Source organism: Epinephelus lanceolatus, chromosome 19, assembly GCF_041903045.1.
Source record: "Epinephelus lanceolatus isolate andai-2023 chromosome 19, ASM4190304v1, whole genome shotgun sequence".
Classification (NCBI taxonomy): Eukaryota; Metazoa; Chordata; class Actinopteri; order Perciformes; family Serranidae; genus Epinephelus; species Epinephelus lanceolatus.
In genome coordinates, this window is record NC_135752.1 from 38161831 (window position 1) to 38293251 (window position 131421).

At 41.6% G+C, this 131421-nt stretch overlaps 2 protein-coding genes across 3 annotated transcripts; one reads left to right on the plus strand and one right to left on the minus strand.

Moving 5' to 3' along the window:
• Positions 1-22953: 22953 nt before the first annotated feature.
• Positions 22954-45243, plus strand: LOC117270176 (kinesin-like protein KIF2A). Of its 2 annotated transcripts, XM_033647680.2 has the most exons (21): positions 22954-23172; positions 24052-24146; positions 29023-29142; positions 29649-29703; positions 31339-31458; positions 33018-33118; positions 33746-33841; positions 34829-34883; positions 35025-35187; positions 36995-37085; positions 37160-37223; positions 37314-37405; positions 38124-38266; positions 38372-38576; positions 40454-40564; positions 40643-40710; positions 40841-40930; positions 41230-41374; positions 41457-41558; positions 42627-42762; positions 44471-45243. In XM_033647680.2, exons 1-21 carry the CDS (start codon positions 23112-23114, stop codon positions 44554-44556), a joined length of 2199 nt encoding a protein of 732 aa, XP_033503571.2. In that variant the 5' UTR covers positions 22954-23111; the 3' UTR covers positions 44557-45243. The 2 variants fall into 2 exon arrangements, with proteins under 2 accessions (XP_033503571.2, XP_033503572.2); XM_033647681.2 differs by lacking the exon at positions 40841-40930.
• Positions 45244-59564: 14321 nt separating this feature from the next.
• On the minus strand, positions 59565-121670 carry pitpnm2 (phosphatidylinositol transfer protein, membrane-associated 2). Its single transcript, XM_078162253.1, has 26 exons — positions 121546-121670; positions 110041-110262; positions 95035-95249; positions 93638-93759; positions 93020-93253; positions 86652-86993; positions 85232-85327; positions 83951-84055; positions 82176-82240; positions 78981-79071; positions 78357-78510; positions 78041-78230; positions 77822-77941; positions 77390-77601; positions 73737-73912; positions 70052-70222; positions 69820-69951; positions 67841-68002; positions 66872-67020; positions 66524-66640; positions 65004-65120; positions 64754-64902; positions 64517-64666; positions 61088-61271; positions 60876-61004; positions 59565-60043 (listed from the first exon to the last, which is right to left on the minus strand). The coding sequence occupies exons 2-26, from the start codon at positions 110116-110118 to the stop codon at positions 59675-59677; spliced, it is 4029 nt and encodes a 1342-aa protein (XP_078018379.1). The 5' UTR covers positions 110119-110262; positions 121546-121670; the 3' UTR covers positions 59565-59674.
• Between the last annotated feature and the right edge of the window lie 9751 nt (positions 121671-131421).

A 131421-nucleotide genomic window follows, 5' to 3' on the forward strand; every position in this document is an offset into this window, starting at 1 on the left:
AACACCAGATCCTGCTGCCTTCCCACCTTCTGCCTGAAATATTCATCTGGGAGAGTGCTGTCATGATGAAACACACATTTTAATGCTTACAAGAACACTGCCCCGGGCTCTTTTCACAGCATCAGTCACCTACCATCAAATCAAAGCTGCTTCTGAGGGGTGAATGTACGAACAGGCCCCATATACCACACCGAGGAAGACAAAACAACAGGACTGGAGTGCAGCGAATATTTAGCTGCTCGGCTGTGAGCAAACATGCAGGTATTGGCTCAGTGTGCTGATGATCCAGTTCAGCTCTCTGGTCCTTTGTTTAGTTTGTCGCAGATGTTCCTGCCTCCGTGTGTGTGAGGGAGGGAGGGAGGGAGGTGTGTGTGCGGGATGATTTTCACCGTGGTCTACTGATCTCCTCGCTACATTAGGTCGGGTCATTCCTGTGATTGCTGCCAGAGCTGCCAGTAGACCAAATGAATGTCTCAGGAGGAAGGCTGTGAGCCACCACATGCATATATTTACAGGCCAGAAGCAAAACAACACAAAGCTGGAACCTGCTTCAAAAGCTTTTGCTGCATTTTCCACAATATTTTCAAACCTTTACCGAGTGCTATGAGTACCTAAACATCCCATATAAAGTTGAATAATGCTTTAGTCCCTATGAGCGGATATTGTGCTGCGAGATCAGATATTTTGGCTGAAACAAATTAAATTTGTTGTCAAGGAACATTTTACTGATAAGATCAAAACATGAAGAGGTAGATGACAAAATAAAATGCAAACATACATTATCTTAACCTGAACTAAGACTAAATATTAGGACCATACTCAAATGTGGTGTTCACACCAAACATGATGCCAATTTTCACGTCCTGTTACTCGCGCAAGTTTGAATGCTAGAATGCTAGATTTGTGATTGCCAGTACATCCTTGGCATCATAGGTGCCCAAGGGAACTCAATGCTGATTGGCTATCGCATGAATTAGTCAAAGTTCTTATTTGTCAACTCTCAAGAATAAGCGCATAATGTAAATTTTCACATCCTGTTACTTGTGTGTTTGAACGCTAGTTCTGTGTTCGCCGGTGTGTCCTCAGCATCATGGGTCTCCAAGGGATTTCAATGCTGACTGGCTATCGCACGAATTAGTCAAAGTTTGAATTTGTCAACTCTCGCGAATAAGCGTATAATGTGAACTTTCACGTCCCGTTACTCAGACGAGTTTGAATGCTTAAATATTTTTGTGTTAACTTGCCTCAAATGCACAAATAACTTTCGTCATACATGCGTAAAATCACTGAATTGATGAACAACCTTCCGTCTATACATCCTTGGCATCATACGTCCCCAGAGGATCTGAATGCTGATCGAATATCACGGCACAAGTTCAGCTCTCACAAATAAGTGTAAGATGCAAAATTGCGCTACTCGCTTCATTCACGCTGCAAAATCTGTGTATTTCACGTCATTCACGTAGCATCCATCACGCTGCCTGGTGGGAATCTGTGTTTAATCGCGTCTTTACATTGACTTTAGATGTGATTCACTCACGCCAATTGTTTTATTCGTCCCTGCTGTGAACACAACATAGCTAGCAGAGTACAGACCTTTTCTAACTTTACATGTAATTGAGCCCTTAATAATGTATATGCACAGAGTAACAATAACTGAAAACAACACATATTGTCCTTCAACGCATTTTTCAGGTGAAATTGCAGATTTTCTATAACTAGTGCATTGCCCATTCAAAACGTGCCTGTTCACGTCTATTGTTTTATTCCAACCATAACGAAAGCCTGGACGGCTGCTTTGCCATGAAAAACAGATTCATGCGGGTCCCACTAAATCTGACAGCTACAGTAGCTAGGAAAACAGAGGAAATCAGGCTGTAGCAACTCAAATTCAGCCAGCGCCAGGCTTCTGAATCCAGATCGCTCCGACTCCCCACCGGATCGGTAACATTTCTGTTGCTGCCGTTACACAGGTTAGACCCGGCACTGAGGCTGCACTAGCTATCTAATTCTTGTCTCATTTGTTGTCTGATGAAAAGTAAATTCCTCAAAACGAGTGCTCCTTATCGCAATTTTCCAAACCGTGTGAGTGTGGTTTCCATGGGTACACAGCCATCAAGGCTTTTGTCTTTGGAAGTAGGCGTGGTTTAATCTAAGTGCTTCACTGCCGATAGTGCTGCTTGCATCTTTCCTGAGAACCGCTCATCAACAGCATCACACTCGACACTGCACTTCCTCTGGTCCTCAGTAATACACCCTCTAAGTGTGAAGTAAATTGGCTGGATGGCTGTCAAGAAAATCGATTGGCAGAGACAGACAGACCCTTTTGAAATTCTCTCCTGTTAGCAACACCATATGGATGTTCGGTTGGGTACTGTTTATATTTGAACTGATACTAGTACGGGTTCAGGTACCTGTAATTTTGTACCAGTACCTTTTTTTGATACTGTACTTTCTCAGTAATAACAAGTTTTTAATGAGCTGGACGGGTGACGTAGTTGACTACAAAGCAACTCTGCACCTTCTGTCTCCATCTGTCTGCTTGTGTAACTAGATGTGATCACTAGTGATATGAGACTAAAGTAATATAGACCAGAAGCCGAAACGATTGCATCACATTGGCGCTGTAGCGTGGTTTCAGCTCGCTAGGAAACCAATGGAGCAGCCGCAGAGCTTCACAGCCGGCTTCAGGGCGTTTCTGTCTCCTGTCTAAGTTGAACCCAGCGGTTCTGCAGAACTCTGTTGCCAGCCTAGAAGCTCCAGGCTTCGGACGCTTCACAGCATATCCCCCTCTTCCGTAAACACATCGTTCTGACCCAGCTGTGCTTTGAGGTATCGACATTTGTCACCGATGGATTTACAATGAATCGTTACTCAGTAGTACCTACGTAATTCGGTCGGTATCCTTTCATGTACCCAGTTTGATACTCAACCCTAGTGAACATTAAGACCTTTCAAGCATGAAAAAATAAGGAAATAAATACGTACATACGGAGACAATGGAAGACAATGATTCACATTTATGTGTTAATGATGTAAATAATTAATTTCATCCAATCGTAAACACTACATATTTCTTTTTTCATCCACCTCTTAGGAAGGGCTCTCTTACAAACCACCAAAGTATTCTAAAATATATATTTATCCCCTTTTCTCTGTTTAATTTCCACTGCTTTAATCAGGTACATCAGCTCAAAACTAAAAATCTACAGACCCTTTCTAAGCTGCCATTCTCCTCTATTTTACTCTATATACATTTATGTTATTTTTTATATTTTGAAAGAAGATTATTGTGAGAAAATATAAGGTCACAAGCAATAAATGGCTTTAATTTTAGTAAGAAAATTGTACTGTAAGGCAGTTAAGTAGATGAAGGGAATGAAAAGGATTGTGGGTTGGAGGACAGTGTGTGTGTGTGTGTGTGTGTGTGTGTGTGTGTGTGTGTGTATGGTGGGGAGGGGGCAGTATAAATGAATACACAGAGGGCCTCATTCTGTCTGGTCCATTGTCTTAATTGTCATACTATTCTGTTGTGCAGACACTGTCCTGTGATCATTGAAGGAGAAGCTGTATAAACACACACACACTCACACACTCATGCATGTGCAGTGGCGGGCAGCACCACTCACAGGTTTACAACTGCAAATACATCCACAGAACACCAGCAGGAGCGTGTCTCAGATCTTTACCTGCTTTATCAGATATGTGTGGTCCAAGTTGGACCAAAGTTCTGCACAATAAACAGCCAAAGAAAGAGGGAAAGCATTTATCATTTATCAGGAGTAGCTCAGGGTCTTAAAGGCGTGGTTGTCCATCAGTGTCCAAAAGTCTCCCCAGAAACAAATGTGACTGGCTGCTTAAAATTCCCAGAGGTTTATGGTTATTAATTATAGCAATTCAGGCATCTCTAATCCAGGTGTAGGTGATTAATAGTAGTCTGAGAGGTGGAGGACGAGGCCTTCAGCAGCTCTAACGCTATAAATCTACACTTCAAGGAAAGACGCAGCATTCAGATGCATCTCTGTCTGAAGTTGGATCTATCAATCATGCCATAAAGTATGTGTTTTTACTTTATGAAGCTCTTTTGCAAACTTTTTATCCCTCAGCTATGTGCTGTAATTATTGATTTATTAGTGTATTTTCAGGATCAGTGCTGCAGACTTTTGATTTATCGTTGCTTGTGGCTCAGCTTTGTGTATCCTCGTGCTGAGCTGGAAGATGTGGGATAGGAATCCTCCACTCGATCACTTCATTCAATGTCGGGTACGTTTTTTGGAAACCGAACGCATCTCAATGAAGATGAATTATTCCTCACCGCTTTGATTTCTCCCAAATCGAACTGAAGTTTGGCTGCGCCGAAGTTTCTCAGGCACAACAACACATGCATTTTTCATAAAAGACAGATCATGGAAAGCAGTTCGGAGTAAGATAGTGGTGACATATTTTGTGCTGAATACACCATGCATATTTCATAACGAAAAGTGTTTTCTCCCCACCAGCTTCTGTCGACGTGCGGGCCTGGAAATATGAGACAGTGGAGGTATTCATCTATTGTTAACCATTTGTTTTGTACATAAATCATAAACTTGACTCATAGTCAGCTTAAATCACACCGCCTGAGAGATAATCCCATTATCGCTAATGGTATTTTATTTTTATTATACCCACATTTCCATAAACTGTAATCAGCAGAAAACCACTCTGCCCTACAAAGAAAGAGAGTGTTCCTGCAGAGGCAGTGAACTTGAGAAAAAAGGGTTTCAGTTTTCAACAAACTGCACAACAGATGAAGCGGTTGCTATGCATTGATTTTATGTTGTTTTAGGCCCTGATCACACAGACGGTGTATGGTAGATTGTAAAATGAGGCGCGCAGCACTGCTTTTATCTTATATTGAATGCCACTAGTGAAAAAAAATCTTGCTGCGCCTTTTTATTGTTGCTATCACCTCCTTATTCTGACTTTCCAGGAGCTTCTCCTCCATCATGGACGTTTCCAGGCAGATTTTAGGATGACTCAGGGGCAGTTTGACAACCTGCTGTCTATCGTCAGGCCGTATAGCTCTGGGTATCCAGCAACCGCTACCACCAGTTTCTCCTCCATTGTTTACCGACTTGTAAACTTGTTTTCGTGACGACAGCAGAAGGCCCGCCTCTCAAATCATCTGATTGGACAATGGGGAGAAAGTTGATGAAAAAAAAAAGAGATGACTTGGTGGTGTTATTCCCCTTTGAGTTGAAGTCTTTTTAACTGGAGGAACTCAGAGCGCTACGGCAAAAACGGAAGGTGCTTAGAGTACAGAAACTCGGGGCGTGTCACAATGCAAAAACTGCGAGCAGCTTCATTCTCATTAAAAACAATTACAAAAAGGTGCCTCCAGCTGCTAAAACACTTTCTGTGTGATCAGGGCCTCAGGCTGTTTATTTTACCCCTGGAAAATCACTGCCATAGAACATAATATAGCTAATAATGCAGATACTGCACTTGATATGGCACAACTTGATTAAAACGGCAACTGCTGATGGAACAAAAGACGTCGCATATCTGTTCAGTTTTACCCTCCATGAAGAGGGTGATGAGCGTCTGCCAGGATGGCCTTTGCCCTCCGAGTATCTCTAACCTAGCACACATGACCAAGATCTCTCAAGTCAGGTCTTAACTAAACACAGTCAGTGACTGTGTTCCAGCTTTGCGGGGCAACATAGTCACATACACAAATTTGAATGTGTGTGAAACGTGATGCAGTACTCATATTAATGGTAAATTCCCGTCTGCCAGCGGTGCGGCACAATCGCTCCCCGTCATCTTTCAGCTGTCATCTGCTGCAGTTTGTCACAATCCAGAGCATCCCACTGACTCTGCGGCTGACAGCTCTGAGGCCCCACTGAGGGGAATCAAATGCATTGTGAACTCAGCTACGTGTGCTAACTGAACGACACACACACACACACACACCAGTAGTGAAATATACATTTTCAAATAAAAATTGACAAAGAAATGTAATCTCAATTCAGGGAGCCGCTGAGGCTTTGTCACCGGAGAAAATTAATTGTTACCCGCTCGCCGACGGGCGTGTGACAGTTCTTGAATAGGCTAGATAATGGCTTTATCATCTAGCCATGAAACAGCCATATTGAAATAAGTGACAAGCGGTGCAACAGGAAGGGCACACGAGCTACAGATAACAGACAGACAGAAATCGATGGAATCACGTTTAAAACAGCGCGAACATCATCTGACAAGACATCAATTTTCAGCGTGTTGACAAGTCTCAGAAGTAAAAAAGATTTCAGAGCAGCCTGAGACAAAAGACTCAACTAAATTTAGCCCAGTTTGTGGCCTAGTTGATGGTGGATTGGTGGACGGAGGAAGGCTGGGAGTATTGGATTTCTGTGCCACACAACTCTAATGCATCTCATTACGGAGCCGGTCCAGATAGATTTGGTTTAGAGTGAATATCAGGTCAGAAAGAAATGTATTAGACGGACTCAGCAGCTGACAACGTGTCTGACTTCAGAATAAACCACAAAGCTTCTTACAGCACTTAACTTCAGATCTAAATCCAAATTAAAGCATTATTTTACTCATTCTGAATGGCTTAAAACAAACAGTATAATACATTAACTGACGCGTTGTGATGACTTTGGAAACAAGGAAACACTCTGACCCCATTTTTTGTCTCTTAACTTCCTGTCTCCACCAGAAGTGTGCACAATTAACAGATAAATGAACAGATCATAATATGCTATTTTAATGCTATGTGTGTTTTAAGGGTTTTTTAAGAGGTATATAAAAAAAAAAAAACTTGAAAAACGTCCCTAAAAACATTTAAAGACATAAATTATGGGGTTGTTTTTGTGTTTTTGGTCAATATTAAGGGGTTTCAACCTCTCAAAACCCCCTTAAACATTTACAAAAACAGTATTACATGTACTCCCATTAATTATCCCTTAAGATTCAATTGCGGGGAAAATTTAGGATTTCAATGCAATGCATGATTTAAGGGTTTTTTAAAATGTGTATTAAAAAAAAAATAAAGGAATAAATTATGGGGTTGTTTTCGTGTTTTTGGTCAGTATAAAGGGGTTTCAACCTCTGAAAACCCCCTTAAACTGTGCATATAAAACCTAAACGAATACCTTAATATGTTACAGTCCATTACCTATCACCTTAAATCCAATTTTATAATCATTAACAAAAATGAATGTAATTTTAAAGAAAAAAAAATAGTGTTTACAAAAATATTATGATTTTAGTTTAAATGAGTTTTCAGATGAAACACAATATATTTAAGTATTTTTAATGGATTATATGCACAGTCTAAGGGGTTTGTAAGTGGTACAAAATCTTAAACATTCACAAAAAAGCATTTCATGCATCCCCTTTATTTGTACCTTAATATTCAATGCTATACATAGTTTGAGGGATTTTCAAGAGGTATAAAATAACCCTTTAAAACAGCCAAAAAACACTTAAAGATATATATTATGGAGTGGTTGTGTTTTGGGTCGGTATTAAGGGGTTTCAACCTCCCAAAACCCCCTTAAATTGTGCATACAACCCATAAAGAATAACTTAATATATTACAGCCCATTACCTACCCTTCCCTTAAATCCAATTTTATCATTATTAACAAAAATAAGTGTAATTTTAAAGGGGGAAAAACAGTATTTGGGTATTTATGCCTCAAATTCGGGATCAATTAAAAGATTAATGGGTTGGGATATATTTAAGTATTTCTAATGGACTATATGCACAGTCTGAGGTTTTTTTAAGTGGTACAAAATCTGAATCATCTACAAAACAGCATTTCATGTACCCCCTTAATTTGTACCTTAAGCTTTAATTCAGGGGTTCACAACATATATGGGGATAACTAAGGGATAAATGGACAGATTTTAATTTATTAAGGGATTTTTCAGGATTATAAGTATGATTTTTTTTAAGTGGTAAAAAAAACCCTTAAAACTAACCAAAAACCATCTAAACTATCCCTGATTAGGACCCAAATTAAGACCTTTAAAGGCATAAGGTAAGTGGTGCTTTTCATGGTTTATGGTCAGTTTTTAAGGGGTTTTTATCCACCAAAAAAACTTTAAATCTTGTACTCTAGCATGTAATCCGATAACAATTCTTATCACAGTATATATCCTTTAATTATTCACTTAGTTTCTTTTAAAATACCTTAATTTTAGAATTATTCATAGGATCTTAAAGTAAAAAAAATATGGTTTTGGTTTCACATTGATAGACCCAACGATCCTGTATCTTATGACATTTTTGTGTCTCATTATATGATCCATAATGTTTGATGGATATTAAAGTGAACAAAGACAAGAACTTAAAGACAAAGAAACAAGAAGCATATCCTTAATAGTTTGAGAACACAAACGTCTGCTAAGCATCATTATAAAAGATGATTACACGGATCTTTTTTGTCGTTTGCTTGATATAATCGGAACAAAAGGCACGAAGAAACATCTAATGTGGGCAAATGAGCATGAGGAAATATAACGTGAATGGTTCGAGGTCGTTATCAGACTGAATTGAGATCGCTCCATATAAGCCAACTCACTATGACCTGTCAATTAAACAATCACAATAACACATTCTCAGCATGTCAAGGTATTAACTGGATCCAAAGGTTTTTGATGTCAGCTACATCAATCCACGACCTGAAAACACTTGAGCATCTCTGCCTCGTTGCTATTCCCCTGGAGTTTGCCTCTCCTGGGTCTAAAGATTTGAGAATCAGCCCATGAAAACATAATCAGCAAACATGGCAGTAATAGACGAAGGATTGGGGGGATTTTGTGCAGCACACAGTCCCACCGCACACTTCAAAGTAAAAGCACCCTTTCCCTGGAGAAGTCTCTGCTCCTTAAACACTGCAGCAGCATCCTCCCCCTCCTGCCCTCTGCTTCCTCTCAGTTTCTACCCCTCCAATTAAAGGTCTCTGGCCTGTTTCCTGACAATCACTATAATGCAGTGCAGCTTATTGGTAGCCTAAATAAAGATCTCTTATATGAATTCTAAATGATCTAATTTCACATTCGATTGACCTACGCACTTACTCAAGGGCATTGTTTAGCTGAGGACAACAGCCAAGATTTTTTTGATGCATAAAAGAATAGCGCACTGAGGTTAACGACAAGCATAACTTTTCTTTTTTTTCCCATTAAATGACCTCAAGAGAAAAGAAACGATAGCTCTAACTGCCGATGAAACCCTGGGGGGATGTTGCAGCTCCACTGAACAGGACTAAGGGCCCCATCGTTGCCAGAAACCATTACCCGCTGAAGCCGCTCCACCGCCACGGCCTCCACCATGGAAATGAAATCAGTAAAATGGACGGTAATTTGATTGCCTCCTTTGTCCTCACAGAGCATCGCTTTCAGTTCCTCAGCACAGATCTTCAGATTTGACAGTGATTATTAATTAGCAGCCATTACGGTGCATGCAGAGGATGACATGTGCCTGCACAGGTCATCCTGGAGTCAACAATGCACTGCTGACATGGCACGCATCATACACACAGTCTCACATACAGTCAGTGGTGGAAGAAGTATTCAGATCATTAACCTAAGTTAAATCACTGACACCACACTGTGAAAATACTCCACTACAAGTAAAAATCATACATTCAAAACCTTATTTAAGTTTAAGTATGTATCGCAATGCATCTGCATTGTGATTTAGCAAATCATTGGTGTTTCCAGTGGCGTTTGAGGCACCAAATGTGGGTGTTTTGAAGCGACCCCATGCTGTGTTTCCAGAGGCTGCTCCTGCTGGTTAGTTGCATGAAAAGGCACTTATTTTTACCAAGATGTCGCTGCTATTCCTGCCAAGACAGTAGCAGAAAAAGTGGTTGTTTTTTATGGAGACACCACTGCTTTTCCTGTCAGGACACTGGTACACAAAGTTGTTTTTTATCACAACTGCTGTTGTTCCTGTGGGGATAGTGGCATGAAAAGTGGTCAATTTTTTATTGAGACATCGCTGCTTTTCTTGCTGAAATAGTGGCACCAAAAGCCGTTGTTGTTTCTTGAGACACTGCTGCTTCTCCTGCCAGGATAAGGGCACAAAAAACTGATAATAACTAAGACATCGTTGCTTTTTCTGATATTGGCACTAAAGCGATTGTTTTTTAGTGAGACTGCCGCTTTTCATGCTGGGACAGTGGCACCAAAGTGGTTGTTTTTCATTAAGACATCCTTGCCTTTCCTGCAGGGATATCGGCACACAAAGGGGTTGTTTTTCAAACGAGACATTGCTGCTTCTCCTGCCTGGATAGTGGCACAGAAAGCAGCTGTTTTTAACCAAGACATTGCTTCTCCTGCCAGGATAAGGGCACAAAAAACTGATGATGACCAAGACATCGTTGCTTTTTCTGATATTGGCACAAAAGCAATTGTTTTTTTTTTATTGAGCCATCGCTGTTTTTCCTGCTGGAATAGTGGCACCAAAAGGCGGCTGTTTTTTTACTGAAACATTGCTGCTTTTAAGGCCAGGATAGTCGCACACAAAGTTGGTTTTTTTTACCATGACTGCTGCTTTTCCTGCTGGTATAACGGCACAAAAAGCGGTTGTTTTCAACTGAGACATCGTTGTTTTCCTGCCGGGATAGTGGCACGAAATGTGGTTGTTTTTTTTACCAAGACATTGCTGCTTTTTAGGCCAGGATATTGGCACAGAAAGCAGTTATTTTTAACCAAAATATCAATGGTTTTCTTGCCAGGATAGTGGTACAAAAAGCGGTTATTTTTTACAGAGACATCACTGCTTTTCCTGCCGGTATAAGGGCATGAAAAACTGATGGTTACTTAGACATCGTTGATTTTTCTGCTGTGATTATGGCCCCCAAACAGAGTATTTTAAGTAAAACCCATGATGTTTTACTTACAATAACCAATTGGTTTTTGTGCCTACACCACACCACATGTTAACCACAGCTTCTGCTACACAATAATGTACAGATATAGCACGTAGCTGTGGTTTGCAGAAACGTACAATTGGGTAGGTTTGCAAATCAATAAACATCATCTCTAATTTTTCATCACGTCACTTGACAAAGAGCACCAGACTTTATGATAAAAGTATTGACTTATAAATAAACCAAATTAAAAAAAACATGTTTTTTGGTCCCTACTACAGGTTCTGGAGCTTCATAAGATGCTTTCATCCTCCGACGAATGGTTGGACTTGCTCGTAAATCTACGATCCTTTCGGAGCACCTCTTTGTTGCTGAAACACATAACGACAACCCTCCTGATCATGATACTAGCGAGCATGTAAACGCCGTCACAGACACACCCCTCTGATTGTGTCTGTTAGAGATCTCGTAAAAACGTCAATACTGTTCATGTCGTTACATGCCTGAGTGAAACTATGGCAGGAATGTTTAATACAGGGAGCTGATGTGAGCTATTAAACCACAGGTGAGTCACATCACCTGATTGAAAAGAGCATTATCTCACAGTGTGAATTCACATGCACTGAAACAGAGGCAGCACGGCCTTTACAAAGTGAAGGGAAGTGGAAGAAAGGGAAATTTCCCTCAGCCCCAAACCGCCATCAAAAGGATTTTCATATGCAGTGTCGGTGCACATCATGAATTATCCATGATTGCAAAATAGATCCCTTGCAGTAGCGGCACTACATGGAATATTGGTATGTAAAATAATGCGAATGATTCCCAGAAATATGTATGCATGCATAGTTGGTCTGGATTCAGTCTGTGTTCTCTAGCAGACAAATTAGTTTCCTGTAGCAGCCAAATGTCACGAGCAGCTTAAATAAAAGGAAGCTTTTATAGAAGAATTCACACACAGTGTAAGTCATTGTGTTACATTTAATTGTATGACATCCTTCAGTGTCCCCCTCCTCTGTATACGCCAACACGAGACACAACACCAGCACAATAATCCTCCAGAAACCAAAGCAAACAGAAAAAAAAAGCACTCTCAAGTCAGACGGGGAAGGCTGTGGTTGCTGGGGAAACGCCTACGAGAGACAGTGATGGCCGACACCTCGGGGACCGGATGGACTGATGGGTAAGCGAGGGGATGTGTGAGTGTTTGTGTGTCTGTCCGTCTGCGAGCGTGTGTTGTTAATGAAAGAGTGTGAACAAATTGAGGAGGTCTTAGTGGATGGATGGCTGGTACACAGGGGAAGTGACAGCTACAGCTCAGGGCAGGCGGTCGGAGGGTGGGCGGGTGTCTGACAGATGTTTGTTGTGGGTGCATCTCAATACTCTCAAGTTCCTCCCTCGTGTCACTCTGCTCTCTCTGAATTAAAACACAAACTTGAGAGGTTTATTTTGAGGATTTGTTTTTATCTTGTGCAGTACAGTGAAGATATAATGTTGGGAGTTTAAAGAATAAGTCTGGTGATATTTTGTGTTTTACTTGCTGTCAACAAATCACCTAAAAAAGTCAAAATCCAACAATATATTGATCCCACTAACGAGTGTTGTCTGTGTGCCCGAAGCCTGATATATCTTATTTCTCTTAACAGGGTTCCTACAGTGCAAAGCAAGTTAGATTTAAGACTTCAAGACATATTTTAATGCCACTTGAAATTAAATTTAAAACCAATTTCACAAAACCAAAACTGCAGGAAAAAGGTATCAGGTTTTGTCACCGTGTTAAGACACCACCTCTACTTCCTGTCCCCGAGTGTTGTTAAGAGGTGTGCTACTGGGGAATACCTGGTGTTTGTTTTAGTGTGGTTGGTTTTTCTTGGTGATTTTTTATGGGTCCCCCCTGTGCTGATTCCCATCGTGCAGAGTTTGGAAAAACTTTGTGCATAAAATAAACAGAGACTTGTATGCATTGTCTTGTACCAGTTTTAACCATGCTGCAAAATCTTGGCTAAGAAAGCCAATTTCCTTAAATTTGCACTTCCCTTTGTAATCCAGGTCACAGTGACAGCTAGCTAGCATGTTTTAGCATTTTTAAGACTTGGAAAATATTCATTTAAGACATTTTATTAACAATTAAGGCTTTATTTAAGATTATGTAATTCAATGTCTTTTTAGACATCTGAAGGTTTTCCTATAACCATCATCATCGGCGGACACTCAGGGTCGAGTATGTCTGTCCTCCTTCTTGGTCCTTATGGGTCTTCAAGTGGGCGAAGAGGCCGATCCTGGGCCCGCATATTTTGGGGCAGTGGCGATTGTGGGTTTGGGTGGAACCTTTTTGGTGGAAGCGATCTCCTTTCTGTGTCTGCGCTTGTCTTCTGCAGGACTATGGAGATCGTCATACTGCGCAGCTCCATCTCGGACAAGTTGTCTCCAGGCCGCCCTGTTTCTTGCTGTGGCCTCCCAGGTCTTAAGGCCTATGTGGCACTTCTTGAGGTTTGCTTTGATGTTATCTTTGAACCTTTTCTTTTGGCCTCCTGGGGCACGCTTTCCTTGAACAAGCTGCGAGTAGAGGACTTGTTTGGGGAGGCGAGAGTCGGGCATCCGAATCACGTGGCCAGAGCTGGTGTTGGGCGATGATGACAGTGATGGTGGAGATGCCAGCCTCCTCCAGGACGCTGGTGTTGGTCCGTCAATCCTCCCAGGTTATCCTGAGGATTCTCCGGAGGTACCTCTGATGGAAGGCCTCAAGTGCTCTCAAGTGCCTGGTGTATGTGGTCCAGGCTTTTGACCCATACAGTAGAGTGGGGAACAGTACCGCTTTGTAGACCAGAATTTTGGTCTTTGACTGGAGGTCACGGTTCTCAAAGACCCTTGTTTTCAGTCTTGAGTACGCCCCGCTGGCGGTCCGTCCGCCACTTTGGTCCTGACTAAAATATCTCAACAACTATTAAATGGATTTCCATGAAATATGTTACGTGTATCTATGTCCCCTTAATTGTGAAAAATTTGGTGATCCTTTAAGTTTGTCTCTAGTGCTACCATCAGGTCAAACGTTAAATCCTCTATGGTACCTGCTATGCTATTTGGTAAAGAAAAAAGTCTGTAATGTGTTTTATTTTTTGCTATAAAATAGACTAAGTTACCATAATTTAAAGAAATTTTCAAAAAAAAAAAAAATTAAAAAAAAAAAAATTAGGGCACATTTTTGGGTACGTTACCACAAAGCAACACTGTACCGTAATGGTAAGAAAAACCCTCAGGCAACATTTGCATTTACGCAACTTTTTCAAATAAAGTACATTAAACAATTCAAAATTAAACTTTACTCATCTACTATTGTGAATCCAATTTTTTCAGATTGTAAAATGAAAGAAAAAGATGTTTTCGGACCATTTTTGTGGAGAGAGGTAATGGAGCTAAACCATGTGAGGAAGGACCAAAAAGAGTCTCAACATGGCCACAAGAAAGTCATTTTACAATATAAACAGTGCTACTGGTTTCTGTAAAGCCCTGGCTCTTTTTTCTAGCACTGGAACATAACTGAAGATGTACAGTCTGAGTGTCATGAAGTCTTTTAAACTGTATGCCCTGTTTAGGCAGCCTTGTGTAACATGTTGGCCAAGGGGTTACAGATGAAAAATGGCCTTTTGGCTAATTCTGGCATTTTTATACCATGTTGCACTCTCCCTTCTTAACTAAACTAGACAGCCTAAATAGGTTTGCTTCCCAGAGGCAACACGGTATCATAGAGGGTTAACTTATCCAGTATTTTGGTTTATGACAGAATGAATACCTGCAAAACTAATGACAGTCCCATCAGCCTCAGCTCTACTGTGTGATTAGTGCTAATTAGCAAGTGTTAGCATTGTCACTGCGAGCATGTTAGCCTGCTAGCATTTAGCTCAAAGCACCACTGTGCCAAAGTACAGCCTCACATGGCTACGACAGTGAATGTAGACCACGGATACTCAACTTTCCTTGCTTGGGGGCCACTTTTGCAAAATGACTGTAGGTCAGGGGCCAGGTTCTAGGATTTGAGGACATTCGGGGCTCAGCCTGGACCTCTGTCGGGGTTTCAAGGGGATAATCATCTGGCAACAAGCTCTATATTGATGCTTTTTTGAATGCAATCTAGTGCCTTATTTACATTCAAAGTACATAAAATAAATAAATAAAAAAGCCCCACTGTGAGTCACTGTGTTCAGCAGGATATGTATTTGTTCCTACTTTCCCATTTTGTTTATGTTGTCATATCATTTCCTGTATGTTCTCTACAACATTGTGAAATTTTAAGGTGAAAGCTTCAAACAAGCCCGTTTGGTTTTCTGCCTCTCCCTGCTCTGTGTACTGTTTGTTACAGTTGTCATTTTATTTTAAATTGTGCAAAATAAAAACATACAAACAAGCCGCCGCAACTGCTGCAGACTCTCAGACTTGTGTTCCTTTGTTTAGTTTGAGTAAAGTTCAGAGGCAAAGTTATGCAGCATCTCACAAGAAAAACAAGATTAGAAGAACATCTGAAATAATGGATGTAGTTTGGTTCAAGAGAAACATATTTTTCTGCCTTCGTCTCCCGTTAAAGGTAAAGTTAGGTAAAGGTAAAGGTAAAGTTCCACTGATTGTCACACACCTGAGTGTGTGAAATTTGTTCTCCGCATTTGACCCATCCCCTGAGGGAGCGGTGAGCAGCAGCGGTGCCGCGCTCGGGAATCAAATCATCTCATACCCCTTAAATATGATGTCTTCATTCAAAGATGTGCGAGGCGATACACAACCAGCTAACCCTCTCACAGTATAACTAAGTTTTTGCCCCTAAAGTGTGCGGTGATAAAATGTTTACTCAGTAGTTTGCTTGTTCTTTTTTCCCACTTTTTGTCTTGGGATGATCTAATTTTTCTTCATAACTTAAAACTAAAAAAAGAGGCTGACACAAATGCACCACACAACAGAAACTAAATGGCAATAAATTACAACAATTGAGGAAAATGATACAACAGTACAATGCACTCTGTTACCCATCAGACTGTGTGATTTACTGTCTCTGCTGGTCCTGTAAACAGGCGTCTGCTGCCACCCAGTGTTCAGTCAGAGGAGCTCACATTTCTTTTTTACTCTGTAACAGAACAATAATTCTGCACAAATATAATTATATTTGTTATATAAACATACACATTTTGTTATTAATTAAACTACCAAACAGTCTGTACAAGTACAATTTAAACAATTAGTCTCTTAACTGCTAGTTTAATAGACTTAAAATTAATTGGCAACTACTTTAATAATGAATTTGTCATTTTCCAAGTAAAAACATTTCATGATTGCAGCCTTTAAAAAGTGAAGTTTTGCTGCTTTTCCTTTTAATAATGTTAATAATTGTATTGTGTTAGTAATGATGTTGAGGTGTGGGCAAAACAAACATTGTGAAGGTGTCACTTTGGGCCATTGTGACAATTATCACTCAATATTTTCACTCATTTTTAAACCAAACAGCTAATCAATTAATGGAGAAAATAATCAGCAGATTAATCTCAAAATGAAAATAATTATTAGTTAATAGTTCAAGCTGAGCTCCACTTCAACCAACTACAACAGTAAAACACCGCTTTTTAAATTTAGAAATTCCAGTATGTGGGATTTAGTGGTTACAGAACAGAAACTTCTCTCATGTGCCAAGCACGTAGGAGAACTACAGTGGATGACACGGAAACGTAAAAGGCCCTATCTAAAGCTGGTGTTTTGTTTGTCCGTTCCAGGCTACTGTAGAAACAACATGGTGGACTAAACTAATGAAAACACAGTTATTAATATTAAATATGATTTATGCCAATAGATGGTGCTAAATCCTAAACACTAGGATTACATACATTACTCAGAATGAATAATGAATAACTTGCTGAAACTTTTGTACTTCTATTTGAGTAACAGAGTATTTTCTTAGTATGGTATTAGTCGTTTCATTTATGTAAAGGAGCAGGTGTAATCAGTGGAGTGTAATGAAGTATTTTACTCATATTGGTTCTCGGACAATGCTGCACTACCCTGGGTCACAACAGAACGCGCCACTACATCTCTTTTACCCCTAAACCTATACTTGTATTCTGACACATTGAAAAACTTGTTAAAAAATACCCATAATCCATCTGTCAAGAATACAGTAAGACTCTGGTATAGGGTACAAGCACACCTAAATATTGTGTCAGATTTATCATGTTTTACACGAGTATGGGGAAACTGTGGATTCTCTCCAGGCAGAGCTGATCCTGGCGTTAGGCTGCGGGCAGAGAGAGGGGCTATCAAAGTTATGGATATGTATGATGACAGTGATGTACTCTATAGTTTTAAGGATTTGCAAACAATCTCTAACATTCCTTCAAAATGTTTTTTTTTTTTTTTTTCAGATACCTACAAATAAGGAGTTTAACAGCACTTAGTCCTCTGGTATACCTCCTCTGACTAGCCTTGAAAAAGCTGTATTAGATCATCTTCAAGGCCGTGGCCAGGTTTCCCTTTTGTATAAAATGATTGTAGCTAAATCCAAGGAATCCTCAGATAACAAAAGACTGGCATAGTCTAGTGACCTAGAGGTAGAAATCTCTGAAGATGACTTAAAGAGAGTCTGTCAAGATGCACAGAGCCAGACAATCAATACCAGATTTAAGCGTATACAATTCAAAGGGATTACGTGTACCTACATAACTCCCTCCATGCTACACCGTTTTGATAACAATAATCCTGATGCATGTATTAAATGTGGCCTAGAAGAAGGCAAATCATTCTATAGCCTTTGGAGCTCCCCCAAATTTAAAAAAATCTGGGAAGAGGTCATACAAACTATTTCGGGTATTATCTCTATTATGTTACCTCTCGGCCCTCAGCTATTTATCTTTGAACAACCTCCACAGACATTAACACTGACAGGTGCTGCTCACTTCAGGCTAAACACTGTATTGCAACTGCCTGGAAGAGCACAGAAGCACCTACAGTTGGACACTGGTTTAAAAGTATTCCTAACTGTTTAGCCATGGAAAAACTGACTTCTGCTACCAAGGGGAAAATACAGAGCTTCATCAAAATATGGGGACATTTTATAAAGTGTTGTGAGATGTGGCCGCAAGGCCGCTGGGGCCGTCAGGCTGAAGAAGGAGGCCTACAGGGCATGGTTGGTCTGTGGGTCTGTGGAAGCAGCTGACGGGTACTGGCGGGCCAAGCGGAGTGCAGCAGCGGCAGTCGCAGAGGCAAAAACTCGGGCGTGGGAGGAGTTCGGTGAGGCCATGGAGAAAGACTACTGATCGGCTCCAAAGAGGTTCTGGCAAATCGTCCAGCACCTCAGGGGGGGAAGGTGGCAACTTGCTCACATTGTTTGCAGTGGGGGCGGGGAGCTGCTGACGTCAACTGGGGACATTGTCGGGCAGTGGAAGGAATACTTTGAGGAGCTCCTCAATCCCAACAACACATATTCCAGTGAGGAAACAGAGCCAGGGGTCTCGGGGGCGGGTTGTCCCATTTCTGGGGCAGAAGTCGCTGAGGTAGTGAAGCAACTCCGCGGCGGCGGAGCCCCAGGGGTGGATGAGATTCGCCCTGGATATCTCAAGGCTGTGGATGTTGTAGGGCTGTCCTGGTTGACAAGCCTCCGCAACATTGCGTGGACATCGGGGGCAATGCCTCTGGAGTGGCAGACCGGGGTGGTGGTCCCCATCTTCAAGAAAGGGGATCAGAGGGTGTGTTCCAACTACAGGGGGATCACACTCCTCAGCCTACCCAGTAAGGTCTACTCCAGGGTGCTGGAGAAGAGGGTCCGGGTGGATAGTTGCACCTCAGATTGAGGAGGAGCAATGTGGTTTTCGTCACAGATGTGGAACCATGGACCAGATCTTTACCCTCGCCAGGGTGCTGGAGGGGGCATGTGAGTTCGCCCAACCAGTCCACATGTGTTTTGTGGATTTGGAGAAGGCTTACGACCATGTCCCCAGGGGCATCCTGTGGGGGGTGCTCCGGGAGTATGGGGTTGGTGGCCCCTTGCTAAGGGCCATCCAGTCCCTGTACCGAAGGAGCACGAGTCTGGTTCGCGTGGCCCGTAGTAAGTCGGACCTGTTCCCGGTGAGAGTTGGACTCCGCCAGGGCTGCCCTTTTGTCACCGGTTCTGCTCCTAACTTTCATGGACAGAATTTCTAGGCGCAGCCGAGTGGTGGAGGGTGTCAGGTTCGGTGATAGGAGGATCTCGTCCCTGCTTTTTGCGGATAACGTGGTCCTCCTAGCTCCATCGAACAGTGACCTCCAGCTCTTGCTGGGACAGTTCTCAGCCGAATGTGAAGCAGCTGGGTTGAGAATCAGCACCTTCAAGTCTGAGGCCACGGTCCCCAGCCGGAAAAGGGTGGATTGCCCACTCCAGGTAGGGGGGGAAGTCCTGCCTCAGGTGGAGGAGTTTAAGTATCTCGGGATCTTGTTCACGAGTGAGGGTAGGATCGCGGGAGATTGACAGGCAGATTGGGGTGGCATCAGCAGTGATGCAGGCGCTTAACCGGTCCGTTGTGGTGAAGAGGGAGCTTAGCCAGAAAGCGAAGCTCTCAATTTACCGGTCGATCTACGTTCCAACCCTCACCTATGCTCACGAGCTCTGGGTAGTGACCGAAAGAACGAGATCGCAAGTACAAGCGGCTGAAATGAGTTTCCTTGGCAGGGTGGCTGGGCTCAGCCTTAGGGATAGGGTGAGGAGCTTGGACATCCGGGAGGGACTCGGAGTAGAGCCGCTGCTCCTCCACATCGAGAGGAGCCAGCTGAGGTGGTTCAGGCATCTGGTAAGGATGCCTTCCGGACACCTCCCTTGGGAGGTGTTTCGGGCATGTCCAACCGGGAGGAGACCTCGGGGCCGCCCCAGGACACACTGGAGGGATTACATCGCCTGGCTGGCGTGGGAATGCCTCGGGGTTCCCTCGGAAGAGCTGACAGAAGTGGCTGGGGAGACGACTGTCTGGGCTTCTTTGCTGAGGCTGCTGCCCCCGCGACCCGGACCCGGATAAGCGGAGGACGACGAGTACGAGTATGAGTACGAATACAAGGGGACATTTTATTAAATATCTTTAAAGTCACCAACCAAGAGGTTTGCGGAGCGCCTGAATACAAGGAAACTGTAATGTTTATTGTATGTTCTGATTTGTTGTGTTTGTCTGTTGTAGTGTGTTTATGTAAATCATTACCTATCGTTTTTGTTTTAAATTTGGAAAATTCAATAAATATACACTGAACAAAAATATAAATGCAACACTTTTGTTTTTGCTCCCATTTTTCATGAGCTGAACTCAAAGATCTAAAACATTTTCTATACACACAAAAGATCATTTCCCTCAAATACTGTTCACAAATCTGTCTAAATCTGTGTTAGTGAGCACTTCTCCTTTGCCGAGATAATCCATCCCACCTCACAGGTGTGGCATATCAAGATGCTGATTAGACAGCATGATTATTGCACAGGTGTGCCTTAGGCTGGCCACAATAAAAGGCCACTCTGGTGTGACCATTTGCCTCACGCAGTGCAACACATCTCCTTCGCATAGAGTTGATCAGGTTGTTGATTGTGGCCTGTGGAATGTTGGTCCACTCCTCTTCAATGGCTGTGCGAAGTTGCTGGATATTGGCAGGAACTGGAACACGCTGTCGTATACGCTGATCCAGAGCATCCCAAACATGCTCAATGGGTGACATGTCTGGTGAGTATGCTGGCCATGCAAGAACTGGGATGTTTTCAGCTTCCAGGAATTGTGTACAGATCCTTGCAACATGGGGCCGTGCATTATCATGCTGCAACATGAGGTGATGGTCGTGGATGAATGGCACAACAATGGGCCTCAGGATCTCGTCACGGTATCTCTGTGCATTCAAAATGCCATCAATAAAATGCACCTGTGTTCGTTGTCCATAACATACGCCTGCCATACCATACCATACCATAACCATAACCCCACCGCCACCATGGGCCACTCGATCCACAACGTTGCCATCAGCAAACTGCTCACCCACACGACGCCACACACGCTGTCTGAAGAAGAGAACACCTCTCCAACGTGCCAGACGCCATCGAATGTGAGCATTTGCCCACTCAAGTCGGTTACGACAACGAAATGCAGTCAGGTCGAGACCCCGATGAGGACGACGAGCATGCAGATGAGCTTCCCTGAGATGGTTTCTGACAGTTTGTGCAGAAATTCTTTGGTTATGCAAACCGATTGTTGCAGCAGCTGTCCGGGTGGCTGGTCTCAGACGATCTTGGAGGTGAACATGCTGGATGTGGAGGTCCTGGGCTGGTTTGGTTACACGTGGTCTGCGGTTGTGAGGCCGGTTGGATGTACTGCCAAATTGTCTGAAACGCCTTTGGAGACGGCTTATGGTAGAGAAATGAACATTCAATTCACAGGCAACAGCTCTGGTGGACATTCCTGCAGTCAGCATGCCAATTGCACGCTCCCTCAAAACTTGCGACATCTGTGGCATTGTGCTGTGTGATAAAACTGAACATTTCAGAGTGGCCTTTTATTGTGGCCAGCCTAAGGCACACTTGTGCAATATTCATGCTGTCTAATCAGCATCTTGATATGCCACACCTGTGAGGTGGGATGGATTATCTCGGCAAAGGAGAAGTGCTCACTAACACAGATTTAGACAGATTTGTGAACAATATTTTAGGGAAATGGTCTTTTGTGTGTATAGAAAATGTTTTAGATCTTTGAGTTCAGCTCATGAAAAATGGGAGCAAAAACAAAAGTGTTGGGTTTATATTTTTGTTCAGTGTATATAGTTTAGAGTATTTCCATTTTATTCTACTTCATACTTCTACTCCATTACATCTTTTTAGAGCTTTTTGCACTATATACTGCCCACTTGTGGTGCTCTTATAAGAAGAGCAACATGCGAATACTTATGTGGCCTATAATGAAGGCTTGAGACTATGGAAGCGTATTGCATTCACTTGACAAATAAAAAAAGCAGAGTAATTTTTTTCTGTTTTTCGGAGTAATTTATTTATTTTTCTGTTTTTCTGAGTAATATTTTCTGTTTTTCGTGGTAATTTTTTTCTGTTTTTTTTTTTTTTTTGTGGTAATTTTTTTTTCCTGAACGAGGAGACGAGATACTTCAAAATCTCGTGAGAAGCTCCCACCTGGCACCTGCAAGTGACCCCTGCATCCATGGTGACTCCTGCTCATGGATGTATTTTGCATCTGTGCTCCTGCTCCTAGACAGTTTCAACTACGGGATCAATAAGGGTAAGGCATGTAGTTAGTTACACACAGGGTATGATAATCTAGCTATGTTTTCCACTGCATCCTTCTATAGTTTAGGCCTATCGCTCAATGTAACAGGTTAGGTTAGTAACAGGTTGTAACAACGTTAGCTGACAAACGTGTATGGGCATGATTTCAGTTGTCAGGTAATGTTGTTACCACCTGTTACTAACCTAATCTGTTACATTGAGCGATGGTGCCAGGTGGGAACTTCTTGCGAGATTTTGAAGTATCTCGAAAGAAATTACCACAAAAAAGAAAAAAGATACGCCAGAAAACAGAAAAATAAATAAATTACTCAGAACAACAGGGCCTTTTCTATTTGTCAAGTGATGGTGTGACGCCAGCCAAAAGCTCTCTGTCTCAGAAAATGGTGTCATCCAGGCCTTTATACTGATACTACATTACATCTCAGAGGATTACTGTAATTTTCACTCTACTATATTTATTAAAAAGTTTTAGTTACATTTTCAGGTTGAGGTAATTAATACAAATTGTAAATCAACTGATGCATTATGATGTATTATTAAGACAAAAATACCCAGCAATATAAAAAGTAGTTAAAATTAGCTCCATGTTGCTCCCACGCATTAAAGCATCAGTAATTAATATCCAGTTACATTATATACATTACAGTGAAATGGGACATTCTGGGTGATGAGTACTTTTACTTCTGGTACTTAAAGTATTTTTTTTTTTTTTTACTGAAGGAGGATTGTGAATGCAAGACTTTTACTTGTAACAGAGTATTTTTACATTACGGTATTAGTACTTTTACTTCCTCCACCTCTGTCACTACAGAAGATGCTTCTTACTTCATCATCCGCGCATGCGCAGCAGCTCCCTCTCCTCTCCTCCTGCCTCTCCTATGACTGACCGCTAGTGACCTCAGTTTCTGCAGCAGCACACAACTTGAGACGGCACACACCCGCACACACACACACATACACAAAAAACCCACGCGAGGAGAGATGTCCGGTATATTCGGGAAGATCTTCGTGGGCATTTACGTGGAGATAAAACGGAGCGACGGTACGTAGCTAGCTGCACACGCACACACACACACACACACACACACATATAGACACACACTGACACCGCTCTCCATCTCCATCCGGCGGGTCCGGATGAGAGCAGCTAACGTTACCGCAGCGGTGTTTCTGCTAAGCTAACGAGCTGCTACATCATCGGGGTGTCGTGATAAATACACGGTGGTGTCAGTGCACACACACACACACACACACGTTGGTTAATGTCACGCTGCTGTCGGTGACACACCAGCCGGCCGGCAGCTGAAGGAGCGGGCTGCAGGAGCGGGCGGGTCCGTCCACCTGTGCCTCTGTCCGGCCATGATATAACGACACCTGCCTTAGCTGTGGCTCCTCTGCACCACGGCTGAACCCCTCCAGCCTGCACGATACAACCTCCACTGCATCACCCAGCAGTGGCCTGTGAATCCTGGGCTGATGGAGGGCTGCATGCATGGGGCCTCTCCCCCCCTCTCACTGCCACTCAGATAACCTGCTTTAAAACAGCAACGGGCTCATTTTCACCACATTAACGTGTTCATAAGGCTGCGTAGAGTCCAATTAACAGCCAGGAAATGCAGCTGTTGAAGTTATGAATGACAGGAGCAAAGTCTTATCACCATCCATCATGAGCCACACCCATTAGCATCTCTGTATCCTTATTTTACTGTCTGCAGGAACCCAAAATGTCAGATTTTACATTATTTTATTACACAAAATGACCTGAAAATGATATATTTAGTTAGATATATATCCAGCTCATGGCTCACTGGGTGTGTTAGAGTCTGGATCCTGTGATTTCAAGGCTAAAGCAGCATTCATACAGTCCCATGCAGCAGTGAGCAGGCCCAAGCATCTCTTTACGTCCTCTCTCTCACTGCAGGACGAATACACCAGGCGATGGTCACATCACTGCACGAGGACAATGACAGTGTGACAGTGGAGTGGATCGAGAATGGAGACACCAAAGGGAAAGAGGTGTGTAGCTCTCCTGACACTTAAATTCCTGTATTATATCCTCTGAAAATGCTCTTAGGAAATTCTTTGTTCAGTGTGTCTGGAAAATAATTTGTCTTGCATTTAAACACATTAATACTGTTTTATAAGAAATACAGAACAACTGGGTCCAGTCAGATGTCTGAGAGGATACTCTAGATGTTTTAATGGCCTCTGTATGAAGGGTTAGCTTTGTACATGGAGAACAAAACGCTGTACAATGCTTCAACCAGAGTGACGTCTGAAAGAGACAAAGATCTGTCTGAGCAACAGTTAAGAAAGATTACAGGAAATCAGCAGTGAAACTGGAAGTTCAGCATCAAAATGTGTGCAGAGTTAAACAGGATCCTGTTTCAGTGCCAAGTGCACAATAACGCCTCTGACAACCTAGAATTAAGAGGCAACATGTTGCTTTGGCAAAGCTATTCTTAGGTTAGTCTAGAGTTAGCGCTGCTGGAATCTCAGCTCAACATATTTTGTGCTGACAAATCACAGTTTAAGCCTCTTCAATCTAACCGCTGAGTCGACTGCAGAGGCCCAAAGACAAATGGACCTAATCAATATTTAGAGCGCGGTTGCACTGTTGTCATTCAATAATGGTGTTTTTTGGGACCGGAAATTCGAGTTCATAGTTCAAATAAACACAAGAAGTTTGTGCTCTAGAGAAAGGATCAGCACTCAGTGAATAATCTCCTAAGCCCTATGATAAGCTATTATGGCAAGACTTAACTATACAGACCAGTGAGCAGTGATAACTAGCATGTCTTTGGGGTCATCAGGTGGGAACTTCCTTTCACCAGTGTTTGGTCTAGTTGGTCCCACGACACCTCCAGGAGGCTAGACAGTGATCTCTAGCGTCCCAGAGACACTCCCCTAATGCCAGGTCTCACTGCTCCCCGCACCAACCCAACAACCTCCTTTACCTTACTTACACATGGCTTTCTCAGCCCAAACAGCACTGCCACCTTCAACAGCTCCGTTCATGCGAGCTCCAGGTAGAGACAGTGCTGATACTACTTTCCTAGCACATTCACAATACTCTATCTCACACGCTACATAGCATAACTCCAATATAAGCTAAAGTTAAAGGAGATAGATAAACTCACAGGATCAGCAAACACACTCACCTTGCAGCATGGTCTCAAACAAAAGGGATTCAAATAGGCCACTCCCACACTTAAATAACCTTCGTCTTCCTGGATAAAGTGTTCTCAGTCATGCAACACTGCGGGGACATCGACGAAAGAGAAGTTTGATTAATTTCATTCGTCTTCTTTTGGAGCCAGAACTATTTCAAATGTTAATAATACTGTTTTTATCTTTGTTAAAACAGACCTTACTGAAGGAAAGAGAAATCAATATAACAGGTGATAACTCACTTTTGAACAGCAGTGTATGAGAGACACTCACGAGTAGCAAGGGATGAACTACACACTATCAATTTTGTTTGTAAATGTCTACGAACTATAGTTAATGAGGAGTTAATTAAGACTGCCTTCCACTGCCGTAAAAACACATTAAATCTTGAAATTCAATAACTTAATTTTGAACATATTTAGATGATCTCTGTATCCACCTTCTTCCTGAGGGCACGACTGTAGAAATGATTATGTGCCCAACTTCCTGTGAGATAGAGGAAGTAGCAGTGAGCTAGTTAGTCCCATAGACTGTCTGTGGTTAGTCCCAGTGGCTACTCCTGGTGGCTAACCGCCAATGCTGGTTCTTTTCCAAAGTAATTTGCCTTCAGTTCATCAAATACTGATTTATTTCTTAACAAATATTTAACTAATGTTAACTTAGCATTTTCTAAAATGTCTCTGCGGAGCTCTGGCACCTGTTGCACTGTCTGTGTCTGTAACGACTAACAACCAGTCTGAGCTACATCTTTGTCTTCAGCAACTGTGTGTTGAACATGTGACCAGAACAACAAGGATTGTTCCTGTTGCCATGGTTACCGTTGATATGAGAACATAAAACCACGAGAGTTTAAATCAGAGTTAGCAGAAGAGAATGACACGTAGACTGACAGGTCCGTCACTCAGCGTCAGTACATGATATCTCTGTCTGACTTCAGTCTCAACCTACGTTAGAAAATAAACTGTGAAATATGTATTTAGTCATCAGGGCTGAGAATGTGTCACTGATTTACTGTACTTCCTTTATATCATAAAATAAGTTATTTCTTTTACTCCTACTTTATATTACTATAACTGAAGTCTGCTGCTAAATTCAGCTTCATGTTTCACTTAGAACAGTTTTGAATAAATCAGACGTTAAAGCTGCAGTAGGTAGAAAGCCTGAAAACGGTTGATTTTTGAGTCTCATCTGAGTTAGGTTTCGTTCGTCTCCGCCCTGAGCCCCTCCTACCAGACGAGCAGGCGAGGATTTTATCCTACTTGGTTCTATTTCTCCTTCTCTGGGCGCCTCAGCTCTCCCTCACCGCGCAGCAGCCATCCCCATCCCTCCCTCGTGGCCCCGCACATACTCCCGAGCCTCGGCTATCCCTCTCCGCGGAGAGCCCACGGCTCCGATCCCACGGCTCCGCTCCCACAGCCGACCCTCACGCCCTCCGGCCGGGCCCGGCCCCACCTCACCCTTCCCTTCCCTCCGGGGCTCCGGGGAACCGAGTTCTGTCTTCCTTTTTTTGGGGTGTTTAGCCGTGTAGGCAGTTGTAGCCAATGCTGGAATAGCTATTTTACCTGGTGCACTGTTCGCCATTGCCGCTTGCTCTCCCCTTCTACCGGCGGCACGGGAAGTAGAACAGCCAATAGAAACGCAGTGGTCTGAGCTGACCTTTGATTGGTTGATGCACATCGGCACGATACTGATTCTTTAGAGGCTGAACACAGAGCCATGGTGAGGTGCAGAAACCTATTGTTTGTCTCAGACCACTTGATTTACATTATGCTTAGAGGATATTATAAAATTTTTACTCAATTATACCAAAACAATGATGCCTACTGGAGCTTTAACGCAGACGAGCGGAGGATTAGCTGGGAAACATCACATTCATTCACTTTACACTGAGCTACAGTTAATACTGAATTATGTGTTAGCATCTCTTAATAAGTCATCAGAAATCATAAATCATCTTTAGAAGGAGCAGATGTTACCTTAAGCTGCTCGGGACATGTTAATGTTAATATTTTAACGGAGCAAGGCGAGCTAATTGCTAGCGTGCTCGGTTGCTTTGAGATGGCTGTCAGAGATGGCAGAGGTGTGATCACATGATCCTGTTTGAGCTATAACAGGTGGTGTGTTCCACGTTTTATTTCCCAGTAGCTCTTGGAGAGAAGAATAGAGTTCTGTAAACAAACTGTTGCCATTGGAAATCGCCGCTTTTGGTTCAACAGCGGAAGTTGCGCCCGTAATTCACGCAAGGGATCATGGGGGCTAGGAATAAGGTGGATATGCTTCTCTATTCCGTTTCTACGTCTGTAGAGAGTTGAAGTCATGACATCACTTCCTGTATAGCTTCTGTAGCTCAATGCAATCTCTCATTCATTTCTTTCATTTCCATTTACGAAAAATAAGGCATGTTCATGGAGTTTATTTTCCATATTCTAAGACAAATTAACCCCATTACAGCAGTTTCTCCCAGCTAGCACTGGATGTCAACGTGGCGTCATGAAGACATTGGACTGTTATATTTAAAAGACATTAAATCCTGGTTGGAAAGAAAATCGGTTGACACTATTTTAAATGACTAATGACATTAGAATTTAACGTAAGATAGGATAAGATAAACTTTATGGTACCAGACGGGAAATTTGTTTTGGGCACATAGTGCGACGTAGCTGCATGGCGGATACAACCATCATATACAATCAAGACGCACAGTAGACAACCATGTAGCACAGCAAGACAGATTTGAATAACGTGATTGTACAATCAGGATTACTGCACTTCAAAGTGCAATAAAACTGTAGTGTAGAAAGTGCAAATAAAATACAGCAAGTAGTGCAAATGAAACTGTCCCAAATAAAAACTGACGTGCGAGTTAAAAACATACCAAACTGTGCAACGTTTCTGCAGACGTTGGGTTTTGTTCTTGTCGTTATTCTACATCAAGGTGACGCTGGCATGAGATGTTTGGAAGATGTTACATTTTGGTTACTTAACACAACTCAAAACCAACAAAATCTCAACGTCATTTGTCGTCGGTGTTCTACGACAAATTGTTGTTGGTATTAGACGTTGTCTTGACATTGAATTTCGGCCACAACCTTAGTTCATCTAAATATCAACGTCTAACAACGTTTGAGGTCAGCTGGAAAGAAGTTGAAACCACCATGATCCAAACAAAGTTAAACTTGATGAGCACAGACAAAAAACTACAACTCCCAGGAAAAACTACAGACACAGCAACTCACCAACCCTCTCTCCTAGAGCAATATTTAAACTTTTTGGTTGTAATCTCCGTTCACGTCAGAACTAACCACAGACGCTCGACTCGCTCATCGACTCGCCTCCTCTGTCGAGCCAAGACCTTCAGCCTGTGAATATGTAGGGTTTATGGGAAATGGTGTTCATTTAAAGGTGGCCAGAATACACAAATAATAAATTAACAAAGACATTGGATCTTTTTTAAATAAACTACCATTCTTATCTAAACATATGAAGCAAGCTACAGGACATATGGTGGAGACAGACTGTTCCATGGCTGTGTTTTAAATCATTATTATTTAGTTACAAATGTGAATGAGGTTTTCTTTCTTCAGGGACAGAAGCTGGAAGATCTAGTTTCACTTTGGTTCACTATATTTGGCTCTATCTACAGTAGATCTTGATCTCAGTGAGACTGTCTGATTAAGTAAAGGTTATAATAATAATAATCTCTGTTTTGTGTCTTTCTCAGATCGATCTGGAGAGCGTCTTTGCTCTGAATCCAGATGTTGCTCCTGATGAGGAGATACCACAGAGCCCTGAGGCTCCTCTTCCTCCCTCCAGTGTTGCCAAAACCAGCAAACTCCCCAAGGTCTGCTCCCATCATTATCAATCCCTTTGTTCACATATACTACACCTGATTTAAAGAGAACATAGTTTTAGTGATTAACAGATAATTGGTGTTTCAAACTTGGTGTGACACAACTAGAAATGGAAGTTAATTGCAATTTGTTTTTCATATGAGGCTCCAAACTACCGAGCTCTATACAGATGCGTATCTTCTTGCAGAGTAATAATCATAAGCACCACTATATTAAGGAGGAAACAGGTTTTTCAAATGTCTCACACCTTAGTGTCACAGACGTAGCTTGAGTAAGTCTGGCAGTGTAAATCTAGCTGCTGTCATTAACAGGTGCTTTTTTTTTTTTTTTGTTACATAAAAATTGACTCAGCTAGACTTATCTTGAATTGTGTGTTGAGATCAGCCAATTAGATTTGTGCAAACTGTCCCAAAAATGTGACACATACCCACTGTTGTAGGTCAGTGTCTAGTGCAGTTCTGTTAATGTTTATGGTTGTGTCTTTTTTTATGATCAGACTAAACGGATTACATCAATACCTAAGGCTGAGAATGCTCCACGAGAGAACAGAGGTAGGTTTGATTGAATTAAGAGGTGGAGGCAGTCACTGTGCGGTGCTTTAAAACCCTTAAGTGATGCAATGTGTCAAAAATCACACTCTTTCTCTGAGAGTCTTAGAGTCAGTGTGACTTAAACTTTCAGAGGACATCATAATCTCTGATGTCCAATGCAAATTTATGTTGATAAATCCGCCTAAAGGTCATAGAATAAATACGCTCCTTCTGACTTCAGAACACATCCATGGGCACATTGCAAACAGAAACTGTTAATAGATAAATCAGCATACGAGAGAGTACCAATTTTCAAAAATATCAACAAATGTAAGCTAAAGCTGTAGCCCATAGCAACCTGACTGACTCCACAGCTGTGTCTCGAGGCTTTAAAGGACGCAGCCTTCACGGTCTTTGTCGGCCACGTCCTTTAAAGGCCGCATCAGCCAAACCAAACGTTCTCCGAAATGGGACGGTTTCCTGGTTGCATCACCAGTTGTTCTCGCCCCGACCCGTCAGCGTTCCTGTTACTTAGCAACCAGCTGCGCTTGACGAGAGAAGCTAACTACCAATGTCGGTTAGCATCACTAACATCACATATGTTAGTCTGTTATTTGAACAAAACTTTTACGTTTGAAGGTCTCTTGTGTTTAATCACATTTGAATTGTTGGTTCTTCAAGTGAATTGAAACCCAGTATTTAAAATTAAAATTCAAAAGCGTAATCTGGTGTCACTGCTGCCGCTGGTGTGTCAGACGCCATGATGAAAACAACCCAATTGTCACTAACACGCAATGCATCTTGGGATAGGCTGGGGCACGAAGGATTCATCAGTTGCATCCTCCAAATTCTGGGAGAGATGGCTGCATTTCTCGGCCGCATTTGAAGGAGCCTTCGAAATGGGACGGCCTTGGTCACGCTGATGTGACACATTAGGTCTTCAAACTGAGACACAGCTCATGTTGACATTATACTTCCTGTTTACATCCCTCAGACTATGGTAAATGTTCAGAAAGTTCAGAAAGTAAGAGCATGAATACTCCCTGAACAGAAGTAATACACAATTATTATTTATCTGTTTTCATTTGTACTATCAAGACTTTTTGACATTACTGAGGCTCAGACTGTCTCATCAACACGGTTCTTGTCCCTGAAACAGAGAGTTGAATGAATTTTCATTTTTAATGCTCAAAGCTTTAAAAAACTACAAACACATCCTTCTAGAAACAATGTCTTTGCTTCTGTGGATTATGCACAGATCTCACTGTAAACATCTTTCACAGGGATTGTCTCTTCAGTAAATGTTCATGATCGTTTTTTGATTTAACATTTGGTCATAAAATGTCAAATAGTAATAAAACAAATGTCCATCATGACTTTACAGAGCCCAGGGGGATGCTTAACGTCTTGTTTTGTCTGAGTACAACCCAAATAGCTTCAGTTCACTATCAAAGAGGATTAAAACCAACATAAAATATTCACATTTAAGAAAGTGAAATGAGCAATTTTTCCCCCATTTTGCTTAAAGAATTAAAGAACTGACTGACTGATTGCATGAGTAGATACCAGTAAAGTTGAAAAATAAGTCTGTCTGTTTGTTTAATCATTTTGCACACATGCATGAGTATTATCTTGGACTGTCTGTGTGCTCCTCAGCTGCAGCAGTGGGAACCACCCGGGCTCGTCCCAGCCAGCACAGCCAAGCTGCAGAGCCACCTCCCCCAGCCATTGCTCCCCCGACTGCACTAAACCAGTCGATGCTACAGCAGCAGAACGGTAACACACTGCCTCTCCATCTGGATCAGACATTTTAGAGGTTGTTCAAGTCCACACACCTCAGTTTTATAATCTCTGATGAACTTAAAGGTAGTGTCCAACACCCAGTATGTGTTGTTATTTTCTGGTGCAGGGTAACGTTGCAGAGGCCACAACCAGTGATGTCATGCTCCAACACAGCTGTGAGAGCCTCAAAGGCTCTTTCACAGTCGCTCACTGGCTTGGCTTCTGGACTTGGACTCATACTACAGCACTTGTTTTGGTTTTCAGCTGTGGCTGTTGGAATTACCATAAATTTATAAATGTTCACCACCGTGGAAATAAAATCTTCAGATGTAACACTCAAACTGACGTGACATGTGGAGAGCTGCAGATTTACATCCAGGGATAAGATGAAAATCTTATCCTATCTAAGGGTGCTCTCACACCTAATCTGTTTGGTCAGGTTAAAACTGACTTGGGTCGTCTACACAGTTAGTGTGGTTCTTTTGGGCTGGTGTTAAAGCTGTGAATCGAACCCTGGTGCTGACCCAACAACCGCAAACCAAAACCAAAAAGGTGGGTCTCAGTCTGCTTCAAAACGGACACTGGTGAGGTTCGTTTGTGGTGTGAAAGAAAACGAACTACACACAAGATTTTATGACAGCAGATATATGATATTAGGCTGCTGTCAGCCCTAGAGTCGTCTCCTTTGGTCTGAATCAGGGACTCATGTTGTTCCAAAGTTGTATAATTGCCTAGAGTTGGTTCGTGTTCTCACGGCAGCATTTACAAGAGGACCAGATCAAATGTCTTGTGTGAGAAAGCTGCTCTTGATTGGTCAGAATTTCCATGTGGGAAAAATCCAGGAAGTAAAGCAAACGTTGAAGAAGAGTACACTTGCAAGATAAATGTGACACTTTCTAATGTCACAATGGAGGGACAACTACGCAGGTTGATTTTAGCGCTGCTCATCGTGGACTATATTGCTGTCATTGTTCATTTTAGTCAAACCATACAGTTTGAAAACGAGGCGCGGCTCCAACTAGAAAACAATGTTTTGATGCATTGGATGTGCTGAATGTGCATATTAAGGCAGTACAGGAGGAGGTGCACATTAATAATCCTCCAGGACTGTAACATGCTCATGTTTAACCCAAACAATGTGTCATGTGACTGCAGTTGCTTCACATCCAGGTCGGAACACCTTCTCACCACAAACCAACCGCACCAGAGTTCCTTTGGAACCGGACTGAGACCACCTCTTCAAGGAGGTCTCAGTCCGGTTGTTTTGGTGCACACCTGAGTGTGATTGCTGTGTTCACACCTGCCCAAACGAACCACACTGAGGGGGCAAATGAACTTGAGTTTGATTGAACCAAACCAAAAAGGGCAGCTAAACCATTCGTCAAATCTGTCCGCGATCTAAGAATTGAATTCTTCCTCCATGCCACAGACTATCACTGTTTTCCAAAAACTATTGATAACAGTGATGTAAGAAATGCTCCGATGCTTTAGGAAAATATTTTTGGTTGTTACCTGTAATTATTTAGATTATTATTATTTTCCCTCCTTTGCAGCACGGAGGAAATCCAACTGTGTGAAGGAAGTGGAGAAACTGCAGGAGAAACGTGAGAAGAGGCGACTTCAGCAACAAGAGCTCAGAGAGAAGAGAGCACAAGTGAGGAGCAAACACACACACACACACACACACACATATACTATATACACAAACACACACACTATATACATGTACAGTATACACAGTGTCTGGTTAATAGCTGACTTTGACCACCAAAATCGAATTAGTTCATTGTTTAGTCAACGTGAACGCTTGTGCCAAAGTTGAAGAAGAAGATTTCATTCACAAGAAGGAGACAGATGAGGTCACATAGACTTGACCTTTGACAACCAAAAACTAATCAGTTCATTGCTGAGTCCAAGTGGACGTTTGTGCCAAATCTGAAGAAATTTCCTTCAGGCGTGATATTGTGTTCACTCAGATGGGACAGATGGACGCAAGTACGAACAACCCAAAAATGTAATGTACGTAACGTGATCTTAACTGATTAGAAATGTATGACGTTAAGCAAAAACATAGCATCTGGTCTCAGGCCAGGTTCAGGTCTCTTGAAAAGTTTAAGGCACAATGTAAATATTACAACACAATTTCCAAATAGAGAATGTTTTTTTAAAATCTGCATTAGAATAAATGCATGTATGCTTCTCTGCTGTACCCATATGGATATGTAAAATATACAAAGTTGTTTCATTTGATGTGATACTTTTGTTTTTTGTTCACTTTCAGGAGGTGGATGTGAATTTACCAAACTATGAAATCATGTGTATGATCAGAGACTTCAGAGCCAGTCTGGACTACAGGCCTTTAACCAGTAATGATCTGGTGAGTCTGGTTTAGAGCTGTGTTTCTGTACTTAGGGTAACATACTGAAAATCTTCAAGAAAGGCTCAGTGACACAGTAAACTGTTAAAACAAGTGTCTCTTTAAATTAGAGAAAATCGATTATTGTGTCGACTAAAACCAGACTTTCAAAACACATTAGTCTAACTAAAATCACACTAAATCGGATTTCTCAAAGTTGGACTAACACACCCAGATCATGTGACTCCTGCATGTATACAGTCAATCAGACCCAAACTGGCTGAGCCGCTCTGAGCATGCTCCACAGTTTCCGCCCCGGGCTTTGACCTGGAAGTCCAATAGCATTAAATGTGTAAGAGAAGAAGAAGCCGGTAACAACATGGAGAAATCTACATCCAGAGCCGTGACTTTTTGGACGGACCAAATGTACAGAGCTGTAAAGTTGTCCACCATGGTAGCAGTTAGCAGCTAGCTAACCGTAGCTAACTTGTTTGTCCATTGTTTGGTCTGTGACGTAATAGGTCAACAGGAAAAAGGTCCAATACTAACAAGCTGAAAGGGGGCATATCTCCACCTATCGTAGAAGAGTCGCACATACTTGGCTCAATAAATGGATTTGTTGTTGCCCCCTAAACTCTAATCACTACAATCTTGTGCTGCATAATCAAACATTAAACTTAAGTAATTTTATTTTAAATTATAATTTGAGATCCCAACATTTCCAAATATACCACGTGTCAGGGTGAATCCTGTGAACATACAGAATGATGCACAAGACATCTAGAAGATTTATTAAAACACATCAGGGCTTTAATAGTCAACAACAATACAATATGTAATAAACTTTATATTCCAAATTTAAAGCTACTTGTGGAGAAATCAAAAAGGTTTAAATGTCTTATCAGAGGCTCTTTACAGTGTCTGCAGTGTAATATCTAGTACAATAGAGGCCTGCATGACTGAGAAATGATGCAAACTAAGATTCATCTGTACCTTCTGATGTTTCAGATCGAGGAGCACAGGATATGTGTGTGTGTGCGTGCACGTCCTCTCAATAAAAAAGGTGAGAGTAGCTTTGTACAGGGCTGTGGGTGTCCTCAGACAAGAATGAAACAAAATTCACCTCATGTCTCTGTAACTGCGGTTTTCTCTGCAGTCGTGAACAAACAATAGGAGCTCTAAGTCTCTGTCCATGTCTCTGTAGAGCTGTCGATGAAGGATTTGGATGTGATCACCATTCCCAGTAAGGACGTGGTGATGGTCCACGAGCCCAAGCAGAAGGTGGATCTGACTCGCTACCTGGAGAACCAAACTTTCCGATTCGACTACGCCTTCGATGAGAACTCCACCAATGAAATGGTTTATAGGTAATGGGTTTTTCTGTGGTACAATATGAAAATAAAATCTGACATTATGAATCAATTTAGAATAAAATTTCGTTTTTTAAAAAATAACAATGAAGTCCTATAAAACTCTGCATTACAGCTCCAGTGTTTCCCCTTTATGTAATTAGCAGCTGCTGTGCCGCTGCTAAATGATTAGCGCCGCTGCTTCGGTATTTAAAAATCTCCCCATACACAGTTAATTCATTATCTCTACTTTCCGCAGCCAGAGTCAGAGACGAGCAAGGATCGCAAATTGAACAGCTGCAGATAAGGGTGCTCTGATCGAGCGCTGTTGTCTGATATCCGTTCTAAATAGTCTGAAGGCCGATCAGAAGAGACGATCAGATGACACAGTTTCTCTTGGCACCGCTAAAATAAATTCACTGGTCTCGCAGTCTCGCACAACTGTAGCTTACACTGGTTCACTGCTGACTTGATGTCCATCTCCTTCTGACTGCTCGTAGTGCTTGTGTAAATAAGATATTGCACGTAAATGTTGCTTGTCATTATTGGAAATTACAGTTTTCAATCAGGAGAGAATCCGGCGTAGGTTTTTAGTCCGAAGTTGTTGTTTTTTTTTGCAGATTTACTAACATTTCATGATGAGACCAACTGTCTCTCTCCTCACTCCCCACACACACACCATACTGAAAGCTTCTCTAAAGGCTGCAACGAGCCAAAAAATGTCGTTTGTAGTTTTACCTTTCAACAACTTCATCCTCTACTCGGTTAATCCACAAGCAAACTGCCCAACTCCAGGGCTGCACATCTTCAGCAACACACCGGCTAAATTATGGAGGTAATGGCAGTGCTGCGCTAAGCCTCTCTAAAGTGACAATAATATCGTTTATTGCAATGATTCCTGGACATATTGTCAAACAAAAGTAGCTGTGACAGAACTAGTTTTGATGTTAACAGCCATTTGTTTGTACAAGCAGTGTCAGGGTGCTTTCACACCTGCCTTGTTTGGTTCAGTTCAATCGAACTCAAGTTTGTTTGCCCCCTCAGTGTGGTTCGTTTGGGCAGGTGTGAACACAGCAATCACACTCAGGTGTGAACACACCAAAACAACCAGACTGAGACCTTCTTGAAGAGGTGGTCTCAGTCCGGTTCCAAAGGAACTCTGGTGCGGTAGGTTTGTGGTGAGAAGGTGTTCCGACCTGGATGTGAAGCAACTGCAGTCACATGACACATTGTTTGGGTTAAACATGAGCATGTTACAGTCCTGGAGGATTATTAATGTGCACCTCCTCCTGTACTGCCTTAATATGCACATTCAGCACATCCAATGCATCACAACATTGTTTTCTAGTTGGAGCCGCGCCTCGTTTTCAAACTGTATGCTTTGACTAAAATGAACAATGACAGCAATATAGTCCACGATGAGCAGCGCTAAAATCAACCTGCGTAGTTGTCCCTCCATTGTGACATTAGAAAGTGTCACATTTATCTTGCAAGTGTACTCTTCTTCAACGTTTGCTTTACTTCCTGGATTTTTCCCACATGGAAATTCTGACCAATCAAGAGCAGCTTTCTCACACAAGGCATTTGATCTGGTCCTCTTGTAAATGCTGCCGTGAGAACAGAAACCAACTCTAGGCAATTATACAATTATACAGCTGCACAGAACAAAACTTTTGCAATTCAGCACCGATGGTGGAAAAAAATCCAAAGGGGAAACACTGAACACTGTAAATTATTCCACAAGTTATTCATGTGATTATTTCCAGAATTATTTATTTAAATTTGAACACTTTCTGCTTGCTAGTAATCTCGCCTCTGCTCTCAGGTTCACAGCTCAGCCGCTGGTTGAAACCATTTTTGAGCGTGGGATGGCGACCTGCTTTGCATATGGACAAACTGGAAGTGGAAAAACACATGTGAGTGCTCTGATTTTAAACCAGTTTATGTTTAGGTGCACTTATCCTGTTTTAACTCATGTCTGCTTTTATAGACGATGGGAGGCGACTTTTCAGGAAAGAACCAGGACTGCTCTAAAGGGATCTATGCACTGTCCGGTTAGTTCCTCCCATATAGCACCTCTCTATCTCCACTGCTGGTTACTGCATCTGACTGAACTCAAGACTCTCTTCTTTGTCTTTGTGCAGCCAGAGACGTCTTTCTCATGATAAAGAAGCCAAATTACAAGAAGATGGATCTCCAAATCTTTGCTACGTTCTTTGAGATTTACAGCGGCAAGGTAAGTGTCATTAAACACGAGATTAGTAATGACTTTATTCAAGAAGAGGACTGAGTTTGTGTTGCCTCTTAAACGTTGATGCAAATGTTCATGGTCCCTTGTAACAAGCATCTCAAGGCAGGAAATCAGTCCTGACTGCCCAAAAAAATCTCAGTGATTTGTTGTACTTTATGGTTCAAGAGTGAAAGCATTTTCTTAATTTTCTAAATTACTGGTGGCTCTGCTGATATTTAGGAGCGCTGCAGAGGTCTCCTAAGAGGATGGTGTAGAGGATGGTGTTGAAGCATTCCCAAATCATCTCTCCTCCCACACACAGTCTCTGCCTCAACACCATCCTCTTAGGAGCGCTGCAGAGGTCTCCTAAGAGGATGGTGTTGAGGCAGAGACTGTGTGTGGGAGGAGAGATGATTTGGGAATGCTTCAGCTTACTAAAAGCCTGACTGACCTTGTACAGGATGTAAATTAGACGCATGCTGTCAAGGTCTTTGCAGTGTATGCGCTTTTTGGTCAGAAAATCCAGCTCTGCAACAATGATGATTTGGGTGTGTCACAACCGACAGTGTCAGCAGTAATAAATGAATCTTTGATCAGGCTTACGGCGCAGATTAATTCACTCATCCCCACAACTGTGTGTGACACATTACAGAAGCCTTGATAGTAAAGCTGTAATGACTTCAGATGAAACACTGAACCAGTTTGTGTGTCTGTTTTCATAAAGGTGTTTGACCTGCTAAACCGCAAAGCCAAGTTACGTGTCCTTGAGGATGGGAAGCAGCAGGTGCAGGTGGTGGGGCTGCAGGAGAGGGAGGTGAAGTGCACAGAGGACGTCCTCAAACTCATCGAAGTGGGAAACAGCTGCAGGTGGGAGATGAATGTTTTAAAAGCAGCAAGAGCAGAAGTTTGTTCTGGAAAGTTTATACTGGTCCTGGAGGATAAGCTTAATGTGTCTGTCTCTGTTTCCTTCAGGACTTCTGGTCAGACCTCGGCCAATGCTCACTCTTCTCGGAGCCACGCTGTCTTCCAAATCATTCTCCGTCGGCGGGGAAAGATGCACGGAAAGTTCTCCCTTATTGATCTGGCGGGTAACGAGAGAGGAGCGGACACATCCAGCGCTGACCGTCAGACTCGCCTCGAAGGAGCTGAGATCAACAAGAGCCTGCTGGCACTGAAGGTCTCCTCCATAGTTCTTAAAGATATCCTGTGCATCAGGGGCTTTACTGTAAAGGATGAGTCAGAGGGGATGTTTGGGTTGTGGGGTGTGGCAGTTACTCTGACTCAAAACACCAGTGCGTGGTCAAAACACCACAGTTAAGTCAAGCTACTCGCCGCAGCCATTTAACTGGACTCCTGTCCTTGTCCCAGTACACAAGCATGGGAGGAGAATCCATTTATTGACCGAAGTGTGTCCGACTCCGCTACGATAGGTGGAAATATGCCCCCTTTTAGTTGGACTAACAAAATAAATCAATTTTCTCTAATGTCATGTAAACGCACTGACTGGTTATGACATGTTTAGAATATTGTTAATTTAACGCCTGACCTCCACAGTCTGGATATGAAATCAGATTTATTAAATCACACAACAAAAGTCTAAAATGCTTGAAAAACTATAACTGCAGCCAGGAAATAAATGTTTGCAGTGTGCACTCAAGAAATCGGCAGTACAATGCAGATGGAGTTTGGAGATCTTGAACTGGTCTGTTGTTGGCACACGAGGATTTAACAAAGATGAATTTACTTTTTTCTCATGGGAGCAGAGGCTGGTGGTTTTCATCTTTTTAAAATCTAACCAAGTCCAGTAAAAACATTTAGCCTTCGAGCATCAAGGTATCAGTGACTATGCTAACAACACTCAACAGGATGTATAGGTCCTGTTCCTTAGCAAAAGCAGGTAAAATTCTCTCTTGCATTATAGTGTTACTGTGCAGATTTACAAAGGCCCAGACACACCAAAACAACATCAAGAAGTAGTGATGAAGCAGGTCGACTGTTGTGTCGCCTTGTGTTGCCAGGGTCTCAGCCTTAAGGTTCGACTTGAGCACACCGCAAAGACTACAACCAACAAGCACGTACACTCTACAGGAGACATAACAACTCTGCACACCAGCAGGCAGCTGTACTCTGTAGTCATCATTCATACAGGGATACTGGAAAACTGACTGGACGGATTCAAGATGCTAGTTAGCTCAGTAACAACACAACCCCATACTGAAAGAAAAAATTGCATTTACTGAGCACTTGCAAACAACACAAACACTTCTGAACCTTTTCTGCTAGCTTGGTAGCTAAAAAATAATCCTACCTAATGTAACAAGCTTGTTTTGATCTCACTTCCTCTTGACTTTAGCCGTTTGTTTACTTTCCTCACTTCAGTTCCTCGTTTCTTGCACTGAGCTGAACTGCCAATCAGAATGATTTCTCTCACCAACACAAACAAATTCAACATGCTGAAACAACTACAAAAACAGCCAACTAGTGCCAACGGTGCAGGACAAACCACAAAAACTAAGGCAACAGACGGCCTAGTGTGTCAGGCCCGAACTGAGATGCCACCAAAGTAATAGCAGTCTGTTTGTTTACACGGGGCCAAAAGAATGACTATTATCAATCTATATCACTCACACCTACATGCTGTGTGTTTGAGGGTTTCCCATCAAGTTTCCTTCAGATACTGTGTCTGACTGCAGCAGACAGAATGACGTCTGCAGCCTCTAATGTGCAGTAAGGATGCAACAAATTACTTTATTTCAAATAATACATCAGTTATCTTTAGATTAATTGTTTAATGTATAAAATGTCTAGAAATGGTGCCAAGGAATGGAAACACCAACTCAAATAGCCCAAGGTGACATCATCAAGTTGCAGGTGTTTTCTCCAACCAACAGTCTGACTCCACAACCACAAGATATTTAATTTGATACGATATCAAACAGAGAAAATCTGCAAATCTTCACTTTTGAGAAGCTGGAGTCTGAGAATATTTTAAACGCTCAAAGAAATTGTTCCTCTACACAGTCACTGATGGTGTTCCTCTCTGTGTGTCTGCAGGAGTGTATTCGAGCGCTGGGCAGGAACAAACCTCACACTCCATTTAGAGCCAGCAAGTTAACCCAAGTCCTGAGGGACTCGTTCATCGGAGAGAACTCCAGAACATGCATGGTAAGACAGAAGCAGAGCTGCGTGTTTTAGTGCACCTCCTGTGGACGGATCTAACTCTCTTGATGTTTCCCTGCACAGATTGCAACCATCTCTCCTGGGATGGCGTCATGTGAAAACACCTTGAACACGCTGAGATACGCCAACAGGTACGTCAGACTGTTCTGTGCTGTGATACAAAAATCTGATGTCAATGTGAGAATGGTTACACAACATGACATGAGCCTCTCTCGTCTTCTTCTTGGTTCTGTGTTTCTCTCTCTCCTGCCATGTCTCCAGAGTAAAGGAGTTTGGGATCAGTCCCTCAGATATTCCCTTCTCTCAGAGCGGGGGAGGAGGGAGTCGCTCTGAGCTCTCCCCTACTTATGAGTACGATCGATTTACTTCATCTCTCATCACTTCTCTCCACAGCGCCCACCATACTGGCTTGTGACATCACCCACACTACCCATTAACAACCACTTTTTGTTGCTTCCTGTCCACTCAGAAGTTTCCCACAGTCACTTAGAGCTACAGGATTAATTTCTCCTAAACCTGCATGGAGTCTTTTGTTTCCATGTACTGAGCATTGTCACCAGCAACATATCTGCATGTTGCATGCAACAACCACCTGTCTTGCTCCATCAGACACCCCAGCAGTAGTTACAACAGTCGTATTGTTATTTCAGGGTGAAGGAGCTTACCGTGGACCCTGCAGCAGCGATGGACATCCGTCAGGGAGGACACATCAACCAGCTGGAGGTGCTGGAGGCTCAGTGGGGAGTCGGGAGTTCTCCACAGAGAGACGATCTGAAGCTGCTCTGTGAACAGAACGTAAGACAAACACAGATAATCACTGACTGAGCATGTGTAAGTGTCAGTGATGTGAAAGCAAACATGGCCGTTGTCTCTGCAGGAGGAGGAGGTTTCCCCACAGCTCTTCACTTTCCATGAAGCCGTCTCTCAGCTGGTGGAGATGGAGGAGCAGGTTCTGGAGGACCACAGGGCCGTTTTCCAGGTACAGTAGAGCCTTCAGTGTGCAAATACATTTATCAAAATGTGTAAGAATCCTGACAGATGCTGAACGAACCAAGAACTCATAGATCAGTGCAGACTGTTCTCCCAGTGATCCTGCTTTAACCACATCAAATTTTTACTTCTCATTTCGGGGGCCTTCACATCAGGGACCCAGGCCCAGATCTGAGTACACCTGACGCCAAAGTCCACTTTATTTGATTAGTGTGAACAGTGTGAACCATACTGGGGCATGGCACGCTGATCCATGTCCGAGTCCACTTGAAAAGATAATCTCAAATATGGTTGATGTGCACTCCGGTACGGTTTGCATCAGGCGTGAACACAAGTGGATGCTATTTAACATGACAACAAGGAGTTTTTAAACGGTTATGAAACAGTCTGATGCCTCTATGTCAGATGGCAGCACAGCCTGTAGCATGACTTAAATGTCACGTAGATGATGACGCCATTGTACCCAGATACAGAACAACATTACTAATGAGCTGAGTGGCAGAGGAGTGGAGAGGGGGTGCAATCGGGCATGGTACGAATCAAACATACCTAATATTAAATTGCCACTGAATGCATCTACAGAGTGCAGATTATTTCATTAAAATTCTTAATTTACATATTTAAGCATTATTTCATAACTGCTGCTAATTTAAGTATTTAGTTTTACCTTGACTGCACCACAAACAGACTTGGTATGCAGACATCTACAGACCTGGTCTCCAACAAAATAACACCAATCTGCATTTTTTAATTTCAATACAATTTAACACCAAAATGCCACACACACAAAAAGACAAATTGAATTTCAAGCTTGGGAGAACACCAGACTGTCTGGTCACAGCCACAAAAAATGAACCCAAATAATTATTACTGAAAAACAGCCCTTCAAAATGAGATGCACGCAGCCTGTTTCCCTCAAGTGGACCAATTCTAATGTCCATTTTAGTTTAAATCTTAAGGCTGATGTTAGTTTCCATTTTCTTTATGAGTCTCCAGTCTTACATTATAAAGTTGGAACAACACAGGAGGTGTTTAAACTGCAGTGTTGTCTTTACAGGAGTCGATCCGCTGGCTGGAAGATGAGAAGGTGCTTTTGGAAATGACGGAGGAGGTGGACTATGATGTCGAGTCTTTCGCAACTCAACTAGAACAAATCCTGGATCAGAAGATCGACATCCTCACTGAGCTGAGAGGTGAAAAATCATTTGAGCTACACCTTTACTTCACTTTGTCCGACCATCAGTCTTACTAATACATAACAATTATTGACATTATTAAGAGGAAAAGCAGCAGATCTTCACATCTGTGAAGCTGGAACCATGAAATATTTGGGATTTCTGTTTGAAGGTCAAGTGTGTAGAATTTAGGGGGATATATATATTATATATATTACTATATATATAAAATATAATAAGTTTTCTTTAGTGTGTTATCACCTGAAAATCAGTCACCGTAGTTAGCAGCCCCTACACAAAGACTACGGATGGGTACCACAAACTGGTATTAAACAGTCCCTGGGGCCGATTATTAAAGACAGTAGTAGGCCCGTTTCCACTGAAGAAGTTCCTGGTACTATCTGGGGGGCAGGAACTTTACAGGAACGTCCTCTCGCTCGGACCTCTCGACCGCTGTGTCTCCACTGAGAGGGTGGAGTAGGAGGAAGGTTCCTGTAAAGTTACCGGGCTCTGGATGTGACGTAATCGTTACGCGACCATTTTGACCGGGGCGACGCGGCAAAGAAACAAACGAAGAACAACAACAACAAAGAAGAAGAAGCAGAATCTTACGACTCCTTTTAAAAATGCGACTCCTCGTCTGCTGAGTTTTAAAAATGCCGGCTATTTTGCCGCTTTCTGTTGACGTCACATCCCGCCTTGAGTATATCCAATCAGCACCAAGTAAACCTCAAGCCCCACCCAGGAGTTTTACGGGGCCGTTCTGAGTACCTACTCCGAGGCAGGGACTTGTTTAGCCCCTGTAAAAGTTCTCTGAACTCTGTCCTTCGGGGGTGGTTCCTGCGGTGGAGACCCCATCAGCGTCAGGTGTGTTATAGTTTATAATAGTAATTCATTCAGGTTGCTGAGGTTTCTAGCATTTTTTCCTCGTTAAAGGGTTTTTTGAGGGAGAGGAGTTTTTCCTTCTCTGTTGTGAGGGTCCAAAGGATGTTGTATGCTGTAAATACTGCTCCAACATACACAGAAAATGAAGCAATTTTATTTCTTTTCGTATTTTGTTTCATTTGTTTCTCTTAAAAAAACCCAAAAGAACTGATAAGAATACCATTAAAGTACTGGAAGCGGGGAGAGTAGTGGTATTATTAAAATCTTAAAGATACCCATCCTTAGCAACAACCCAAACAGCATCAGAAAACCTACTATGACCACAATAACTATCATTTTTTTCACGTGAAACTGCTTTATTTAGTGTTGTTACTGATTTAAATCACCCGGCCCATTTGTTTTGTAGAGTAATAAACCTATGCAGATAATGCAGCTCCCGTTAAAAACCTCCTGAACGATGAACACTGAAGGAATCTTAACCAGGAGTTCACACTTAGCATACAAGAGAAGTTTCAGCTGGTTGCAATCTGCAGTCCTCGCCTCTATATGCTACTAAATCCTACACACTGCTCTTTTAAAAATGACTAAACAACTAAAAGATCGTCAGAAATATTACTTGTAATTTTCTTATGTTTCTTAATTTGTAAAGTAACTAGGAGCTAATTAACTGCAGTGGAGTAAGAAGTACAATATTTCCCTCAGAGATGTTCAGTAGATGTAGGAGTTGGCATGAGACGAAAATAGTAAAGTACCTAAAATGTTCTGTGTAAGTGCAGTACTTGGGTACTTGTTATCATTCCACCTCTAGTAACCTGTGCTGTGACATTCTCTCTTCTTTCAGATAAAGTCAAGTCTTTCCGTTCTGCGCTGCAGGAAGAGGAGCAGGCTAGCCAACAGATAACCCCGAAGAGGCCTCGTGCACTATAGACACACATAAGATGTTTCACTGTAATATTGACTTGAGAAAGGTGAAGGCCTGCCGCTGAGGAGGTCCAGAGCTGATTTGGCTCAGCTTTGATTTTACAACTTACTGTCTTCTGTGCGTTTGGTCTCTCCTCAACCCCTTTGCTGTACAGGCTGCCGTCGCTTCCCATCATGCATCCGTCCATCTGTCAAACCAAAGAGCAGGCCGTCGTTGCTCTTCCATCCTCCTGTGAAGTGTATTTACAAGGTTTTGTATGTGTGATAAGTCACAAGTGCTTCATTTTAAAAACAAAAAAAAAAAAAAAAGGTGGATATTTGTTTTAAATACATTTTTATAGAGTGGAATCATAGCTTCTCCTCACTTTGGCCAGTTTTATAAACAACTTTTGCCATTTTGTGCAATATTTGGGAGGATTTTCTTCCTGTTTGTCCCTTTGTTTCAGCTCAGAGGTGAACAGGGCATGTGCAGTTTGTGTGTAAAATGAGCCACTGCGTGTTTGTGTTGATACTGTATGTAATATATGTCTGACTGAGAGGAAGCTTCGAACACAGAACTAACCTTGCATTACATTTATTGACCTAATGGGGGCACTATAATCAAAGACAAAGCAGTTGATTTCAGAGTGTGCCGCACAACCATTACTGAAACAGTAATTTTTCATTTGCCAAAATAAAGAAACTCTACTTCTTGTTGCTGTACTCGTTTTTATTTATTCTGTGGAAACTTAATTTAAACATGTTTAGACTGTAGAAATGTAAGCTCCCTTAGTTTGAGTGTGTGTAGCGAAGTTTACATCAGAGTTTGGAGGTGGGCAGATATGTATAAGTATTTTGTAATTTTTTATTTCTACATAGATATTTTTTCTTGAATAAAAATAACGAGAAGGAGGAAGAGAGACTGCAAGTAGGATGAATAAAGAAATATAGCTATTTCTGCATTACATAGGCACATATTAAGTACTGTAAGTATTTTTGCAGTATTTTCTTCTTTTCTCTCTTTTTCATGTTCATGATAAAGTCTTGAGCTGTGTGCAATATTTATGGCTGCAGACAAATTTTATTTACTCATGACTTTTTACAAATTTCACATTGAGAGTTCATAAATTCAGATTTTGGAATAAATAATATAATATTTCTCTAATTATTTGTGCAACTTCATTGAGTGCTCCCTGAAAGAATTTGCTTATTCTAGTTTTTATAACTGTGGAGTCACCGAGGTTTTTCCATCTGTGGCATCTACTTTGATAGATAAACTTAAAACTTAAAATGTTTTTACCCACATAATGAGGAAAAATATCAATTAAGTCACAATCAAAGCTATTTTAAAGGTAAGAATTGAACTCTGGGAATTGTTTAAGTCATTTTTTAGCAGAAATGCCAGAATTTCCTGATTCCAGCTTTTAAAATATAAGGATGTGCTGCTTTTACTTTTAATTATTTCATTTAATTAAATAACTTTAAGGTTGGGACAAAACAAGTATTGGGTAAGTGAAATGGCATTTCTCACTATTTTCATCTTTTTTCCCCATTCTATTATAAGTTTTACAGGTTAATCCATAATGAAAATAATCATTAGTTGCAGTCCTTCCTAAACCAATAATAAAAACAGTAAAATCCTGCTTTTATATATTAATGCATGTAATTACATAACAGTCAAAGGGGATTTTATACATCCAGGACTTTTACTTTTTATAATGCAAGTACATATTTGTGATTATACTTAGATACTATTGCTTGAGTAACATGTTTAATGCAAGACTATTAGCTGCATGCTAGGGGAACATTTTTACTTCCTTCACTGTACGTGTCATGACTTGAATGCTGCAATACAAAATCCAAAAAGAAATGTTAGGTAATCTTACTTAGGAATATCCAAGATGTATTAGGGGTCAGGCGTCACTCTTGTTTTTCTCAGTATTTAAAATGTTTTTTCTTGTTCACTCATTTTTTTATACTAGTTTGATATCTGGCCTACATGCACGCCTTTTGATTGTCAAAATCACAGAAGCCAATCTATATTTTCTGCAATGACAGGTAGCTAAACAAGATCAACAAGACAGCACCTGGTAGGTAAGGTTTTTGGTTCGAGCCCCGGGTGATGCAGATTAATTAAACATGCTAATGTCTACTCAGGTGTAGGCCTTTCTCACAGCAGACATTTTGACTTGTCATAGCAGGAAAAGCACAAGTGTTACTACTCCAGTGACAGTGACAGTGAGCATTAATGCAGGATACAAAGATCTTGAAATCAAAACAGCGGTCTTTAATTTCCTTATTTACACCTGTGTGGTTACTACTGCAACATGTCGAAATGTCTTCTGTGAAAATGCTGATTGTGGGGTATGGATTAGAGACATGTGAACTCTAAGGTATTTTAATTTTATAGGTTTACAATACACTGCTCAAAAATAGCCCTGGTTTTGTATTTCTGTCATTTTGTATGTGGTTTACTTTTTTTGATTCAGCCTAAGGCTGAAGATACTTGGGGTACAGGACTTTAAAATGTCCCTGATTTGTTTGTATCTATTAAGTTCAATAAAGATTTTTGGGGAAAAAACATGCCCAGCCCGACTTGAAACAGCTTTTAAATTATATTATATAATATTATGTTTTATTATGTTATATTATAATATTATATTTACCTTGGTAGTTTTTTACAGTTTCTCTGGAGAAATGTTTACACAGCTCTTCCAGTTTATTTCCTGCTAGTTGAATAATGGATCTCAAAATCTTCACTTTAATGTTAACTTTCAGCAGGGTTAAAAAAAAAAACAAACAAACAAGTTAGACAACAGTCCTCTACTGGGGGTTACCTGGATGACGTATTTTATATTTACATTTACAGGTACGGGTCAACAGGAAGGTCAACAGAGAGACTCTAGTAACAGCGCCCTCTAACGGTCACAGGATATAGTGCGAATAAAACACCTGTTACCTGGATAAAAACAAAATTAACAACCTCGGAAACATCTTGAAAATACTTTCAGAACAGTTATAAGTAGTTTAAATCGACTTTGTGGTAGTTTAAAAAAATATATCTTTTACAGAAAATAACGGTTTCTCTACTTAGCTAAAACAGCTAAAACAAAATGGCGCCCGATCACTCACCGGCTGACGAGGTTCAGTTGGTGACAGGTGACAGCCGGTTAGTTTGACCCGGTAACAAGTCAAAAACAACCGTCGCTCGTTAGTTTACAGATTAAAGCCAGTTTACTAATCTTCCACTCCATAAATCCACCATTAAACAACCCGGTTCAAAGCAGCAGCACTGCCGACGAACTAACAGGTGTGTCAGGAGACTCAAAGATGGTTAATGAGCCGCAAGAGGGGTCACTCGGTTTGGATTTCATTGGCCTTTTTTTTTATGTAATCTAATTTTATTTTTAATTTTATTTTATTTTATTTATTGATTTTAGCATTTCCTTGTTTGTTTGTTATTTTGCTGAGATGTACTGACTCTTGCTCAAATTTATTTTGAATTCACTTATGTGCACAACAGTTACAATGAAGTAATACAATTCTTGCTTCTTGGGCTCTTTCCAGCAGTGCTCATATACATCTCTGTAAAAGAAAAAAATGAAAAATGAAATATCATGTAAGTCAAAAAGACTAGGTGATATGGATAAATATCACCTAGTGCCAATATTCTTGATTAAATACCTCAATATCGATATTGTGATGATATTGTGGGGTTGAAAATATTTATTCAATGGGGTTATTTCTTTCTGCAAGATTTGTTTTTATGAACAGATGCTCAAATTACAGTGCAGGAGCAGTTCCAAAAATGTGTCAGGTTTCCATTTGTGCATTTAAAAAATCATTTTAAAGTAAATACGACAAAGATACTTATCCAAAAACATAAGAAAAGAGGCAAAGAACAAAAACCAAAACAAAACCAATGAACAAAAAAAAGAAAAGAAAAATTAAATGAAATATATACAGAGAGGATGTACTAAAACTAAACCTAAGGGACATTTTGACAAAACTTACGACAAACCAGTTTTTTTAGATATATTTATAGGCTACTAAACCAAAGTTGAAAACCAACAATATCATGACCAATAAAATCACACACACACACACACACACTGAGTTACCGTCCAATTGTATTTATTCCACAGAACAGACAATGGTAGAGAAAGCCGGGCAGAGGGCAGAGGTTGGCCCGATCTGTCCGAACACATATGAACAATATGAGACATAAGTACCTACTGTATCCTCTGTCTGAAAACAACAAACCGCTGTTGGTAATCAAATACACACAGTGCTTTTATCAGTGGGTGTCAATGGAAGGATCACACTGTCCATCAGTGTAAGAAGAGTTTATGGCCGTTTGTATACAGGTGCTGACAGAAAACAGAAATAATACTTTGATTTAAAGCCCCTGTTTAGCATTTAGAAGGAGAATATTAACACTTAATTAATGGTTTATAACACTGTAATGTTTTGTAGGTGTAATTACTGTTTATTTATGTATTTGTCAACAGTTATGACCCATCCTGTGACGATATAATGCTTATAAATACTTTAAAATAATAAGGCGTATCATAAAATGAACTGTTTATGTAAATGTACACATCATCTGCAGGCAGGTTTAACACTGTTTATAAATCTATTTCAAACCCATTAAGACATATTTAGTTGTTATGTTCTGCTATCAAGTATTAATTAACATTTTATTATGATTTAATTATGGATGCTTTGTACTGTAGGAAGAGTTCAAGTTATAAATAAATAGTGTCCTTATAATTGTTTAAAACTACATTATAGTGTGTTATAAAGTGTTACAAACAGTTTATTAAGTGTTTATGTGCTGCTTATAAATGTTAAATTACAGGGTCCAAATTAAGGGTTTGAAATTTGTTCTGTATAATTAAAATATATATGAATTATTGCCACCTTATTTTTTTTTATGTCACGGACCTACAGTTGTGTAGTATTTGGGATGTTATGTCAGCTGGGTTTTAGAGATATGAACCCCAGGGTTGTTTTATAAACTTATCATATAAAATGTTGATACAACGTATGATAAATAAGGCACCCTTTATACACGATTTATAAGTTGTGATTAATGGTAATATTAATGGTTTATAAATCATTTATTAGCCATTAGTAAAAACACATTTTCAGTTTGCAGATTGTGGAAAATCCCTTTCAATAGTGTTTCATCTTTTTAATCACTAATATTGGTGTTTAAAATGTTTGTCATCTATTCATATATACCCACAGGTTTCTCACTTGTCTTTTTTTCTTTAATAAATAATCCATTAAGTCTCCAGTTTTAAATGTTAATAAGTGATGAATAAAGGTTGTTAATACGTTGATAAATGGATTTAACTCAAGGGATTTTCCACAGCCTGACAACCCTTTATTCTTAGTTTTAACTGAGCTATGAATCACTACTAAATAATATATTTAAAAGTAAAAGTTCAAAAGTTTGCTTGGCTCAGCATAGAGACTGGAAACATTGGGAAACAGCTATGCTTTGAGTTTGAACGATGCTACACTTTAGCCAATCACAATGGAGGGGGTGTGGCCAAGACATGCAGGTGTCCCCAGGAAATGTGTACCTACAGAAACAGCAGGCTCCGCGTCCATAACGACCGCTCCACCCAAAACGCCATCTCGTCAACGCGAAAAAAATTATTTTTTCCAGCGGATGTTTGAGTTACAACATGATAAAGCTAACTGGAGTAGTTTCATGTCGTATCCGACAACGGGAGGCTTTTAACAGATGACGTCCTGATGTTAGCTTTGCTAACTGTCCCTGTCAGCTGCAGCCACTGATGCTTTCTAGACATTGTGATTTCCCATAACTGAATAAATACCACACATAGCAACACAAAACTGCTTTGCTAGCTCAATCATGTTGTAACTAAGATATCCACTGGAAAAAATATTTTATTCACAGACCGTTTATTGAGTTATTACCTTATTTTTATACAGTCTATGGTTATTACAGACACCGCTAACAGCTAACGTTAACAGCTAACAGTTACCCCAGCTAATCTATGATAACCATGTTATTAATTACAAATCGTGCACACAGAAATAGTAACGTTTGTTCAATCACTGTGTTTATAGACTTAACAAACATCAGATTAGTCTACACGGTGATATAGTGACGTGAAAAATGTGCTAAACTCTGCTGGTTTTCTACCCGAAGTATTTGTAAAGAACATGGCGATTCCCTGGGGGCACCGCCGGAAGTGAAGGGCGTGAGCGATCGCCGAGGCCCCTGCACTTCCGTTAGTCGAAAAACTCTGGGCTGTGCCTCCAGAGGTAAAGGAAGAAAAAAAAAGTGTTGGTTTTTTTTTTTTTTTCTCCCCTTACCGATGGATTTCCAGATTGGGGTAAAGGTAATTCTAAGGCCTATCTTATTACTCATGCTAATGCTAACTTTAGCTAATGTTAGCTATGAAGTATTACGGTAAAAGAGAGGAGGTTCTGCCATAAAAAAGCAGTAACAGACGTATGATGATGTGTTATTGAACATGACTGCTCTTTTTACCATCTTTTATTCAAAAAACCTGTCAAATCAATCTAGCTATATGAAGTATAATGTCAATAGAGAGGTGGTTCATGTTTGAGTATGAGTAACGGGAAGGCTACATCTTGTTACTCATGCTAATGCTAACTTAGCGATTAGCTAATGTTAGCTATGAAGTATCACATTAAAAGAGAGGTGGTTATGGTTAGGGTAAAGGCAATGAGAAAGCTACATCTTGTTACTTATGCTAACATTAGCTAATCACTTTAAACCATTCAAAAGCTTTAGAGTAAAAGCCATTTTGTCACTGGGACCTTGGTAGTCACCCAGTCCAGCTGTTTCCCCATGCTTCAGGTCTCTGTGCTAAGCTAAGCTAAGCTAAGCCAACAGGCTGTAGGCTCCAGCTTTATACTGAACAGACAGATAATGAGAGTGATATTGATCTTGTCATCTAACTCTCTGCCAGACAGACAATTAGAGTGTTTCTCAGATAAAGTAATTATTTAACCACTGATAAAGCGATTTGTTACAACATAAAACCTCTTTATAAAGGGTGTTTTTTTAAGATAATGGTAAAACTAATACTGGACTGTGTGTTTTAAAACTGAGCTGAGGATAAACGTCTGTAGATCTCTAAGTGGTCTGATCCAAATGTGGCAGTAATTGTCATAATCCCAAATACAGTCAGCATCTGTTTTTTTTATATATATATATTTCATTAAACAGTGAGGACATAGTGGACAACATAACTGGTTTATTCTTGTTAAGCATGAAGGTTAAGTAGATCCAATCTGACTGGACGACATGCAAACAGCTTGCTAAATAAAGCTGCTTTCACTTTCTGTCATGCACCCACTGCTGACTGAAAAACCAGCCTCCAGTTATATTTCAAAGGTTTTGTAAAATACTCCAGTTTGAAAAATAGGTACGGTAAGTCCTATAAAATGCTCAGGAGTTGACTGTTGTAAAGAGACACAGCAGAGGTCAACAGTAGGCGAGATACAAATAGTTTTCACGAGGTGTGAAACACGACAGCAGGTGGTGTGTGTATGATTTCAGCCTGTGGATTGCCTGTAGCTTGTGTTGTGGTAGATTGTGCCCCTGCTGTGATAGTGGTTTTGCCTGGCTGTGATTGGAACAATGATATTGCACTGGTAAAATCAAAAAACCCTCCTGTGTTGGTCCGTAGCTTCAATGACCACCAAAGTGACAAACAAAATGCTACATATTTTCAAATATATTTCACCTGAAATTTCCAGAGTAACATTATGATCTTTAGGTAAATAAATAACTCTCAACCATATAAGTCCTACATATACATCTTTACAGTATGTACACTGACACATCCATGGCTCCAAATGGGCAGACATTCAACTCAGCAGCCAAACGGCTAAAGGGGAACAATGTGTTTGTAGCCAAAAACCTGCCACCCACAGAAAGTCAATCTAAAAGTCTGTGACTTCTTGAGAAACAGCTTATTGTCCACAATTACAGCAACACGCTCGACCTCTGCTCTCAAAGCTAAAAAGACATTTTTAGTTTTCTGTTGAAGCCACTTTTTCTTTCTCAGACATGAACGTTAGATTAAAAAGGTGCAGTCACCAAAATTCAAAGCAGTAAGTAATGCTCTCAGTACACTTCTCCCCTTCTTCTGTAATGAAAGGTTGGATACAGTGTAAATCAGGGGTTTTCAAACTGTGAGGCCCCTCCCCCAGGGGAACAATAAAGGCTGAGGTGAAGGAGACAGGTGCATGAAGGTGTTTTAGTTATTGTGGTTTGGTCTGCTGATTTGGCTGCACACCAACACGGTCAGCAGTTGCAGCAGTGATTGTGACAAACAGCTCATGGAGACTAAAGTTATTTTAAAACTGTCCAATTGCTGAGAGTTGCGCCATACAAGGTTCCCACGATCATGAAATTCCTATAAAGGTTATGACTTTAGAAGAAACTGTTTTCTAAGCCTGGAAATGGTTGGAATTAATCAAATGTTTTGGAAATGTTTTGAGTATACATTGTTTTGGCTACCGTTTAAAACAGTGGTTCCCAACTGGTGGGTCACAATCCAAAAGTAGGTTGAGGGTCCTTTCAGAATGGACTGCAAGTGACTCGTAAACGTGTCAAGTTTTTATAAAAACAAGCTTAATTTTTAAGTACAGTGAATTTCCAGCACAAAGCTTTTACTCTGAAGTGCCATTTCCTCCTGTACAGTGAGTGACAAATGGACAGCAACTTGACAGATACGGCAAACTAGCTCAACGACATGGCCAAACACGAGTATGACGCTGAATGTATTAAACTGTGAGGACCGTGAACTAATGACTGAGGAGAAATATGGACCCTGTGGCTGGACCAGTTGGGAACCACTGGTTTAAAATATGTTCATATAAATCCTGAAACATATCTAATGTAACATTAAATCCATTCCTTGTATGACTAATTTTAAAATCTAGTGCTGCACTGCATGACAATTGAAATGTCTCTGGTATCACATGATTAGTGTATGCAGCTAGTTGGCGGAAAGAAAGTCCAACAGGCAAGTAAAATTTGAAAATTCATTGGTAAAAAATGTGGGAACCTTGACCATGACTCATACTCGGAGTCATAGCTCATGACTCATAACATGATACACATCTATTGCACGTCTGTCCATCCTGGAAGAGGGATCCCTCCTCATTTGCTCTTCCTGAGGTTTCTACCGTTTTTTTTCCCCGTTAAAGGTTTTTTTTGGGGGGAGTTTTTCCTTATCCGCTGTGAGGGTCATAAGGACAGAGGGATGTTGTATGCTGTAAAGCCCTGTGAGGCAAATTGTGATTTGTGATATTGGGCTTTATAAATAAAATTGATTGATTGATAATTATGGATTCAGTGTGCTTACATGTCCCCCTAATATCCCTATCATATTATCCCTGCAAATAAACATCCTAAAATTTGCTTATAAATCATACAAAAAACACGTGTCTTGCAATTGCCTGAGAATGGTTTCAAGGGGGAAGTACAGGCTAGCTGCATGATAAGGGATGTTGAATTTTCAAAACACAAAGCCCAGTGGAAGCATATATCATAAAACATAATAGGGCCCAGGATGGAGCCTTGGGGTACACCACAGGAGACAACAGCAGAACAGGATGGAAAATTATCAACTGTAACTGACACTACTACGTTGTAGATACAGTTTAAATTTACTCTTAATTCTTACTACATGTCTGAGATGCTCCACTGGTATCACAAATTAAAATGGCAGGATTTCTGGAGCCTAAACATTGCAAGAAGTATTTTATCATCTGTGAATGATCACAATTTCACAAGACATTTGCCAACCAAACAGCTAACTTCTAATTTAGCCATATGCTAACTTGAATGGTGATAAAATTATTTAACTGTGCGGCTCGACTAGACTTTCCAGTCATTATTAGACCAAATCCCGATAGTCAAACGCATCATTTCACTGGGGTTTTGACATTAAGAAATTTTTATTCACTGATTTAGAGACCCAGCGCTGTTCCAGGGGGCTTGCATAACTCACTGAATCCATACTTCCTTGTTTACATCTCTCACAGCATTATGGGAACTGTAGCTCCAAAACAAGATAAAAATAGAATTAAGACAAAGAATAATAATAGAATAGGAGGGCGGGAGGTGTTGGGGACCCACAAAGACTTTGAAAACCCCTGGTTTAAATACATCTCCTCAAGAACTGTCTACTGTTTGGCACATTTACTTCCATTATCTTCACATCCTGGCAAAATGTACAGACGAATCTATGTGCGTATCGGCACATACAGTATACCCTGAAATGAACAAAAAGTGTCATGCACTACAGAGGTGTCCAAATGTAGTGACATGAGATGGTAACTAGAGTCTAATTCCACCGTAAACTAGTGCAAAAAAACAACAATGAGGTCACACAGTTGATTAACTACAGTATTTAGAGAATGATTTTGGCTTCTTGTGTTGGGTTGAAGACATTGCTGATAACACAGAGAGTGGAAACAGACACTCTTGTGTTGAGTGGAAGCTGGGCGTAAAACAACAGCATAGATAAAATGAACTGAACACGAGGTACAACCCCTCCACACATCCAAAAGCTTTCATGGGTTTAAAGGAGAGGTTCACAATTTTTCAAATCTGCCTTAAAACAACAGTCAGGTGCCCATATGAACATTGAAACAGGTTTTGATTGCTGCAATGATCCCTCCTTTCATACTAATCATTAAAATATCCTTTCTTAATGTGCTTTCACTTTAAATGATGGGGAATAAAATCCACATTCCTCATTCTCTGCAAAAATAAAGCTTATCTGAAGCAAATCTAAGGCTGTGACAGAAATAAAAACTAAGTGACTATTCTCCAGAGTTTGTCATTATAGCAGCTGACAACAACAGGTATGTTTGCCTTTGTATCATTCTCTCTCCTCTTTAAATTTGGAGGTTTATGCATGTATGTGAATAGCTCAGACAGAACACTTCGGGTTTGTGGAGCTTGAGTCATGGGTAGGATAACTGATCAGTCATTCCGATCAGAGCTGATCAGATCAGATTGATGAATGGAGCAGCTGCTGCAGAGGTGAGTGAAGGCAAACTTTTAGACCCAGCGCAATTTACGGTTAAGTTTGACTTTCACTGCACCTGCCATTCTGTTGCTCACTCTGAGCCCATAGTACAATCTGCACTGCAAGAGTGTGGTGCAATGAATGAACAATATAGATTCCAGTGGCACTCCCAGTGAACAGTCCAGCTCAAAAAATACAAAATCAATACATGGCAGGAGATGTGCTTATCGTGGTGGGCTACCACAAATAAATTAGTGAGTGGGAAGTCCTGATACTGACAGAACTTTATTGTTTGTCAGATTCTGACACTGTGTCAAAAATTGCATCCAGATTTCAGACATATGTACCAAAAGACAGAAGACAGAGGCCCAAGAGAAACTCGTTTTGAGTCTACACCCTTCTAATTTACTTTAAAAAATGTAGCTTATAAAGGGCCTTTAGGTTATGTTTTTTTGCTTGCTTTCAAAGGGGAAGTAAAGTTGCATGTCATCGTCATAGCCCATTAGACGCATATGTGATTAAATAAAACAGGACCTAGGATGGAGCCTTGGGGTACACCACAGGGGTCAGCAACAGAAAAATATGAAAATTAGCAATCATAACTGATGCTGATTTATATTGTCGATGCAATTTAAACCATTTAAGGTGTTCCCCTGACTGCTTACTACATCATTCATTCATTTTTATTTTAGAGTCTGGCCAATCCCCCTATGGGATTATACTTAACAACCATCTTCCAGTGTTATATTCGCAGAACAAAAGCATGTGGAAGAGGAAAAGTAAAAAAGAGAATGAACAGGACAAAACAAACACAAAAGTAAACAACAGTAAAAATCTAAACAAAAAGACAAAGAAACAACATTACACATTTGAGGACCCCAGGAAGAGAAGTTGCTATCTTGGTAGTGAATAATGGGGATCCAAATAAATGAATAAATGAACTACCACCCACACGAGGAACCACCACACATTTACAAACTATCTTATTTGAGTCTGAGAGTATCAAAACAATAAATTGGCATGGTTTCTAGAGTGTAAAGACAGCAGCACATCTTCCGTTAGGAGAGCAGACTCAGTACAAAACATTATTTTCATCTAATTTCATACTAAATATCTTTAACTCTGGAATAAATCCACTTGATTTGACTAACTCTGACTGCTGACATCGTCAGCTAAAGATTTGATACATTTTTGCACAGAACAAGGTGGATTTTGTTCTTCATCACTTACAGTGGAAGCACATTAGAAATCTTTTGATCTCCAGTATGAACAGTTGGATGATTACAGCATGCAAATAATGCTCCACTGTTAATACGGGCACCTGTCTGTTGTTTTAAGACCTGTGAACCTGTCCTGATGAGCGCGGGTGGCATCAGCATTGGAAACTATTTTGTGCACATCACTTGTGTTTTTGGACTGGAGATGTGAGGCGGCTCCTTCCTCTTCTACTACGTCCCCTTTGTATGAAAATATACAGTTCAACAGACAGAAGCGATGACATGATGTTTGCTCTCATGATTTTTTTTCCACATTCACCACCAAAAGGATCGATCCAGTCTGTTCAACATTCACGCTGAATCACTTCCAGCCCACTCTTCAGTCCAATTAGTAAAAATACTGAAAGATTAACAGGTCTCTGTGAGTGAAAGCTATGTTGAAATACTGCCTCCGTCCCTCCCAGAGTTCAGCTCCTCTGCAGGTCCTTCATGTTCGGCGTCCTACGCGCGAAAAGAGCAAGAAGCCGGGGAACAGCTCACAAGTGTCTCCCAGCAGCAGCAGCAGCAGCACGTGGGGAACAGAACACCACCAGCAGGTGAATCAGAGGTATTGCAAGCAGATGAATATATAAAGGGATTGTTGCTGTGGACTGTACAGAGTTTCAGTTGTTGCTTTAATTCTGCATGCCCTGTTTGTCTGCTTTCTGTTCCATCTGTGGAGAAAGTGTGTTGTTGAATATTAAGGCCTTGGATGGCCCAGAGGCCACACTGAAAGGGATAATAATACTACAGAGTCTCACACACACCGACCGCAGGATGAAAACTAGCCATTATGCTTTTAAACACATGGTGAGGAACATGAGAAGTGATGATTTTAAAACCAGCTCTGAGATGTTTAAAGGATCAGTTCACCCAAATTACAAAAAAGTACATATTTCTGACTTTCCTCTGGTGGTATCTGCAGATAGCTTTGCCCAGTTTTTTAAGATTTCTGTCTCCACCTCAATGCAGCTGTGGTATAAATAAGACTGTCCGTGATTCTGTGGCCATACTAGCTGCTCTGTGAAGCTCTACTTGAGCCAGCTTAAGATAGCACACTAGAAAAACTGCATGAGTATTTTTTACACTCATGGTTTCTGTCTTTGTCGAAAAAGATTTGATGTGCTAAATGGGACCTGGAAAGGCCTATGCTAAATAAGTTGTGATGTAGCAAACATCTGATTAGAATTAGCTGTTTCCACTGTTGTTGTTTCCTGGATATTTCACAAACGACATAATTTGTCTTTATTTCTGGACAGCATGAAAAATGGCTAATATTAGCTAATATGACAGATCAATTAAACTTGCCCAAGTGAAACATATTCCCTAAGACCTGTCGCCATTTTTCTTTCGTACATGGTTTAGATCGCAGAGGCGACTTGTTTTGACTTCGATTGTTTTTTCTTTCTTTTTGTGTCACCAAGTTGATTCGCTCCAAATGAAACATGCATAATTCATATTTCTTTTTGGCGACAATTCAAAAGTTTGCATAAAAATTTGCTTTACAGTTGAATGGAAACCTGACTAGTGACAATGCAAACACGCTGATGTTTAGTAGGTGTAATGTTTACCATGTCCAACATCTTAGATTAGCGTATTAGCATGCAGTATTTATCGCCTTAACAAAATCGATGACAAAAAATGTTTGTCAGCAGCCTCTTTCCACAACAAAGACAAGAAATAGAACTTTGATAATAAATAAATAAACGTGTGAAATGCTGCTTTCATGAATTTCAACACTTGATATGACCTGTCAACTTGATTCAAATTTCTGATACCTGTATTTGCCTTGGTGAATTAGTTCAATGTATTGACTTTTTATCAACTAAAACTAGACTTAAAAGCCCTTCTGTCTAAAGACTAAGACTAAATCTAAAATAACTGCCAAAATTAACACTAAGTATGCTAACACTACTGAAGACACAATGTTGAGTTGAGGATAATGGGAATGTCTTTACTTTTGCTATTTGGTCATAAAAGTATTGAACAAATTTAAATTTAAAAATCATCATCAAGTTTAAAAGATATTTCAGTGCGGACTGACCAAACAGACCAGATTTTGTCGTCAGTAGTGGCTGAAAATTCAACACAATGTCCTTCCAAACCGAGTGTCATCATTACTTGTATTAAGGTGGATGCTGTAATCTGTGACAAATCAAATCCTGCACACATAAACCCAAAACTATGAGCATGATTAGACACCACAGGAGGAAGGTGAGTAAATATGTCTGATGTGTAAATTGGATGAAGTGACTGTGTATTCTGCACTCTGTTCTTATTGCCAGTCACTTCTGGGCAGAGTGTTTGAACATGTTGTAGCTCAGCTGACAGTGGGACAGAAACAGAAGTGAAAGTTATGGGCTCCTTGCCATGGCTCAGACCCGTGTTTGAAGATGAATCTGGCTCTGCAGTTTGTCCTGAGCTCATGAGAGTGTGAATGCTTGGACAGTCTTTACGAGTGTGTGTGCGGTAAAAGGGGAGGAGGGGTCCCGTTATACGAGATTAGTTTAAGGCTTACAATATTTCATTTAATCCTTTCTTGTCTTTTTTTTTTTTGAATAGTAAGTGATGTATCCTATAAAAGTATTACTGTAAAAGAGTCATGCTACAGAATTGTCTTTTGTTCGCTGGATCCCACTGGGCCTGATTAGTCCACTCCTCCCGGACAGATCCTTCTCTATCTCTATAAAGCTGTTACCCTCACTTATCTCTTTAATTTCTAAAATACAAACCCTCCATCCGCTCCATCTTCTTCTCTCTGTGTCTGCTCCAGAGATCATGGTGGCTCAGGCCGGGTCCTTTCACACCACAGCTCCTCACTGAACCTTATTTAGGGCCCAGTAACCCACTGCTGCCCTCCTTGGTGCTGCCGGTGCGACCCCAGCACCCTGCAGCTATACTCATGCTCCTCTGGGTGGCCGGCACGACCCCTCGATCCCGCTCCACCTCGCACTGGCTCAGGGTTCGCTCGGTCCGCCCCGGCTGGTTGGGAGAGGCCGACCCCGCCCCGCCGGGCTGCTTGGAGGAAATGGTGCGAAAGATGTGATTGCGCTTGCGAAGGAAGTCTCCGCCGGCTGCACCCAGCCCGAAGCTGCCCTTGCGGAGGACCATGCGGGTGCTGGCGGACTTGGCGGGACGAGACCTCTGGTTGTACTCCAGCTGGGAGAGGTGGGAAGCGTAGCCGTCTGGAATGAACTGGAAGAGACAGACAGGCAAATTTCTACCACATGCCACTGCACCAAAATCTGCTCTACAATGTCACGCTATAAAGTTTCTTTGAATATTTAGCAGTTACTTTTCAAAATAAAAGGAAACTATGGCAATTTAAAAGCTGGTTACTCCGGTTATTTCCTCCAAAAACAGCGATGAAGAACACCAGGAGCAAATGCCAGGAGTTGAGTTTTCATTAAAGCAAAATTATGACCAGTGTTTTAACCGCATGCCAAATTAATCGCAGCACACAAGGCCAAACTGCCTCCTAAATTACCATGTGAGCGGCTGCAGACGAGCACTGTAGCATTTAAAAAGCCATTTTTGAACAGTGTTTGCTGCACATAAACACACCAGGACCGCATAACGTCACTTCCAGCAAAGCTCTGGTCTACCTCAGCTTAACACACAAGAACACAGACTCCTTCAGCACATTGTTCACTACTGAGCCTGCTCAGCTCTGTGCGTGTGTGTGTGTGTGTATGTGTGTTGATGAAACAGAAAAGCAGAGGATATTAATCATCGTGGGAAACTTTTAGCTGCTCCTTGAAAGTCGGAGATTGGAATCATGAGTTGGAGACCCCTCAGTCGACTGAGATCGCTAGTCACTGTGCTGTGCAGTACACTTCTGGGTATGTTTTGGTCCCCACAATTTGCTGCCAAGTGAGAAACTTGCACCTTGAGGCTCCAAGATAACATTATCTTCTCCCCTCTGCTCAGAGGAGGTGAATTTACAGCTCACAGATACTTAACACAACACAGTCTCTGGGTGTAATTCAGTAGATTAATGCCTTTGCTCTCAGGATTTATTCCGTACCTGACACTGGTTCTGCATCTTCTTCGTGGGTCTTCCCACTATGTAGATATGTGACGGAGGCAGGCCGATCGACGTGTACACAGAGATGTCCTTGGTGGAGCCGTAGGCTGCAAAGATCCTCATGTGGGCCTGATCAGAGACAGAAGACGGCTGTTAGAGACTTCAAGGATTTTATGATAACGCTGCCTCAAACTCACAGCGGCCTTCCTCACCTCGTTGATGAGGCATTTGAGGAAGTTGGCCTTGTGCCGGAGCGGGTCGTGAACCAGCCCGTCACAGAACGAGACGACGCCGTGGGGGAAGTTATGCTGAGAGAGCCAGGCCACCACACGCTGCTTCTGCATGTCAGGGCGACCCGTTACGTATACTATCAGGTAGCCCAGGTCCTGCCAGTATCTGCAAAAAAACAATACAACAGAGCACAGCGTTAATTCAGGCAGATGAAGCCTGATATTCACTCTCATTAGCTGTTTTAGTCTTAACTTTGTGTGTGTGTGTGTGTGTGTGTGTGTCTGTATTTAGACACGACTAACAAATGTGAAGAAATTTTGTTGTGTTACAGCCTTTGGCCTCAGTCAGTAAAGGAAATGGATGATAGTTATGGTCAAGGTAACAGTCAGGTCAGCAGGAGGCCTAAAAGAGGCCTTGAGGTCAGCCTACTTGACCTCAGTTATGACCGCAGTCTATCTTTGGTCTCCTAGTTGTGGCAGACGGAGTACAGCTGCCCAGATAAGGGTGCCTAGCCGGCTCCGTTGCCATAGCTCCCAAGGTCAAGGGGAAGGGAGACTGTCCTGTGCCCCAGGCTACAGACGAGAGTCTCTTTTTAGACATGTGCATTTTGTAACAAACAGTCGAGGTGATTTAGTGCGAGCCAGGTGAGCGTGCTTGTTGTTTAAAGGTAGTAAGCAATAGAAACTTCACACAGCCATAGATCAGGACAGAATAACCTTATTTGGGAACATGAAGTGACTCGCAAGGGAGTACTGTTTGGGTTAAATGCAAGAACTGGGCGAGGACACCCTCAGAATCTGTGTTACACTCTGTATGTTGAGCTGTGATTCTCCTCCATCGAGTCTTCATTAAATATTGTGTGTGACCCATCAAAGTCTTCTTCAGCACCTAAATCATCAGCTTGTAAATTTCTTGAACAACATGTGGAAGCACTGGATGCATATTTATGATTTATCACAATCAGATCATTTATATTCTGTCTAATATAGCCTTGCAATTGCTCAAAATAGATTCTCAGTGTGCCAGATTTGCTCGCGGAAAAAGGCAAGACACTGAAACTGTCGCTGCAGATTGCGAGCTGGCTGTAAAACGTGAGGCCGCAGCATGTCCTGTGTGACCAGACCAGCTGACTCACAGGGGGCAGAAAGGCAGCGGGCAGTGCTCCACCGAAAATTGCCGTGCTTCATGGTGCTTCTGTGTCCAAAGTGAACCCAGCGTAACTGTGTCTATCTGGTGTTTGGTGATGAGCACATAGTGTACACGCTGCACACAGGAAGAAATACAAAGGAACAGATACACAGTCATGCATATATGTATATGACGCTCTGCAAGCTGAGTCTACAGATGGAGAAAGTCTCGTACCGGTGCCTAAAACAGGGTGTCTGGTAGAGATGAATGACTACAAGCCGGTGGCTCTGATGTCACACATTATGAAAACCCTAGAGCGACTGCTTCTCCATCACATAAGACCACAGGTGGCACAGGAACAAGAACCTCTTCAGTTTGCCTACCTAGATGTGCCTGATTCCTATGTGAGGGTTATGTTTTTCGATTTTTCAAGTGCATTTAACACCATTCAGCCCCCCATACTGAGAGGCAAGCTCAGAGGGATGGGGGTGGCGCCCTCCTTGACTTCCTGGATCATGGACTACTTAATAGCAACGACGCACTTTGTCAGGTTTTGGCTCCGTTCCTGTTCAGGCTGTACACATGTGACTTTAAATACTCTGAGTCCGGCCACATTCAGAAGTATTCAGATGATACACCTGTTGTGGACAGGAGGGGGAGTACAGGGACCTGGCGGAGGCCTTCAGTGACTGGAGAAATACGAACTGCCTCCTCCTGAGCATCACCAAGACTAAGGAGATGGTGGTAGACTTCCCTGCCAGGTAGTCTCGCCACCAGACAATCAGAGATCTCCGCCTTCTGATAGTCTGGGGACACTCCTTTCTAAAGTGTGTTTAACACACCGGCGAAAACGGCCGGCAACAAAGCAACGCCTCTTGCATTTTTGAAAAGGACACGCCTTCTCGGAAATGTGCGCTCCCCCTTTTTTCGTCCGCAAGGAAACAAACACACAGAGCTTGAAAATGGATGCCGAGAGATTTAACTCTGTTTTATCAAACGTGTGCTCATCCGTGAAGAAAATATTTTTTCCAGTGGATGTCTGAGTTACAACATGATTGAGCTAACTGGAGTAGTTTCATGTCGTATCTGACAACAGGAGGCTTTTAACAGATGACGTCCTGATGTTAGCTTTGCTGCTGCTGTTAGCTGTCCCTGTCAGCTGCAGCCACTGATGCTTTCTAGACATTGTGATTTCCCAAAACTGAATAAATACCACACATAGCAACACAAAACTGCTTTGCTAGCTCAATCATGTTGTAACTAAGATATCCGCTGGAAAAGATATTTTTTTCACGGACCGTATAATGAGTTATTACCTATTACAGACACCGCTAACGGCTAACAGGGCTAACAGCTAACGGTTAGCCCAGCTAAACGTGCACACAGAAATAGTAATGTTTGTTCAATCATTGTGTTTATAGACTTTACAAACATCGGATTAGTCTAAACGGTGATACAGTGATGTGAAAAATGTGATATATAGGCTATATATATAGCTAAAAGCTCTGCTGGTTTTCTACCCGGACTATAGAGGGAATCGCCTTGTTGTTTACAAGGTGATTCCCTCTATAGTCCGGACGGACGGATGAGTCATGGCCTTGTAAAAGATTATGTTTGTTTCTTTTAGTTGGTGAGAATGTGTCGCCGCAAACGCGACAAACATCCACTAACTTTGACGGCGTTTTCTGCGAGCACGGCTGAGCCATTTTGTACCGCTACACGTGTTTCTAGTGGGACTATGTTTACGAGCACAAGAGTTCAGCGAGCCACCGAAGGACCGCCCTGCGGATTTACTATTGGTTCTGCAACGTAGGGAGTTTTTTAAAACTCTGAAATTGTATCCGCCCATCTAAACACAAAATCAGGGAGAAAGACATCAGTCTTTAGTTAAGCAAAGCGTCTAAAGACTGACTTGTGAGTCTACTGCCAGGCAACTGAGGTTGTGCATTCCTATAAATGCTAGTCCTGGACAGCAAACTGGACTGGTGTGTGAATACGGATGCTCTGTACAAGAAGGGACAGAGCCGCCTATTCTTCCTCAGGAGGCTCAGACCTTTTGGTGTCGACAAGGATTTGCTGGTATATTGCCTCTCTTATTTATGCATGTTTGTTTATTGCCTGAAATCGTTGTGTTAGATCTATACTATATGTATACAGACACACAAAAATATGTACAATATGGGTGTAATATGCAGGTATTAAATGCTTCAGTGTACATAATACTTGTACCAAGATAACTTGTGTGTTTCTATATATATTACTGCAGAACAAATAGTCCTTACCTCACCACGTCCACAGCTCCAGCTCGAACCTTTGGATCGCTGCCCATTATAGACACACTGGCAGCAAACGACCCGTCAATACTGAACACAACAAACTCTGTTCCTCGTGGTACAATAGACAGATAGCTGTCTGCAACTGTGTGGTCACCCCTGTGAGAGAAGAAACACGGAGGTTACTGTGCAAAGAGGAGATTTACAGGTACGTTTTAAAAGTGAAATAACAATGACTCAACACACCTGACCACCATCTTGACAGGATACACCCCGATGCCCAGCCTTCTGCTCTCTGGGATTACATAAGAGACGCGTCCGCTGCTGTTGGTGAGCTCTGTGTTAAAGTACACCCACTCTCCAGAGGGAGGCTGGGTCATGATGTGGATGTCGATCTGCAGGAAGCGACACAGAGATCTTTTCAATATGTGCGACCTCAATGACACAGACGGTGACACCGTTACATAACGCCACAGCTGAATGGTCGTCGTTATACCTTCTCTCCAGTGAGGGTGACCATGTCCAGAGGGCCGTACATGAAACGTCCCATCACCATCTGAACTCCGTCCTCTGTGAACACGGCATCGTTCACTCGGTGGTTTGCTGTCACGTTCTGACACACAGAGGAGGACGAAAATAAGAAAACAGTCCTCTTCTTTTCAGTTGTTGTCATGTAACATTTGCTGTGATGAGTTAACAGGTGTCATTTTCAATCACTTTTACAGTTTCATTCTCTAAAATCTCTCTAAGCAGAATCTTCTCACTGTGCAGCTGCCAAAATCCATCTGAGAGAAGCTCTCAATCGATCCAAATGTTAATTAATCTCAGTGATTAAGAAGCTAGTGATTTTTCTGCCCTACCCCCGTCTGTAATGGCATAGAAAGTACTGAGATCCTTTACTTAAACATTCATTTATTTATGGCGTGCCGCCACATTACCAGCATTTGCAGCCACATTTAGATTTGTTTTTTTGGAGCTGGATTTCTTTCTCTTCCTTTCATGCAGCAGAGTGCCACATGTGGTGAAAGAGAAATTTAACCATTAATTAACTCATATGGTTTTAGGGTGCTTTCACACCTGCCCTGATTGGTTCAGTTCAATCAAACTCAAGTTCGTTTGCCCCCTCAGTGTGGTTCATTTGGGCAGGTGTGAACACAGCAATCACACTCAGGTGTGAACACACCAAAACAACCAGACTGAGACCTTCTTGAAGAGGTGGTCTCAGTCCGGTTCCAAAGGAACTCTGGTGCGGTTGGTTTGTGGTGAGAAGGTGTTCCGACCTGGATGTGAAGCAACTGCAGTCACATGACACATTGTTTGGGTTAAACATGAGCATGTTACAGTCCTGGAGGATTATTAATGTGCACCTCCTCCTGTACTGCCTTAATATGCACATTCAGCACATCCAATGCATCAAAACATTGTTTTCTAGTTGGAGCCGCGCCTCGTTTTCAAACTGTATGCTTTGACTAAAATGAACAATGACAGCAATATAGTCCACGATGAGCAGCGCTAAAATCAACCTGCGTAGTTGTCCCTCCATTGTGACATTAGAAAGTGTCACATTTATCTTGCAAGTGTACTCTTCTTCAACGTTTGCTTTACTTCCTGGATTTTTCCCACATGGAAATTCTGACCAATCAAGAGCAGCTTTCTCACACAAGGCATTTGATCTGGTCCTCTTGTAAATGCTGCCGTGAGAACACCAACCAACTCTAGGCAATTATACAACTTTGGAACAACATGAGTCCTTGAAACCACTGTGGTCCATCGTGGTCGAACCAGGTGCTTCTGCAGAAGCTGCTCCTCTGAGCAATCAAGTGTTCTGACCCAGATTGATCACAAAGCAACAACAATGTAGAGACTCGTACAGAAGTAATCCCAAAGAAAGTATTGTGGATGCTGACTAAACCACAATGAGTAAACCGGTGTTTCAAAATTAAAAGGTTCTGCATTTCCTTTCGGTCCAAAACACGTTCTGTAGTGAATGCAGTAAAAAACAAAGAGAGCTCTTACCCTGATTTTAACATGAGTCCTCTTGCGGAGCCACTTCTCTCGAGGTTTGGATGGAGTGAATTCAGACACTTCTTTACCATCTAGCTCCAAAATACTGGAGTTCTCGTGTCTCATCACCTGGGGAGGATAATTCATTTTAACCCCCTAAAAACTTTTTTTAAATTTCCAGGGTGGAGGCACTTCAGCCAAAACTGTACACAGCCCAGAAACTTTTTAGTCTCTCCCTGTTTGACACCAAACCAAGGTGGTCTCTGACCAAAGTGGAGGATCCTCATCATAAACACACACTTTCAATTTAAAGATACAATGAAATAAAATCATTAATATTAATAGAAAGACTGTACGAACCTGTCTGAGTAAGAAGGACACGACGTCTGTGGACTCCCAGTAGGAGGCGTGGAAGAGATGAGGCAAAGCGACTGTGGGAAACGCTGTCAGGGCATCGGGGCAGTACAGGGCGAAGTCCATCCTCTTACTGCCCCACCACCGAGAAGCAACTACAGCCGGGATGGAACAAAGAGAGACAGAGTGAGGTCAGGTATCAGTGCATTTGCTATCTTTATTCCTTGTCTTTGTTTGTGGTGTGTGTGTGTGTGTGTGTGTGTCTACATCCTGCTCATGTAGAGATGTAAAGTTTAGGTTTATCGGAAACTGGAGGAAGTTAAAGATAGTTTCAAGGGTTGCACTAGGAGGCACTAGACTCCAAACTACGGATAAAACGGACAGTGAGGAGTTGTAAAAAGGTTTTAAAAAGCACACAGCCGAGGAAACAACAGCTCAGACTCTGTAAGAACCTCGTCACAGTTTTTTTCTTGTGGTCTTGACAAAAAAAAACAACACAGAAGTGGTTCTCATGAAACTGAGCTGAAGAGTGTTTTTGGAAACAGGACTACTGAGGAGGAGGAAGGAAAGAGCACAGGCAATGAGGATGGATCCTAGCATCCTTCCCTCAGGTTACCCAGGGTACCTTGCTCTATGTTCTTCAGCACCCGCGGTGACGGGGGGACTGAGCTGATGTCTGAGATGTCAGACGTGACATCAGTGAGGTCAGAGCTAATGTCCGAGCTCTGCTCAGAATCCATGCCGTTGGGTTTCGGGAAAACCCGACGGATTGTCTTTCCCGAGCGCAGTGACGGGCTCCGAGAGGCCAACTTATTGTAGGGCAGAGCCAGCTGGGACAGCAGGCGGGACCTTTTACTGTGGCTGACTCCACGTTTGTGTGCTGAGTGGACGTTTGGAGGGAGGAGATGAGAATGTCAACATGTACACTGTCACCCAAACTTGGTGTCACACACTCGAGATCAGAGGTCAACTCACTGGTGGCGATGTTGGAGGCGGTGTAGGAGTCAGCTAAGCCTGACACCTGGCTGGCTATGCTGACCTCGCTGGCCCGGCGGGTGCAGCGGAGGTGAGGGACCCCTGGAGACGTGGACGATGGGTGCGGGCTGTCCACAAAAATATGTGAGTGAGAAGATTCCGCTGCAGAGAAAGACGAGAAGAGTTAAAGTCTTCACTGCAGAGATAAACAAGAAATATTCCAGTTAAAAAAATATGATTTGGGATTTATTTCCAGAGCTCTTTCATGGCCAGGTGCTGAACACAAAGCCTGTAACTGTGATTTCTGCCTGTGAATCACTACCTTGATCATAAAGACACACCTGAGTCGCTATGATTCCTTTGAAGCTGACGAGCAGCCAATGTCTTGATGTAATAAAGTAAAACTTTTAATGAGAGCTGCTAACAGAGCTGAGCATCAGCAGAATAATTGCTGAGATCTGCAAACATGACAGATGCTACAACACAGTCTGACACTTGCAGTCAGCGAGGTTGTAAACAAGAGTTTATTTGGAGGTAAAACTGAAAGTACGTGTACCTGGACTGTCCACAATAATCCCTAACTGGGCAGGAAAAATTATGTTTGCACAGAAGTATGTTAAACTGGAAGTTTGGGTAATAATTTTAATATCTGAGTAGCTCACCTGGTAGAGCAGGCTCCCCATGTGCAAAGGATACGTCCTTGCAGGTTTGATTCCAACCTGCAGCCCTTTCTGAATGTCATCCCCTCTCTTTCCCCCTTCCAACTGTTACTGTCCTCTCAAATAAAGGCCAAAAAGCCAAAAAAATAATTTTACTATTTGCCTTGATGTCGCAACATTTGATTGATATATTTGTTTAACATCTGATCGTCTCACTGTTTGAGTTTTGCCTTTGTCAAACAAGTTTGACATTATTTTAATACACTTACTAGTGGGGTTTTTTTTGCCAAGAGCTACGTGAGAAGATTGATACTAGTGGACTGCATTGGGATTATCCCTTTGGAACGAACACAAATCTTGTGGGAACAGGCAGTTTTATTTTTACTGCGGGCGGGAGCAGGTGATCAAAAAAATGTGTGGGACCCAGAGATTAATTAACATGAACGATGGAGACGTCAACAAGTGAAATGGAGAATAAGATAAAGGACATTAAGTACAGTAAGTCGGACATTTGGAGGAATTTCTCAGGAATATTACAGATAATAATGATAACACTGAATCCCACAGAGACACTAGAATAAGTGTAATTATAAATGTTATGCAGTAGAAGGTAATTTTGCTATTTATAACCAACAAGTATGCTTATATATTTAATTCCACAGTAATATATTGTGTTCTCCCTGAGGGACGAAGACTCAGTCTATTCATAATTAATTGTGCAGGCATGTATGGTCAGAATATTAGTGGGTGCAGGCAGGTGCTGACACACACCCTGTGGGAATATATAACACACTCTGAGGGAGCAGGAGGTTAGAAATCCAGCGCGGGTGAGCAGGAACAGGATTAAGAAAACAGTCCTGTGTAGGGCTCTAATTGATACCACACTCACATCTGTGCGATAAACATGAAGCTACAGCCAGCAGCTGGTTAGCTTAGCTTAGCATAAGACTGGACACAGGGGGGAACTGCTAACCTTTTCCCCAAAGCTAACAAAGTAAATGTTACTGTTGTTTTTTTAATCGAAATGAAAGTAGAAACACCACATCGTGGTTTGACTGGTTATAGACGGGACTATTTTTGACTGTGTGCAGCGACCTCCTGGAGTCTTGCCACTAATTATCAAGCCTTACAGGTGTCATAGTACATAGGTGAGGGTATTTCTTTTACTTGGTAAGTGCAATCATATCATAACCGATATAAATGATGGCCAGAAACAATAGACTTTCCCTTTAAAACTAAGGCACCATCAGAAAAACAAACACAAGAGAAAAGAGAAGGAGAGAGCAGCAGGATCGACAGACAAAGCTAACTGATGCTCACTCTCTGTGTGGAGCTGCCAGTTGAGGACAGGTACAGGGATGGAGGTCTCGTTGACGGTGCTGTCCGGACAGCGGTGGGAAGCTGCACCAGCTGACTCCATCAGAAGCTGAGGGTTACTCTGCACTGTGTCAACTAGAGAAGAAGAAGAAGAAAGAGATACAACAAAGAGTCATCTACATGTAGGACAGCAGTGCAGTGAAATGATTCATGATACACTGTATGTTTGACCGACCCAGGAGAGCAGAGTGTCCGTCACCCAGAGGAAAGCGCTGGTAACGGGGGACGCTAAAGGGAGGCAGCAGGTAGAACCGTTTGTCCAGGAGGGGCTCGAGGCGGGAGGCCGAGGGGTCGGCTGGATGGAACAGGTTGTAAACCTGCTGACAGGCCGGACGCAGAGCTGACACTGGAGAGGGGGAAGACACACAAGGAGAGTTAGACCCCGAGCAGACAGAGCAATTTTTCTCGTCTTTTTTTTTTGTTAGTCAAGTACCAAATCACCTTAAAGTATCAGTGTGTAAGATTTAGGAGACTTTAGTGGTGTTTATTGGTGAGGACTGCAGATTGCAACCAGTTGAAACTTCTCCTGGTTAGAATTCCTTCAGTGTTTATTGTTCAGGAGGTTTTTAACCGTGAGCTGAATTATCCACTGAGGTCTCTTCCTCTCCAAAACAAACACACCAGGTGATTAAAACTGATAGAGACACTGAATAAAGCAGTTTCACATTACAAATCAGTGTATATTTGACGCTGTTGGGCAGAAGGGCAGCTCGCCCACCGCAAGCTATTGTGTGCTAACCTTTTTTCTGATCCAGATGTTCAGGAGGTTTTTACCAGAAAACAAATTATCCACAGAGGTCTCTTCCTCTTAAAAACAAATAGGCGCAGAAATTTAAAACGATAAAAACACTAAATAAAACAGTTCCACATTCCAAATCCGTTTTTTCCCGATGCTGCTTGTTGGAGATGAGCTACTAACTACAGCGGCCTGAGCGAAATGGCAAATGTCCCTCTCTAGAGCCAGTGTTTGGTTTGTCCGGTCAGGGCTACTGTAGAAACATGGCGGTGCAACATAGTTATCTCTGTAGACGAGGACATGCTCCCTATGTAGATATAAACAACTCACTCTAAGGTAACGAAAATACAACGATTCTTGGTGATTACACACTAAAGAAAACAGACTTATTATATTCCATTTCTGCTAATATATCCCCTAATCCTACACACTGGACCTTTAACTGTGATGTCATTGTGAAGTAAACCCAGCTCTACCTTGAAATCTGCATTTAAAGAATGAACCAGCAAAGGGCACTTGTTCTGGCTCTGACTGAGGGTAAGAGGCTGTTCCCATACAGCACATTGGTCACAGAAAAACAGAGAGATGTGTGGGCACATGAGACCCTCAGAAAGAGGAGGAATCATGGAGAGTACCACAAGCTGTTCCAGGGGTTTCACCTAGATGATGGTTGGTTCAGTGCTTATTTTAGGATGAACTGGGGACAGTTCGACAGTTTGGTGTGAGTCATCTGGCCTAATTACAGCTGGTAAAATGTTAGAAAGTAGTTGAGGCTGCAGTTTGTTCAGAAATGTCTTGCAGTGTGCCATGGGCGATGCTAAAGAGAGCTAGCTTATCATAAATCATGTAGGCTAACACTTGTCACTGCCTCTTAATTCATCTGTCAATAAAAAAAATCTGCTCTAAGTTAATGTTTTTTCAACTCGAGGCGTTCAGGCCACTCCTGCAAAAACACAAGGTGCATGACGAGAAAAAACGTGAAGCACTCAGCAACGCGAAGGCAGCAGGCAAAATGCTTCAATCTCATTGAAAACAATTACAAAAAGCTACTTAAAGGTGCTGATTGGGCGTTAAAGAGAGATTTAAAGAAAGAGAAAACTGTGAGATGAGACATGAAACTACACTGAACAAAAATATAAACCCAACACTTTTGTTTTTGCTCCCATTTTTCATGAGCTGAACTCAAAGATCTAAAACATTTTCTATACACACAAAAGACCATTTCCTCACAAATAGTGTTCACAAATCTGTCTAAATCTGTGTTAGTGAGCACTTCTCCTTTGCTGAGATAATCCATCCCACCTCACAGGTGTGGCGTATCAAGATGCTGATTAGACAGCATGATTATTGCACAGGTGTGCCTTAGGCTGGCCACAATGAAAGGCCACTCTGAAATGTTCAGTTTTATCACACAGCACAATGCCACAGATGTCGCAAGTTTTGAGGGAGCGTGCAATTGGCATGCTGACTGCAGGAATGTCCACCAGAGCTGTTGCCTGTGAATTGAATGTTCATCATCAAGATTGTCTGAGACCAGCCACCCGGACAGCTGCTGCAACAATCGGTTTGCATAACCAAAGAATTTCTGCACAAACTGTCAGAAACCGTCTCAGGGAAGCTCATCTGCATGCTCGTCGTCCGATCTTGGAGGTGAACATGCTGGATGTGGAGGTCCTGGGCTGGTTTGGTTACACGTGGTCTGCGGTTGTGAGGCCGGTTGGATGTACTGCCAAATTGTCTGAAACGCCTTTGGAGAAGGCTTATGGTAGAGAAATGAACATTCAATTCACAGGCAACAGCTCTGGTGGACATTCCTGCAGTCAGCATGCCAATTGCACGCTCCCTCAAAACTTGCGACATCTGTGGCATTGTGCTGTGTGATAAAACTGAACATTTCAGAGTGGCCTTTTATTGTGGCTAGCCTAAGGCACACCTGTGCAATATTCATGCTGTCTAATCAGCATCTTGATATGCCACACCTGTGAGGTGGGATGGATTATCTCGGCAAAGGAGAAGTGCTCACTAACACAGATTTAGACAGATTTGTGAACAATATTTGTGAGGAAATGGTCTTTTGTGTGTATAGAAAATGTTTTAGATCTTTGAGTTCAACTCATGAAAAATGGGAGCAAAAACGTAAAAGAACAAAAAAGTGTTGCGTTTATATTTTTGTTCAGTATACTTATGAAGAGCCAACCAAGCCAATTTTAGTTATCTGTCACACCTGTAACCACGCCCAGCGGTGATGTCACGACGCACTGAGGCATCCTGGAGTACATGTCTACATCACTGAACTGGTGCGTACGTAAAAACAAGTTCTAGGCTGCTGCTGAGTTGATGTTTTAAGGAATTATTTATGCCACTCTCCTATTTGTGCAGTACATATAAATTCATAGCCAGACGACTAGCTTAGCTTAGCATAAAGACTGGGAACAGGTGGAAACAGCTAGCATGGCTCCAAAGGTTTAAAACAAATCTGGCGACCAGCACCCATAAAGCTGACTAAGAAATAATAAGGTCCAGCTATAAACATCGTGAATAACTTATCAAGAAGCTGCTCCACCTACACCTTATCAGTCTCAAAGCTTTTTGTTGTTCTGTTTCCATCAGCATTGTTTTGTTTTGTTGGGTGTAATTGCCTCTCTATGGTTTGGCAAAACATCAGTTATCTATATACCAAAATAAACCTAAATGGATCCAAACAGGCTGAAGGAAAAATGGCTGAGAAAACTCGGAAATGAAAAGAGAAACATGACTTTAATCATATTACATGTTACGATGCCAGATGTTAACCCACCAGCTGCAGGTCAGTAAGCTCTCTCTTTCAAACCCCACAGGACACACAACACAGTCAGATACGCAGCCAAGACTTTTTCAGCCTCTGAGATCAGAAACATGACCTCCGACCCCTGACACCTGCTTTCCAGCTGCTGGACACAACTATCTCACACAGGAAAAAACATCAGAGGCTACAAATAACCACTTCCTGCTTTCATCTGGCGTCACATTATCAGGAGAGACCTTTTTGTTTTTAAATGTGCACCTTAACAGATGCACGAGGAACGTCTTAATGAACGACACTAAAACAAAAGGTGCACAAAAAAAAGGAGAAAACCTTCCTCACCATCCAACGAGGGCACCACAGTCTTCCTCAGAGCGAGCACCAGCCCCAGAGGAGAGCCGAACATGAAGAAGTCCGTCACCTCGAAGTCAAATTTTCCCAAAGAGCCTCCTTCAAGCATCGTGCTGCTGCTGGAGCGCCGCGATCCGGGCTCCCCGTGGAGCACGCTGGAGTGAAGACTGGAAACATTCATAGAGTGTGAATGAAACTACAACAAATATTCACTGACGACCAGTTTTCAGGAGTAAAACAAGAAAACTAAATAAAGAGTAACCTTGAAAGCGAAGGAACAAAGATGTGTACATTTTTCATCTCCAAATAAAAACTTAATAATGATGTGAAGCAGACGAATGAACTCATGACTGATTTAAGTTTTATTCAACCAGCTGCATGCATCTGCAGAACCTCACACACACTGTAGCTCCTGGTCATTAAGACAGTCCACCAAAATATCCCTCACTCAGAAGTTTATTTGAGGTCATCCCTCTGTTCTCCAGCTCAATATTCCTTTAACATAACACATAAGACACACTTTATAGAGCGTCTGCTGTGCAACAGGAGGCCCACTTTATATTATTCATCCGGCTTCTCTTACTGTATGATGATGAAAACTCTGTCTGTGTGTGTGTGTGTGTGTGTGTGTGTGTGTTTTTCTCCTCACTGACTTGGTCAATCCATGTGAAATTTGGCACAGTGGTAGAGGGTCATGGGAGGATGCCAATGAAGCAATATTACATCAATTGGCCAAAGGGGGGCGCTATAGCATCTGATTGAAATTGCAAACTTTGAATGGGCATATCTCATGCCCCGTATGTGGTAGAGACATGAAACTTTGCACAGAGATGCCTCTCCTCATGAGGAACACATTTGCCCCTCAAGAACCCATAACTTCCGCTTATATAGATTTTCCACCATTTTGAATTTTTTGAAAAACACTTCAAATGGATCTCTTCCTAGGAAGTTTGAGCGATCTGCATGAAACTGGGTGAACATAATCTAGGGACCAATATCTAAAGTTCCCTCTTGGCAAAAGTTGGAAAACTTACTAAAACTGAGCTTCTATAAGGCAATGAATATTGCGGAGGGCGTGGCTCATCACATAAAGGTGTATAACATCTCAAGGGTTTCACCCATCACCACGCAACTTTGTAGGCATATGACCACACATAATCTGAGGGGACCCCTCCATTATTGACCCCATCAAACAAAATGGGGGCGCTAGAGAGCTCATTTCTTATCTAGGCCTAACCGCCATATGGATTTTTACTAAACTTGGTAGATATGTAGAACAGGACGCCTCAAGGTGACTGGAGAAATTTAACTCTAATTGGCAACTGGGTGGCGCTATAACAACAGAAAAATGCTTCAAAATGGCTAAAATGCGACCGATCGCTGTGGCTCCCCCTGTGGACCAGTGTTGGGTGGCAATTTTTTCCTGTATTTGACAGGACAGTGAAGCATGACAGAAAGGATGGGAGAGAGAGAGAGCAAAGAACGAAGGCGATTTCAAGCCCCACTGCTGCAACAAGGGCTAGCCGCACCTTTCCCATGTGAACTACCCGTGCGCCCCACTTTTAAGTCAATACAACATATAAACACTTTAACTATCTGCCTTTCAACGTGCTACCTCAACTACTAATGTACAGTTTTAGCCCACTAACTATCCCACTATTGGCAATGGTACTACTGTACTTTCAATAAAGCAATCGTACTATCACATTCACAAACACTCTGTCTGAATACATTGCTCTTCTTAATGGGTTCAGTTGACTATTTAATCTGCAATTTCCTATGACCTGTATCCCAAACACACACCATGTGAAACTGTACATGGGTAACTGTGCACTCAATGGGTATGGACTAGTGAATTATAATTCTTAATCTTTCACTGCATTGTTTTGCCTGCTACTCATCCCGCAGCATTGCCAACACATTTGTAGAAATACATCAATATGTGCGGACTGACTGACCTTTGTTATGCTGCACCGGTAACAATAAATCACATGTTCGCCTCATCAGTGATGGATGAGGCTTCTGATATCTGGTCAAAAGGTGGAATAGGTGCGCTACCTGATCTCTACAGTGGAAACAGGATTGCCTCCTTTGTACACCTATTAAAGATATTTCTACAGGTATTTACAAATTAGAGGTTTCATGGCGTCTAACTCTGCCTGCCTGCAATTTAAGAAACAGCTTGGCAAAAAAATTATAGAGAGAATTTACTCCTCTTCAATATGCCTTAGGCACACTGTTGTTCAGTTTGAGATGGTGCATCGTCTTCATTGGACCAAAGACAGATTATCTAAGATTAAGACAGATGTCGACCCTACGTGTGATCGATCGAAGCTCCTGCCACATTGATACACATGTGTTGGTCATGTCCTAAGCTGTACAACTCTTGGCTAATCTATCTTTGAGACAGTCTCTAGAATTTGTGGGAAAAAAACAGACCCATTGATCACATTATTTGATGTGGTTCCAGTGGATGCCACACTCCCTGGGTGCTGTATAAATATGATGGCCTTTTGCTCTCTGTTGGCCAGGAGGCTCATTTTGTTCAATGGAAGGATGCTCTCTGCAGGAGTCAGGTTAATTTCCAGGGCTGGTACCTGCGGTTATTCCACAGGCTAGTTAATAACATGTCAGGCAGGAAATCCAAAGTGTGGGATCATTTTGAGAAGGTGAAGGACGAACCCAAGGTGATATGTAAACTCATCTTCATTGGTCGACTACAAACATGACGTATCATGTGAAACATGGAAGTAGCTACATGCCCATTAGCCCACAGCGTCATTAACAGGCGGCTCGCTCAGTGTGTGACGTGCACTTGGAGATAAAATATAGGCCTATATTAATGAAGGTTCATTAGTACGGTTTGTATTTCTCTGTAATGTAGCACAGTGTTAACAATGTTACTGATACTATTCTTTCTCACACCTTCAACTCAAACCACCAAAATATATCATTTAATCATTACATTCATATCAGAAACATGCAGGAGACTAGTCCACTGATGGACCCTGATGAGGACTGTTGGTCCACTAGGAAAATTCTGAGTTGGGGGGCAGCCCAACTTGATATAAACTAACATTGTTAGAGACTAGTAAAAGCCAGCTCTGCAGTTCAAACTTCAAAAGCACGAAGGGAGACGAATGTTTCAAATGCAGTTTGAATGGTAAAAATCCGTTGAGCCTCTGTGGAGATATCAACGTCTAAAGTCAAGAAAAATGTCTTGTCCATAAATCAGAGAGCATAGGAGGAACACATCATGATTTAACATCAGTGGGCTGTAGGTTGGTGATTGTCTATGATTTAAACATGCTGACCCAGGGATACACACACAGAACATTTGACCTGGGGAAAACACAATTGCTGAGAACATAAAACCCTCTGAAATGTGTCCTTAATGTGTCATGTTAAGAGATTATTGAGCTGAGGAACATTGGAGCCTGAGAACATAGATACGCTGCTACCGATTTAATGATTTAACGGTTCAGCGGGTGGTGTGGTCTTCGTTAGTAAACTACAAATGGACCCCAAGTGGAAACAAGAACACTTTTGATACCAAGGTCTTGTCTGCGTACACATGCAGAATCTGTTCATAGAGGTTAGGTAACAGGTTGACTGTGACGTTTGTGTCAGTTTCCGTGTCTCACCTGGAGAGGAAGGCCTGGTGATGTTTGATGGTGTCCAGCTCATACGTGGAGGAGTCGCTGCGCTTGCGTGGAAGTTGTTTCTTGGGGTCATCTGGCCCTGAGCAGCGAGGGATGTCGATATTGCTGCGGCTGAGATGGCGGCTTCCTTCAAGGGACGGCGAGGACGGAGAGACGCTGTTGATGACGATACCTGGAGAGAGAAGGTCTGTGTCCTGATGGATGGAGAGAACAGAAAGAGAAACAGGTGGTGAAAAGTTTTTAAATTTTTTTATAGTATTACGTTTTAAGACACACTCGCAGCTGTGGGAGTGGAACTGCTGGTCAGTCCTCTACTTTGGCCCAAACTGAAATATTTCTGTGCTGCCTCGCGGAGCTGCTAGCGTGACTGTAGCCTCTCAGTGCTGTTTAAGGTCAGAGAGTTGAGACTGTTACCTGTACACTGATGGCGCTGCCCCGTCTGCTGCTGTTCTGGCTTTCTGACACCGTCACCGAGCTGCTGCACAGAGCATCAAACCCCAATATACCTCCAACACAGTCTCCGATAACACACACCTGCATTAAAGCACAAGAACACGATTACACATGAATCATCTGTTCATGAGTCATCAAACCACCAAAGGGAAGATACGGACCTCCAGGTTACACACTGACCTGCCCACTAAATGACGCTCCCTCTAGAGACTTGATGAAGTCGCTGTACACCTGATTGGCTCGTAAGATGACGGTTGCCACGGCGTCTTGGTACTGCGGTGCAGAGGTAGCCAAAAGAGGCAGAGCAGCCAGCGGGATGTGGTCCTGGCTGCTGGACAGGCAGCTCTCGTCATAGCTGTAGGGGCTGAGACTGCAGAGCAGAGAGGGCGTGCTGTTATCTGTCTGTGAATGTGTTTAACATTTACACAGCCGGCTGTGCGTGTATTACAGCAGGTTATTTAAACACTGGGTTGAATACTAAAGAGTAACTGCTCACTTGGAGACTAGTGAGAATGCGTCGACACACACAGCAGGACAGGGGACCATCCGGATGGCAATGCGGCCCAGCGCTGCGGGGTAATGGACCCTCATCACCGTCTCAAAAGCTCCGCTAAGCGTGTTTACATCTCCCTGCTTGTTGTTCTGCTCACCTGCAAACAAACAAAATATTTTATCGCAGTACTCTCGAGTCAAACCTTCTGTGAGCCTTAAATATAATTTGCATTTGTCAACAAGCTGCAGGTGCATTTTCTTTGTCATTCTTAATCTTAAGAGGCCTGATGGGTTAAAGGAATATAAGACTTAATCAATGCTAGGAAAAACTAGAATTGCCGCCCGCAGTTTTATGGCTCCGCCCACCTGTCCAGTTTCTCCTACAGTCTCCATCCATGTCAGTGAAAACACGGATGCTTCACACACAGAAGATCTATACAATCAGCACAGTGTCAAGATTAGAGTCACCAATTCAGTATCTGACCAAATGTCTCCCCTTCTGTTCCTGAGATATGACAGTCAAAGTGGACGTTTGTGTCAAAAAAATTCCCTCAAGGTGTTCTGGAGAATGGGATGGATGGATGGACATATACAGTAATAATGTTAGTGGATTTGGATGTAGCTGTACCAGAGCCGGTGTCCAGAATGTTCCCTCCATGCAGGACCAGAACGAGGACGTGAGTTTTGGACGGCTGGAGACACTGCTGAGTCGAACAGTCCTGCAGGAAAGACGACAGAAGACGGACAGGATGGAAACAGGAAACAAGGTTAACAGGGATGAAGGAGCGAGCAGGTAACAGGAGAAAAAACAGTTGTAGAGAGTTGTAGAATTATAGAGGAGTTATAGAATTGTCACTATATAACAGTGTAGAAATCACAGTCACAATTTGAGTGGGGCAAGTACTTGCACAGGTTACCGTATGAAGGATTCATAATAGCAAAAAATCAAGGAAGAAGGATTCGCACAGGTTATTGTATTAAGGATTCATACAGGTTGGAAGGATTCATACAGGTTGGAGGGATTCGTACAGCTTACTGTACAAAGGATTCAGACAGGTTACTGTAAGAACGATTGTTACAGGTTGCTGTATGAAAGATTTGTACAGATTGCTGCGTGAAGGATTCGTACAGGTTACTGTATGAAGGATTCGTTCAGGTTGCTGTATGAAGGATTCGTTCAGGTTGCTGTATGAAGGATTCGTTCAGGTTGGAAGGATTCGTACAGGTTGCTGTATGAAGGATTCATACAGGTTGGAAGGATTCGTACAGGTTACTGTATGAAGGATTCGTACAGGTTGGAAGGATCCGTACGGGTTACTATATGAAGGATTCGTTCAGGTTGCTGTATGAAGGATTCGTACAGGTTGGAAGGATCCGTACGGGTTACTATATGAAGGATTCGTTCAGGTTACTGTATGAAGGATTCGTACAGGTTGGAAGGATCCGTACGGGTTACTATATGAAGGATTCGTTCAGGTTGCTGTATGAAGGATTCGTACAGGTTGGAAGGATTCGTACAGGTTGCTGTATGAAGGATTCGTTCAGGTTGGAAGGATTCGTTCAGGTTGCTGTATGAAGGATTCATACAGGTTGGAAGGATTCGTACAGGTTACTGTATGAAGGATTCGTACAGGTTGGAAGGATCCGTACGGGTTACTATATGAAGGATTCGTTCAGGTTACTGTATGAAGGATTCGTACAGGTTGGAAGGATCCGTACGGGTTACTATATGAAGGATTCGTTCAGGTTGCTGTATGAAGGATTCGTACAGGTTGGAAGGATTCGTACAGGTTGCTGTATGAAGGATTCGTACGGGTTGGAAGGATTCATACAGGTTACTGTATGAAGGATTCGTACAGGTTGCTGTATGAAAGATTCATACAGGTTGCTATATGAAAGATTCGTACAGGTTGCTGTATGAAGGATTCGTACAGTTTGGAAGGATTTGTGCAGGTTACTGTATGAAGGATTCGTACGGGTTGGAAGGATTCATACAGGTTGCTGTATGAAGGATTCGTACAGATTGGAAGGATTCATACAGGTTGCTGTATGAAGGATTCGTACAGGTTGGAAGGATTCATACAGGTTGCTGTATGAAGGATTCGTACAGTTTGGAAGGATTTGTGCAGGTTACTGTATGAAGGATTCGTACAGTTTGGAAGGATTCATACAGGTTGCTGTATGAAGGATTCGTACAGGTTGGAAGGATTCATACAGGTTGCTGTATGAAGGATTCGTACAGGTTGGAAGGATTCATACAGGTTGCTGTATGAAAGATTCGTACAGGTTGCTGTATGAAAGATTCGTACAGGTTGCTATATGAAAGATTCGTACAGGTTGCTGTATGAAGGATTCGTACAGTTTGGAAGGATTTGTGCAGGTTACTGTATGAAGGATTCGTACAGGTTGGAAGGATTCGTACAGGTTGCTATATGAAGGATTCGTACGGGTTGGAAGGATTCGTACAGGTTGGAAGGATTCGTACAGGTTGGAAGGATTTGTGCAGGTTACTGTATGAAGGATTCGTACAGGTTGGAAGGATTCGTACAGGTTGCTATATGAAGGATTCATACAGGTTGGAGGGATTTGTGCAGGTTGCTGTATGAAGGATTCGTACAGGTTGGAAGGATTCGTACAGGTTGGAAGGATTTGTGCAGGTTACTGTATCAAGGATTTGTGCAGGTTGGAAGGATTTGTGCAGGTTACTGTATGAAGGATTCATACAGGTTGGAAGGATTTGTGCAGGTTGCTGTATGAAGGATTCGTACAGGTTGGAAGGATTCGTACAGGTTGGAAGGATTTGTGCAGGTTACTGTATGAAGGATTCATACAGGTTGGAGGGATTTGTGCAGGTTGCTGTATGAAGGATTCGTACAGGTTGGAAGGATTCGTACAGGTTGGAAGGATTTGTGCAGGTTACTGTATGAAGGATTCATACAGGTTGGAAGGATTTGTGCAGGTTACTGTATGAAGGATTCATACAGGTTGGAAGGATTTGTGCAGGTTACTGTATGAAGGATTCATACAGGTTGGAAGGATTTGTGCAGGTTGCTGTATGAAGGATTCATACAGGTTGGAAGGATTTGTGCAGGTTGCTGTATGAAGGATTCGTACAGGTTGGAAGGATTCGTACAGGTTGGAAGGATTCGTACAGGTTGGAAGGATTTGTGCAGGTTACTGTATCAAGGATTTGTGCAGGTTGGAAGGATTCGTACAGGTTGGAAGGATTTGTGCAGGTTACTGTATCAAGGATTCGTCCAGGTTAGTGGCAGCTACTTGGAGCCAAGAAATAGTGAGTTCAAGATGTAATCTATACTGATGTTCTTTTATCTATGATGTGTCTATACTCTGTTTCTAAAGTGTCTAAAGTCTACTTCTACTCTGTTCTACTGGAAGAACTCTGCTCTACAACCATGCCATTCACGCTCTACTGGCTGCAGGACTCAGACTTACATTCAGTTTTCTGATGGATTGATGTCTCTGCCTTTTTGAGACACGGCACTGAACACAAGAGCAAGAACAAACAGCATTTATACAAACTCACCCGGTGTAACCTGTAGAATCGTTAGAGCCCTGCTTTAATGGTGTCAGTGCAGCGGCAGGTGTAAAGTGGTCCGTGTGGGTCCTTAATCTTTTACCTCTGGTGAAATTAAACTCATCTAATGGGTGCAGCAGAGAGTGGATCCTAATTTCACTACACTGTCAGGGTGACTGAAAGCTAATTTAGGAGGCGGAGTGTTATCTATAAGCTATTTAATTAAGAGTGTTAGTAAAAGAGAGAGGGAGACATGAATGAAATGAGAGAAATGGGAAGAAACTGTACCTCCATCTGCCTCTCCTCATTACTCATCGATGTGTACTCGCCGCCCGACTCCTGGTATAAAGTTTCTGTGGAAACATGAATTCAGTCACTGAAATTTTAATTAAATAAAAGATGACATAAATGTAAGACCTGTGGTCCTGTTTCTCAGTACTGGATCTGATGCGACCATATGGGAGCCATATTCTATCTAAAGGAAAAAGATATGAGTATAAGCTTCGTTCATATTACAAGCAAATGTCGCCCAGATCTGATCCCAGATTTTTCTAATCAGATCTGGGCCACTTCCATATGTCATCTTAATCCGATACATATCCGATCACTGACCATGTGGCGGCTATATGGACGGTTTTATCAGAATTCCTGTGTGTTTTACCCATACAGCCATGGCTTTTCCACGTCATACTTAAATGCCCAGATACTTTACAGTGTCGGAGTCTACCATTGAAACACAGTGAAACACAGAAGGCTGCTGTGACTGTCCTACTGCTGCATGAAGGCCCTAACACACCGAGCTGACAGTCGGCTGTCAGTCAATGTTGGGCTGTCGGTGAGCATTCATGGCCCCTGTCACTGCTGTGTGTCCCGCTCTCTTGGCCCTTGTTGGCGCTAGTCAGTGCTAGTCAGATTGTTTTTCACTGATTCAGCATGTTGAATTAGCTTCTGAGCCTCTCAGAGCCCATCAGTGATTGAAATCAGTCTACTTGGCAGTTCAGCTCAGCACACAAAAAGAAAAACCGAAGTGAGGAAAGTAAACAAACGGCTAAAGTCGAGAGGGAGTGAGACCAAAACAAGCTTGTTACATAAGTAAAGATTATTTCTCTTTAGCCATTGAGCTCTTTAGTAGAAATGTTTCTTGATGGTTTGTGCTGTTGTTCACTGGTGCACCATAAATTATAATTTGTTCTTTCAACATTAGATTGTGTTGTTGATGTGCTAACTGGCTAACTAGTGTCAAGACGGTCTTCCAGTTTCCCTTTTTGAATGATGATTACAGACTACCGCCATCTGTTGGTGTGAAACGTTATCTCCTCTCATGCAGGTGCAGAATGTAAATATTTTGTTGGCCATCAGCTGAAGTCTTTGTAGTGTGATCATGTGAATCTTTTTGGCTGAGACACAGGGGACGTCAGGGGACGTCAGGGGACGCAGCTCAGGGCTTCCGTCACCGCTAGTTCTCTGAAATCTGTTTAGGGCCTTTGAGCCTCCCCACTCACCAGCCAATAGATTTCACATGCCAGATGCTTTCTGACAGGGACAACTTGCCTACATGTTATGCCAGCATTGTCATGAGGTGCTGACAGAGATATCTGAATGCAGCCTGGGACATTCTAAGGTTTAGAGGAACTATTCCTCCACCAAACCCTCAATATCACTGCTCGAACATTCCTGACTCCTCTCCCGGCCACACCCACACCTCTGCTAATAGAGCAAGTGGACAGAAAGCCCATTTGTACAACAGCCTGTTATCCCGAAAACGGTGATTGCTCCAAAACGAAGTTCTCCAAAAATACCCTACACATTCTCCCAAACAGAAGCACATAGCTAATCATTATGCAGAATGACTCATCGGCCCTTCCATCTATGGTGATCATTTGGGAGATGGAGCCTGCTCCACATTGTCAGTAATTCTTTTCTCCAAATGCACACACTGATGTCAGATATGGGTCACGTCAAACATGACTGTGAGCAGTCTAGGCAGAAAGATCAGATATGGTGAAAATGGGCAATGAGTCCTTTAAAGTGAACGTTAGCTATGTTTGAATGAGTCAACCTACCTTGTGCTTCATCCACCTCATTTGTTTCTATCTTGTCCATCAGATCGTTGGAGCTCCACTTGGTGATCTCCTTTGCAAACATATCCTCGTTGTCAGAAAAGTCCTCTGTAAGACACACAGAAGATGTCAAACATAAATAACCTGTGACGCCTAAATCAGGTCAAATCAATCTGACCAGAATCAATTTAAACCCAACAATTTAAACTGCCTCACAGGACTGTTTATCCCCTGGCATACGTTGTTTTTAAATGTGCTTAATTTTAAAATGAATTGACTGTTTCTAGCAGCTATTTTGAAAGGCAAACCACTTATTGTTCATTTGGTGTATCTAAAATAACTACATACAATTTATTCTCTATAAATTTGCAGGTCTGATACATTTACTATTAAATGTTTCTCAGCATTAATTTAACAGAAATGCACTTGAGTTAAGAGGCTAAATGAAAACATAAAGCAAACACAACAGGACCAAGGATGAAACTAATATTCATCAGCCCAAAGACACGGAGCCACGCTGAGGAAATGATACGAGTGAATTACTCAATCAAGATCATGTTTGTGTGCTGTGAAGCCAGAACGTAGCAGGAGGCACCACTGAGATATCATTTATGGCTCTGGAACACAAGCTGTTTATAATTTAGTGTAAGGAGGGTTGTAACCTCCCAGAATATTCAAGGTGGAAAGTTTTCAGGGGAATTAGAGGGAATAAAATGGGAATATTGGGGTTATTTCCTCAGACTGTGTTTACAGTGTCATTCTGTGTGCAGGTAGCGACAAACCTTAACCATCATAAGCAGACATAATTGTAAACCCTTCCACCAGAGATAAGAAAAAATCTGCAGTGTAGTTGAGTTGAACTTTAATTAACTTTTAACATTTTATTGAACTTTCATTGAGCAATGATAACTAAAAATCCTGATGACCTTGCTCCAAAATAACAGATTTCTCTTGAAATAAAAACTTCAGGCCTCCACATCCTCTCCATGTCAGATTTTACGTTGTTTTCCAAAATTTCTGAGTGTAATTTCCATTGGCAAATTTCTGAAAACCAACAGACTCTTGCAACCTTAGGTATACTTTGAACATAAAAATGTAGCGAGACGAAGTATTGCTTTTTTATGTACATGTTTTCCCCTCAAATAATAATGTATAATTTCGTTTTTATATTGAAAGTGTGAAAAAATCCTGAGCTTAACTTCCCTTGTGAAATCTGGAAATTTAAACCCTTTATAACCTTAGTTCTAACAATGTAATGTATCGTGCAGAAAGTGATGATTTTACCATGTGCATCAAAGAACTCGTCGTCTGTACTGTCCTCTGAGTCTCGGGCGATGCTCTGCATCCTCCACTCTGAAATGCTCTGGTGAGACGGACTTCCTGTAAACATAAACAACACAACAGGAGGTTGTGATGTTAAAGGGATCGTTTAAGTTTTTTGAAGCAGGGTTGTAAGAGGTACTTATCCATAGTCAGTGTATTACCTACAGAAGATGGCAGTCAGCATGTCCCAGTTTGGAGAAGCAGACAGGAGTACTGCCACAAAGGCTAAACAATGTACTGCTGTGGACGGGGGCAACAGTAAAACTAATTATAGCTGACTTAAAAATATCAGTATCAGTTTAAAGGAGCAGTGTGTAGAATTTAGTGGCATCTAGTGATGAGGATTGCAGATTGCGACCAACTGAAACTTATCCCATGTGCCAAGCTTGAACTCCCCACCAGAATTTCAGTTTTCTATGTTCAGTGTTTTTACTGGGAGCCGAATTATCTGCAGACGTCTCTTCTTCTCCAAAACAAACCAACAAAGTGATTTAAAACAGTAAAAACACTAAAAAAAGCAGTTCCAAGTTAAAAATCAGTGTTTTTCCAACACTGTTTGGCTGATTGTAGAGGGGCTGCTATGGTGGCAGAAAAGCAAATGGTCCTATCTAGAGCCAGTGTTTGGTTTGTCCGTTCTGGGCTACTGTAGAAACATGGCGGTGCAACATGGTGGACTTTGTGGACAAGAACCTGCTCCCTATGTAGATATACAGTTAATTCTAGGGTGATTAAACACTAAAAAAACATACTTATTTAAGTCTAGTCTACTTCTGCCGATGCATTGCCCTAAATCCTACACACTGGGCCTTTAAGTGTACGCTGTATTTAGGATATTTTAACTGCTTTACGTTGCCATCAGACTGTGATTTCTGGCAGGGAACTGAAGCAGTTATATCACTCTCTCTTCAAAGCCAGACTCCATTGACAAAAACAGTAATTTTACCTCACTGAGCACAGGAGCTGTTGGTCTACCACCTCTTGAACTGGTTAGTTTGTGTGTGTTATTGTGCAACTTTGGTGTTTTAAAGGGTTAGTTTGGATTCACCAAAGTCACACAATAACACACACAACCAACCAACTGAAGAGTAGCTCTTGGGCTGTCTGACAGCAAGGTAAAGTGGTGAAAACACTGATATTGATTTGTTTAGGGGCCTAAAACACGTGCAGTACATTGCTTTGCTTCAGTGATGGTACTCCTGCCTCCTGCCAAACTGGGGGTTTGCTGAACACCAACTGCTGGAGGCAATACATTGACTGTGGATAAGTACCTCTTACAACGCCACTTTAAAACATCTGAATTGTCCCTTTAATCTTATAGAAATTACCCTGTATTTATACTTAATATATAAATGAATGATGAAAAGCTGAGGCTCGTCCTCACCGCCTCTCTTTGACGACCTGTTGGAGGATCTCGAGGATGTCGACCACTGCTTAGTGAGCTCCCCTCGTGTCTCCAGTGAATCTCCCAGCTTCCCTCCTCCTCCTCCTTCGGCCTCTGCAGCCGATCCCACAGCCTCAGCTTCCTGCTCCTGGTCCTGGCTGACGGAGGAGCCATTGGTCTCTGTTCCCCCCTCTTCATTCAGGCTGTACTGGGCCATCTTCTTAGCTAAAGCCAGCTGGGTCTCCAGCTCCAGCTGCCTGATGTCCTCGATGGTCAGGCCGTACCACTCGTCCTGCCAGCACCACGCCTGCCGGTGGGCTCGAACCATCACTTTGCGCAGACCTGGAGGGACAGCAACAAGGATTTATGGGTGTTTAAGAGAAGAACAAATCATATTTCTGTGACATCAAACAACTAAAGTGGATTATTATGGTTGACAAATACATAATTTTTGTCAGAGATTCACAGTTAAGACCATCAGTTTAAGGTCCTGAGCAAAGGTGTAGATTTGATTTCAGACATGAGCAGGGAAGTCTGCTGTTCCTCAACCGGACCAAAAGAAAGGGAAATCTGTTTAAAGCAAATTACACATTATAATGATGAATAATTCATTAGAAATGTGACCTAAATGTCTGTTTTTATTGCGCTAACACTGAATTCATTGGTAGAAAATTGAGAGATAATTCTGCAGTAGAATTATATAAAATAAAAATAGAAATATATAAAAACTAACAGACTGAAATGTTTATTTTATTGTTAAAATTAAAATTAAATTAGGTTTCTTTCTTGTTTCTTCTTTGTTAAGTGTCAATAAAATATGTAAGAATATTCCAACCTGATTTTTTGACTTGTTTCAAATATTTTCTAAAATCAAATTAAATTTTTTATAATTTTAGTGCAGCCACCTGCTTCATCTTTTATTTCAAGCCACAAAGACTTATGAATAGGTAATCTTAACCACTTCAATTTTTAACATTTTCTACCACCAAGAAGCACTTTTCTTTTTCTTTTATTTATTGATTTTATTTATATATTTTATAATTATTTAATTTATTTCTTATTTTTTTATAATTCATTCTCTTACTCATTATTTATTACACATTGCACTTTAATTGGTACTTGTTGCACTGACACTTTAACACTGCTGCTCTTAACTTCTCAGGGATGTCTTGTATTGTTTTCAATGTGTGCCTTTTCTTAAATGTTTTTATTTATTTATTTATTTATTTATATAGACAGAAGCCAACACAATTTCATTGTACATGTTTTGTATAATGACAAAGTTTCATTCATTCATTCACTTTATTATTGGTTAGGAGAAGAACATATACCCTATTAATTTCACACGGGAAATAAATTATTCGTAATATGTTATATTTGTCATTATCACTATTGTTTAAATCAGAGTATTATTATCATGTTTGTTTATTCATAATTTACCTTTTTTCTGCAAGTAAATTTGCATTTTTCTGTTTCTTTTTTTTTAAATGTATTTTTCATGTCCCAAATTTTTGATCCACATATGGTGATAAAAACTGTGATCATTATAAGCCATTTCCTCTGTTGTGCTATTTTTAATTTAAATACTCCTGAGTATAATTTTAAAGCAGTGGTTCCCAACTGGTGGGTCGCGGCCCAAAAGTGGGTCATGGGTCCATTCTGAATGGACCACAAGTGACTTGGGAACGTATCAACTTTGTAAAAAACACACTTTATTTTGAAGTACAGTGAATTTCCAGCACAGAGTTTTTATTTTGAAGTGCCATTTCCTGCTGTAGAGTGAGTGACTATCAGACAGCTACTTGACAGAGACAGCAAACTAGCTCGATTGACGTGGCCAAACACAAGTATGATGCTGAATATATTAAATCTTAAATCTAAATCACTCATTTAGACAAAAGTAGATTGGAAAATAGGGCCCAGGTTGAAAAAAAAAGTTAGTTCCCCTTTAAACTAATGACTAAGGAGAAATCTGGACCAGTTGGGAGTCAATGCTTTAGAGGGGAAATGTGATAATCATTCGCTCTGACAAACAGATTTGACAAATATATTTGGTATCATCCTGACACATAATTCTTCTGCTGCACTCAGGTCTCCCGTGCAAAACAAATCTTGATCTTAATGACATCAAACAAGCCTTATTTATATCTGAAAATACATCCCAGATACAAACAACAGACTGTAGAAACCCCTGGATCCTCTAAACGAGACTGAACGGTGATCCATCAGAGGAGATTTAATTTTTATCGGTCTTTCTCTTGATGAACTAAACAAGCAGCAGCTGGTTATAAACGCTGAACCCTCTGAGCAGATCATGATTAAAACATCCAGCCTGGTAATAAACGCCAAAATTAGCAAACAGAGAAGCTATTAAATTAATATCCAGTGGAAATAACCACAGACGCATTAATAAAGCTTGAGAGGTTCTGTGTTATACGACCCAGAGACCCTCCCAGCACCATTTATAATAAAGACACTATGTTAGAACTGGTTTAATCAGGTTTAATGTTGATGATGAGATGTGGTGAATATGTTAGAGTAGACTCCCAGTAAACAGCTGCACGTGATATGAGATAAAAACAAAGGAAAACTTCTATAAAGCATGTGTTTTGAAGAAGCAGTGGATGCAACAGGGACCAAAAGAAAATACATTCATGGCTGCAGATCTGTTGATTAGAGCGGAGTGAGAATGCCATGAAGATAGAGCAGCTGCTGCTTCATTAGCCTGGAAGTAAATGCTGCGAGGGAGCGAGCTGAGAGACTCTGTGTATAAACAGTCTTAAATCACAGCAGAGGAACAGAAACACCGGCAGGAAATTAATCCAGTCTGTTCTGTTATCTCAGGGAGCCAGACTTCTTCTCTGCGCCTCTCCAACACGCTCTTTAAGGTATCTTTAGTATTTTATTTATTTGTTTTACCTGTCTTCTCACTATTCCTCACACTCACCTTCTTCTTTTCTTCTTCCGTATCTACCCCTCGTCTCTCGCTCCGCTCTTTATCATACAGTTTTCATTAATCAGTGGTTTATCATTAAAGAGATCAGGAACTTCTTCACTTCCAGATCCTATCTGAACTGTTTGGTAATTAGGGTTAGGACCTATTTAGGAAAAAAGTCATTACAGATGAACAGGTCCTTCGTCAATGCTCCTACCCTAACTTAAGATAGAAAAAGTGTATCACACAAGCACCCTAACTTCCCAAAATCTTAAAGAAGCTTTATGTAAAATCCAGAGTGTGTAAGTTGCACATGGGTCTCAACAGGGAGGTGGCAGAACAGAAGCTGAAAAATAATATGGGTCATTTTTGGAAGCACAGAGGCTAACATCTATTGGTATATCTGACACTCCCCTGGACTGGTTCAAATCATATCTCTCTGGCTGCACTCAGTTCATTCAGTTAAAAACCTTCACATCCCAACCACCTCCCCTCTCCTCAGGTGTTCCCCAAGGCTCTGTCCTCGGTCCCATCCTGTTTATCATCTATCTCCTCCCTCTTGGTCATATATTCCGTAAATACAATATCCATTTCCACTGTTACGCAGACGACACTCAGCTCTACCTTTCCACCAAACCCACCTCCACCTTCCCGCCCTCCTCCCTCTGTGACTGTTTACAGGAAATCAAATCCTGTTTTTTTCAAATCTCCTTAAACTCGACAGTGACAAAACCGAGGTTCTCCTCGTTGGCTCTAAATCCACCCTCACTAATACTCCCAGTTTCTCCATCACCATTGACAACTCCTCTGTATCCCCCTCCACTCAGGTTAAGAGTCTGGGTGTCGTCCTTGACAGCACTCTGTCATTCCAAACCCACATCAATAACATTACCTGGTCAGCCTATTTCCATCTACGTAATATTAACTGTCTCCGTCCGTCCCTCACCCTCAACAGCGCTGACATCCTGGTCCACACTCTGGTTACATCTAGGGATGGGAATCGAGAACCGGTTCCTGTCAAGAACCAGTTCCAACTGCTTCAATTCCTCGACATCATTAGCCATTATGCTTATCGATTCCCTTATCGATTTTTTTCATTACGCCAAATCTTTACGTCAATGACGCACATCACACTCGTCAGTCAGCAGTACGTTCAACAACAAAGAAGACGTAATGGTGGAGAGACAGAAGCGGTTGAAAGCTTGGCTTCACTTCACCAAAAAAGACCCATGAAATTCACTCATCACAACAGCATGACGTGCAATTTATGCAGCACCGTAATTACATGCAAGGGCGGAAACACCACCAATGCTACAGTGATTTGTTTTCCACTACAGGGCTCTACTGTGCGAGCATTTTAACGTTACTCGCATTTGCGACTAAATATAGTTTTGTGCGGGCAAAAGAAATCATTCAGCATGCTGTGCAAGTACAGATTTCAACCAGCAACAGAAACGAAAGGCGAAACCTGCCGGTTGTGGGTTGAACGGGGGTCACAGACAGGAATATGTATTCCTGTCAAATATGGCGGCCATAGTGCTCCGCAGCGCAAGATAAAGGCTTACCGGCGACCGAGAAGCCCGGCTCCAGGTGAATAAGTTGGTGTCATGACTGCCCAAAAGTACCTGAACAGCCGAGCCATGGCGGCACACAGGTATATGACGTGTCAGAGGAGAAACAAGCCGTTCACGGCCCACAAACCTCACCGCACTTTAGGGACTGTTCTTTACTTATGAAGGGACTGTTCTTAACTTGTCAGGGGAGGAGGGTGGCTGGTTGATTTTTATTTTATTTATTTATTTTATTTTGATCCCCCCTATGTTAATCACTTATTGATGCTGTTTTTGAAGTATGAATAAGTCAATAAGTAATTTATTCCATTGAAATATCATTGATGTATTATAGAAAAGTGATTTATCTTTTTATAAATGACAAAAGGCACATCTGCCTCATTTTCGCTGTGGTGTCGTGATACTACTCAGAACCGTGATACTTTCACTGGTATCGTACCGTGGGTCCCAATTTTGGTACCGTGACAACACTAACAGATTCTGTAACGTTATCTGACGTAGATGAAAACAAATGCTGTGCAAATATTCTTTCATTTGTTCCATTTTAGATGATAGCAGTGGACCAATTTCATATTTTGTTTACTTACTTACTTAGCACTTATCTCTTGTTTAGAATAGAAACTCAATAAAATTCATGTTGTTGACACCAAAAACCTGTAAGGTCTACTTTTTCTACACTGAAAATTCACAGGAGGAATCGATAAGGGAATCGATGAAGAATCGGATCGATAAGCAGAATCGATAATGGCATTGATATCAATAAAATCCTATTAATTCCCATCCCTAGTCACATCCCACCTGGATTACTGCAACTCCCTTCTCTTTGGCCTCCCCCACAAAGCCATCCATAAGCTCCAATTGGTCCAGAACCCGGCCGCCCGTATCATCACCAGAACTCCATCCATCAATCATATCACACCCATCCTAGAACAACTTCACTGGCTTCCAGTCAAATACCACATGGACTTTAAAATTCTGCTCCACACTTTCTAGGCCATCCAGAACCTCGCTCCCGCATACCTCTCTGACCTCCTCCACATCAGCACTCCCTCCCGGTCACTCAGGTCGGCCTCTTGCATCAGCCTCATTGTGCCCTCTGCCCGTCCGTCCACCATGAGGTCCAGAGGCTTCAGCCGCTCTACCCCCGCCTCTGGAACTCCCTCCCTCCCTCCCGACATCAAGAACATTGACTCACTATCCACTTTAAAATCCCCCCTGAAAACCCACCTTTTTAAACAGGCCTATTCCACTTAATTGCCATTGCTCTGCTGCAGATTTCACATTTTTACTGTTGATGTTGGTGTGTCCTTTACCCCTTTTAAATTTAACTGTCTGTCACTTTCTGTAAGGTGACCCTGAGTGCCTTGAAAGGCGCCTTTAAATAAAATGTACTATTATTATTATTATTATTACTATTACTATTATTAGAGTCAATCCATGCTGCACTAATTTGCATTTCCTTATCAGTTTAGACATGCCATACCATGCCGAGCTTCCCTCAGTGAGAATGGACTTTAAGAGTCGCATGGCAGACCTTGACGATGACAATACACTCCTTAGTGGATACAGGCTGCCCCAGGCCTTGATTCTGCTGTTAGCCAAGCAACCGCAACCAGCTTTAGAGTGGCCAACCGGCAACATAGGGAGTTTTCAGGTTGTGGTGCAACCGACAAATGTGCTTGGTTTTATTCTGCAAGAGGAGATTTTCGAAGTGTCTGACTTAGTAAAAATACCTCAGCTCGATGTCGATTCACAGATAAAAAGAAAGAGAAAAGGGAAGAAACTGCCTGAAAGGTGACTTGTAAAGACTGCACATACTCTCAAGGACACACACACACACACACACCATCTGCCATACCTACCCACGTCGTGTATGAAGCGCTCGATCTTGGACTGCATGCCCCAGTATCTGAACTCCACTTTGCAGAGCTTGTAGGCACACATGACAGGGCTTTCACCGGGATTCTGGTTGATCTCCTCGATCCAGTCGTCGGACAGCGGACCCCGTTTGGTTTTGACTGACTGGTAAAGTTTGGGGTCTTCTTCCACCAGGTACTCGTGAGGAGGGATGTAGTCCTTTACGATGTCTATGGGGTCTGAAGGGGAGAAAAGTCATTATGAATCATATAAATCAAAGCAAAACTGAAGCAGATGTGAGCAGCAGGTGTGAGCAGGACAGATGTCACCACGTACTGACTGAACACCTGTCTCTAAAGGTGTGTGTGTGTGTGTGTGTGTGTGTGTGTGTGTGTGTGTGTGTGCGTGAGAGAGTTTTATGTAACAGCTCCCTGCAGGGAATGTGTCTGCACATTTTTCTCTGCACCCCGGTGAATTTTAATATTCAGAGGCTCAACATGAGCTCTTACACTCCCTCAGTCTGTATCCTGAGTCCTGATCCTGCTCACCATTAAACAGGAGTCCACTCTGGGTGGCAGAGAGTGTGTGTGTGTGTGTTTTTGTGTGCACGATGAAGGACTTACCTACAGTCCTCTGTCTCTTCTCAGCAGAGGACATATTGAAGACATCCACTTGATTTCCAGTATCTGGTTTATAATACGTTTCGATGTCTATAGAGAACTTCTCTACGAAGGGACAGGTGTACCTGACGAACAGGACAAAGAGTTATTCACGTGTTTTCCAAACACAAGTGTTTCTATTATTTCTATTTTATTTATTCATTTTTTGTTATCATCATTTCTAATTTATTTGATTTCATTTATTGATTTATTTTATATTACTCTTTCTATATTATTTGATTTATTTTTTATTGTTATTTTATTTTATTTAAAATTAGTCTATATAATTTATTACATTATTTATCTTATTGGAATTTCGATTTCATTTTTAGCATTTTTTTATTTACTATTATTATCATTATTTCTTTTTCATTTATCATTATTATTATTATTATTATTATTGATATTGTATTTAATTTATTTTTTATAATTTTCTTTTTATTATTTTATCTTATTTAATTATTTCTGTTTTTCAATTTGTTTATGATTATTATTATCATTATTGTTTTATCATTTATTTGTTATTATTTCATTTATTTATGTATCTACTTATTGACTATTATTGTCACTTCTATTTATTTTTTTACATTATTATAATCATTATAATTTCCATTTTATTTTGGCCATTCAATTATTATTTTTTTCTTTTTTATTTCATTTAATTTTTTATTATTATTGTTATTTATTTTATCATTATTATTTGTCTTATTCAATTTTGTTTCTGTATATTTTTATTTCCTAATTCATTTACTTTTGATCATCATTATTATGATGTGGGTAGGTGGAGGTTGATGGGTGGAGGAAGGGAGGAAAAGGAAGATGTGGATTCGACTGTTAATGCAATTCTGTAAAAAATTCAATAAAATCGTACTGGATGAAAAAAGAGAAGTCTGGATTTATGAGCCCAAAGCACCTTCCTCCATCACTTTGGCAGTTCCTGGTAACAAAAGTGAAATCCTTGAAGGAATCCACCCAGCTGTGACAATCTGCTCTATTAATCCACAAATTAAGTTGTGCAGAGGAAATAAAAAAAAGTTGATTATTCAGCTGAAATTGTTCCAAATAAAAAAACACGGCTCCATCAGCAAAATCGGCTGAGTGTTATTTCATCAATTTATATTCTTATGAATCTAGAAGCCATAAAATAAAAACCATTAAAATTGTTTTATCACTGAGAGTTCGGGCTTTGGACTTTAAATAATTCCACCCGCCTAAAATCACTTTGTGTGATATAGGTTTAACAAATGTTTCAGCACAGGGATGATAAGCACTGTTTTAATATCTTCATGTCCAAACGACCATCCATCATTTTTACTACACGTGTGATGAGTCATTTCCCTCGCTCAGTGTGGAGGTCTCACCGGGTGCGTGTGTAGGGGTAGGCGTTCCAGGACTCCTCCTCCACGCGCAGGGCAGCTTGAGGCAGGATGGCACAGAACCAGGACGGGATGTGTTTGCCGATGTGGTAGACTTTGTGCGTGTACTGACCCGAGCCGCCGGGGCCGTCCTCGTAAGGCTTGTTCTCCAGGATCTCCACGCCACTGCCCTCGCCACAGCTCTCTTCTCTGCTCTTTTTCTGCAGGGCGGCAGAGAGACGACAGGACAGAGTGAGGAGGGGAGACATAGCTGAAATTCATCAAACATTTAAAAAATCATTTTGTTGTTTTGCATTTTGTTACCTTATTTCACAGGTGGAGGTTTAGTTAGGATGAGTAAACCTCCATCATATACATCTAAATAATTATTGTGTTTTCCAAGAGAAATAAAGTAATACAAATGCTCTCTACTGTAATTTGATTTCCTCGACAGAGACATGAACTTTATGATAACTAATGATGTAAACAATAATGAACTCCAAACACTGAGGTGACATTTACAAAACATTTTTACTTTTTATTCATCAAGCAAAGACAAGTTTTCTTCCTTTCCGTTTAAATAATGTTCTACTTCTATCCTTTCTACAAGGAGCACTCAGCTGTTCTGCCCTATCTTTGATTTATGGTTAATTCTATTCTATTTTTAGGAAAATATGAACTGTTAACAAAAACAATCATTGCTTAGGGACAGCAGCTCAGCTCAGCAGAGGCCTCTTCCAGTTCAACTCGCCCAGGATATCTTTTTGTTATCTGGCTTGACAAACCCTAACATTGCCTGGATAACCAGACTAGTTCAGCCAGCTCATGTGAAAAAGGGCGGGGCGTTTATTATGAGTGACATCATCAGAACCATGAATGAAATCAGCTGATTCATATGATATGAAATGATAGGGTACTGAAAGTGTCTGCGACTGCTAGACAGTAAATTGTCAGCGGCGTGGGATGTAAACGATAAATGTGGAAACATTCAAAATACTATCCAAAAATTCACCGTCAGCAGAGAGTTAAGTCACACGCAGGTAACACTGGGCTATTTATTACATAAGTATAGAAGTCCTTGTGTTTGTGGTTATTTGCGCTTGTTTAAAAAAAAACCTGTTTTACTGACTGACTGTTTTATACCGTCATCGACTGCCAACGCGTCACTCTTCTTAACTGGTTGGTACAGGGTGCAAACAGCAAGCCTTACCATCCGTTGCATTCCACATTTTGGCCTTTTCTTTGGCTAAAAAACATCCACAGAAAAGTTTGGTCTCATTTTGAACAGGAGCATCTGCAGATGAGTTCCATACTTGGTATGTTACGATCCACTAAAAATCAGGCACAATGCGAGATGAATAAATCACCACAGTATTGAAGATTTTGTTGATTTGATCCTTTTTTTTAACTTAATATTTGTGTTTCTATCCAAAATAAGTAAGTAGGCTGCTTTTTAATGATTATAACAGTGAATTGTGCAAATTAGCAGGAAAGCCCAATCAGTCTTTTTTCAGCATTGGCAGTATAAAAACAAAATCGGGGAGTGCAGCAAAATGCCGCCTACCTACTTTTGTTTATACAGAATGTGCCTTTTTCGGGGCAATGGGGGGCGTGAGCAAGTAACAAAACGTGTAGCTCAGCGTGTGACGTAAACAGTGACGTGGGAGGGAAGCCGCGGCTGGTCAGTCCTTCGGTGATTCTCTCGTAAGTCGGCCCGTTCTTCACCGTCCCCGTCATCTGACGGTTAATGGCCTCTTCGTTTGCGAGGACAAGGAGGGCGCGCAATTCCTTGTCTCCCCAGTTGCTCATCTTTACAGTGTCTGTCAGGTTTGTGTTTCCCTCTTGCTACTAGCTGCTTGCTAATTCCTGCTATCAGCTGTTTCCTGTTTATCCACCGCCAGTGGCTCGCACGTGCAGCGTCATCAACAGCTCCTCCCACAAGTCATCAACAGCTCCTCCCGTTGTGGAGGGCCGCCTCGGTCTGTTTAAACTAAAAGGGTTCCACCAATATGTCTACCCTACGAGGAGGAAAATTGGGCACCTCGGATCAAATCGCCAGTCCGGCTCTGTGTGTCTAAACGCTCGCAGCTTGCCGGCAAAACGGCCCAACATTCGCAGAAAATCTGGCAGTGTAAAAGGGGCTAAAGACCGACCCTGCTGTACAGGAACCAGTGAAGGGAAGCAGGGAAACTTTGCTGATATTCAACCAGCTGTGTGTCATCGCAGTGTGTGCAGATGAACGTTGTTTGACGTCCCAAACCAAGCCAAACACTGTTCATCTGCACACACTGTGATGCCACACAGCTGGTTCAATATCAGCAAAGTTTCCCTTTATATTCATTGTCTTGTGTGGCGATCAGCAGTGATGTTGTGGTTCACTTTTACACTGTGATCTGTAGCCTGTAGTTCGGCTTTAGCTTCAAACTATCTTTGTCTTTTTAACCTGTTGTTGCTGCTGAGTCAGTTTGACATCCTGGATATATCCTTCAAACACAGACTGTAGACCCCTCTGTCTGCTGCTCTCTGACATCACTCTTTCACTTCTCCAAAAATATGATCATATTTATTCAGGGAGTGCAGTTAGTTACAGTGTGGGCTCCATGCTTACTCTGACAGCTTGTTGGACCATCACAAAGGAGCGGGGCTTGGTAAAAGATCAGTTGACAGCTAGGGTGAGGCAGAAAAACTACAGCCTTAGCATGAAAAGTATTGTCTTCCTGACGGAACTTTCGCTGGAGCTTCATTTGTCATCTGTCTCCAATAGAGGCCCCCTCATTTGAAAAATTACAAAGAATTTTAATGCTAAGTTGGCCGCTATAAACTGCATATATAAAATCTTGACACTGACAGGTGTATCAGGCGGTCTACTGTAGATAAACGTAGCAACATTTTAGTAAGTAACTCAAACTGAACCCCTCTGGCCCTGCTCTCTTGTTAAACGTGGGGTTGGACGATGATTCAGCAGCAAGTCCAACCTCCTCCTGCCCTGCTGGCCTGACACATATCCTCCCTCCTTTCCTTTAACTTCAAATTAAACCCCTGAGACCCTTACACAGCGCTCCTGTCTCTGATTCGGGGTGTTGTCCGACCTCACAGCGCTGGATGGATGATGCAGCGGAGGCAAAGTGATGAGCTGGAGAGAAAAAAGCTGCCATATGGAGAAATAAAGAAGAATCTGCTTTTCTTTAAATCCTTAAATAAATTATTTGAGTCACATCTTCCAGCTCACTTTGCCTCTTCTTCTTCTTCTCTCCTCTCCTTCTGTGCTAAATAATCCAAACTCTATTAAGTGTTTAATTTTTACTGAGGAGTTCAGACTCACTGCATAGAGGAGGTGAAATCAGAGGTTTCTTTCGCCACATCAGCCGATGGTTCAACCCCACAGATCCCGTAAGACTGGGCTGTGCATTAAGAGGAAGTCGTGGATTACAGTTTAAAAACATCTTCTTAAGAGGCTCGCCATTTACCCCGTCAGGGTTGTCCAGTGCTTATATGGCTGGTAAAATATGTTAAACTCCTCCAGGATACAGGAGCCAAATCATCTACCTTTAAGTTTCAGGAGAGCCGATTAAACAGTGATGAAACAAGTTATTCATTTTTTTGAGGAAAATGTCAAATGCACTCTGTGTCTGTCTTATAAAGGTGCAAAATGTGCTGCTTTTCTTAGGTTTTATATCACTGTGGATTCAACATTGATAATACTGTTGTTTGGACAAAACTATTTGAGGACATCACCTTCGGCTCCAGGAAATTTTGATGGCTATTTTTACCAATTTCCTTGACGTATTACAGCCATTTTATGGTCAATTTATTAATAAATAAAAAATAAAAACACCTCAGCAGCCATATTTTTCAGTCATCCATCTTATTCATGTGTAAAACAACACCTACACTTCAACTATAATCAATGGATTTGATCAGTGTTTGTTCAAATACGTTCTCTTGGCTCTTAACTCTTAGCGAGACCCCAGTTCCTCCAATGCAGAGGACATTCGAAAAACTACTTTCCAAAGCTGACTGATAGCAGCAGGGCAGTTACTTTGCATATGTGGACAGATAACTTATGCAAAATTGGCTATCTTCGTGCATTACATCATTACTTAATGGGAAGTGGTGGCACAGGAGGCAGAGCAGATCGTCTAATCAGAAGGTTGGCGGTTCAGTCACCACTGAACCCAAAACGGTAGCCTCGGAAAGATTTGAAAGGCGCTATATAAAAGCAAGTTCAAGTCCACTACATCAACAATAAGTGGAAGGTGACTGAGCGAGTGCTTTGCACGTGAGAATGGGACGGTATATTACACAAAACAGGGTGTTTAATCACGGGTCAGGTCATGGGACTTATATTAACTTGACCTGGAGGTAATTACGGGTAACAGGTTGGTTCTGGTACTGAGCTTTGTGAGTGCAGGGTTTGCAAAACTTAGACTCCAGATCTGTGTATCCCTATCTATTACAACAGAGTGAACCTGGGGCTCTTTGAGGCCTCTTAGGGTCTAAGGTAGGGTTGGGTCGGTTCTCGGTAATACCAATTCGGTTCAGTACTCCGAAGAGAGAGAGGGGGTGGGGTGGGGCAGGGACTGAGCTAGGGGGTGTAATGCACATGCGTCGAGGCCTCTACTGTAGCCTGCAGTTTGTTTAACAGTGACGAGGAGGCGATAATGGCGGACAATTTAGTCTCGAAGAAATCAAAGAATGCGCCAATATGGCAACACTTTGGCTTTGAGCCAGACGAAGGAGGCAACCCTTGTTTGCACTGACTGAGTAAGCTGCAAAATTTATTTGTGGAATAAAAGAAACAACGTGTTAGTTAGACTAAAACCAAACTTTTAAAACACATGTAAACATGTTAGTCTGACTGAAATCAAATTTCTCAAAGTTGGACTAACACACCCAGATCATGTGACTCCTGCATGTATACAGTCAATCAGACCCAAACTGGCTGAGGCGCTCTGAGCATGCTCCACAGGCTTTGACCCGGAAGTCCAATAGCATTAAATGTGTAAGAGAAGAAGAAGCCGGTAACAACATGGAGAAATCTACATCCAGAGCCGTGACTTTTTGGACGGACCAAATGTACAGAGCTGTAAAGTTGTCCACCATGGTAGCAGTTAGCAGCTAGCTAACCGTAGCTAACTTGTTTGTCCATTGTTTGGTCTGTGGCGTAATAGGTCAACAGGAAAAAGGTCCAATACTAACAAGCTGAAAGGGGGCATATCTCCACCTATCGTAGAGGAGTCGCACATACTTGGCTCAATAAATGGATTCCCCTCCCGTGCTTGTATACTGGGACAAGGACAGTAGGCCAGTTAAATGTCCTCATCCAGCTGGAGCTGTAGGAGCAGGTGCTTTCAGGTACAAATAATCAGTCAAAATGTGCGTCTACTGTTTGTTTCAGCCAAACATCAAAACTATGATTAACACTTCAGTTGCAAACTGTTGCTCAAAATATAAAGTACAGAATGCACTGTAGTTTCAATCAGTTAAATTAAATCTTAAATCTTTGTTTGCAGAGTTTACTCAGCTTTAATCTCACTGCTGAGTCAGTCGGATGGCCGTACAGTAGAAACTGTATCCTGGCGTCAAGCTGATGATTGAAAAGCTTTTTTATTCTCTCCATTGTAATGTGCTGCGGGTCGAGGAACAGCGCTACGTGAATACAAATCATCGCAATCATTATTAACAGCAGGAGTGGGGTGCTCGGGGTCAACAGTGAGAGCTCAGATTGAACACGCAGCTCTCTCTCCTCGAGACTTTAGGGAGGTGATATCAGTAATGAAGGTCAGAGGAGGCGAACAGCTGGAAAATTGCTGTAATCTAGCAGGTAATGTAATTTAGGTGAGGAGCTGAGGGCCTTAAATTACCCTCCTCGTGTCTGCTGCAGCTCAGGAGAGAGGATCTGTATTAATGACGCGTCTTAGAGCTACAGAGTCGACTGTGCGGCGTCTCTCCAGTGATTCTAAGGTTTATGAAGCTTTATGAATACAACAGATCCTATAACTGTGTAGGAAGTTGAAGACATTCTTCTGCACAGTAGACCAACAACAGTCAGAGACAACCAAAGCTAAAAATGCAGTCAGCAGTTTTAAAACATCCTCCTCATGGTAATATGACCTTCTATTCCCTCTCTGCTGCTTTACTGGAAAACAACTGTCATGTGCAAACACAGTGGGAGCTTTACTAAACCGAGGGCTGCTGCGTCTGCTGCTGAGGTGTGTGTTTTCTGGTGTTTGGCTGTCATCAAAATCACACACACACCAACATACGATTGTTGAGGCATGAACGACGCCGACAAGACTAAGAGTCTACAGCGGACTTAGACAAAGCTGTGAAAAAAAGCCAACATCAGCGTGCAAACACAGTCACAATGACGAATGAATCAAAGGACCAAAGGACACAGATGTCTGCATGAAATTTCACGGCAATCCATCTGATAGCTGTTGATGCATTTCACTCAGAAACATAAATGTCAGCCTTGTTGTGGAGCTACAGAAGAAGTCAGTCCATCCAGCAGATGCAGAGATGCTTCAATAGATGAGCGTAAACTTTGACCTGCTGGTTGTTATCTTGTATTGATGCTCCTCTATCTGTCTGTTGTGATTTGACAGATCTCCTCCTCCCCTCAGAGCGTGTGCATAACCCCTTTTCAGCAGTCATGGCTTGGTGTGGTTTGGTTTGGACCGTCAGCTCTGGCAGCAGGGATTTGCATTTCCATCCCAACATGGCTACCTTCTTGAAGGCGTGTCTTTAACTGATGATGGTTTGTCTTGAGTGATGACATGTAAAAGCAGCAGGCTTAAGTCTCCTGTTATTTTTGCTGCATGTGTTTTTCCACAGCAGGGCAGGTAAAAGAAGTTCACCTGTTGGAGGTGAGCTGTTTGCAGAGGTGCAGTAAGAGCCTGTCATCAACATCTCACTGTGGCTGTTTCTGCTTTTACTCTTCCTCCCTGCTGTATTATTACACTTGTCTTAATTGAAGAAAATCCGCTAATAAAGCTCAGCTAATTCAGTGATAAACACATTTCATTTCCTGTAGATTCTTAAAAATAAAAGTCCCCCGTTATTCTGTTATGTAGAAACTTTTATTGTGAAGCAGCAAAATAAGGAAATGTGGCGTTTTTGAGCAGCAACTTCACACAACTTCTAATACAGCTGATAGCGAACATGAAACACTAAAATAAAGCTGATATCTAAAGTAAAAACAGGATGCAGGAGAGAAACTTTCTCTTTCTCTCGGAGCATTGTTCCAGTGCACTCATCAACACAACACCAATGTTTCTGAGGTACTGTAAGCAAGCTGGAGGAGATGGGCCTCCAGTGTACATTCATGCAGTGCTGAGAGAAGTACAAGTGTGGGCCGGGTCGCGGGGGCAGCAGGCCAAGCAAAGCACCCCAGACATCCCTCTCCTCAGTAACACTTTCCAGCTCCTCCTGTGGGACCCCGAGGTGTTCCCAGGCCAGATGAGATATATAATCCCTCCAGTGTGTTCTGGGTCTGCCCCGGGGCCTCCTACCAGTGGGACGTGCTCAGAACACCTCTAACAGGAGGCGCCCAGGAGGATCCTGATCAGATGCTGAACCACCTCAACTGACCCCTTTGGACATGAAGGAGCAGCGGCTCTACTCCGAGCTCCCTCCAGATGTCTGACTCCCCGCGATCTCATTCTTGCAGTCACTACCCAGAGCTCGTGGCTCATGGATGTGACAAGTTACAATAAAATTCTACAGCAGTGACACTCAACTCAATCTGGCCCGCAATCCGGTGCCAGGTGGCCCTGCAACCCTTTTCTAATTCACAATGACAATAAATTAATTCATATTGGGAATTTTTTTGTTACATTTAGTGTAAGTAAAGTCCCGGTGTGCAGAAAGAGCATCAAAATAGAGCTTCTTTATAAAAAATAAAGAGCCCCCAACCGAGGTCTGGGCTCAGCCCCAAATGTCCTTAAATCTTAGAAACACACACCTGACCTGTGCGTGGCTGCTGCGACTGGCCCCTGGCCTTGTGTTATTTTGCACAAGTGGCCCCCGGGGCAAAGCAAGTTGAGTTGTCTACCGTCTTACCAAACTTTTCTGACCTTAATAAAATTAAACAGTTTTTGTATCACAACAGTAAAAGCATGTTTGTGTTTTCTCCTCTTCCAGCTTCATGGAAAACGTGCAGCTGAGGAAAGAGTGAATATAAAGTTACACTTTACTTCACAGGCCTGTTTTCCAAATAATTTCCCTCCAACATCTCCTGAGAAGTTTCCTAGAAAAGACAGTTTAATTTGGTATTAATTATCGGGAAAAAAGAAAGTGTTTAATGAGAATTGATGAATTCTAATTGATAGCGTACCTGAGAAAATCTTTAAGTCGGTGCACAGCAGGTCAGCTGAGCATGCAGCCTGCATTAATTCAACATACACAAAGAATGAAGTTATCAATAAGAAATCAATAATGATTCATTATTTATTGGAGTTTAATGTGTTAATTAGTACCATACAACATTAGTTCCTTTCAGGAATCTTACGAGGGAATCAGTGGGAATTTTTTAGGAAAATGAGTCCTTGAATTTACTAAAGAGCAGCGATGTGACCAGCGATCTGAACTACAGGAGGAAAGATGAGTCAGAAAAGCACGGAGAGGCACTTCTCCAGTTTGAAACACAAACACAAGCTGTTAAAAGAAAGAAACCCAAATAAAGTGCAGAGAAAAAGAGCTTCAGCCAATTTGCAGAAAGAGAAAAGACGGTTTGAATAGCTGACAGGAAAAGAAAGATTGAGGAGAAAAAGGAGAAGTGAGAGAAAACAGAGCCCATGTTCACTGTGAGCGGACCGACTCGCTCTGTGCAGACACTCTGTGGAATTATAATGGGTCTGACTCTGCTGAGGGTCTCACTTCTGCCGGGCTGAGCTGTCCCTTAATAATTTATGTGACACAGCAAGGTTAGCATAAACCAGGGGTACACAGCTGCCCTCCTCCAGCGTACGTACGGCCCTAATGGAGCAACAGTAGAACCTCATGCATCAAACGTTATCACTGGCTGCTCAGATGCTTCATACGCCCCCCTACACTGGTCGTGCTGCCATTTTTCAAACTCTGTGCCTGCTTTCATTTTGGAACCAGCGACAGACAAGAGTCGTGCATCAAACTGTCAGTTCAGTGGTTATATAGAAGAAAAATGCAACGCGAGCTCACACACTGTGACAACAAGTGGACAAATTATAAAAAAGCTATAAGTGCAAGAAAATAAGATTAAGAGAAAATATTTCACTTAACGGCAAACATCAGATTCCATCGAAAAACCGAGCAATCATTTGTTTTTTTAAGCGCTCTGACACACCAAGCTGAACACTGGTCATTGGTTAATGTCATCGTACAGAGGTTTAAGCTGCCGTAACATCTATCCAGGTTTAAGACGAGTAGACAGAGAAGAAAAAAGAGAAAAGCAAGAGAAGAGAAAAAAAAAGTTACAAAAAATTAGAGTTAATTTGTTGTCCAGATGTTGTATAAACTGTTTTGAGTGCATGCTGTTTCCAAAAATTTAAAGCTGAGTGAGCAAACTGGGGTTTACAGTGTAGGTGAGCGTCTATTGCCTGAGTTGTGGCAGTGTGGCAGTGCATGGAAAGCCATAAGGCGGAGAGAGCGCGCTCTTTCCGCCTTATGGCTTTCCCCGTAGGTGTGTGAGAGAGGCTTTCTGCGTAGGCGTAGGAAAAGCAGAGAGGCCCCAGAACAGAGCCATGCCGCCAAATATAATACTGCAAATGGAAATTTTTGAAAGTTTTCTTCCACTAAAGTCTTCCTGACTGAAGTGATTTCAGAAGTCATCGAAGTATTCGTTTCAGCCCTACATGCAAACTCCGATTAATGTGCCCTAACATGTTGCTTATTACATCACAATTTGGAAAAGTCAGACAGCTGCTGCTTGTGTCATGTTGCGTCTTTACAACAAATAGGATTTTTTCAGAGTTTTCCAACAGTGACTGACTTGTCTGACCGAGTTAACACAACTCAACCACCTTCTTGAAAAGGTCAGCGCTACGATATTTGGCCATGTAAATGTTAATATCCAAGTCTTTCATAAAGTTTTGAGGTAAGTTTCTCTTTCTGACCACAAATGCTTTTCTTTTGGACGTGCATCTCTAAGCCAGAGCTCTGCAAATTGTTGGCTTGTTGGTTTATGTACAACACACCCATGACAACACACAGAGCTGACCGTAAACAGACAGGAAGACGTGTGTCGCAAACTGCGGTATAAACCCCAACTGAGTCACATACTCTGAACGTGCTGTACACGTCCAAAGAACGTTCCCAAAACCAGAATAATATCAGCACATCCCACGTGTCTTAATCAGAAAATGCTTCATTCAGAGAAAGGCCAAATTTGGAATATCCAAACAGGATATGGTGTAACATGACTCATCATATTCAGAATATCAGAGTTCATGTGCACGTAGTCAGCGTGTCTCACTGATGAGTCCGTGTCAGTGTTTCCAAACTTGGTATTCATCAGAGCTAAAAGTCAAACACAACGTAAGGACGTCCATGTTATTGTGTCCACCGCCCCCATAATATGAGCGATGCATGTAACTTCCAGTAATTTAGAGCTGGACACAATGTTGTCATGGTAACGCCCGCTGCACCATCACATCTGTCCGCCCTCCACCGTCTCTCCCTCTCTCTGTCCGTCTCCCTCTCCTTCTTTCCGCCCATATCACAAACAAATGATGGCAGCGGCTGCCATGCTGCAGCTGATGTCACCAGTTACCATGGCAACCGGCACTCAGCTGTGACGCTGAGCGGGAGGAGGAGGGGTCCAGCAGTGTGTGTGTATGTATGTGTGTGTATGTGTGTGTGTGTGTACATGTAAAGCTGATATTCAGGAGGTTTGCTGAAGATTTTTTTTTTTTTATTCTTCCTTTGTCCACGTCTGCGTATTTTTGGTCACAGGCGTAGATTTGGTTTCATACATTCTTCATGTGTGTTTACAATCTATTTATAGTGTTGTTATCCTGATAGTCTAAACTATGACTTTACTTTATTGGTTTATTTTATACAAATGACATCGACTGCACGTCTGTCTGTTCTGGGAAAGGGGTGAGGTCCTTGACATTTCTTTTTAGCCTTTAAGGGGTTATTATGGGAGTTTTTCTAGGGATAGATGGTGTCATATGTTGTGCAGATTATGAAGCCTTGGAGGCAAATATGTGATTTCTAATATACAAAGAAATGTGTTATAATTTGATTAAAAAAAATGTTTCAAACAACATGAAAAACGTCTGCACACTGTAGCTCCCTTAAGCACAATTTATTGGCACAGCTACAAGTCTGAAGACAAGCATCTAGCCTGAAACGTCACTTGTGGATGTGCCAGTAAATTGCACCTAAGGGAGCTAAAGTGTGCGGATGTTTTCATGTTGCTCATGGCTTTTCTTTTTTTTTCTTTTTTTAAATGGTTTTTGGTTATGTGCATCTGCTATGTCTTTTATATCACTGTCAAAGAATCAAACTATTGTTTCCAAAGCCATCAAACATCCCGACAGTTTGAGTGGAGAGAGATTTTAACGTCTTTACGTCCACTCAACTTACAGCTTGGCAAGTAATTGAACATTAATCGAAACCGACATTCAGAACCTCGATTCGACATAATCTTGCCCATGTCGGTAATTATGTGTCTTCCTGTTCTGTCCCCTTAAAAATGTACCACTGCGTGTGTAGTCACGTGACTCCACCCCGACACATTCTGGCTTTTGTGAAGATGACACCTAACATGACAAAATCAAATGTAAACACTGCGGAAAAACTGTTTCAGCGACCAAAGGTAACACCACCAATCTGTTTCAGCACTCAGAGCACAATCACGTCACTGAATATGAACAGCGCACGGCTCAAAAAACAGAAAGAGACTGACAAGTGCTCAACAACAAGTGCCTCCAGAAAGCTCTCGATGACACAAGGATTTACAAAGGCTACACAATATGAAAAAGATTCAAGAAATGAGTTCATCAAAGATAAGATATGCACTCTTTCATTAAAATATTTCATATTTACACTACAAACCTACAGTACAAAAAACAAAATAATCATTCATTAATTGTAATCAAGGTAAAATGTTGAATTAATCGTGATCATCAATTTCCATCCACGAGGTAAATCCCACTTCAGTCAATCCAGCACTGAGAGCTTCTCTCTCAATAAAAGGGGAATATTTGGAAATATTTGGTGGCCCCTTGCTAAGGGCCATCCAGTCCCTGTACCGAAGAAGCGTGAGTCTGGTTCACGTGGCCGGCAGTAAGTCGGACTTGTTCGCGGTGAGGGTTGGACTCCACCAGGGCTGCCCTTTTTCTGTTCCTAACTTTCACGGACAGAATTTCTAGGCGCAGCCAAGTGGTGGAGGGTGTCAGGTTTGGTGACGGGAGGATCCCGTCCCTGCTTTTTGCGGATGACATGGTCCTCCTAGCTCCATCGAACAGTGACCTCCAGCTCTTGCTGGGACAGTTCTCAGCCGAATGTGAAGCAGCTGGGTTGAGAATCAGCACCTTCAAGTCTGAGGCCATGGTCCCCAGCTGGAAAAGGGTGGATTGCCCACTCCAGGTCGGGGGGGGGGAGGTCCTGCCTCAGGTGGAGGAGTTTAAGTATCTCGGGATCTTGTTCACAAGTGAGGGAAGGATTGCGGGAGATTGACAGGCAGATTGGGGCGGCGTCAGCAGTGATGCAGGTGCTTAACCGGTCCGTTGTGGTGAAAAGGGAGCTTAGCCAGAAAGCAAAGCTCTCGATTTGCTGGTCGATCTACGTTCCAACCCTCACCTATGGTCACGAGCTCTGAGTAGTGACCAAAAGAACAAGATCGCGAGTACAAGCGGCTGAAATGAGTTTCCTCCGCAGGGTGGCTGGGCTCAGCCTTAGAGATAGGGTGAGGAGCTCGGACATCCGGGAGGGACTCGGAGTAGAGCCGCTGCTCCTCCACATCAAGAGGAGCCAGCTGAGGTGGTTCAGGCATCTGGTAAGGATGCCTTCCGGACGCCTCCCTTGGGAGGTGTTTCGGGCATGTCCAACCGGGAGGAGACCTCGGGGCCGCCCCAGGACACGCTGGAGGGACTACATCGCCTGGCTGGCCTGGGAACACCTCGGGGTTCCCTCAGAAGAGCTGACGGAAGTGGCTGGGGAGACGACTGTCTGGGCTTCTCTGCTTAGGCTGCTGGCCCCGCGACCCGGACCCGGATAAGCGGAGGAAGACGAGTACAAGTACAAGTATTTGGAAATATTCAACCTGTCCTTTCTTGTTCTTTGATATTTTAATGTGTCACAAATTGTATGTTGTACATTTTTAATGTACTGTCTTCTTCGCTACTGAAGCTGCATTCACATGGATTCAGGGAGATGGTAGATGGCAAACTGGATATCATTTTAGTGGACGAGAGCAAGACAGTGAAATTAGGTGAAGCCGCCAAAGAATGGTAACAGAAGATTGCAATGCTGTTTAGAGTGAAAATATTTTAACCTATTTGCTGTCCTCCATGACAGAATTTACAACTGGTTATTACGTAGCTCCCTAACCAGGGCGTAAAATTAACTTTTTACCTCATCTGCCATTGGCTAGTGACCTCCAAAACTTTACCAGCCAAACATATTTTTCACCAGCCACTGGCGCTTGGCGGGTGTTAATTTTACACCCTGTCCCTAACACAAGCAGAAAACACTAATCTGGACGACTACCGGGGAGGGTAGCGACGAATTACAAGTGACACACAAGTAAAAATGCCCTTTTCATGTTCCCTTTTTTAAAAAACTGTACTGCTACTCTTCACTCAAGTATATTTTTCAGGCTGAAATCTACTTTTTGCGTCCATAAATTTGCCTTTTTTGGGGGTTGGGAGGGTTTGCCTTAATTGGACCCACTAACCCACCAGGTGCCCCCTACATTTGCCATTTACACCTTTGTTACATCTAGTCTGCTCTAAATGGAGGGATTGAGTGTAGGAGAGGGCGCATGTGAAGAGCAGCTCTAATGTAGATGCAAAGTTGCACCTGAAAACTCCTCTTCTAAGCTCCATAAGCACATTCATTTTTTAATTCATTTTATTTAACCAGGTCAGTCCCACTGAGATCAATAATCTCTATTACAAGGGAGACCTGGCTGAGACAGCAGCACACAGAAAACTTACAACCAAACAACAACACAATAAAAAAACGTATTTTGATTTGATTAATAACTTTTCAACACTTCCTTCCTTGTTGTCTGTATTTCTGGAGTGCCTTCTGTGTCTCATACTGTCGTGCCTGTTTTGTTTTGCTGTCCTGCCCGTCTGTCAGACTGTTTGTTTGTTTGTTTTCCCCGTGTCGTCCAGACGGTGTTGTCCGTCTGCCTGACTACAAGTGAACGCAGCCTAAGTCATGTCTTTTGTTCTAACAGCACTGAGTTATCTTACTATCTGCACATGCTCAGTAATGACGTCTCTGACAAAAACATGACGGCAAACATCAAAATAAATAATTTCCACTGACAACAAACAGAATTATCGTAATGACTCGACCCTCAGTCTCATGTAATATAATATGCACATCATAACAAAGCTATCTCGATTATTAATGTGCTCTTTCAATAACACACACACACTAAACTCTAATGCTTTCTTTTATTTATGGCTGATAAGTGACTTTGACTAAAACCTTATTTGCACTTCTTCCTCATGTGATTTCCAGTGGAATTTTTGAATGTGCATATTTGCACAAAAACTAATAAATGAAACACAATCCACGGGCATATGGAGCACCATCTGGTCTGCAGAGCAACACTGCCCCTGTGACCCTTTGACCATGTTATCCACTGCTCTTGTTCTGGTACAGTACGACACGATGACACTTTAAACTCCTGACCTCCACCTCCACCTCTACAGGCTTCAGACACAAACCTTAACGCCAGAGGAAAGACTCCAGATTTACAGCTTCCTTCGTTAACGAACCAGACTGCCCTTAGCAAATCATTTAAGATTAAACAGGTACAGATGTCTGAGGAGAGAAACCACTCACCTGGATCATGTAGAGCTGAGCGATGCGGTACTCCTCCACGCTCATCGGCATGGGGATGCGATACTCCTTGATCAGCATGGTTGTGCTTGAGTTGAGCCGCGCGTGTGTGTGTTTATGTCCAGAGGGGAAGGAGTGTGAAGAAGGTAGATGCTCCTCTCGGTCGGCTCCGCTACCCGAGCAGCATGTTCAAACGGCGAGGATGGGAGTCATTGTTATTCACGCCTAAGAGAGGAGACAAGAAAACAGACTCTCAGTGGGATAAGAAAGGGTTTAAGAATATGTAGATTTTTAGCTTCCAGCGTTACTTACAAACCAGAGGAGGAGTTAGCATGTTTGTCTCAAGGATTAAACCCCCCGTACACAAGCCAACACTTGTGTGTGTGTGTGTGTGTGTGTGTGTGTGTCCTGCTGCCCTCCTACAGATCTATTACAAGGTAATCCACTGACCTAGCAACATCCCTGAAATCCCCCAGCAACCTAAATCCTGACTCAGGCTACACACTGAAGATTCAGCCTTGGTGTGGTTAATGTTGCCTTTAAATCCAGGCACTTCATAGTACTTAATATTCCTGTTAATTCATACTTCTACTCCACTACATTTATTATCGGCTAACGTTAAAGACATTTTAAAGATTAAGACTTTACATACAAAACATGGGATCAGTTTATAAAACATGATGCATTGCTCACTGAGTGCACTAAATCCTTTTATCAAATCATTTCAGTCCATATTGATATTTGCACAGACACAGGACAGTAAAAGAAGAAAGGTAATAGTTGTTTATTTATTTATTTATTTATTTATTTAACAGAGACAGTGCACAGCATCTTAGCTGCACCAGAGTTAGCTATAAGCTCATTTCCATCTGTAGACACTGGGCAGGAAACAGAGAATAATTTCTCAGCTAAAAGACATGATCCCGTTTAAAATAAAAAATCGATCTTAAATAAAAATGATAGCAGCTAGGGCGTGTTTTTTTGCAACAGAAAGCCAGGACCTTGGTCTTTTGCACCATCATGTTGTTTGCTCGCGATGACGTCATTACGTTACGTTAAAAGACGTCCACATAATGCTGAAAACATGCGTCAATAGGAACGTCTTATGACACAATCTCAATACTTTTATGAATTATAACAGTTGATTGACTCACATAACCTTTAAGCTTTTAGGCTGTACACATTTTAGGGACATGAAATACCAAAAAATACCAGTGTAGGCAATGGGGGAATATTTCTACTGCACATGTTCTGCTCACAAAAATGAGCAGATCTCAAAAACTAAAATATGTACATAGTTTAAATAACTAATGAAGTGTCAAGTAATATTTTGATCACGTTTCTACATTTAGAAATCTTTTGGATAAGTAGGTTTTGTGTGTTTATTTTTTCAAATTTCACAAAAAAACATGTCTAATTTTTGTATTTTCAAAATTTATGACGTGATTTCAATGCTTTATTAATGATTAACATTTATTGACTTACATAGCCTTTTAGTTCAGGTTGTACAGATTTTAGGAATATGAAGCATTTGAAAATACTCAAGGAAATGACATCACAATAAGCAAAAATACCAACATATGCACTGGCTGACTATCTACTGGAGAGTTCTAAGAATTAATACTGTTTATCAGTAAAATACAAACATCAGTCACTTCAGATACTATTTTCTTTTCAAAAAGGAAAAATATAAATCTGCTGGTGCTGTGAAAAATATTCCAAACTCTTTTAAAAATGCAAGTAGCTCAGTCCATATAGTCTCGCCACCAGACAATCAGAGATCTCCGCCTTCTGATAGTCTGGGGACACTCCTTTCTAAAGTGTGTTTAACACACCGGAGAAAACGGCCGGCAACAAAGCAACGCCTCTTGCATTTTTGAAATGGACACGCCTTCTCGGAAATGTGCGCTCCCCCTTTTCTCGTCCGCAAGGAAACAAACACACAGAGAGCTTGAAAATGGATGCCGAGAGATTAAACTCTGTTTTATCAAACGTGTGCTCATCCGTGAAGAAAATATTTTTTCCAGTGGATGTCTGAGTTACAACATGATTGAGCTAACTGGAGTAGTTTCATGTCGTATCCGACAACGGGAGGCTTTTAACAGATGACGTCCTGATGTTAGCTTTGCTGCTGCTGTTAGCTGTCCCTGTCAGCTGCAGCCACTGATGCTTTCTAGACATCGTGATTTCCCAAAACTGAATAAATACCACACATAGCAACACAAAACTGCTGTGCTAGCTCAATCATGTTGTAACTAAGATATCCGCTGGAAAAGATATTTTTTTCACAGACCGTTTAATGAGTTATTACCTATTACAGACACCGCTAACGGCTAACAGCTAACAGCTAATGGTTAGCCCAGCTAAACGTGCACACAGAAATAGTAATGTTTGTTCAATCATTGTGTTTATAGACTTTACAAACATCGGATTAGTCCAAACGGTGATACAGTGATGTGAAAAATGTGATATATACATATATATAGCTAAAAGCTCTGCTGGTTTTCTACCCGGACGTATTTGTAAACAACAAGGCGATTCCCTCTATAGTCCGGCCGGACGGATGAGTCATGGCCTTGTAAAAGATTATGTTTGTTTCTTTTAGTTGGCGAGAATGTGTCGCCGCAAACGCGACAAACATCCACTAACTTTGACGGCGTTTTCTGCGAGCACGGCTGAGCCATTTTGTACCTCTACACGTGTTTCTAGTGGGACTATGTTTACAAGCACAAGAGTTCAGCGAGCCACCGAAGGACCGCCCTGCGGATTTACTATTGGTTCTGCAATGCAGGGAGTTTTTTTAAACTCTGAAATTGTATCCGCCCATCTAAACAAAATCAGGGAGAAAGTCATCAGTCTTTAGTTAAGCAAAGCGTCTAAAGACTGACTTGTGAGTCTACAGTCCACAGGGACTTGGGTTGGGAACCGGAGGGTCGCCGGTTCGAATCCCCGTCCAGCCAAATATGCAGCGTGTACTGGTGGCTGGAGAGGTGCCAGTTCACCTCCTGGGCACTGCTGAGGTGCCCTTGAGCAAGGCACCGAACCCCCCAACTGCTCGGAGCGCCTGTTGTGCATGTGTGTGTCTTTTCGGTGTGTAATTGACAGCAAGAGTGAAAAAATTTAATTTCCCCTCAGGGGGATTAATAAAGTATATAAAATTAAATTAAAAATTAAAAATTAAAACTGACTAGTTTCAAGTGTTTCTGAAAATAATTCTGGTGTTGTAATCTTCTTTATTCCTCTTGTTTCCAGATACAGACACTTATTTATATATTTAATTAATCAAGAGTTGATGTAAATTAACAATAACATAAAATATCTTTACTGCAGCGACAGATTTGTTCATGTTCTTTATATTAATAACATTCTTTATATAAATAACTTTGCTATTTTCCTTATTATGAGTAGTTTTAGTTTTGCTACTTAAAGCACTTTGCTGATAATATTTGTGTACTTTTAAGTCAGATTTTGAATGCATGACTACCAGAGTGTTTTTACAGTTAAGTTTTATTTTTACTTCAGTAAAGGATCTGAATATTTCTTCCATCATTGATCCTGTGATCTGTACGTCCATTAAGACAACAGCATTAAAAGGGAATTGCTCATCCACTCCCTAAAAGATCAATACTGCCATTCCCTCCTCTGACATCAACACCCATCTCTCCAAACAGTCGTGATGGTGTGTGATCAGTCACATACTAACGAGCAGACAGGTATGACTTCAGGTGAGTCACATGACACAGGCTACTTAATCTCAGATGGATTAGACGGACTGCAAATGTGACGCTGCTAACATGCTAACATGAGAGAGAGAGGAGGAGCTGAAATGTCAAATGTAAAGCGTGTGTGTGTGTGTGTGTGTTGTGTGTGTGTGTGTGTGTGTTGTGTGTCCCGTAGTCTGTCCATCTGTGCATGATTAGGTTATGCATGTTTGGTCAAGCTGCTGCAGCAGATGAACCGTAGAGGTCAGGAAGTACAGTATGACAGTGAAAGTAGCCTGGAGGCTCCTCAGGCCAACAACACAGCGCTTCATTAACTTATATATAACTTATAGTTAACTGCTGAAAAACTAAACTAAAGCAAAGAGAGAGTTTGACAATCCTCCTCATACCGAAATATAAATTCAGTCACATTTTATACAACAGCTGTTTTTCTGGGAATGATTTGTAGCTGCTCTCCGCTGTCCAGGGGGATGAAATGTAGAGTTTCCATGTGTAAAATCTCTCAGTAGTATCATTTAAAGTTGATTCAGCCCTGTGTTCAAACCACAATCCAACATCAAGAATCAACAAGTTTAGGCTCCAAATCACAGAGAGGCTCTTTAATTCCCTCGATGCACATAATAAACAGCAGCTACAGGTATTAAAACTGCAGCGCTCCGTCTCAACCACGACTGAAGATTCAAATCTGAGCTGCTCTCCAGAGGCTGTAACGTACGACCTTATTTACTGTGCCGAGGCAGTTTGTGCTCTGATACAATTACAGCGAGGAAATGGAGTGGTTTTTCTCACTGAATCCTGTGAGGAATAAGTCCTTGACCGAAGAACTGCTATATATAGAGACGCAGAAATCCCCATAAAGCAAAATGTGAGACAGAGACAGATGAAATCTGACACATCGACAGACAGACAGATTGACACATGCATGGAGGCCGAGCCTTTTGTCTTTTATTTGCCTCCATCAGCTCAGTGAGCTGTGAGTCAACACATCAAATACAGCAGACGGTATTCACTAAAAAGATCAGCATAAACTGAGAATAAACCAAAGAGGACGGCTGCTTTACTGCAAGGGTGTTATGATGTTGTGTTATGAGGATGTTGAGATCATTACTAGAAGAATGTGAATAGAAAATACTATCTGTTTTATATCCTGAATATCTTTTGATTATGGGCTGTTAGTTGGACAAAAGAAGACATCTGAAAACGTCACCTTGGACAAGTTGCACCTATTGCAATGTGCCAGTCAATCAATCATTTATTTGTCACATGCAATTATACAAGGTACAACTCCAGCTCCTTTAACTTGTTCACTGTAATCTAGTCCTTCTTTACGTCTTCTAACATCGTTGGCTGCTGCTTTATAATTGTCCATGTTTCCAGATGGTTCTGGTAATCAATGGTCCATGGAAGCAGCAGGCCAGGCAAAGCACCCCAGACGCCCGTCTCCTCAGTGACACTTTCCAGCTCCTCCTGGAGGACCCCAAGGTGTCGAGATATGTAATCCCTCCAGCAAGTTCTGGGTCTGCCCTGGGGCTTCTAACAACTCTAACTGGAGGCACCCAGGAGGATCCTGATCAGATGTCCGAACCACCTCAACAGACCCCTTTTGATGCAAAGGAGCAGCCGAGCTCCCTCCAGATGTCAGATCTCCTCCCCTATCTCTAAGACTGAGCCCAGACACCCCACGGAGGAAACTTATCTCGGCCACTTGTATCCGCGATCTCATTCTTTCGGTCACTTCCCAGAGCTCATGACCATAGGTAAGGGTTGGGATGTAGATGGACCAGTAAATCGAAAGCTTCGCCCTTCAGCTCAGCTCCCTCTTCACCACGAACGTCCGGCGCAGCGCCTGCATCACTGCAGATGCCATACCAAACCGCTGCAACTTTTTCCTGCAACGTTCTGCAACAGTTCACCACGAATCTTTGTTCTGAACTGGGCTTGAAACAACATTAACAGGCAACCAGAGACAGACACATAAGGAAAATTGATTTTAGTACAGTAGTTAGTAAACTTACTGAGCATGTTGATAATATCTCCACTTGGTATCGAGCTTCAAAACAAGTTTTTAATGTCATCCAGTGCGTCTGTAAGATACCTGTGTGTGTGTGTGTGTGTGTGTGTGTGTGTGTGTGTATGTCAGTGGATATTATATCGGATGCCCAGTAGCAGCATAAGCCACATAAGCTTCACTTCAGTCCTTTACTATAATAAACTGAGCACTTAACCCTGAAAGCAGAACATTAAAATACTGGGCTCTGACTTGGCAGACGACCACATACTTCAATTACGTTTTGCAGAATAACAGGAAGTACTTTATCAACATGAGATGTAATGCTTCTCATCTCTTTTAACATCTCTTTCTGAATATGGCTCCATTCCCTCAAATTACTTTGGGAATGACCACCGCTGAGTTCAAACCCAAACAAAGTTCCCTTGGGCTTACGGCCAATTTCCCACCAAGCGACCGAACCACAGCACATAGGAAATTAGCTTTCTGCCGTCCCTGTGTACCTCCATCTATCCACTCTGATCCATTTAACTAATGAAGTTTGCACCTCGTGTTACAGCATAAGGAATAAAACATGGAGCCAATCATACAGGAAGATTGGCCTCTACAAAAAACTGTGGGCACTGCTGGGTGGCTCAAATTGCCACGATGGTGTCAAAACATTTTCAACAAAATCCAACAGAGATTGGTCTCTGTGCAGCCGCTGGGAAATTTCAAACAATCCTGTAGTCTCCCTGTTAAATTCGAAAGCCTCCTAATTGAGCTCACAGTTGAAAATCACAGTCAGTGTCGCCTCCGCAGAGAAAGTAAATGTCTCATCTGCACCACTAAGAGGGCGACTGGCTGCCAGCTGCCCTCGATCATAGTCCTGTGTGATGGCAGACTGAGAAAGCCTACAGCTAAATTGCACCAAATCTGCCACCGAGGCAACCGGCTCAGAGGAAAATAGCTCTGGTCCATTAAACACAGCACCACCTGCCAGCAGCTTTTTCCCCGAGGCCGACTTTCTGAAAAATGCACCCCAGCCTACAGTCCACCCATCCACATTAAACTCAAACCCTGTATCTGGCTGTAGAGACAGACTGTGGATCTGTCAGACTCAATGTCCACAGCTCAGACCGCTCGTCTCTGGAGCTGAGTATTTACACACCTCTCTGCCCTTTGTGGCCTTTTCTGAAGCTGCGACTGCTCTAAAAAGATCTTTATTCTGCAGAGATGCAAAACTTATTACTTATTCTGTTAAAACCACATTGGTGGTGCACAGAAATACTTACACTATTTGAGGAGGCAGGTCACACCCTGTCTTAAACCTGCCAGGACTGAATTTTTGGCCACTCGGGGGCAGCAGAAACAAGCTGTAAACAAAACACTGACTTAATCTCACCTTTCAAGTTGATACGGTGACCTTGTTAGCGAACAGTTGCTTTCTTACAGAACACATACAAACAACATTATCACTCATTTGGTGTTTGTGTCCACCTGATGAATGTACACACACACTTACACTCCCACTTTATTATTATATTTACTGTATGTTTTTGCTTGATTTACGTTGCTCTTTTTATGTTTGCTTGTTGACCCTTTGCTTTATGACACTGCTTTATTATTCTTTTAGGTGGTGAGTCTTTAGAGGTGAGTTTCCTTAGAAGATCGCCAGGGTTTTTAATCTCACCTACATAACTTGTTCTTCTTTTGTTGGTGTACTGTTTGTTGTTGTTGTTTTGTAACAGAAGTCCACTATTCACTCTCTTTTAGCTCTGTTTTTGGTCTCCACCAACTCCTAAAGGAAAAAATCTGTCTCTTTAGCTGCTAAATGCTCCACTATGTTCACCAGCTGATATCTAACTCTGTCTGACTACTTTTTGCTGCTGTGCAAGTAGTAAATTTATTAGAAAATTAGAAAATTATTTATTAGAGAATTAGAAAATAATTAAAGTTAGCGCAAAAAAGGAACATTAGCTTAAAAAAGTAATGTTAGCATGCAGAAAAGTAATGCTGCTATGATAATAATAATTGAAGTTGGCATGAAAAAAAAATCATCATTAGCATGTACAAATGTTAGCAGGCAAAAATGTAATGCTATTATGAAAATAATTTATGCTGGCATGAAAAAAGTATCGTTAGCATAAAGAAAAGTAATGCTAATACAAAAATAATTAAAGTTTGCATGAAAAAAGTAACTCTACCATAAAAAGTCATGTTAGCATGCAGAAAAGTAATGCGACCATGAAAATGATTAAAGTTAGCATGAAAAAAGTAACATTAGCATAAAATGTACTGTTAGCATTCAGAAAAGTAAAGCTGCTATGATAATAGTTTAAGTTGGCATGAAAAAAGTAACGTTAGCATGAAAAAGGTCATGTTAGCATGCAGAAAAGTAATGCTACTATGAAAAGAATTAAAGCTAGCATGAAAAAAATAACATTAGCATAAAAAAGTAATGTTAGCATGCAGAAAAGTAATGCAACCATGAAAATTATTAAAGTTAGCATGAAAAAAGTAACATTAGCATAATAAGTTATGTTAGTATTCAGAAAAGCAAAGCTGATATGATAATAGTTTAAGTTGGCATGAAAAACGTAACGTTAGCATGAAATAAGTCATGTTAGCATGCAGAAAAGTAATGCTACTATGAAAAGGATTAAAGCTAGCAAGAAAAAAATAACAATAGCATAAAAAAGTCATGTTAGCATGCAGAAAAGTAATGTGACCGTGAAAATTATTAAAGTTAGCCTGAAAAAAGTAACATTATGTTAGTATTCAGAAAAGTAAAGCTACTATGATAATAGTTTAAGTTGGCAGGAAAAAAAACGTAACGTTAGCATGAAATAAGTCATGTTAGCATACAGAAAAGTAATGCTACTATGAAAACAATTAAAGCTAGCATGAACAAAATAACATTAGCCTTTAAGTCATGTTAGCATAAACAAAAAAATCACATTAGCACGAAAAAAGTAACGTTGGCCTGAAAAAAGTAACTACCATAAAAAGTCATGTTAGCATGCAGAAAAGTAATGCGACCATGAAAATGATTAAAGTTAGCATGAAAAAAGTAACATTAGCATAAAATGTACTGTTAGCATTCAGAAAAGTAAAGCTGCTATGATAATAGTTTAAGTTGGCATGAAAAAAGTAACATTAGCATGAAAAAGGTCATGTTAGCATGCAGAAAAGTAATGCTACTATGAAAAGAATTAAAGCTAGCATGAAAAAAATAACATTAGCATAAAAAAGTAATGTTAGCATGCAGAAAAGTAATGCAACCATGAAAATTATTAAAGTTAGCATGAAAAAAGTAACATTAGCATAATAAGTTATGTTAGTATTCAGAAAAGCAAAGCTGATATGATAATAGTTTAAGTTGGCATGAAAAACGTAACGTTAGCATGAAATAAGTCATGTTAGCATGCAGAAAAGTAATGCTACTATGAAAAGGATTAAAGCTAGCAAGAAAAAAATAACAATAGCATAAAAAAGTCATGTTAGCATGCAGAAAAGTAATGTGACCGTGAAAATTATTAAAGTTAGCCTGAAAAAAGTAACATTATGTTAGTATTCAGAAAAGTAAAGCTACTATGATAATAGTTTAAGTTGGCAGGAAAAAAAACGTAACGTTAGCATGAAATAAGTCATGTTAGCATACAGAAAAGTAATGCTACTATGAAAACAATTAAAGCTAGCATGAACAAAATAACATTAGCCTTTAAGTCATGTTAGCATAAACAAAAAAATCACATTAGCACGAAAAAAGTAACGTTGGCCTGAAAAAAGTAACTACCATAAAAAGTCATGTTAGCATGCAGAAAAGTAATGCGACCATGAAAATGATTAAAGTTAGCATGAAAAAAGTAACATTAGCATAAAATGTACTGTTAGCATTCAGAAAAGTAAAGCTGCTATGATAATAGTTTAAGTTGGCATGAAAAAAGTAACGTTAGCATGAAAAAGGTCATGTTAGCATGCAGAAAAGTAATGCTACTATGAAAAGGATTAAAGCTAGCATGAAAAAAATAACAATAGCATAAAAAAGTCATGTTAGCATGCAGAAAAGTAATGCGACCGTGAAAATTATTAAAGTTAGCGTGAAAAAAGTAACATTAGCATAAAAGTCATGTTGGCATAAACAAAAAAATCACATTAGCATAAAAAAAGTAACGTTAGTATGAAAAAAGTGACATTAGCATAAAAAGTAATGTTAGCATGCAGAAAAGTAATGTTACTATGAAAATAATTAAAGCTAGCATGTAAAGGGAAATGTTAGCATTTTAAAAAGTCATGTTAGCATGCAGAAAAGTAATGATACCATGCAAATTAAGGTAAGCGTGAAAATGTAACGTTAAAGTAATGTGAAAAATGTTTAAAAAGTCATGTTAATATGAACAAAAAGTAACCTTAGCATGAAAAAGCTAATGTTAGTTGTGTTTAATTAATGTTAATGTTGAGCGCACAGAGGCCCTCATATTCTGGAAATTAGTTTTGTTAGCATGTATCAACACCCTGCTGTTTACCATAGCAGACACGCGATGTCCTATGTTGGTGCACAAACTAAATATATCAAGCACAAATCATGCTAATGGATAATTCTGCTCTCTGAACTGTACAGGATTTTTCCACATATTGTTTTGGCGACTCTCCTTGTTAGATGTTATACTGGTTTGTTTTCTGCCCTGGTGTGTATGAGTATCTTACGATGACGTCACATGGAAACCCATCTATGTATACGAGGTTTTGTAAGTCCTTGTTGAGTGTCTGTCTGTGAAGTTTAATTTATGAAAATCAAAGCTACTTTAAATTCCTATTAACATGCACATCCAATGAATTATCATGATCACTAAGACACACATGAAAAACTACATATAATGGTAGGATATGGGAACAATGTGTATCTGCCACACTGGAAGGTGACAAACACAATTAAATCTAAGAGCAAGAATCCGATGCATCATGTCTTCGTTACACATCACAGTGTCGTGCTGCGCTAACAAGATCCCCCGACGAGATTCATCTCTGCTTTTGATAATAACATAAGATAACACACACACACACACACACACACACACACACACACACATACACAGGGAGCACCAAAGCATTTTTCACATTTGAAGAAACACGCCGGCTTGTCGAATGAATTAGATGACGTCTGCCACGCACACAGGCAAGCCGAGAATTACAAACACACTGAGTATAATTCCTCCAGGTTTCATGAAATCCCAAGAGTCAACTACTGTACCGTGCGCTCTTGTTGCGTACTTCAAATCTCATTCAAATTACCTGGCTAACATGCTACAATAATCATCAGCAGCTGTGGCCAAGCTGCACTTAACAGCTACAAAATATTTACAGTAAAAATCTGCAAAACATGATCTTCACATCTTCTTAGTGCCTCCTGCACTGATTGATCTGCACAGCATACACTACCCAGAGATGAGGAACTCAGTGAACGTGCAGCACATAACAACCACCCAACATGACCATTTAACGTGCTGCACACAGGACATGAAGCTTCGCTGCAGCAACATGTTTCCTCACTCTGATCCCACACAACAAACATGAATCCATCGCTTGTCTCATTCATATTTTTCCTTGCAGCCGCCTATAGTCCCCACCTCAAACTGCAGCCACCTGCAGATCTTCAACCTACTCTTGTTTCCCATCTAGTCTGGACCAGTGTGAGCCACGGTCCAACAGGAAGGCATCCATGTTGCCATCATCATTCACCTGCAGATGCAACTGAAGGCAATGTATTAAACGTACAGGTGAAAGAAAGCTCTTTACCTCGCAGAAGGAAACACCTAAGCACAGCTACCCATCTGATCCAGGTTTCAGGGGCCATTGCAGATCCTGATCCCACAGAGACCAGCAGCCCAGGAATCCCTCCACCCCATCCCTGTACTCCGCTCCTTCCTCTGCCGTCTGCTGTCAGCCAATCCTCCGCCACCTCGCCCCCCGATTGTGAAGGAGCTTCGCTTTTTAAATCCTCACTGTGAAATAAGAGAAGGTATCGATTCTCTTATTTCACCCTCCTCCTCTTCTTCTTCTTCTTCTTCTTCCCCCATCCACCTCAGCTCTGTTTTCCCTTTGCCACCCCCCTCCCCACCCTCTACCATCACTGTCTCCACCTCCTCGGGACTGAGGAAGCTCTGTTACCATGGAGACGCATGAGGCTGGAGCTCGATTGGTGGGGTTTGTTGTGATGCAGCAAGTCGGTGGTGCAGCCCACCAGATTGATTGCCTTTTCAGTGTACATCAGTCTGAAGCCAGAATCTGTCCTCCGCTCGCTTAATGATTCGGCCTCATTAATTAAGTCTGGACAGATCTGTTTCAGTAAGAGAGAAGAGAATAACAGCAACATTAAGTCTTTGTGTTTTATTGTAAATCTAATTCTCTAATGGGTAAATTCAATATACACACACAGGAAAATTCTCCATTAATCTCCCACTAATATAAACTACAATTTTAGAGTTCATAATCTCCTACTGTTAAAGCTTGACTGGGTCCAGAGAACCACTCTCTATGTTTGAAAGGTCTTTGATTGCTTTAAGGTTTTATAAAGTCCTCCTTACAAATAAATATATTTTGTGTAAAAGGTTTAATTTGTCAGGATGTTCTTATGTCTGTTAGTACGTTTTCCTTTGAAAAGTAATGCACAAAAATTCATATATATCCCATGAACTGATGACCAAGTAATTTGTCCAAAAACCCACATAACCTCCCCAGCCAAGATACACCTGTTCAACGAAAGTAGCTAATCAGCCAATCATGTGGCAGCAGCTCAATGCATTTAGTCACGTAGACATGGTGAAGACGAGCTGCTGAAGTTCAAACGGAGCATCAGAATGATGAAGAAAGGTGATTGAAGTGACTTTGAACGTGGCATGGTTGTTGGTGCCAGACGGGCTGGTCTGAGTATTTACTGGGATTTTCAGCACAACCATCTCTAGGGTTTACAGAGGATGGTCCCAAAAAGAGCAAATATCCAGTGAGCCAAAATGCCTTGTTGATGCCAGAGGTCAGAGGAGAATGGCCAGACTGGTTCAAGATGATAGAAAGGCAACAGGAAGTCAAATAAGCACTGGTTCCAACCAAGGTGTGCAGAAGAGCATCTCTGAAGCAACAACACCTTGTCCAACCTTGAAGCAGATGGGCTACAGCAGCAGAAGACCACACCAGGTGCCACTCCTGTCAGCTAACAACAGGAAACTGAGGCTACAATTCACCAAAACTGGACAATAGAAGATTGGAAAAACGTTGCCTGGTCTGATGAGTCTGGATTTCTGCTGCCACATTCAGATGGTAGGGTCAGAATTTGGCAAAAAATAAGGGACAAACTGCGTCTTATATTGACTCAGTTCAGTAAGAGATAGTGTATTTTATCTTTTTTTATAGGATGATCCTGTATTATGTCCGATCAAAAGTGTTTTCAGTTAGTTTCGATACTCTACCTCCATCCAGACAGAGTCCCAAACAATTTCTGTGTCTGTTAGATGGTCTGAAGAGGAAACTACCATATCAGCAGAGCAATAATGTCATGCACAGCAAATTATAGAGATTTAGATTTTTTTTCTTGAAATTATTTGACTTTCTTCTCATTAAATTACAATGTTTTTTCCAAGTATTACAACTTATTTCCCGACTTCTTTGTTTTGCTTCTGCAGAAAGTTTTGAACATGAACAGAAACATGAGCTATTAAAAGTCCAGGGGTTTGGGATTAATTGAAATTAAGTAATTTATAATTGCCATGAATAGATGTCACATGCACATTTAAAGAAGACACAAAGAAGGCCTGAAGAGTAAATCATACTCACATGTATGTGTTGACTCAGCAGGGTTACAATTAAATAAGAAAAGTTGATCTACAGTAGAATAAATATTTGAAAGCAATACAGAATGCCAGAGAGCCTCACTGCATTTGTTCTATTATTGACTGTTTTTATATTCTGAATCGTCATCTATCGCCTCAATTTTGTGTTTGTCTTTACATAACTAAATCTCCACCAAAAATTGTTGCATAAAATTTCACCAGCATGCAGGAAATGAAATGTTTGAAGCTCAAAATTTCCTGGGGGAGGACCCAGGACCAACCTGACCAGTGTTGGATAAAACCTACACCCTTGCCAAAGCGGTCCAGTTAGGAGGCAGGATAAGGAGGTAGCTGGGTCACAAACCCAGGACTCTCCCCACGAGACCAGTGTTCAGAACCGTGTGAACTTTGGGTCATTTTAACGTGCATCCGAACCATGTTTCTTTTCTTTAACCTGACCACAGAAACTTTACTTGCCTAACCCTAACCTCTGTAACTTTACGTAACTACATTAAGCAAGAAACGTCATTCATGCAGCACTAATTTGTAGGATATCACATGAACTGTTAGTTTTGTACATGGAGAACAAAACGCTGTACAACGGTTCAAGCGGACTGACAACTGAAAGAGGCAAAGAAGATCTTTGTGATCAACAGCTGCATAAGAACAGGAGATTCACGTTATTGATAAAAACAAAAACGCTGGGAGCTTAGCATCAAAATGGGTGCAGATATAAAGAGGACCAGGTTCCTGTTTTACTGTCAAGTGCACAATAGTGTCTATAAAAAGCTGGAATTAACAGGCAACATGTTGCTTTAACGAAAATATTCTTTATACTTCACGATAGAAGCAGAAGGTCAGTGGAGAGTCAACACTGTCAGCTGGACACACTATGGCCTGATAAACCAGTTCAAACCTCTTTAATCTACAAACTGAGCAGACTGAGGGCCAAAAGAAAAATGCACTAACTCTATATTTAGAGTTTCTCTGTTGTGGTTTAATAATGATCGAGGGTCACTGACACTTTCTGAAATGGAAAACAAATTCAGAATCAAAGTTCACATAGTTTTGTCTCCTCTCATGCAGCAATGTGGAGACGTCGACTAAATAAAGTTTGAATCGTTTCATTCCTCTTCTTTTGGGGCCAAAACTATTTAAAATAAAATGTCTGAATTGTGCAGTTTTTAAATGTTAAAATAGACTTTATTAAAGGAAATTAGAGAAACATCAGTGTGACAGCTGATTCCAAACTTTTGAACCACAGTGTAAATCTCTCTTTGATCAAATATAACTAACATATAGACTCTTCACGACTACAAACCAAAGTGTCTATACATTACTGTATTATGAAGGATTGTTTGTTGAGTTTCTATTTCTTTCTATTCATACATGTCCCATCTTTTTACCAAACATCGAGAGAAATTAATCAAAAATTAATTTAGGTCTGCAACAAATAAGCATACAGCTCTATAAAATGCCAGATAAACAAGTTGAAGTCCATTTTGTCTGACAGTCTAAAACACAAAGATAATAATTCTACAATGATGTTAATGAGAAACAACAAAGAAAAACAGAAAGTAGAGAGAAAATTTGGCATTTTTTTGCATTAAATGACTTTGATTATTGTCGGTATCAAAAAATCAGCCCTTTATTTTCTCTATTGATTGATTCATCTACAAAAGGCCACAAAAATGTCTTAAGTGCTGGTCTCAAATGTCTTAAAACCCAAAAATATCAATTTAAAAATGATATAAAACTGAGAAAAGTGGAAAAGCCTTGTATTTGTGAAGTTGGAGCCTGAGAAATTTGGGCATGTTTTTGCAGTCTCATTTTTCTAGAAGAAGCATTGATTAAGAAACGTATAAATACTTAATTAATCTCAGTGAAAAAACACAAACCATAAAGCACCAGGCTCTGCTGACACATCCACACAGCTCCTTAACTCAGACGTGATTATAATTTTTAAATGTGATACTAGAGACGTTTGAAGTGCGGTGTAGTAAAGAACATGTGCATGAATCACTCCTCTCTGTGCTCCCAGCAGCGGATCACCTGCTCTGATGATTATGCATCTATTTGCAGGGTGTCGTGACCATTCCGCCTCTCCTGCTGTGTATTTTTCTCACCTGCACCGCCTGCAGAATGTGAATGAGCCAGCTGAGTGGTGCAAACACAGGTCTTTTCTTTTGACTAACAAATCAGTGAATGAGCAAACCTGTGTGCTTTTATTCCAGACTGTAGCTGTGACGCCACTCGAGGACCTCAGAGGCTACGATCTACATTTACATGTGGACACTGCAGCAAATTTTCTACACCTGCATGACTTAAACTACATGTGTAACATCTCGATCGTGATATCTGGTCAGATTAACATAGAACCTAGATGGATTTTACTTTGTGTATTAGCATAACTTTTGCATTCAAGCTTTCAGTTTTAAGGTACAGTTCAACATATTTGGAAATATGCTTATTTAATGTTCTTGTTGAGAGTCAGATGAGGAGATTGATACCACTCTAATGCCTGTACACTGAATATTAAGCTACAGCCAGCACAAGGCTAACTTAGTGTAGCTTAGCATACAGACTAAGGTGGGAGGAACAGCAAGCCTGGCTCTGTCCAAAGATAACAAAATCTTTGTACCAGCACAATTAAAGCTCATTAACCTTTTATAGTCATATAGCTCTGGGTATCCAGCAACCACTACCACCAGTTTCTCCTCCAGCCTTTACCAACTGTAAAACTTGTTTTTTCTTCTTCTCTTTCTATATAATGAGGAAAACACTGTGTGTGTGTTCCATGTTTTTCTCCTCACTGACTTGGTCAATCCATGTGAAATTTGGCACAGTGGTAGAGGGTCATGGGAGGATGCCAATGAAGCAATATTACATCAATTGGCCAAAGGGGGGCGCTATAGCAACCCACTGAAATGTCAAACTTTGAATGGGCATATCTCATGCCCCGTATGTGGTAGAGACATGAAACTTTGCACAGAGATGCCTCTCCTCATGAGGAACACATTTGCCTCAAGAACCCATAACTTCCGCTTATATAGATTTTCCACCATTTTGAATGTTTTGAAAAACACTTCAAATGGATCTCTTCCTAGGAAGTTTGAGCGATCTGCATGAAACTGGGTGAACATAATCTAGGGACCAATATCTAAAGTTCCCTCTTGGCAAAAGTTGGAAAACTTACTAAAACTGAGCTTCTATAAGGCAATGAATATTGCGGAGGGCGTGGCTCATCACATAAAGGTGTATAACATCTCAAGGGTTTCAGCCATCACCACGCAACTTTGTAGGCATATGACCACACATAATCTGAGGGGACCCCTCCATTATTGACCCCATCAAACAAAATGGGGGCGCTAGAGAGCTCATTTCTTATCTAGGCCTAACCGCCATATGGATTTTTACTAAACTTGGTAGATATGTAGAACAGGACGCCTCAAGGTGACTGGAGAAATTTAACTCTAATTGGCAACTGGGTGGCGCTATAACAACAGAAAAATGCTTCAAAATGGCTAAAATGCGACCGATCGCTGTGGCTCCCCCTGTGGACCAATGTTGGTGTTGTTTTCTAATGTTTGGTATGACTAAGTCATGGTATGGTATGCTGTACATAATCACGGAAACTGTCAGTGTGTCATTCTGTCAGTCAGTCATTCTGTCTGTCCCACGTTTCACTGACATGGTCAATCTATGTGAAACTGCACATAGGCATTGAGGACTGGCATAGGTAGAAGGTGACAAAGCTACCAATGGGTATGGACTAGTTTAAGGTTATTTTTTGGGGCTTTTTCATCATTAATGACAGGACAGTTTGAAGCGTGACAAGGGAGAGGGCGGAGGGACATGCAGCAAAGAGTGACAGGCCAGAATCGAGGCGATGTCTGCTACAGCAAGGACGCTGCCTTTGTGCATGGGGTGCATGATCTTCCCACTGAGCCACTGGGTGCCTCACCAACTGTAAACTTGTTGTCGTGACCACCACAGAAGGCCCCGCCTCTCAAATCATCCGATTGGACAATGGGATGACGGTTGGTGTTTTCCGCTCTGAGTGTTGTCAACCTCGAGGAGTTGAGAGCACTGTGGCAAAAACGGCAGGTGCCTAGAGCACATACACATGAGGTGCATAGCAAACACAGCGAGCAAAAAGCTTCACTCTCATTAAAAACAATTATAAAAATTTGCCTCTAGCTGCTAAAACACTTCCTGTGTGATCTGGGCCTAAAGAAGGTTAAAGGCTAAAACTTTTTCAAATGCACAAGGCCGAAAGTCGTGGACCACTGCGTCACAGCTGGTGTGATAGCATCACAATTTGGTCTGTAGTTCATATTTTGTTTTATTCCCACTCTCTATATTTGTACTATTTTCAAATTTGTGCTGCAACTGCTGCAAAACAATTTCCCTTGAGACAGAAAAAGGTTTATCTTATCTTCTGATAAACTGAGCTGGCTGAAGCTTCACGTTTAACAGACAGATATGAGAGTGGTATCAATCTTCTCATCTAACTCTTGTCAACACAGTCAATAAATGTATTTCCCAAAACATCAAACTATTCCTTTAAGGATTCTGCAAAAACCTCCAGAACAGTGATAAGTGAAAAATCAGATGCTTGGCTCTGTAACTGTGAGCGTTAATGTTAAAGCTCAAACTGGAGCTATTTCTTCGAGTGAGACCTGACGTGCACTGAGTGAGCGCTGCGAGCGTAGGATAAACTGTGACTCACATGTCTACACTGTATAAATGTCTCTTTAATTACATCCAGCCGACGCGTCTCGGTGGGTTTGAGGTTAAAAATATCCCACCTGCAGCCAGACTCGTTCTATGGGGGCTGTGTCGCTGCTGCCTCATCTTTAAGGACATTTCAGGCACAATATCCAGCACAAGAATGGAGAGTTTGTGAGGCCCTTTCAGCTCTGAGGATGAACCTGATGACATCCGCTACAACGGATCACAAAAGGCGAACTTAAACCGAGATTAAATTTACTGTCATACACAACGAACGGGGAGCGAGGCTGAGAATGAGAATGAGGTTTGTGATTTGTGCAGCAGCTCCTTCGCTCTCAGCCTCTGGTTTTATCTGCGAGCTGCAGGGATGTACATCCTCAGAATAAAATGACTTGTTGATGGGTACTCCGCCCAACACACAGACACACACACACACACACACACACACACACACATGTTATCTGAGCATCAGCAGAACACTCGCTAACAGAATCAACCTATGAACACCACAGTCCCGCTCCACAACGCGAGCATCTGCTACTATTAACGGCTGTTAATTTGTGATCTTGTCAAACGCATCTTTCCTCACCAGACGCTGCTGCTGTTACTCATCCTGCACGTATCAAACGGAGGCCTGGGCTGCAGGTTACTCTGCGTCGGCTCCTGTGATGCTACTGACGGTATTTTGTCAGGACTTCAAGCTGCCTGCTGCAGCATGTGTTTGCTTATTTCCCAGTGGATTTCTATGTTTGTTTTTCACTACAGATGAGTTTTAATTTCATTATCACACCAGGTGGTGAGGTTACAGAGTTCAGAAATGATTTCAGCTCCAGTGGTGGTACATTTAAAAGCGTGCATATAAAAGCAACATATCTTCTGTTGTGTTTTTATTTGTATTGTTTTATCTTATGTTATTGTTGGGTACTTTATTTTAGTATTATTTCAACTGTCTGATTTTATTTGCCTCATTACTTTGCCTCATTATTACATTATTCTAAAAATATTTTAACCCTGTGGTGAATGAAGCACTTTCTAACTTTATTTTATTATTATATACTCAAGTACAATACTTGTACTAAAATATAGTGTATATGCAGTAGCAGAAGAAGTAAAGAGTCATGGATGAGTGCATTTACATGAACATGAAAAATCCCTTTATGATGTTTTTTTGGACTACCACGTTCATGTGTTTGATCATGTAAACATGTAATCCGCTTTTTCAGAAACAAAGATAAGACTTCATGACAAACCGTTTATGACAAACCCAAATATGCTACCTGGAGCACCTTGAAAGAAACCAGGATCCTGTTGCATGTATACACCTCATCCCTGTTACTGACTACCTGCGCAGGTGCAGCTTCAGCCAAGTGACGTAGCAGAAATACAAACAATGGCAGCAGCGACAAGGCAGGGTTTTCCACACATTCATTTATTTGTGCCACGATTTAAGCATCTGCCGCCAGAAATAGATTGTCTAATTTTGGAGCTAGACCGTCCATTAGGAGTGCATTTAGAATAAACATATGTGTTTGGTTATTTATGGCAATATACTGTCAGGGCGTAGAGTGACCTCAAGGCAGAGACAGCAGCACCTGCAGCAGCTGCTCCTCTCTGTTCTGACCAGCTCTGAATGGCTCGACAAATCAATTATCCACCCTGTGAGTCACAAACTGCAGTTGAGGAGAAAAAGACCTAATGGAGAGCGCCACCTGTGCTGTGTTCCCGGACCTCCAACACCTCTGAATTTCGAGAGGGGTCACAGAATGATACAAAGGGACACCTAAAGTTTGCTGTTGACCCCACCCATCATCAGCTATCGCCACATACACTCTCATTCTGTTGGAAACACTGCAGCGTTTCACTTCTGAGACGATGAGGAAACAAGAGTTGTCACTATATTAAATCTCTAAATATTGCATATAGCTCTTTTAACAAAAAAAATTACAAATATTAGAGAAAAATACAAATAACGAACACAATTTTTTAGAGTAGAATGAATTTTCTTCTTTCCAACATCATTAAATCTTTTAAAATTTAAAACACCATCTGAGTGGACCAATTTGTCTAACTTGTGACCCTTTGGAGGGGCTTAACCCCTGGGTTGGGAACCACTGGACCATACTAGCTAACTGTACATAAAATAGTTCAAACTAGCTCGACCTGGAGCAGCTTCAACAGTAACATGCTGCTCTAACATTAGCCCCTTCACACTGCCTCTTCAAGGCGGGATGTCATGTATGTATGCTGCCTCGTTGCTCTGTATAAGTGGTACAATCCTAGAATGGGGGGACAAAGTTGTCTCGCTTTAAAGGCGGCATCGGAGGTAGAAACAATGTCTGTATAAATGAGACAGCCGGCAGGATGGGACCATGGGTGGCACCAGTGTGACATTTTGACAATGTGTTATGTGTGTGACCCACTGCGGGAGATTTAAAACCAGCTGTTAGCAGTTAGCAGCTAACTACAAGACGAAAAAACAGCAGCTGAAAATGACTGCAAATTAGGAAAACAATGAGGTCCAGGAGCTCCTTACCCTCCGAGCAGAGGATGAGATCAGCTGCCATATAGTCTGAGTGGGCGGAAGTTTGCTGCATAGATCAGCCTCTCATTGGGTGGAACGAGCCACCCGCTGAAGTCCCGCCCTACCACCTCCGGTTGCAGTTTTCAATTTGTCCCTTACTAACTTTTGCAGTGTTTGATCTTGCGGGGATGTAGCCATTTTTCTGCCATGGTTCGCGTCCTGTAGGTGATATTTTTATGGGCGTGTTACACCAAAACCTGTTTCCCCCCAGCAATATTTTTGCAAGCGCACCGTTGCTGTGGCACCGCCCAGAACGATTGTGATTGTTTGAAAGAAATAAAAAAAGCCGGGGCGTTTTTTTCTCCAATCTTAAAGTGAGAGTCGGCCCAGCCAGACCTTTCTTTTCTTGAGAAAGGTCTGGAGAGCGAGACTAGCTGCCATATAACAGGGACGATAATGGATTTTTATTGACACGGTATTGACACATGTATGTCATGTATCATACTAGAGGCTGATGCTGTTGTGTTACATGTCACGCCCATCACACCTCTGTTGATTCCATCATGCCTGCATACTATCTAAAACACGGGTGTT

Bases quoted from the DNA above. Each gene is read 5' to 3' on its own strand.
- LOC117270176 (XM_033647680.2), top strand. From the start codon at position 23,112: ATGTCCGGTATATTCGGGAAGATCTTCGTGGGCATTTACGTGGAGATA. The intron at 33,842-34,828 runs GTGAGTCTGGTT...CTGATGTTTCAG, and splicing joins CTTTAACCAGTAATGATCTG to ATCGAGGAGCACAGGATATG. The intron at 40,711-40,840 runs GTACGTCAGACT...CCATGTCTCCAG, and splicing joins ACGCTGAGATACGCCAACAG to AGTAAAGGAGTTTGGGATCA.
- pitpnm2 (XM_078162253.1), bottom strand. From the start codon at position 110,118: ATGCTGATCAAGGAGTATCGCATCCCCATGCCGATGAGCGTGGAGGAG. The intron at 77,942-78,040 runs GTCAGTGTGTAA...GCTTTAATGCAG, and splicing joins GAGCGTCATTTAGTGGGCAG to GTGTGTGTTATCGGAGACTG. The intron at 64,903-65,003 runs GTATAACGACGA...CGCTTCCTGCAG, and splicing joins TCACCCTCACTGGAGAGAAG to ATCGACATCCACATCATGAC.